This window comes from Lactuca virosa, chromosome 9, assembly GCF_052849685.1.
Source record: "Lactuca virosa cultivar CGN04683 chromosome 9, Lactuca_virosa_CGN04683_v6, whole genome shotgun sequence".
Taxonomy (NCBI): Eukaryota; Viridiplantae; Streptophyta; class Magnoliopsida; order Asterales; family Asteraceae; genus Lactuca; species Lactuca virosa.
The window spans coordinates 33,318,596-33,462,774 of NC_136434.1; the positions used below are offsets into that span (position 1 = coordinate 33,318,596).

Consider the following 144,179-nt stretch of genomic DNA (forward strand, 5'->3'; position numbering starts at 1 on the left):
TTGATAATGGGTCGATCTGGGTTGGGTTCGGGTTCAACCTATTTATTAACTGGGTTGAAGATTTTAACACAACCCAACCTATTTATTTAAATGAGTTGATATTTTCAACCTAATCCAACTTTTTAGATAAATGTGTTGTCATTGGGTTGACCTGCTTATGTAGTTTCTAATCCAACCTATTAAATACATATGTTAAATTTGGGTTAACCAATTTAAAATAAAAAAACTAGATAAATTAACTAAGGATTATACCATTTAAATTAGTTCCAAACATAAATAAAATTTCAAAGTATGACAAAAACACAATCTCAATTCACAAATACAAATAAATTGTTCAAATAACATTAAAAAAATGTTTAATGTCAATGTGATTTTGGAGAGTGACTAATATTGTTGGCACTAAGAAAAAGGATGAGAACTAAAATTGTATTTTTTTTAAAAACATAAATAATAATACAAAATAATAATTTATAAATTAATATTTTGATTAATACATGATAATATTCAAATAATTATAGAATTAAATACATATTAAAGTTAAATTGATTGACGGATTGAAAACAGGTTGATAAATTTTACTCAACCCAACCTATTTAATTAAATGTATTAGGCGGGTTAACACATTTAACTTAAATGAGTTGAAAATCTCAACCCAACCCACTACTTTTGGGTTGAGTTGGCGGGTTTGATCGCTATTTGACAGCTCTAGTCATAGGCATGGCGAGCTAAATGTCACTTCATATCCTCAAGCCTTAAGGTGCATGTTAAAAAATCCCTTAATAATATAATTACATCTTCTATAACTTATTAATTAACAAAATATTCAAATAACTAAATAAATACATGGTGGCATGCCAATGCAACTCAAGTCAGTCCATTCTTGTAGGGATAATGTCACTATAGCACATTGAACTTTTGTGATTTGTCCGACTTGACCAATTATGTTTTTTTTTTTTTTTTTTTTTTTTTTTTTTTTTTTTTTGCGTATTAGGTCATCTAGCTTTTACCGTACATATCAATTAGGTCATTATCGTTAGTTTTTAACCATTCCTCCGTTAACTAGTTTTCTAAATTACACGAATGGCCCATATGGTTTAAATTTCTTTCGTAATTAGTCGTTATCAGCCATGTTTTAAATCATACGAATAAAACTACCACAATTCTGAAACTCTAGGGACCAAAGTGTAACATTGTCATTATGGGAACATATTGCAGATTATTGTTATTTTATGATTATAAAAATGTGAACACCAAACATAAATCATATTGACATTAAGGAAATATCATATAAAAGAATGAAATCTTAAATTCTCTGGGTAGTTGTTGACAGTGGCCTCTGTTTCAATCCACTCATCATGTTCATCATCATCTTGCTACTATCCACGCTCTTCTGTACGGATGGTTTCCTACTCTTCAATGGAGAAACCAATTTACTTGCCAATCGAGATGGTGAAAAAGACCTCCGCAACTTTGCCGCCGTCGACACCTTCTTAGGAGTTGAAATCGACTTCTTCACAGAGGTCGTCCTTGGCGGTGACATCAACTTCTTCTTTTCGGTGACTGTCCTGGGCGGTGAGATTGACTTATTTTTCATGGTAGCCACCCCAGATCTGGTTGGAGATACGCAAATCGGTGGGTTCCTAGGCTTCAACGGCGAAGCCAATCTAGTCGCCAACCTCGACGGCGAAAATGACCTCCGCAGCTTTGCTGACGTGGAGACGTTCTTAGGCGGTGTCATCGCCTTCTTCTTCGCGCTGGCCGTTTTGGGTTTGGTCGGAGATACAGAAAGTGGTGGACTGCGAATCTTTACTTGAAACTTAGCCACAGCGGCAGGAGGCGGCGACGTCTTGATTAGAAACTTGTGAGGGGTGGTCTGACGGGTTCTTGCAATCACCGGCGACCTTGTTCTGCAAAATTTTTGGTTTTGTGAAGTTGTTATTAAATGGAAAAGGGGTACGGGAAGATCACAATTTTTCTACCCAAGGTTTGTTCTTCGGTGACACCCTATTCGCCGGAAACTGACCCTTTTCATTCTCGATTTCTTTTTTGGGTGGTGAACCGGAGACTTTGAAATTAATCTTTGATTTTTTCTCTTTCAAGTAAAGGAGAATGTAGATCTGATCGGATTATCCGTTTCTCTCTCTTTCTCCGTGACCGGAGCTCGGTGGTTTCTGGGGTTAACCTCAAATTTCGTCTGGAATCAGTCACCGAAGTTTTCAGATCGCTGCCGGCCCCGGTGGTAATCTTTTTGGCTTTGGTTTCAACAGTCACGATAATTGACTGACATTTGATTAGGCTTTTAAGTATCAAAAATAACTTAATACCAACAAATTATGAATAACAATGAATTTATCAGATTCAACATATTTGATCGATTTTGAAGGAGCGTCGAGTAAGTTGGGATACGAAAGAATTTAGGGAAGACGATGACAATGTTGCACTTTGGTCCCTAGAGTTTCAGAATTGTGGTAGTTTTAGTTGTGTGATTTAAAACATGGCTGATAACGACCAATTACGAAAGAAATTTAAATCATAGGGGTCATTCGTGTAATTTAGAAAACTAGTTACCGGAGGAATGGTTAAAAACTAACGATAATGACCTAATTGACATGTACAGTAAAAGTTAGATGACCTAATGCGTAAAAACAAAAAAAAAACATAATTGGTCAAGTCGAACAAATCACAAAAATTCATTGTGCTACAGTGACATTATCTCATTCTTGTATGTGCATATAAGTTATCTATTATTCATATTGACTGATGCCTGCTCATCTATCTCGTCCATTTTAACCACATTTATTTAATTATTTTTTATTTTTATTTCTTTTAAAACGGCAAATAATTATATATTTTTCTCCTCTTATTGGGATTGAACCCAAGACCTCCTAATTAGTTGTTAGTTTAAACTTCATGTTAGCCAATTGAGCTAGCTCCAACTTGTTACCGCATTTAATTAGTCATAACTTTTCTTTTTATAAATATAAAAGTTATTACGTTTTCTATTTTTTTGGTTTAAACTTAATTTTCTTATTTATATATTCCGAAAAAAATTTATATTTTTCAAATTTGTTTGGTTTTTAATTGACATTTTCTTTTTTTGAAAAATAAAATCCAATTTCTTTTCATTAAAAAAAGAAAAAAAACTGTATTTGACAAATTTTTTGTATAGTTTGGAAAGAATTGGGCTTGACTCAAACACTTACATATAAAAGTGATGAGTAAATTACACGCATGGTCCCTGTGGTTTGGGTAATTAGCAAGTTTGGTCTTTAACTTATTTTTTTTAACTCGGAAGGTCTCTACTGTTTGTTTTTGTTTCGTGCTTGGTCCCTACTGTTTGTTTTTATTGCACGTTTGGTCCCTATCTTACATAAAAATACTATTATTTAAATAAAGAAAAATGATTGATAGGTAATGTAAGGTGAATGGGGTGAGGTCGATGGTGTGTTTATTTAAATAAATTAAAAAATCAAGGGAAAAATAGTTTTTTTTAGATAAGACAGAGACCAAACGCGTAATAAAAACAAACAGTAGGGACCTTCCGAGTTAAAAATTAAAATAAATTAGGGACCAAAGACGCAAATTACCCTAAACCATATGGACCATTCATGTAATTTACTCAAAAGTGATATAGAAGATCTATGAGTGTTAAGGTGAGTTTAATCTATTATATGTATATATTATATTTTAAAACTTTCTTTGATTTTATTTGATATATGCCTCTATCAGACTATCACTCGGATACTGTATGCTACATATATATGTGTGCATTCACAAAATAATTTTGTAAAGATTTTATAGAAATGAGGACAAACTACTTCGTTTTGAAATGAGATTTTATCATAAAGTTGTGCATCCATTTAGGATATATTAAGACTAGGTGTAACATTCATGGGTACCTAATTTGAAATTTTGAAAGATATTTGTGATGTCATTTTATAATACCCTTACATGCATATGTATACAATATCATAGTTTATATATATATATATATATGTTGGATTAGTGTCTAAGGCTGTAACTATATTTGGTAAGTACTTGACCCGGTTGTGCATGGTCCTTTTGGGTTGCCTTCACCATAGCAACTTGACATGATGATTTGTTAAGAGAGAAGAGATATTATTGTTAATATATTATGAGAATAATATATTAAAGAAATAATAATGTTATTTAATTAATATAAGTCATATATTAATTGAGAATTAATTTGGTGACTTAAAGAGGTTAATTGAATAAATGGGCATAAACTGTCAAATGTGTGATAGTTGTATTTTGGGCTATGTATCCTTATGAATATGAGGGTGGACGAATTTTAGGGTTTGGATACCATAAAATAGTCCAAGCCTATTATCTAGAAGGATCTTGGATTGCTTAGGGCCTAAGTCATTCAATTAGGGTTAAAGGTGAAACCCTAGTAGCTCATAGTATAAAATGGATCCCTTGGGGTGGGGAAATCGGCACTCATGCAAGGCAAGAAACCCTAGGGCCGATGAACTCGGCGAGTTCCACTGTGGACTCGGTGAGTAGCTCCAACTCGGCGAGTCCATAGAGGTACTCGGCGAGTTCGAGCGTCAGAAGGAGGAAGTTTCGGGATTTCTTGCTGTTTTACTTGAGGATACTTGCCTTAACTGTTTTGGGTCATTAAAATCCGATTTTAATCATATATATATATATATATATGAGTATATTCTTGACCAAATAAAAGATAATTGTCAATTAGTTGAATAATAATTTCCTTATATGATTATAATTGATTATTTGAATAGAATTGGTAAATTGTCTTGCAAGTAATTCTAAATAAGATCAAATTGAGATAATCTAATTAGTTGATTTATATTATTTGCTATTTGATCCTTATGTTTTGAAAAGTTCTAAACTTGTCCTCAAGCTTTGAAATTTTATATTTTATGATTAAATGTTTAATTTGGATAATTTAAATTTCAATCCCTAGAATTTTACAAGTTTAAAATTCAACTATATACTATTATATTATTACAAGCTTAATATATATATGTATAATTTAAAATGCTAGTCTTACCGTTAGTAGGCCTCATTCACGAAGCCAGTCTATAAGGTGGGTATAAGGTTGCTGCCTATAAAATGGCGCTTAATGGGTGTACATTCACACCCACCGCTTGCTTGACTGGTGGAGGATCGTTAGCCGAACGGGTAGGATAGGGCAAACCTCCTCTCATTAATAAGTATAATGAATCTATATAAAGTAACTAAACATGTTTTATAAAATTCCCAATCTTAGTTACTTTAGGAAAAGTGAATTGATGCAATCCCATGAAATTACACTTTGTACCCTTGCTAAGACATTAATGGAGCGCGCGTGGTTAACCGGCACATTAATTGGGTTCTAAGCAAAGGTGGCAAAGGGTGACTCATTGTTTGTTATAGTTCAATGGAGCGTGTGTGGTTAACCAGCACATTGAATAGGTAACTGTAACAGTGGGGGCACCTTGTACATTTGCATGGTTATTCACACCCACTTTGTGATCCTCGGCATCCCAGTCACAAACGAGAGGGGCATATCGAGATTTAAACATGTCATTGAAAGGTTCAATGAATCTCAATGAAATCTAGGAATTCTCAATACATTTAAAACTTAAAGCTTATGTTTTTCATGGTGAAGAATTAGTGAATCGTCATTCAATTACCTCCAAATTATTTGCATGTTGGATTACGGCATCCCTTTTCTAATGTGTAAATAATGTTGTTGGGTCCTAGCCCTAATTTTCTTTTTGGGTGTTAATTAGGGGCTTAATTCTAATCAAACTTTGTTCCTTTCTATTTGTAGATGTCTAACGCAAACAACGCTACTGCTAGCTCATTCCCGCTAATGAGCCTTTGTCAAAAAGTGACTTTCGATGGAACGAACTTTAGCGAATGGATAAGATACATTCGCACGATCGCGCGTTACGAGGACAAAGAGTATGTTCTCGATGAGAAGCTCGAGAAGGTCAATCCAGAAACTGCTACTCCTGAATAAATGGCTGTCTTTGAGAACCATGAGCGTGATGCAACGAAGGTCCATTGCATCATGATAGCCACAATGAACTCAGAATTCCAAAAATCCTATGAGGACATGTATCCTTATGAGATGCATCTAGACTTGATGGAGAGATATCACCAAAGCGCGAGGCAAGAACGCTATGAGATCATAACGAATATGATCACTGCTAAAATGGGAAGTGGAGAGTCTCTAACTGTGCACTTGCAAAAGATGCAAAGGTATGTTGATCGTCTTCGCAAGTTGAATGTCAGCTTTGGGGAAGATTTGGCTATCGACATTGTTCTTCACTCCTTGCCCTCATGCTACAACCAATTTAGGATGACCTACCACATGAACAAGGAAGAGGTCACCCTAAGCAAACTCCAAGGGCTCCTGAGGACTGCTGAGAGCAACCTCAAGGACAAGTCTGTTGCACCAACTCCCAATCCACCCGTTGCTCCTGTTTTGGCTATTGGACAGGGAAGGGGCAAGAAGAGGAAGGATTTTTCAAAGAACCACCGCAAAGGAAAGTCACAAGATGGTTCCTCTTCTAGTGGGACCAAGGTTGATCCTGCTAAGCCCAACCCAAACCCAAAGGAGGCAGAGTGCCACCATTGCCACAAAATAGGACATTGGAAGAGAAGCTGCCCGGAATATCTGCAAGCCATCAAGGATGGGAAGATCAAGCCATCTTTCGCAGGTATTTACACAATTAAATCTAATGATTCATCTCATGCTATTTCTTGGGTTCTTGATACAGGGTGTGGTTACCACATTTGTTCTGATTTGCAGGGACTAGGAAGAAATAGGGATGTGGAGCTTGGAAGAATAAATCTAATCATGGGAAACAGAAGAACGTCGCCTGTCACCAAGATTGGAGTGTATTCTTTAGTGCTTAGAAATGGATTAAATTTAGATTTAAATAATTGTTGCTACTCGCCAGATATGGCAAGAAACATCATTTCTTTTCATGGTTTATTTAGCCAAGGATTTAGATATTCGTTTAATAATGAGAATGGTTTGATTTATGCTTATCTAAATGGTGTTTTATATTTTGAAGCAATGCCTTGTAATGGAATTTATGAAACTGTTATGGTTGTAGATAACCTAAGAAATGATGTGTTGTGTATGGATTCTTCCAATAGTATGGTAAAGCATCCTTGTGGCATTGTCGTCTTGGACATGTCAACAAGAAGCGCATAGCCCAACTCCAAAAGGATGGAGTGTTGGAGTCGTTCGACCTTAGGGAAGATGACACGTGCGAATCTTGTTTACTTGGAAAGATGACCAAGTCACCCTTCACTGGCACTTGTGCGAGGGGTGAGGGTTTATTAGATCTCATACATACAGATGTATGTGGACCCTTTAGATCCACCACAAGGGATGCAAATCGCTTCTATGTGACTTTCACAGATGATTATAGCAGATATGGGTATATCTACTTGATCAAGCACAAGTCAGAAACCTTTGAAAAATTCAAAGAGTTTAAACAAGAAGTGGAGAATCAATTGGGCAGGAAAATCAAGATGCTTCGATCTGATCGAGGTGGAGAGTACCTAAGTCTTGAATTCCACGACTACCTCAAGGAATGTGGAATAGTTTCACAATTGACGCCACCTAGGACACCACAATTGAATGGTGTAGCTGAGAGGCGTAATCGAACCTTGCTAGACATGGTTCGTTCCATGATGAGTCGTGCTTCACTACCTATCTCATTTTGGGGGTATGCCTTAGAGACTGCCGCCCATATCCTCAATTTAGTACCTACAAAGAAGGTTGCCAAAACACCTCACGAGATGTGGACAGGGAAAGCTCCCTCGTTGGCACATATCAAGGTTTGGGGCTGTGAAGTTTTCGTAAGACGAGAAACTCACGACAAGCTCGAACCTCGTAGTGAGCGATGTATATTCATCGGCTACCCACACAAATCCTTTGGATATCTCTTCTATAGACCGAGTGACAATGTTGTCTTCGTTGCGAGGAGAGGGGTTTTCCAAGAGCGGGAACTCATAAGCCAAGGAGACAGTGGGAGGCAAGTCGATCTTGAAGAGATTCAAGAGTCGAGCGATGAAGGAACCTCTAACGCTGGCGCTCAACCCGAGGAGGAAACTCCGGTTGAACCAATTGACGAGTCCTTACCTCTTAGACGTTCCGAAAGAGTTAGAGTTCATCCCCAGTTTTATGGTTTTCATATTACTACCGAAGGGGACACGTATATTAGTGATGGTACACTAATAAATCTAGATGAACCTAATAGCTATAAGGAAGCCATGGCAGGCCCAGAGTCTGTAAAATGGAAAGAGGCGATGGACAGCGAGATTCAGTCCATGTATGACAACCAAGTTTGGAATTTGGTTGACAATGTACCAGGTCGTAAGACGGTCGGGTGCAAGTGGATCTTCAAGAAGAAGACCGACGTGGATGGGAACGTGCACACGTATAAGGCGCGATTGGTTGCGAAGGGTTTCACTCAGACTCCTGGAGTTGACTACGACGAAACCTTCTCACCAGTTGCGAAGATAAAGTCTATTAGGGTGATGCTAGCCATTGCTGCATTTCATGACTATGAAATATGGCAAATGGATGTAAAAACCGCTTTCCTTAATGGGAAGTTGGCTGAGGATGTTTACATGGCTCAGCCAGAGGGTTTTGTCGATCCAAAGCATCCCAATAGAGTGTGTAAGCTTGAGAAGTCCGTTTATGGGCTTAAGCAAGCGTCTCGCAGATGGAATCTTTGCTTCGATGAGAAAGTCAAAGAGTTTGGATTTGTACGAAGTGAAGATGAATCATGTGTATATGTCAAGGCCAGTGGGAGTATAGTTAGCTTTCTCGTTTTGTATGTCGATGACATACTGCTCATAGGAAACAACGTCCCGACTCTGCAGGAGGTTAAGTCCTGGCTCGGGAAGTGTTTCGCTATGAAGGACCTCGGAGAGGCTTCCTATATTTTAGGAATAAGGATAGTGAGAGAACGAAGTAATAGACTAATAGGACTTAGTCAGAATACTTACTTGGATAAGGTACTAAAACGTTTTAGTATGGAAAACTCGAAAAAGGGAGAACTACCGATACAGAGTAATGCCAAATTGAGTAAGACTCAAAGCCTGAGTACAGAAGCCGAGATAGCCGAGATGAGCCGAATACCCTATGCTTCCGCAGTTGGCTCTATCATGTACGCTATGACTTGTACTCGCCCTGATGTGGCCTTTGATTTGAGCATGGTCAGTAGATATCAAGGGAACCCGGGCAGAGCTCATTGGATTGCGGTCAAGAATATACTTAAGTACTTTCGGAGGACCAAGGAATGGTTTTTAGTCCTCGGAGGGAGTGATGACTTAAAGGTGCGAGGGTATAGTGATGCCAGTTTTCAGACCGACAGGGACAACTACCGTTCACATTCGGGCTGGGTCTTTACCCTCAATGGAGGAGCAGTGACTTGGAAAAGTTCCAAGCAAGAAACTGTAGCTGATTCAACGTGCGAATCAGAGTACATTGCAGCAAGCGAAGCGTCAAAAGAGGCAATGTGGCTGAAGAACTTCATTGGTGATCTTGGAGTTGTGCCTGCCATAAAGGAGCCTATGGAAATCTTCTGTGATAATGAAGGAGCGGTTGCCTTGACCAAGGAACCAAGGGATCATGGTAGATCTCGGCATATCGACAGAAAATATCACTTTATTAGACATCGAGTAGAAGAAGGACACCTCGTGGTGAAGAGGGTATCGTCAGAGGATAACCCAGCAGATCCGCTTACGAAGGGACTGAGCAGGGTTAAGCATTTGCAGCACGCTAGGAGCATTGGGCTGAAGGACGATATTAGTTTAGATTAGATAGTTTGGAAACATGTAATAGATAAATGTAATTGACATTTGATGATTAAATAAATGAGTATTATTTATAAGTAAAGCTACTGTCTTATGTTAATTGTTTAACTATTGTTTCATTTTGCATGTTTTGACTTCCTGAATAATTAAGTTATTTGATAATAATCGAATTATTCGAATAGTCCACAGTCGTTCATATGTTGGAAGTAGATATGAATGAAGACTGTCATGAATTGGTGTGTAGATTGTCTAAAGTGTATTAGACATAGCAAAGGTTTGCTACAACGTTCATGAGTGCTTATGAACTTGATTTGAGCATTGGAATAAACCCACACTTGTTGGAATCACTTCATGGAATTTATCACGAGTGATCACAAGATGGTAATATCATATGGTCTTAAAACCTAGATATATGGTTTATTGTTTGTTAATTGGTTATGCATTGATAATGCGCAAACGCATCAGTAACTTGATGTTATAAAACGTATTGTTGTGTGTAATTTGATTAGTGGATAGTAAATGCATATAATTCGAAGTTTATCTATTCCTTTTATCCTAAGAGGGTAAAAGCGATATCAGGGCCCCTCGATGATTTGATTTGACTTATGTGTCGGGCCCGGTCAGGACTGAATTGATGTGTTCAATTAAGTTCTAAGTCAAGTAAATCTGAGATCGAGAAACAAATTGCAGGACAATAAGTATGACCATGTTCCATGTAATTGTCCGCACGGTATCCAGAACAGAGGATTATACGATCCCTTATCTGAAGGACAGGATACTGATAAGATCAGAGTTTGACAGCGTCTTTGAGAGCTACGATTGCTAATCGGGTTATATTTGCATATATAGTTACTAGACTTATCCAAGTGGGAGACTGTTGGATTAGTGTCTAAGGCTGTAAGTATATTTGGTAAGTACTTGACCCGGTTGTGCATGGTCCTTTTGGGTTGCCTTCACCATAGCAACTTGACAGGATGATTTGTTAAGAGAGAAGAGATATTATTGTTAATATATTATGAGAATAATATATTAAAGAAATAATAATGTTATTTAATTAATATAAGTCATATATTAATTGAGAATTAATTTGGTGACTTAAAGAGGTTAATTGAACAAATGGGCATAAACTGTCAAATGTGTGATAGTTGTATTTTGGGCTATGTATCCTTATGGATATGAGGGTGGACGAATTTTAGGGTTTGGATACCATAAAATCGTCCAAGCCTATTATCTAGAAGGATCTTGGATTGCTTAGGGCCTAAGTCATTCAATTAGGGTTAAAGGTGAAACCCTAGTAGCTCATAGTATAAAATGGATCCCTTGGGGTGGGGAAATCGGCACTCATGCAAGGCAAGAAACCCTAGGGCCGATTTCTCTCCCTCCTATCTCTCTCAAGATCATCTTCTTGCTATTTGGTGTTTGTAAGCCATTAGAGGAGTGACAATTGTGACTCTAAGCTCCAAGAAGAAGAAGTATCAAGCAAGTAATTCAAGGTATTCTTTTAGATCTGATTTCATATGATTAGATTCAATTGTTTACATTAGATCTAGTATTGTAAGTCTTGGATACAATGCATGTTCAATTAGAGAAACCTAGATCCAAGCATTAGGGTTTGCATGTGCACATAGGAAAGTTCTTATGGCTCAAACCCATCAATATATATATATATATATATATATATATATATCCTCTCTAATAAATGAATGCTTTTTTGTCACTTGTCATAATCTTATTCAAATTGCCAAATGTTATTTTGTGGTTATTTCTCTCCCTAACTGAAACACCCAACTTGCAGTGAAAACCACTCAAACTAGAAACTCTCAAAACTACAGTCACAAACAAATTCAAATAACATACTTCCCGGAACCGGGAACCCATCAGTCTAAACTTTAGAAACCATACCTTAAGTCTGATGATCATCCATTCATCGTACCTACCCCTAGTTCCTTGACTAGGAACACCACCAATCTATGCAGAAAGAATACTCAAGACATCCCAATCGTGAATTTCACCCAACCCCAAATCCAAAAATTATGCCCAAAACCTTAAATACACACTTGACTTCCTGACAAGTGATCACCAACCTGCTGCTCCCACGAGCGTAATGATGGCCAATCCAAGAATCTCACATTGCATCGTGTAACACTCCAAAAATCATAATAAATTTAAAATTTTCAAAATCAACCATTATTCAACATTGTTTACAAAAAGAGTGATTGTTTCAAAAGCATTATTTCAAATCAGAGTTTTCCTAAGACCCATTGATATAAAAAACAGGAAGCTGTGTACGATCACGCTTTTGCCTTCCCACGATCCTCAGAAGTACCTAAAATGATAAACAAAAAACTTTAAGCCAAAGGTTAGTGAGTTCCCCCAAAGTACTAGCACACACACATACATAACAACATATACTGGGTCCACAACTAAAAAGACTAGATTACCCCCTAACCCACAGTATGAGTATGGCATGCCAATCGGGCCCTCATCTCATATCTGGATTGCTCCTGAGTCCACAGTATGAGTCTGGTATGTCAATTGGGCCCTCAAATCATATCTGGATTGCTCCTGGGTTTGTTGGCTACCACATAAAGTAGTACAACCTCAACCCAGCACAATATGTTGACATATGTAACAGATAAACATAAACATAGAACCAGAAACTTCAGATAATCATACAAGTCTACTAATCAGCCACATTCCAGCATAATATCATCCTAACCAGGATAAATATCTAGCGGGCCGACATTGGTACCTTCGACCCATAAATGAAGGTTTTTTTTGCCACTTGTCACACTCTCATTCAATTTGCCAAATGTCATTTTGTGGTTATTTTGATTAATTTTTTTCCACATGTCATTTTATGAGTTTTTCTATTTTATTAAATTCCACATAATATTTTAATGTAATAATTGCAATAAATGTAGTAATAAATGGATATCAATTTCATTAATAAACTTACATTTTAATTTCAAAATTCCCAAAATTAAAGCTCATTAGTTTTTTTGTCTTTATTCAAATTATTTGTTTAAGTTTAAAAGATAAAAAACATTTTCATGATAATAATTCATTATTTTTCTTATTTTCTTATAAATTCAAAGTTCTCAAATATTTTGATATTTATATTTAACTTTTTTTTTAAATTAACCCATGTAATACATGGGTCTTACAACTAGTATATATATATATATATATATATATATATATATATATATATATATATATATATATATTTGTGTGTGTGTGTGTGAAAAGTGAATATACCTAACCTTATATAAGCTTAAGTGCCTAACTCTTAAAACTACGTCGTTTTAATTCAGATTAAAACTTCCACTTTGTTATTTGCAACATGTCTTCCTAATATTTGATTTCCTTATTCATTTCTCATTTATCTAATTTGCAACTTAATACTAAATTGTAATTTTGTAGACTAAAATAAATTGAATTATACAATTCTCCTTTATACATAAGTAGCTTCTTTTCAATGAACCACATTAATCAGAGTCTTCTAACATTCAAATCAATATATTCAGTATTTATTTTAATAAGAATCAATTCACTGAAAATAAAATAATTATGTAAAAAAAAACTTAAAAAGAATCCTAAGATTTATGAACCAAACTTTTATTAAATATTTTTTCTACGCCTTTTCCTAAAGAACTTATTTTTTTAAAATTTTGAATACGAGGGAATCTTAAAGATGGTAACATAAACATATACCTTAAATTACGTAGGAAATCTTGATTTTGGATGGAATATAGCAAAATTAGAGATGAGTAGATACATTTCGAATCAAAACGACGTAGTTTTTGAAGGTTAGGTACGTATGCTTATATAGGCCTGTTAGGTATATTCACTTTTCCATATATATATATATATATATATATATATATATATATATATATATATATATATGTTCAAATGTTTCTAGCAAATATTATATGTCTAAATGCACCAATCAGAATTTAGGAAAAAAGAAATCATTAATTAAATAATAAAGGGTAGCTTAGTCATTTTACCTTTATAAACCAAAAATAAATGTTGTATATATGGAAAATCATTAAATGAATATCACAGATATCCTTTTTAAATCGTTGTTTCATCTCACTAACCCTAATCCCTGCTCTTTTCTTTTTTTGATCGGCAGGCACAGGAGCGACCCAATTTCTTCTTCCTCCCTCTCCACCATTGGCGATTTATGCTTCCTTCATGCCACTGTCAAACGATATTTACTTGTAAGTACAAGGCTTTAATTATCCAAATCAAAGCTTGATCAAAGTAACAACTCAAGTTATGGGCAGAGAGAAAAAATGGTGCTGAAAGTATATGTTAATCGACTTTCCCAGACATCTCGTTCTATTCTCCTCTTCTATAGGTAAATTACATTCTTCATTTACATTGGGTGTTTTCTTTTTCTGTTCCATCCTTTACTTTTTCACATTTGGCAGTTTCGTTGTAGAAATGGCCTGAAAGAAAATTTGATTTCTATGTTGCACGCCAGGTGTTTGTAGAAATGCCTCAAAGAGAATTTGATGTTCAAATTCTTGAAGAACACAAAAATAATTCTAATTTGGTTATTTGTGTTACTTGGTTCTAACATGTGGTATGTTTATTTGTTAATTGCCTGAAAGAGTATTTCTTTAATTTCTTCATTAAACCTTTTGATATGTTTTTTTTTTGTTGTTATTAACTCCTTATTTGTTAATTACCTGAGTAGCATCAATCTTTGCTATTGATATTTGATTTTTTTAATCAATTTAGGGTGAAGATTTGATTAACGGTTTATAAGAGATTTTCACAAATTTGAGACAGTTTAGAACTTAAACATTGTATGAATGAGAAAACTCTTCTCAAAAGCATTTGTAATCACCTGATTAAATAAGCAATATGTGGAAAATATCAAAATCTAACCGTCAAATATTTGAAAAATATTAAACTTAACATGTTCCACTATTCCAACAATTTTATAATCTTGATTTAGTAGCAAATTTTATGTATTTTGTCAGAATGTATTCTATGTATTCTATCATATTCTATGTATTCTTCTAGAATATATAAAGTGCTAGGAATTGCAAGTAACATTCTAGTAATTCTGACAGAATGCATTTATACATTCTATGCTTTAGAATGTTTATATATAGAGAAATACGATTGCAAATGGCAAATCACATGCTTTTAATTCTTTATAGTGGCATGTAAAGTTATAACTAGCATATTTTATTCTATGTATTCTGCGAGATTGTATTCTATGTATTATGCAAGATTGTGTTCTGTATATTCTACCGGAATGTATTATATGTATTCTGCCAGAATGTATAAATTAAAAGGAATTACCAACATGTTTTTAACCATTATTAGTTTTTGTTGCATTTGTGATAGGAATGATCGGAAGAATGACTTGAAGAATGAGCCAAAGATTGATGGCACTCACAGTTTAAGAATGTTCTTATTTTTCAAGAATTACACTTGTATTTATTCATTAACTGTATATTCAAGAATGCTGATTTTTTATGATATTCTTTTAGAATATATATAAATATATTAAAATGTATAAGGCTATTAGTATGTAAGAATATGTATGAATTTGTATTTATGTTCGAATGTATATGAAAATATTAAAATGTTGTTATTCTTCAACTAGGAGTTCAAGAATTCTGTTATTCTTCATTAATATTCTAATAGAATAAAACTCTGAAAGAACATCATTCAAACAAAAATCCATTCTGACGGAATAAAATCGGTTATGTTTACAAATTATGTTTAGAATTAATTTAAAAAATTCATATTTTTAAAATTAGGAGTGTTAATGATCCCTTAAAATCCGAAAATTTCCTTTTTTAAAACAGATTAATTGACCAAAATACCATTTTGCTGAAATTTGTGTGATTATATGGTATATGCTACCCTATTGTAATATCATAGACCATCAGATCATAATCATTGATTCTATTTATCCGGTGGTCCAGATCTGTGCATTCTGGCACACAATAGTTAGTAAAAACAAAATAACTTAAGCCTATATATATATATATATATATATATATATTGTAACATCCCAAAAATACCATGTAAAATTTTCATTTTAAATAGGTCAAACCATTCATACATTCTCCCAAAAGACGATCAGACTAAAAGTATTCTCAAAACATCAAAGTAAAATCATAAACAATCATTGCGAAATAAATCTTCAGGGGATGCATTGCGATCAAGCCGGACTCTTCCTTTTGAAACTGGAAGTACCTAAAAATATTTAAACCACAAAACTGTAAGCACAAAGCTTAGTGAGTTTCCCAAAATACCACATACCATACTAATCAATGGGTCCAACCATGAGGCATGTTTCAACCCAACATACAACCATGGGCCTAGCCGTGGGGTTTATTTCAACCCAAACATATAATAATGGGTCCAACCCTGGGGTTTCTTTCAACCTACTCATAGGCCCAGTCCTGGGGCCTAACCCTGGGGTTTATTTCATCCCAATCACACAAACATGCAAGAGTCACAAATACATCTAGCATCCTACATACACAATCTAATGGGCCGGAATTGGTGCATTCGACCCACAAGTATAGTGAGAAGACTCACCTGAACTACTCAACAGAAGCCAAATAACTACCTCATCATTTAAACAACCAACCCAAACTTCCTAAAACCAAACCGAGACCAATCCTTAGTTAAATGCTCAATTCTACCCAAGTTTTACCATACGTCAATATGGTCAAAAAGTCAACGGTCAAAGTCCACAAGATCAACGGTTAGAATGCAACGACAAAACAATTATAATTTTGGGCACCGTCACATCGTAACACATCCTATGTCACGTCGTGACTTTTGGTCAGAAGGCCAAAATCTTCATTAAATGCTTAATCTCTTTAGACCAAGGCCGATAAGCTCAGATCTAGTTCTTAAATAGTTTCATAATGGATAAAGTTTCCAACTTTATCCATTAGGATGGTCCAAACAATCAAGATCTAGTCTTTAAGTCTCAAAGGAACCAAGAATCCATCTTTCTCAGCCTAAATCCATTTAGTCCAAGTCTCCAACCTTAAGATCTGAATCAACATGATGTTTAAATGGATAAAGTTTCTAACTTTGTCCATAATAATGTCTCAAGCTTTCAAGATCTAACTTTTATACTCTAAAATGACCAAAAGAACTAATATAACTTGCATGGATACAAGGGAAGGCAAATGATCATAACTTTCCTACTCCAAGAGGTCCAATAAAACGTCTAAACTGTAACATCCATAATATTCAAGCCATTTTAAAACTTTTTCAACCATTCAAAATCCAGTAATTATTACAAAGTATTTTCAAAATAGTTTCATGTCAGAGTATCCCAGAAATCAAAATCATAAAATATGAGGAGGTGCACGATCACGCCTTCGCCTTCCCGCGATCATCTGAAGTACCTGAAACAAAATCAACAAATTTAAGCCCGAAGCTTAGTGAGTTCCCCCAAAATACCCGCACAACGAATAACACACATACAATAACAACATACTTTGAGCCCAATCAACCATCGGGTTGGAATGTCAACATATTATGGGTTCACAATCCTGAAATAAGAAACTTCTCGAAACAGGATGTTATATATATATATATATATATATATATATATATATATACACACACACACACACACTCATACACACACACAAACCCTGATCTTCAACCATCATTGTGAAATTTTGACTTTAAAATGGACTTGAGTATTGGGGTAGAAGCATATGCATTGCATTATTGAAGTTGTTGATTTACTCTTGATGATTTTGATGATATTTAGAAATGTCTATTCTTGAACTCCTCGTTTCTGTAACTATTGAAACTTAGTAATCGTTTAAAGTTTTGAAAACCAACTTAGGGGATTAACTTTAGGTTTGGATTGTCGATATTATCAAACCTTTAAGATTTGACCTTGATAATGCTTTCCAACCTTTTTTAGAATAACTTACACATGTATCCATTATTATACTCCTAAATCTATACATTTTGTCCACAAAGTTACTTGAATCATCAACCTTTGGTTGATGGACACCTATCATTCAACTATTGATACTATTTGGCAAAATGTCCTTTGGTACTAGGCTTTTCAAGCCTAACTTACGTATTTTGATGTGTTATTGACTTAGTTGAAGACCACGTTTTTATAATTAACAGTTGGATATGTAGAAGATGTGGTATTATGACTTAAGTTGTATGTAAGATGTTTACTTGTGTTTGTCTCTTGATAATTTGTTATATCGATGTATGCTCAGACACTTTAAACTCCTTCAAATGTTAAGAACTTGACCGTTTATGACCTTTATTCACAAATTATTTTCTTAAGATTATTATTGTTTTTACATATATTTTGGAACTTCAGTTTTAAAAATTATTTTAAATATATAGCTCATATGAGGGGTATCACAAACTTGTCCTGTATTTATGTACTTACCAATTTTATATTGTTTTATTAGAATAAACTGTTACTGTAATAAAAGTTAACATAATAATCATTTAAAAAATTTTAAAACCAAAAAACATGATTCATCTACTAAATTAAACAAGGCTCATTTTTATCTTAACTTTAATTTGAAGTGCTATTATGTTTATTTCATTGCTTCTAAACATTTAAGTAATTAGTCGAATTATTGTTATTATTTTAAATTTTAAATTTAAAAGATGAAATGTAGAAATTAATATGAAAATGGAGGTCCCCGTCTCGTTGGCAGTACCGAACCAACCATAACGTGCGTGATTGAAATTTGAAAGAGAAGTATGCTAAAGATTCTTCCACCAACAAATCTGGGGTGGTACTCTTTCCCTTTCTTAAGGTTTTTCTTGCATATCTTATGTTAATTACAAGGTGTTTTAAATGTATGTATATTAAAAATACTTTTATAATACATTTAAGTTGTTTTACATCCATAAGCAACCGAATGTGAACTTTTAAATGTATGTATATTACAAGGTGTTTTAAATGTATGTATATTACAAGGTGTTTTAAAAGTCTTATAGTAATTATAATAGTCTTGTATTTGTTAAGAGATGTCCGATTCCACAATAGAAGGATAACCGACTTTGTCATTTTGTTGCTTAAGCTAAGTAATTTTTTATTTTCTTATTTTAGTTATAGGCTTAATAATAATAATAATAATAATAATAATAATAATAATAATAATAATAACACAAAGTTACATAAGAATGAGACAATGGTGGAGATAAGATGATAGACAATCCAAAATTTGAGATAGAATTAAATGACCAAAATTGATGGGCTCACATTTCAAGATAACCATATTTTCAAGTATACTCTTTAGATTTTGAAAAATAAACCATATTTTCAAGTATACTCTTTAGATTTTGAAAAATATCTAACTTATTCAAACCAAAAGAATGGTGACAGACTTATAAGTCGAAATTTTTTTAAGAACATATATAATATTAACTTTTTAATATCGCAAAGAAAATTAAACTTTTTCTTACCTTTTATTTTTATTCGTCTTTTTTATTCATATAAACAATGATATGTGAAATCTATTAATTTTCTCTTCTCATATATTTTCTTGATTTTGATATTTGGCTTAATCTAATCAATAAGAAGATTAGTAGAAACAAAAGATAATAAGATACTTGATTTCTACAATTGAGAGGGGGTATAATCACTCAACCACAAACAAATTTAATTCAAGTAAATTGGAGGATTCTAGTTGGACGAAATCTATTTTCCGGGAACCAAGAGTAGAGAAGCAAATGTATGGTCACATAAGATGTGCGTTAGAGAAACTCTAAGAGTGCATGGAGTGGGCAACGGGGAGAGACGTTATGCTTATGTGACATCAAATAACGGCGTTATAACACGAGGAACACCGCCCCCCTCTTATGTTATTTGGTGTTATGTTAAGAGATGTTATCGTGATAACATATTGTAAGGGAAGTCTTTCTTTCCTCTCATTGGTTGCACATATTTATCTCTCTATCTCTCTCCTCTTAACACCATGTTATAACACCGTTCTGACATGGCTGGTGAGGTGGCAACTTTGGGGTGTGATAACATGTTGCCCACACCCACCAGCTTAAAGACCCAACAAAGTATTTACGAGCATGTATGTTTTTGTTATTTTTTTTTATGTTTTTGCTTATTTTTTTATTTATCTTTCGTTTTTTTTTCATCTTCCATATTATATTTTCTTATAATGTGTTAACTTAAAAGCTTAATAACAGAAAATATACTTTAATATCTACATACTTTTTTTTTTTTTTGCTTTTTAACCAACTTAAGATACGACTTCGTTTTTTTTTTTTTGTTTAATTTAAAAATTATAATAATATCTATCTAACAATATAAAGGTGTTCGTCTAAAAAATTGAGAGATGTCCAATTTAAAAATATGTTATAATATCTACAAAAATTTATAAATGATGGTTGTCCATGGACACCATTTGGAATCATATCGGATCGCCCTTATTTATGACCTATGCTAAGCGGTCGCGTTGATCAATCAAATTCACGACAACAAATTTTAAATAGTAATATTCATTCAATAAAAAAATTCATGAATATGACATAAAAAGAAAATAATATATTAAAAATTTGCATTTTCTTGGTAATTGTGTGCACGGTTAGCTTACCAGATCGATACCGACCCGGTCACAACAGGTCGGTTTAAAAACGACAAAAGCGTAACTGTTCAAAATAATCGACCCACAAGACAACACCAATATATGACGAACGAAAGGTTCCCAAAAAGACATATCACAGGAGTTGCACATAGGTACAACATAAGTATAGATCCTAGCAATAATAAAATACCAAACAATACTAATCGTATAACTGTCTTTACCCGGATAATGCAAGCTACCGTGTAGAACCTTGCATCAAGGAATATTGAGATGCCTATAAAAGCCTTCGAAGACGCACTGATAAGGTAACCTTTTTCAAAGAACCTAAACAATTTTTTATCTACAACCCTAATCAACATCTAACTTAGGCATTAGAGAGCAATATCACGGTTCATCCCTCGTATGATTTTCTAACCTAGCTTTTGTCTTCCTTTTGCAGTGTGTCTTCCCGAGTGCTCATTAGAAGAGGTTGTCAACAACTAGCTACCAAGTATCCGGAAGACCACGTAGCAACATTGACGTCATCCGTATCATCAAACTGAGAAATGCATTCACAATTGCAACATGATAAATATCAACAAAATTGTCACTCATTACCTTAAACAAAGACGACAAGTCCCGCCATGCAAGGAAAAAAATGACGCAACAATCTTATACAAAATGTTCACATCACAATGAAGCCAAGGAACTCAAATAAAGGGTGATGAGCCTATTCTAATACACGTTCATATTCACGACATATGATTTCATCGAATATACTGTAACAATGGAAGTTTGTCAAAAATAATGTACGATCACTGTTTCTTTAGATTACCAGAGGCAATGAAAAAGAAACTCAAGCAACCTTATTCACATTTAACATGCTTTGTTGGGCATTCAATATGGTCTTTAGGAATAATATCATTGCCATTAACATTACGAGAACACCACACACAAGCTAAAAATATACATATATTGGATTTTACAATAATACAATCCCCATCGCCCTATAACGTGATTTTTTGGAAGAAGCGCCATGAAAAAATTCGAAGCGATCACATCAACAATACATGGTTTAACTAGATTTCGGATCCCGGTAGGATATGGGATAGTCCAGAGTGAACCATTGGTTATACCGACATCCACGGTTGTAGAACTCGCTACTCGGTACTTGCTTGGCTGACTGCCGAGTAGCGAGTACTCGGGAGTAATCGGTGAGTACTCGGATTCGGTAACTCATGTATATTTTTAGGAAAATTATATATGTCAAAATCATAAGTTAAAATCATAATCTGATTAAAATATATAACAAAATTAGATACATGTGAATACATAAAAACTGAAACACACACAATTGTCTCACTTCGTGAATAAAATTTAAGATATATATATATGTAGTAATAATCACATGTGTATGTTAAATAATAAATCATTAAGTGTATTATACATATTAATCTTAAAATTCTTGATTTTTTTTTTATCTTTTTATGACAATTTTAACCCTTTGACCGAGTTTGGACGAGTTGGCAGAGTTTGACTATGCTCACCGAGTAGGCCCGAGTAATACCGATTAGGCTCGAGTTATAGATGTTGACCGAGTTTTGACTAAGTTTGACTTAATCCTATTTTTTTGCCGAGTTCACATAACTCGCCTCGGTAGAGGGCCGATTCCGAGTACTCAACCGAGTAGGCCGAGTTTTGCAACACTGACGACATCAACATTTATAGTAGAAAAAAAAGGAACTTGATAATGGAAGAGCCAGAAAAAAACTCAAGATGACCAAGAATGGTTATAAAAAACGATACATACCCAAAGCAAGGAATCAAAATCCGAACTACAATGCTAAAGATGCTAAAAGAGAAATTGACAAAACTGTTGAGAGAACACATTGACGTATTGGCTTGGCAACCAATCGACATAGTCAGAGTGCCAAGGCAAGTAATATAACACAAGATAAATGACAAGTCAATAATGAAACTAGTTCAACAAAGAAAGAGAGGTCATTCTAAAGAACAGAATAAAGTAATAAATGACGAAGTAGATAAATCAGTGAGTGCAAGAATAGTACAAGAGTTGTTGTTCCTTCCTCGGTAGCCAATCCTGAAACATCCCAAAAATACAGACCAAAAATTTCTTTTTAAAAACATTTATAAAACCATAAATATCGTAATCATCATATAAAATCATAAACTAAGTATCTCAAAATCTCGTAGTATCTGTCAACATGTCAAGAACTCATAACAAATATCAGAGTAAATCTCCCAGGCTAGAAAACTACGGTGTGTGCCATGCAATCATCCCGAGCCCTTCCCTTTGCTAGCTGAAGTACCTGAAACCAAACTGAAAACTGTAAGCACGAAGCTTAGTGAACTCCCCCAAACTACCACATACCATACACATATAACATGCAACTAAGAGATACGGGCCCCGCCCACACTCATGGAGATACGGGCCCCGCCCACACTCAGCTACTACGAGATACGAGCCCCGCTCACACTCGGATACTGTGAGATACGGGCCCCGCCCACACTCAGATGTTATGAGATACGGGCCCCGCCTACACTCAGCTACTAAACATACATACGAATATCACACAGACAATAAGTATAACTAAATCTATCAATCATGCATGCATTCATAATCAAACTAGGCTATGAGATACGGGCCCCGCCTACACTCGGCTACTATGAGATACGGGCCTCGCCCACACTCAGCTGCTAAAATATCATACTACGGGTCGGCCTTGGTGCCGTAGACCCGCTCCTACTGAAGGAAACTCACATCGCAAGGCTGAACGCTGAAAACTCGAGTGAGAAATCCTTGACTGCTACTCCGACGACTCTCCGGCTATTAATTCCATTATAACACTTAATTAGAATCTGATAATCCACCTTAGGGTAAAATGACCATTTTGCCCCTACTCTAGTTTTGGACCATATCCAAGGCCCAATTCCAACTAATATTTCTAAGTCCGCTAATGGCCCATTAAGGCCCACTAATGCCCCAATTTTCTAAATTGCGCCCAACCTCTTAAATGGGCTTTCCCTAAGCCCAACCATGTCCTTAGTCCAATCATCTGACTTCTGATGGCCCACTAAGGCCCAATAACTGATAAGCCCAAAGGTTAGCCCAATCCGAGGCCTAAAAGGTGAGAAGCCCAATACTGTTGAGTACGCGGGGCGTACTCCCTTGTACGCTAAGAGTACTGGATAAATGACGTGTACGCTGCGCGTACCTGCATGTACGCCCAACGTACTTCCCTGTTAAGTCACTTTTTCCATTAAGCACTTAATACTCAACTCCAGAGGCTATAACTATAGATCCAAGTACTTTTCAACGTCCTAATCCGTAAAGTCAATCATTTGGTGGCTTGCAACCCACCAAATGAGTCCAAACATAAAACAATAGCAACTAACTCCATAGATATAGCTAGATCTCATGCATGGTTCCATAAAGGCCTCAAAGATTGACATTTTACTACTAAAGGAATACTTTTAGCTCTAAGGGTGGCAACCCTAAGCTCAAAAACAAAGTTGCATGATAAAGATCCATCCTTTGGACCTAAAAAGGTCCAAAGCTCCATAATCCTAGATCTAATCTTCTAAGAGGAAAGTTAGGAGCTTTATACCTCCTTTGAGTGCCAAAAGATGAAATAATCCCAGATCTTTGAGCTCAAGATACTCAAGTTCTTCTTCTTCAACTCTTCTTCTCTTCTTCCAAGATTTTCTTCACCAAAAATGAGCTCAAGAGGTTAAACACACACAACAATGGAGTATGAGGCGTATTAGGGTTTTATGAGGATGAGGGGCTGGTAAGGAGGCCATGGGTGGCTATAATGGGGTATTTATATGTCTTAAACCCTAAAAATTAGGGTTTTATACTCATGTACGCTGCGCGTACGTGGGCGCGCCCCCGCATCCAATGCATGCCTCTACGCCCCGCGTACACCAAGACTACGCCCAACGTACGTCTTATGGGCAGCCCAATTCTTTGGCCCATTAGCTTAAGTACAATCCAAAAGTCCTTTTTATCCGAATTTGGCCCAACAATAATTTAAGAAATAATTAATAATTAATACCTCGAAAGACGGTCGTTATAATTCACCCCCACTTGAATTAGACTTCGTCTTCGAAGTCTGCTGCATCCGAAAACAATTCCGGTTAGTGCTCCCTCATCTCCTCCTCGGGCGCCCAGGTCCACTCCGAGCCCTTGCGGTGCTGCCACTGCACCTTCACCAACTCCACTCTCTTCTTCCTTTGCTCTTTCGTCTTCCTGTCGAGGATAGCTACTGGTCTCTCAATATAGTTCAGGCTATCATCCACCTGAATGTCCTCTAAAGGTACAACTGCTGACTCATCCACTAGGCACTTCCGCAGCTGAGAAACGTGGAAATAGTTGTGGATCTGGCTGAGCTCTGCCGGAAGATCCAGTCGATATGCCACCTTGCCCACCCGGGCTATAACCCTGAAAGGACCGATGTACCTGGAGCCCAACTTGCCCCGCTTCCGGAACCGGATGACGCCTTTCCAAGGTGACACCTTCAGGAGGACCATGTCGCCTACCTGAAACTCCAAGTTTGAATGTCGCTTGTCGGCATAGCTCTTCTGTCGACTCTAAGCAGTCTGGAGCCTGCTCCGAACCTCCTGGATCCTCTCTGTAGTCTTGAGTACTACCTCCGTACTCCCCATGACCCTCTGCCGACCTCACCCCAACAGATTGGGGTCCTACACTTCCTCCCTATAGCATCTCGAAGGGAGGCCGATCTATACTGGCGTGGTAACTGTTGTTATACGAAAATTCCGCTAACGGAAGATACGTATCCCAACTGCCACCGAAATCCAAAACGCATGCACGAAGCATGTCCTCGAGAGTCTGGATCGTCCTCTCGCTTTGTCCGTCGGTGTGGGGGTGGAAAGCGGTGCTGAAATGGAGACGAGTACCCATCTCGTCGTGAAACCGCTTCCAAAATCTGGAAGTAAAACGGACATCTCGATCTGACACCACCGAGACTGGCACTCCATGACGTACCACTACCTCTCGCACATTAATCTCGGCCAATTTCTCGGCCGATATGCTCTCCTGGATCGGGATATAGTGAGCGCTCTTGGTCAACCGATCCACGATGACTCATATCGAATCAACCCCACATGCGGTCCTGGGAAGCTTAGTGATAAAATCCATAGTAATATCCTCCCACTTCCACACGGGAATGTCTAACGGTTGCATCTTGCCGTGAGGACTTTAGTGCTCTGCCTTGACCTTCCTGCAGGTCAGGCATCTCTCTACGTACCAAGCTATATCCCGCTTCATGCAGGGCCACCAGTAATCGGGTCAAAGATCTCTGTACATCTTTGTTGCCCCTAGATGGATGGAGAACCTCGACTTATGGGCCTCATCCATCAAAACCTATCGTACTCTGCCCCAGTACGGAACCTAGACCCTCCCGTGCAGGGTCAACAACCCTCGACTGTCATAATCATGAGGCCACCCGTCCCACAATCCTCTCGCACTTCTGACGCTCCTCCTTCAAGCCCTCAACCTGAGCCTCTCTAATCTGCTCCAACAGTGGAGTCATCACCGTCATCCTCAGACAAATGTCTCGGATTGGGGCTGCTACCGCCTTGTGGCTCAGGACGTCGGCCACTACGTTGGCCTTGCCCGGGTGGTAAAAGATCTCACTATCGTAATCCTTAACCATATCTAGCCACTGACGTTGCCTCATGTTCAGATTCGGCTGATCCATGAGGTATCTCAAACTCTTGTGATCCGTGTAAATGGTACAACGGACCCCATAGAGGTAATTCCGCCAAATCTTGAGGGCGAAAACCACAGCTCCCAGCTCTAAATCGTGCTTCGGACAGTTAGCCTCGTGAGGCTTCAGCTGCCTCGACGCATAAGCTATCACGTGACCTCGTTGCATCAAAACCGCACCCATGCCTGTGATTGAAGCGTCACAGTAAACTACAAAATCGTCTACACCCTCCGTCAGGGTGAGGATTGGAGCCTCGCACAACCGTTGCCTGAGCGTCTCAAAGGCTGTCTGCTGCTCAGGTCCCCAATGAAAAACTACCGACTTCTTGGTCAGTCGGGTCAACGGAACTGCAATCTTGGAGAAGTCCTGAATAAATCTTCTCTAATACCATGCCAGACACAGGAAACTCCGAATCTCAGTTGGAACCTTGGAATCTCCCACTGCATCACAGTCTCTATCTTGGCCGGATCGACCAGAATACCCTTCTGGTTGACGAGATGCCCAAGGAACTGCACCTCGCGCAACCAGAACTCACACTTGGAGAACTTCACAAAAAGTCTCTCCCTCCTTAGTGTCTCCAGCACCTCCCTCAGGTGCTCCTCATGATGCTCCTGATTCTTGGAGTAAACTAAGATGCCATCAATGAAAACTATTACAGACCGATCCATCACTGTCACACCCCAAAACCGGAACGTCGTAAACGTTCGGAGGTGGAGGACGTCATGTTTAGTATCACAAGACATGCATCATAGTAATCAAAGTAATAAACAACCATTTCATTAGAAAGAAAGTGTTTACAAAGTATGTGTTCACATAACATAGACTACAAAGTAAATAACAAAACAAGACTTGAAGCTATACTGCTCCATCTTCTGAATTACCAGAGTGCGTACCTGTCTACTGGTCTCCTGAGAATACAAGTTATTTTGAAAGAGTAGATCAGCATTTAAGCTGGTGAGTTCATAAGATTTTAGTGATGTAATGAGTTGTAAGAAAGTTGTAGTAAGTTGTAAGTTCTGTTTAGAAAAGTTCGCCTATTCCTCCAGAAAATCCTATGTTTTCTGCTTTGATGAAAGATAAGTAAAAATGACTCTACAATCCTTTCTATGAGTACTAAATGGATACAAGTTATATAAAACCCAGAGTAAACAAAAAATCGATTGTGTGTATCTGCCCTAAGCCCACAACCAAACAAGGAACAGGAAATGAGGCGGAAGGCACACATCCCATTGTTTGTTAGGTCATTGTTGTATATAACCCTGACGTATTCACTTGGTACTCACAGAGTTAACTGTAATAGTTCCTTTATATTTGATGAAAAGATTCTTTAAGAAAACCCTTATTTCTTATAATAAAAATGGTAACCACAGTGGTTCCTTTTATAATCACTTAGTTTATACTAGGTATATATAATCTAATATCGAACAGATAGTTAATTGTGTGAATCTGCCCTAAGCCCACAACCAAACAATGAACAGGGAATGAGGCGGGAATCACACATCCAACAACCTATCGGATATTAATTATATATAACCTTGATGTATAAACTAAGGTATTATGGAATTAACCACCTAAGTTCCTTTAAGTTACACTGGTTTAATAAAATGGATTAAACCCTTTACTGGGTAAGTTTCTATTTTGTATACCAAATGTTCTATTTGAAAAGTATGATTTGTACTAGAAAACGATGCATTGAATTTGTGTCCTATGACCTGACCCATACATGGTACTCCTTATGATTACTTGGTGTATATGGAATATATATATAGCTAAGATCGAATAGATAGTGGGCTGGGTGAATATGCTCTAAGCCCACAACCAAACAAGGAACATGAAATGAAGCGGAAAGCACACATCCTACTACCTGTCGGATCCGATTAATATATATCCTGATGTACACACTAAGGAATCATAAAGTGAGCATTATAGGCCCCTTTCTACTGAATGTACTAGATTCGACTGTTCTGTTTGTCATTTGTAAAATGTAAGTTTTCCCTAGTTTATAACTATCTTGACTCGAAAATAGTTTGCATTAACTTTCAAGTGGAACTGTCACAAAATGAAAGTAATGGGAAAATTATAAGTACACAGTTGTCTTTTGAATTGACATCCTGACGTAGTGATTACCTTAAAACATGTTTGTTTTATTAAGGTCATAATGTGATGGATAGTACCCATACTATACGCTCTCCCTGCAAGAGATTCTGGGGACCAAACGCGACTTCCGCAAACAAATTGCTAGGCCGTGCAAATTGACATTAAAGTTATATGATCATGTATACCCAATTTTACGATCACCTTTTGTTTAGAACAATGAGTTAGTGAGTCATTGGTATAATTAGATCATGTAGTATTCTTATGCTATAGCATCTTAGTATGTTCGTTCTGTTATAGTATCTTAGTATGTTCTTTCTGTTATCATGTATAGTGTATAGTATGTCTCTCTGTTGTATTGTATCTTCCTCCCTGTTTCTCTTTATAATATGTTCTCTATGTTATTGTGTGTTGTATCTACCTCCCTGATTCTCTTTATAGTATGTTCTAGCATCTAGTATGAACTGAACCTCTAAACTATACCCCTTATAGCTTACTAGTATTTTACTTGAACTGTTATTGAAAAGACTCATTTTACTACTAAGTTATGCTTGTACTTTAAAAACGGAGTTTTGTTAAACTATAAAGTAACATAACCTTAAAAGAGTTTTTGAAATGTTTTGATCACTTATAAAAGACATATGCAATCTTTTGAAAGATGTTTATAACAAACATTTACACAATTATCATTGTGTTCAACTTGTATCCCCCCTTAAAAGCATTTAAAACATTTAAAAGATTCATTATAGGGGTATGAACTCACCTTATGTGGGTGATTCAAACGAATATGCGCGTAAGGATGAGAAGTTTCACGAATGAAGTCCCGAGACATAATGAGTCCTAAATGACATATAATGGCATATATTGGCATAAATATATGGTTTAGAAGCAACCACATGCAAGGAAACACCTTTAGGGACTAGGAAACACTTGGACCAAGTGTTAAAATCACATGTGATTCATCTAAGGGATGCTTAAGGCCACCAATTGGTGTTTACGGCTATGGAGTTTACGGCCGTAAACTCATGGTAAAAGGTGCACAAGAGGGTGTTTGAATGATAGGGAAGCTTGTGGGACTATTGCTCTACAAGAGGATGAGCAAAACTAACCTTTTAGGAGGTGTTGAGGTGTTTACGGCCACACTAAAAGTGTATGGTCGTAAACTCTCCAAATGGTGCCTTTTGGGGTCTTAAAGGAGTGGGGTTTCAAAGGTTCAAGTGTTCTAATGGATAGCAAGCGTCTAGAAGGGTTTAGGGCTCATGACATGACCAAAACAAGGGTTTACTGCCAAGGGAGATTCCATGGCCGTAAACTCTTGATGTTAATGCCTAGATGGTTGTTTCAAGACTATGATCTAGTGTTTAACTTGCCTAACTAGATGATAGATGGAATACTCACTATTTTGAGGGCCTTTGAGGAGTTTTCGGCCACCAAGAACAAGTGTGTGTTTTTGGTGAAAGATGAAGATCTAGTCAAAAGATGATTTCCATGGATGAAATCAAAGGGTGATTCATGAGTAAGAAGGATAACAACAACTAGAGGGAAGAATCACTTACATTTTGGAAGACCGGGAATGAAAATCTCGATGATACTTGAGAGAGAAATCAAGTGTTCTTGAGGTGAAAGTGTAAGAATGAAGGAAAAGTGAAGGGATTGAGACTTAAGAGGGGAGTTTACGGCCAACCTTGAGTTTACGGCCGTAAACTCATGTGTTATGGCCGTGAACTCCTTTTGATGGTGATTAAGGCTTGAATGTTGTACAGTGACTCTAGTAGGTACCTCCTATTAGTCATTCCTTGGATGTAGTAGGCTTAAAACTCATTAGAATGACCCTTAACAAGGCTAGAAGGCAATGAACTTAAGCCTGACTTTTGTTTGATTGCACTGACTTTACAAGGCAAAAAATTTCGGGTTGTCACAATCACCGGTCTGCACACGTGGTTCATGAGGTCCATGAACACGGCTGGAGCATTGGTGAGCCCAAACGACATCACCATAAACTCATAATGACCATAGCGAGTCCTAAAAGCTGTTTTCTGCACATCATCGTCCCTGACTCGCATCTGGTGATACCTTGAACGTAGATCAATCTTGGACAACCAAGATGCCCCCTGAAGCTGATCAAACAAATCATCTATCCTCGAAAGTGGGTAACGGTTCTTCACCATTACCTTGTTCATCTCCCGGTAGTCTATACACATGCGATGTGTCCCGTCCTTCTTCTTCACAAACAGGATCGGGGCTCACCATGGTGAACTGCTCGGCCTGATGAATCCCTTGTCTAGCAACTCTTGCAGCTGTGTAGACAACTCCTACATCTCGGGAGGAGCCAACCGATATGGTGCCTTGGCTATCGGAGCCACACCAGGGACTAGGTCAATCCTAAACTCGACCTGTCTCTCTGGAGGCATCCCAGGTAAATCCTCCGGGAATACGTCCGGGTACTCCCGCACTACTGGTACATCATCAACTGTCGCCTTACCCTTATCCCGGGTACCCATCACATAAGCGACATAACCTTTGCAACCCTATTGAAAGTAACACCTGGCCCTCGCTGCTGAACATATGACTGATCCGCGCTGTGGCCTCTCGCCCTGAATCACTAACCCTCCCCCACTAGGTGTACGAACCCTCACTAGCTGCTGCTCGCAATCGATCACCGCCCCATTGGGGCTCAACCAGTCCATACCAACTATAACCTAATTCCTTCGCAGGGGAATAGGGACCAGATCCACTGAGAACTGCTCATCAAATAACTGTAGTGTACAACCTCGGTGAACCCTCACGACCCTGACGGTCCTGTCATCTGCTATATCTACATCAAGCGGGCAATCTAGCTCCCCCGGAGCTCTACTAAATCGCTCGCTAAGCGCGAGTGACACAAAAGATCGGGTGGCACCCAAATAAAATAGTACCAAAGCTGATATACCGTTCACTAAGAATGATCCTATAACAAAGCATATAACCATAAGTAATAAACAATATCAATAAAGAGATAAGAGAAAGATACTGTGACATCCCCATTTTCTCGGCCAGAAAAGACCGATTTTTGTTTATCCTTTATAAAAATCAGAGTACTTCTTTTGATAAAAATGTTGCGGAATTTGTTCCCAGTAAAACATGATAAATGTGTTATCAAAGCATTTCCGAAGAAAGGTATTTTATTCCTTTTAAAACCTTGGTATGTCATCGTCAATATAGAAACATAAGCATAAACAGAACTTACATTCATTTACACTAGTGATCTACATCTCTTTTAAATCCCTCAGTGTAAAGTAGCTTCATATCGACACCTGTGATACAAATAAGCTTAAGTGGGTCAGGTTGGGAAACCTGGTGAGTACATAGGGTTTTCAACCCATAATAATTTAATTATTATGTTTAAACATCAAACAATCAACCTAATTACCCATCCCCATTATCTTCCTTACTCTTAAGGATCTACCCTAAGAATCATCTATCCTGCATTCGTTTATTTCGAAGCCCATTGCTTCCACGGTTTATATGATAGGCACTAAGTCCATAGCTGCCAATGCTTGTTCGTAAAGCACTAATTCCATAGCTGCTAAAGTTCATTCATCGGGTACTAAATCCATAGCTACCAGTGTTCAGCTAATAGGTACTAAATCCATAGCTACCAACGTTTATTTAACAGGTACTAAGTCCATAGCTACCAACGTTTATCTAACAGGTACTAAGTCCATAGCTACCAATGTTTATTCGATAGGCACTAAGTCCATAGCTGCCGATGTTATTTGTTAGGCACTAAGTCTATAGCTGCCAATGTTCACTCATATCATCTTTCATCTCTCATATACAGTTTAAATTATTTAAAACATGTATAAAATCGTTTATCCAGCATAGATAACAAGTATACAGGTTATATGCACACATAGCACGTAATTTATATAAATACTTCATATCTATGTGCAAGATGAAAGTAACTATGCACTCACTTGATAAGGTGGTGACTCGGTACTCGGACATCGCTTCGTTTACTTTAAAATAATTTCCTTCGACGAAACCTAGTATTATTACCACTAGATTTTAGTCTAATATTTACCGTGACTAATTATTAGTCTTATTATTATTATTATTATTATTATTATTATTATTATATAAGCATTTAAACAATATTTTCCAACCACTATGTACAGACAGGGGCCAGACATAAAACACCGGAGGGCAGGACCATTTTGGCATATAGCACTTCTGAAATCCAACAACCCTATGCGGCCCTTTAAACCAGATTCCCCGTACCACGAGTAGTTAAAAAGATATTATAACGACACTTATATAAGTCATAATAATAGCTCAAATATTTATTATAAGTTCATAATAACAATAATAATTTTAAATATAAGCTATATTAAAATAGGTAAACATAACTTACTTACAAGGGAGTTTTAGCTAGGAGTTGGGCTCTGCAGGGGCAGAACTTCGTCGCTGAATCTTTCTAAGAAAGATTCGTGCAGCGCTTCAACGCTCACCTTACTATACTAAAACTACAGAAAGAGAAGTCAAATCACGAGGGACCGAAATGCTCGGGGGATAAGAAGAGAAAGACTCTTGAATCAAGAGAATGGTGCCAGAAATATGAGAGCCCAAGCCTCTTATTTATAGTAATTGAATTTACAAAAACTACCCTCCATAATGACTTAATGACCTTATAGTTATATAAACGACTAAACACCCCTTCATAATACTTTTTTAAATAGATTTAACGATATTTGTACTAAACTAATGTCGAAAGTACTCAACACTAGTCTTATAATAACCGGATCGTCGATACCTTTCTAATGATATATACATTTGTATATATATATATATATATATATATATATATATATATGTGTGTGTGTGTGTACGTATATATGATTTATACTTTATTTTAATACGTAAATATGCTATTATAATTTGTAACTCGTTCATACGAACTCCATTTTTGACGTTCTTTATATCCACGCGTTGGTATTTACGAGTACTACAACTTTCATTTAGACGTCGTATTCTCATTCTATCTCAGATTTACAAAACTGTATCGAATTTATCGCGCTCGAAGAGTAGGGACTAAGTTTCGTCCATATCTTTAACATACGAGCTCTACTCTCGACATTATTTATATCCACGCGTAGGTAAAAACAAGATCTAAAACTTTCATTTAGACTCCGTCGGCTAATTCTCGATCGATCTTAAATTTAACAGTAGGAGAAGATTATACTGTTAAATGTCCGCATAAAATTCATAAATTCTACATAAGGACTCCGTTTTCGTCTGTCTTTTTACCGTTGAGTTCCTATTAATGAGATCTTCAACTCTCATTTAGGTCGCGTAGGCCAAAAACCGCTCAAACTAAAATTCGAGTTTCGGGCCGTGCACTGCTATGCCAAATCTTAGAAAATTCATAACTTCTTCATACGAAGTCAGATTTGGGCGTTCTTTTTTTGTATGTTCTCGGTTTAACGTATACTACAAATTTTGTTTAGATCACTAAGGCTAAAAAGTCTTCTACCGTAAATTCGCTATTTACGTCTCCCGGTGCCGTGCCGGTTTTGCCGTAAAACTTCGACGGACCATAACTTCTTCGTTATAACTCGGATTTCGCGTTCTTTATATGTACGGAACCCTTGTAACATATACTACAACTTGGTTAAGATTAATCATTCTAAATAATCTTCCATAAAAAACTCATTTTTGATGCTCATCGTCTCTAAATTGACTAGCCCATATCTGCGGGCGTTACAGATACATACCTGTAATGACATCAGGAGCTGCTCGTGCCTCCTATGTTGTCAACTGGAAGACTCTGCTCTTCGCCACTAGCGTCTCTGTCCGGCCCTAACGACCGTCTGTAGTCCTCAATGTAGCAGGGGCGGGTGTCACCACCTTCCATGCTACTGCTAAACTCGGACACTGGGACCTCTTGTGGCCCCTCTGATTGCACTGAAAGCAAATCGTATCAGATAGTGTAGTGGAATAGGTAGAAACAGCAGCACAATCCTTGCTCACATGCCCAGTTCAGCCGCACTTGAAGCAGACCGAACTACCTGCCCTGCACGTCCCCTCCTGCGACCTGCCACACCTGCCGCAGCGGCCTCGGCCCTGCTGGCCCTTCCCTCGGGAATCTGTCTTGGGCTTCTTGCCCGAACCCTCCATGCCAGACACCGACTCTGGCTTCCTCTTCCTCTCCATCTCTATATCAATCTCTCTCTCATGAGCCATCACTATCATATCCTCCAGCGTCCTGCAACTGGAGCGGCTCACAAACTGCCTGATATCGCTCCTCAACATCTCATGATATCGGGCCTTTTTCATCTCCTCGTCTGCCACGTACTGCGGAACGAGAAGGGCCCTCTCCCTGAACTTGGCGGTAATCTCCGCCACTGTCTCAGGCGTCTGCCGTAAATCCTGAAACTCCCTTGCTAGCTGTTGCACCTCTATCACTGGTGCAAACTCGGCTCTGAACCTAGCTCAAAAGTCAGCACAGGTCGTGGTATCAAGAACTGTATCATCGCCGATGGCATGTCCGACCTCCTCCCCCCAGTCTCGTGCCCTGTCCTTCAGAAGACAGGACGCAAGTCGAACCTTGTCCCCCTCGGGACACCTGCTAGTACGGAATGCGTTGGCGACATCCGCCAACCATCTGGTGCTCGTAATCGGGCCCCGAGCCCCATGGTAGTCTGGAGCTCCACAAGCTATGAACTCCAGAAAATTCAATGTGCGCGACCCCATCATGGCCGCTATCTCAGTGCGAAAAGCGCTCAACTTCTCATCCAGAAGCTCTAAAATGCCCTCCTTGATCGATCCAAAAATCACAGGAGTCTGGTCGAGAATGTTGCGTGTGATCTCATATGAGATAAAATCCCTCGTCTGCTCGTCCATCTGCTCGGATTCAGAGCCCGAGCCTGATCCCTCACCTGAAGTGCCAGTCGGCCTAGGGCGTAGAACCACCATACTGAAAATACACCATAACAAACATCAATATACTCATCAAATCTCGAGGGATGTAACATATTGCAAGTTTCCTGGATTCATCTCAGCCCTATTTGATTCGAGTATGGATCCTCTGCTTTCAGTAGTACGGGCCCATACTACCTTCCACATCTATCCGTACTTTCCTCAAGAACTGTCTCGACTCAACCAAGTCCCTTCTATTACCACTGCTAATCTCATGCTAACTTCATCCTAGGCTTGCCCTAGGGTAATCACCGACCCACTCTCCGCTATCAGCTGCATAAGAAGTCCCCGCTACCTCCGAGTAACTAGCTTGTGAATACTATTACATATTACTAAGACTAGATAATTATTCGAATGAGAGATCCTACCCTACAACGGTTGGACTCAAACAACAGCTGCGCAGTAGAGCTAGACCTAACCTTCTGAAATTATTTAATCCTCGCAATATGTAACATAACATATTCACTTACTAGTTAGTAAAAGATAACTAGAACTCCCATAAGCACAAAGAAAGCAGCATTCGAGCATCGAGTAAACATAATCAAGCATATCTCTCTCAGGCTATCCCTGACTAATTTGTACTAGCATGCAGTTCATAAAGCTGAGATACATATAACAGCCACATAAAGCATCCTTCCTAGATCCTTAGTCCTAAACTAGCATGCAATTCTCATAAAGCTGGTACACATATAATAGGCACATAAGGCATCCTTCCTAGATCCTTAGTCCTAATCTAGCATGCAATTCTCATAAAACTGATAATCATAACATAACGATAACTTGTATGGGTAATTTGGGAGTACTTACTTGAGCTCGACTGATTGCATGCACCACACCCTTTTCTATTTTCGAAGTTCTTTTCTTTTTCAAAATTCTATTCTCATTTCAAAATTCTTTTTATAAAAATGATTTTCTTTTGAAAATTTTCATACCAAGTCCTTAGTTTAAGTCCAGATACACCCGAGAGTGTGCCCGAATCCCTCAAACCAAGGCTCTGATACCAACTTGAAACATCCCAAAAATACAGACCAAAAATTTCTTTTTAAAAACATTTATAAAACCATAAATATCGTAATCATCATATAAAATCATAAACTAAGTATCTCAAAATCTCGTAGTATCTGTCAACATGTCAAGAACTCATAAAAAATATCAGAGTAAATCTTCCAGGCTAGAAAACTACGGTGTGTGTCATGCGATCATCCCGAGCCCTTCCATTTGCTAGCTGAAGTACCTGAAGCCAAACTGAAAACTGTAAGCACGAAGCTTAGTGAGCTCCCCCAAACTACCACATACCATACATATATAACATGCAACTAAGAGATGCGGGCCCCGCCCACACTCATGGAAATACGGGCCCCGCCCACACTCCGTTGACTCTAAGATACGGGCCCCGCCCACACTCAACAACTATGAGATACGGGCCCCGCCCACACTCGGCTACTGTGAGATACGGGCCCCGCCCACACTCAACTACTATGAGATACGGGCCCCGCCCACACTCAACAACTAAACATACATACGAGTATCACACAGACAAGTATAACTAAATCTATCAATCATGCATACATTCATAATCAAACTAGGCTATGAGATATGAGCCCCACCCACACTCGGCTACTATGAGATACGAGCCTCGCCCACACTCAGCTGCTAACATATCATACTACGGGTCGGCCTTGGTGCCGTAGACCCGCTCCTACTGAAGGAAACTCACCTCGCAAGGCTGAACGCTGAAAACTCGAGTGAGAAATCCCTGACTGCTGCTCCGGCGACTCTCCGACTATTAATTCCATTATAACACTTAATCAGAATCTGATAATCCACCTTAGGGTAAAATAACCATTTTACCCCTGCTCTAGTTTTGGACCATATACAAGGCCCAATTCCAACTAATATTTCTAAGTCCGCTAATGGCTCATTAAGGCCCACTAATGGCCCACTATGGCCCACTAATGGCCCAATTTTCTAAATTGGGCCCAACCTATTAAATGGGCTTTCCCTAAGCCCAACCATGTCCTTAGTCCAATCATCTGACTTCTGATGGCCCACTAAGGCCCAATAACTTATAAGTCCAAAGGTTAGCCCAATCCGAGGCCCAAAAGGTGAGAAGCCCAATACTGTTGGGTACGCGGGGCGTACTCCCCTGTACGCTAAGCGTACTGGCTAAATGACGCGTACGCTACGCGTACCTGCATGTGCACCCAACGTACTTCCCTGTTAAGTCAGTCTTTCCATTAAGCACTTAATACTCAACTCCAGAGATCCAAGTCCTTTTCAATGTCCTAATCCGTAAAGTCGATCATTTGGTGGCTTGCAACCCACCAAATGAGTCCAAACATAAAACAATAGCAACTAACTCCATAGAAATGGTTAGATCTCATGCATGGTTCCATAAAGGCCTTAAAACTGAAACTTTACTGCTAAAGGAATACTTTGAGCTCTAAGGGTGGCAACCCTAAGCTCAAAAACGAAGTTGCATGATAAAGATCCATCCTTTGGACCTAAAAAGGTCCAAAGCTCCATAATCCTAGATCTAAGCTTCTAAGAGGAAAGTTAGGAGCTTTATACCTCCTTTGAGTGCCAAAAGATGAAATAATCCCAGATCCTTGAGCTCAAGATACTCAAGTTCTTCTTCTTCAACTCCTTTTCTCTTCTTCCAAGCTTTTCTTCACCAAAAATGTCACACCTCCGCCCCGAACGTTTCCGCCGTTTCGGTTTGGGGGTCCGGGCGGAGGACGTCACGTACAGTATCACAACAATTGAATAATAGTAGTCAAAGCATCCACAACCATTGTATTACTTAGTATAATGTCTACATTACATTTGAATTATACATGAATGTCTTCAAAAGTAAATATAAGTAAAGACTCAAAGCTACTATGCTCCGTCTTCTTGAATCCGGGCGTGTACCTGTCTACTAATGTCCTGAGAACACAAGTAGGTTTTGAAAGAGTATCAGCATAAAGCTGGTGAGTTCATAAGCGTTTAGTTTTGGAAAACAGTTCTTTGTTCTTTCGAAAAGTGCGTTATGTTTCTCCAGAAAATCTTATATTTTCTAATGTAATGAAGTAAAAATGATTCTTACAAGTTCTTCCTGCGAGTACTTAGTGTATACCAATCATATACAATCCAGATCGAACAAACAATCGATTGTGTGGTTCTGCCCCACGCCCACAACCAAAAAAGGAATAGGAAGTGAGGCGGAGTCCACACATTCCACTGGTTGTCGGATCCTCATGTACATAATCCTGAAGTATTCACTAGATACTTGCAAAGCTAACTGTATTGTTCCTTTGATATCTGCTGAAAGTGTTCCTCAAGAAAATCCATTATTTTCTTATTGTATGTATGATTAACCAATTCTTTTTATAACTACTTAGCTCATACTAGCTATGTATAAACCAATATCGAACAAACGATTGATTGTGTGGATTTGCCCAAAATCCACAACCAAACAAGGAACAGGAAATGAGGCGGAAACCACACATTCCATGGTTTGTCAGATATTCTTCACACATAGCCTGGATGCATAGACTAAGAAATTACAAAAAATGAGCTCAAGAGGTTAAACACACACAACAATGGAGTATGAGGCGTATTAGGGTTTTCTAAGGATGAGGGGCTGGTAAGGAGGCCAGGGGGTGGCTATAATGGGGTATTTATATGTCTTAAACCCTAAAAATTAGGGTTTTGGCATCTGCTCACGTACGCTGCGCGTACTCCTGGTATGCTGCGCGTACGTGGGCGCACCCCCCGCATCTAATGCATGCCTCTACGCCCCACGTACACTAAGACTACGCCCAGCGTACATCTTATGGGCGGCCCAATTCTTTGGCCCATTAGCTTAAGTCCAATCCAAAAGTCATTTTTATCCGAATTTGGCCCAACAATAATTTAAGAAATAATTAATAATTAATACCTCGAAAGACGGTCGTTACAAATCCGGTATTGGTGAAAAAAAGGTGACGGTGGATAATGTGTGTCAACTTCACTGATTTGAATAAGGCATGCCTAAATGATTGCTACCCACTGCCAGCCATTAATGAGAAGATAAAATCTTTAGATGAATATAAGTGGAAAAGATTTCTCGATGCATATAAAGGATAACATCAAATTTACATGCATAAAGGAGATGAAGAGAAAATATCATTTCACACGGATATAGGAATGCTTTGTTACACTAAATTGTTGTTCGGACTAAATAATGCAGTGGCAACATAACAAATGCTAGTGTCCAAGGTGTTCGAAACGCAGATTGGCAGGTCTATTGAGGTATATGTAGACGACATGGTCATTAAAAGTCGAAATGATGATTCTTTCCTGGAAGACATTAAAGAAACTTTTGAAAATTTGAGAACCGTGAAAATGAAACTAAATCCGAAAAAATTCCTTTTTGGAGCAGAGGAAGACAAGTTTTTGGGTCACATGATCACGAAAGAGGGAATAAAAGCAAATCCAAAGAAAATAAATTCATTACTGCAATTACGGTCATCACAAACCGTAAAAGAGGTTCACGCGTTAAACGAAAAATTAGCAACATTGGAACGATTTTTAGCAAAATCAGTAGAAAAAGACACTTCCATTCTATAAAACATTGAAAAGAGTACTCGACAAAAATGATTTCAAATTGACAGAGAAGGCAGAAACAACAATAAAGAAACTCAAGATAACCTTAGCAAAACTACCAACCTTTAACATCACCAATCCCGGGAGAAGCGCTGAGGATCTACCTATCAACATCAAAACTGGCAACAAGTGCAGTATTGGTAGCTAATAGGGGGAAAAACATGTACCTATATATTTTGTAAGCCGGATATATATGACCTCCCATTTTCAGAAACAAAATTTTCATTTTTAATTAATGTAAAACACCATTCTCATAAAAACCCAAGTTAAGAAAACTCATTTGGTCAAATACAATTAATTGAAAAACAAAATATTATAATATAATCATAGAACTCCCGTGCTGCTGATAAGTGTGTATAGTCACGCCTTCGCCTTCCCATAATCACCAATGGTAGCTAAAAACATTTAATCCAAAACTCTAAGCCAAAGATTAATGGGTTTCTCCAAAATACCACACACCATAATATACATACAATGCATGCACACACATGAGCCTTCAGTTTGAATGGACTGCCTGTCAAGGCCTACAGTACACCTGGTCCACTCTTATTGGCCTCCAGTCCATGAATGGCCTGCCTCCCACATCATACAGCTTTTCTACAGGGATTGGACATTGCATAGGGATCGTTGCAATATTCATGAGTATTTAGGAAATGGGGATTTGAGTTTAGAGATTACTTAATGGATTCAATCACGAGTAATTCTAAGACGATAACATCTTATATTCTTAAAATAGAGATATGTAAGTCATAGTTTACAAATCTGTTGTGCATTGGTTTACTCCAACGCATCCGTAATTGGATGTTATACAATGTAATTCCATGTATGACTAGGTGCGTAAAGTGTATGATTATGTAGTCAAAGTTTATTCGTTCCTTTTTCCTTTTAAGGAAAAGAGATATCTTTGGGCCCCTCGGTGATTTGATGTTGACATTATAGTGTTGGGCCCATCCGAGACTAAATTGATGTATTCAATTAGTAGTCTGATGACATCATCACAAATCGGGAGATCAAGAAACATAATCTTAGACAATGAGATTGATTCTAATCCATGTATCATGTTCATATGATATCTGGAAGAACGCATGGATAACCGATAAATTATCTTAGGTCCAATGTCTAATCAGAGTTTGGCAGTGTCTTTGGAAAACACTCTTTACTGGTTATTCAGATTTATACTTGCAATTATAGTTAGCGACTTATCCAAGTGGGAGACTGTTGAATTAAGGTGTCTAAGGTCCTAACTAAATTGATATAATGTTGAAGAATAAAATTAAAGTTCTTTTGGGGTTGCCCTCATAACCAAGAAATGGCTTGGAATGATTATAAGAGAGATAAATGATTTGCTAATATATTACAATATATGATTAATATGTTAGTTAGAAATAGTAATAATTAATTGAGAATTAATCAAAATTAATTTGGAATTAATTATGGGTTAATTAGAATTAATTAAAGGTACATGGACTGAACTGTAATTGTTTAATAGTTGAACAATAGAGAGGATCTAGAACCTCCATATGAGGGGGGGGGGGTTGGTGCCCTAGATAGGGTTTCTGGAAGCCTCCAAATGATAAAAGGGAACTAGATAATTACTGGATTAAAATATTAATATTTTAAATTCAAATCTAGGGTTTCTGTGATTATTTGGCAGTTATATAAAGGGGCATACCCCTTGGATTTTCGGCACCTACCTACACACATAGAGAAATATGAATTTTTCCCTTTTCCCCTATTTCCTATTCAATCCTAGGGTTTCCTCGAGTTTTGGATGTGACGTATTAGACGGTACCATACTTTTGGAGCTAGGTCTTCCAAGGAGACTTCAAGCATTTGATTACCTTAATTCGAATTAAGCACAAAGGTATGTCATCCTACTCTTGATTTCAATTATCATAGATTTTTTAGCTTTTGTTTCATAAGCATGTTGTTATTAATAATGAAAAGACATAGATCCATTTACGTTGCATGTACCTTTAAGAGTTAAGTGAAATTATGCATGTATAATGTAACTGTAACCTAAAAACCCCAATAAAACAAGGGCACAAATAACAACAAAAGATACACCTTTTAGTCTAGTGTACAGGTCGGAAGCAGTAATACCACTGGAATTAATGGTTCTCACCGAACAAACAACGAACTTAGATCAAAACAACAACGATAATGGATTAAGAACAAATTTAGAGTTATCTAAGGAAAGATGGGAAATAGCATCCATACGGCAAGAGCACTACAAAAAGCAAACTGAAAGCCACGATAACCAACGTGTCCAGGGCAGAACTTCTTAGGTGGGAGAAAAAGTTTTAAGAAACAACAAAGCAAGATGACAAGAACCACATGGGAAGCTAAGAGTAGTGTAGGAAGGGCCATATAAAATATATGAAGCGAATAGGGATGGATCATATATCCTACAAAGAATGGATGGAGAAATGGTGCCTAGGTCATATAATGTGAAAAAAATTAAGAAAGTTCTATGTATGAAAACGAAAAATACCAAAAGGAAAATACTTTTTGGAATTAACGCCTTGTTAACACGCTATAGCGCGTATTAAGCAAATAAATTTATCACTGCTGGTTGCACTAAGAATATAGCACAAGGAAGCAGGGTCGAATCCTCATGGACACAGTCTAATGGTCAATGCCTTTTTGCATCAGGCACATTATAGTCAAGAAAAAAAAGTATAAAAGAGAGGGATTTTGATTAAAACTAAAAACTAGAAATGCAATGATAATAAGTTAAACAAAAATCAATATTAAAAACGGTTTCAGTTCTGCTGCGACTTTCCTAATCATGCAACTAGCCCAAATCTGATTATTTGAGATGCATTCTATCTAAGTTGGTACTAAGAAAAACTAACAAGCTCTAGTATTTTCTCTTTTACCTAAATTAGTTAACCAAAACAAGCTCTTTGAATTAACCCTAACTTTTTACTATTCAATTAAACAACCTCTTAATTAAATCAGAAAAGTTGCATTAAGTTCTTTGTAAAATTCCCAGCAATACCCAATACTTCTCACAAGCTCGGAAGCGTAAAGGTATGATTTTTACAGTTTATACCAGAGTTAAATCCCAAATTGGAACCAATCTGATACTTGTTAATTTTACCAGTTGACAAGAACAATTATGGATTCTATTAACTGATTAACTGGAATGATAAAACCGTAGCTAGGTGATCAAACTAACAAGAATTTAAGACCAAACGTTCATTAAGCTCAAAACTGAAAAATCTAGATAGAAACACAAAACGAAAATCAGATCTGAAAACTAATTACATGAAAAGTACTAGTCTATGCAGAACTGAAAACTAAAGTTTAGCCAGTCATGGACAAAAACGAAATCAAACTAAATAAAAGAAACATTTACTGATCAATCTTCTAAACTAAATGAATGAGATGATTCGCAGTCTTCAGATCTCCAAAACTCGCTGAAAGAATTCGAAAATCGCCTTCAGAAGTGATTTTCTTCGTCTCGAATCATCCAACCCTTACAACTGATTATGAGGGTTGTATTTATACTCAACGTGAAAGCTTCCCGAACAAGAATATGCAAACATGTGATCGCATGTATTGAGGCTGCGATCGCAGGTTTTCAAGAAAACACGTCACGAGCCTTTTTAATGACATAGGGTGCTATTCTAGGATTTTTTTTGGCAAAGTTGCGATCGCATAGAAGGAAGTTGCGATCGCATGTTTTTAGTTTTTTCTCCCAGATGAATTTTTGGCACGAAAAAACCTAGAAGACAAGTTGCGAGCAAACTTGCGATCGCATAAAGGCTCCATGAGATCGCATGGACAAGAGCTGTGATCGTATGTTTTGCCTAAGACGTCCGAAATTTCGTCTACTTTTCAGAACATTTTGAATTATGTCAATCGGAGTTACGGTTCATGAGATATGGTTAAAATACTGACAAGGGGGTCAAAGCTGCCAACAACATCCTTTAACTTCAGATTGTAAAATCTATCTTCGTGTGATCAATTTGATCGAATGTTTCTTGAGAAAACAACTTCCAAACGTTCCTTAGAATCCTTCGTAAGTTCCAAGCTCCATTTTAAGCTCCAAAAGCGCATCCAACTGCTCCCAAAGCACTGCTCCACTCGAACTACCTGAAATTGACATAAAAACATGAGTAGTACGGGAATTCTAACGGAAGACATGAGTTGAACATTATTTAAATAAATGACATGCAAATGTATAAAATATGAGCCGAAATGATAATAAAAACTACCCTATAAGATGCACGAAATGGCATCTAACACGCCTCATTCAACCTACACGGGGAAAACGACAACCCAATAGGTATACAATATGGTATTGATCTATAGCATCCCAAAAATTCAGAGTAAAATTTTCATTTTAAACACTTAAACCATACAATTGAGTTGTCCCAAAACCAATTAAAGTAATTAAATCATTTTATCATCAGAGTAAAAGTCATAAATAGAAAATACGGAAAACATTGGAGGATGTTGTGCAGTCACGCCAGACCCTTTCCCTTACAATCAGAAGTACCTGAAACCATAAACACATAATCTTAAGCACAAAGCTTAATGAGTTCCCCAAAATACCACATACTATACATATCATTGGGTCTAGCCCGCACATTGGACCCAACCCATAATAATGGGCCTAGCCCTTCCTAATCAATAGGCTCAACCCAACATACAAATATGCCTAGACCATCATACAATGGACCTGGCCCACTCATGCAAATGGGCCCAGTCCTAAATGCTTGCCAATGGGCCCAACTCAACATAGAATATGAGAGTCACAAAGACAGCTAGCATCCTACATAACACATTCCAGTGGGCCGACATTGGTGCCTTCGAACCACGAGTATAGTGAGGACACTCACGTCAATATGAAGATAACTGAATCACACACGCATTGCTGCTACAAGGCTCCCCACACTAAACCTACTGAAAATCATTCCTAATCAATAATTCGAGTAATAACCCATAAACAAAGGTCAAAATCCTGATCCCTCTTACTAAGGGTAAAATCCTTTACTTGACCCATCTAACCGTGGCCCAAAACAAAAATGACCCAAGGCCTAAAATTCCCCATATGGCCCTCTGGTGAGTACGTCCAGCGTACTGATTGATCACCGAGAAGAAAATGGGTCGAGACCTGTTACGCACAACGTACCAAAGAGGTACGCCCAATGTACTCCAGCTGAAGCCAAAACAACCTTTTAAGCTTTTAATACCTTCAGATCTAATGCCCAAATCCCAGATCTAAGTCTAAGGGACATCTTAAGTCATAAAGTTCCTGACTTTATGACTTTTCATGGTTTAATGGAGTCCAAACCAAAGCCCTAGATTCATATCTTCACTCAAGGACCACTAACTCATGCATGGAAGAGATATACCCATAGGGATTCGATTTTATGACTTAATAACCTCAAAAAAAATGGCTAGAAATGAGGCTCAAAGGTTCTGGAGTAACTTCTACTCACAAGATCCAAGGCATGGGACCAAAACATGCTCAAAACATAACCCAAAACTAGATCTACACTAAAGATCCATAAAGTTTGAAGCATTATACCTACAGAAGCTTGCAAAGATGATAACAATCATGGATCTCCAAGCTCTAGCCACAACAATCCACAAGGGTGAACTTCTCCTTCTTCCACAAGGCACAAAAAACACTTTAAAGGTCCAAAATCAAGCTCTCAAAGATTAGGTTTTCAAAACTAGGGTTGGGGAGGATGAAGGATGGAAATAAGAAGGGTTTCCAAGGGGTTAAGGCCTTTAAATAAGGTCCAAGACCCAAAAAATAGGGTTTGGGAGTTGCATGAGTACACCCAGCGTACATGCCATGTCCGCCCATCAAGGATGACCACGTCACCTTTAATGATGTACGCTCAACGTACATGCCATGTACGCCCATCGTACACACCAGTTCCATCTCATCTTAACTTCCAACGGTCATAACTTCTTCGCCCCAACTCCATTTTCGATGATCTTTATATGCTCGCAAAGGTATTAAAGAGTCCCACAAAACTATCTCATTACTTTTGAATAAAATCATATGAAACTAAGATTCATAATTCACGCAAGAAGCCTAAACCATCACCTATTCCCATATTACCCCTTTGACTCCAAAACACGAATCGAGGGCTTGGATCACATAACCTATATTACCCACATCCAATTGGTTCTAAACCTTTCCTCCCTCAAAGCCCAAAGCCTTATGATAAACGATCTTCGGATCACAACCCTTAATTAAGAAACGACCCGAAAGAGGGTGTTACATGATCCAAATCACACCATAACATGTTCATAGCAAAATAACCTACACTTGGCAAACAACAACCCGACTGGCATACAACATGGTCTTGATCCAACTCATACCATAAAATGTTCAAAGCAATATAACCTACATGGGGAAAACGACAACTCGCCAGACGTACAACATGGTCTTGATCTAAATCATACCACAGCATGTTCAAAGCAATATAACCTACACAGGGCAAACAAAAACCCGATATGCATACATCATTGTCTTGATCTAAATCATACCAAAGCATGTTAATAGCAATATAACCTACACGTGGCAAACAAAAACCCGACAAACGTACAACATACTCTTGATCCAAGTCATACCATAGCATGTTCAAAGCAATATAACCTAAACGGGAAAACGACAACCCGCCATACATACAACATGGTCTTGATCCAAGTCATACCATAGCATGTTTAAAACTATATAACCTACATGGGGCAAACTACAACCCGACATGCATACGACATGGTCTTGATCCAATTCATACCATAGTATGTCCAAAGCAATATAACTTACACGGGGAAAATAATGACACGGTAGACATATAGCATGGTTCTGATCCAATCACACCAGAACATACACCAAAATAACATGGCTTATAAGAGGTAAACAACATCTTAGTAAAGTACGATCCTAGTATACTTAACAATGAGACCCTCAATAACTGCCTGAATGGATATCAACACCAAGAACAACCAATCATATAAGACAAATAGAGAAAAGACAAGCCACATGAAAAAACATAAATAGGACCGTCATAGTTACCAAGTACACAGAAAATAGTGTGGCAAGAAACAGGAAAAAGGAAAAAAAATGGTTATGCTTGCAAGGAACCATAGTTCAGACTCTTACAATTATACAAAAAGAGGAAACATAACCAATCCAGTTAGAAGAGTTTACAAAGATCCAGTAGCAAGATGAGCTCCAAGAACTTGGTTCTCTTGACGACACGCTTCGTAATCAGCTTCCAAAAGTGACCACTGATTTTCTAATAGAACTATCCTTTCTGAAGCCATACAACATCGGTCGGATAACTCGACATGTTGTTTCCTGACCTTGAATAACACTTCCTCGCCAGCCAGTTTCATACCTTCAATAGCTTGAAATTGACTTCGACAGAAAGATATCGATTGCACAAAATCAACAATCTATCAAACAATTTGGACTTCTTTCTGTTCACAACGGAAAGAATGTCCTCGACACGAGAAATAGAACGACAAGCATCATCTAATGCCTCTTGTAGCATAGAAAAAGAAGAACAAGACCCTATAACACGTAATAGAAATTTAAAAAAAAAGACAGTGGAAGGGAAAGCAAAAAAGTGATAATTTTTTACCTTCAACAACACAGGGAGGCTAAGGATCATGCAAAGAACGAGTCAAAGAAATAGGCGACGTAGTTACCTCACGAAGAAAATTTTCGAATCAGTAAGTGTGACATCCCCATTTTCACGGCCAAAAAAGACCGATTTTGTTTATGCTTTATAAAAATCAGAGTACTTCTTTTAATAAAAATCTTGCGGAATTTGTTCCCAGAAAAACATGATAAATACGTTATCAAAGCATTTCCGAAGAAATGTATTTTTATTTATTTTAAAACATTTGGGATGTCATCGTTAATATAGAAACATAAACATAAACAGAACTTACATTCATTTACACTAGTGATCTACATCTCTTTTAAATCTCTCAGTGTAATGTAACTTCATATCGGCACCTGTGATACAAATAAACTGAGTGGGTCAGGTTGGGAAACCTGGTGAGTACATAGGGTTTTCAACCCACAATAATATAATTATTATGTTTAAACATCAAACAATCAGCCCACAATACCGATCCCCATTATCTTCTTTACTCTTAAGGATCTACCCTAAGAATCAATTATTCCTCGTTCATTCATTCCTAAGGATCATCCTAAGGAATCGGCACGTAGTCCATCGTTGTCAATGACACAGCTGTCAAGCACAGCTGCTAGTTCCATCACTTAGGCGCAGCTGCCAGAATTGTGACATTCTATGTGAGGCGCAGCTGCCAGTATTGTCCTTCGAGCACAGCTGCTAGGGTTATCTCGTTTATTGACAGTATCGTTTTCGAGAGTCCACTCGCAATACATTTCAATGGGTTTTTAGAGTACACCGGTGAACACATCGTTCACAACACCTACAGGTTGCGAGCCTGCCAGTGTTCCACTGGACTGTCTAGAATAGTCCGTGGTTGTCATCCATACTCTGCTAGATGACGGGGCCATCATTTGGGAAAGGCTTCTCACATCGTCCACCTCTCACACTCACCTCGTGGTCTATAACACCTCTCAACTCATATTCCATCTATTACATCTACCCATGTTTTACCCAACATATTCTCGTAGATATATATATATATATATATATATATATATATATATATATATATATATATATATATATACAGTTTAAATCATATAAAACTTGTATAAAATCGTTCATTCAGCATAGATGGCAAGTATACAGATAATATGCACACATATCACGTAGTTTATATAAAATACTTCACATCTATGTGTAAGATGAAAGTAACTATGCACTCACTTGAAAAGGTGTGACTCGGCACTAGAACGGCACTTCGTTATCTCAAAATAATTTTCCCTCGACAAAACCTACTATCAATACCACTAGGGTTTAGTCTAACGTTAACCGCGACTAATTAATAGTCTAGCTATTATTATTATTAACTCATAATAATAGCCCAAATAATTATTTTAAGGACATAATAACATTACTATAATTATTTAAAAGTTATATTAAAAATTGCATAGGCGTAGTTTACTTACAGCGGATTTTAAAGAAAACCGGGCTTTGTTCGGAGCAGCGTTTCCGAACCGAATGACCCTTTTTCTCGGGACTCCGGGAGCCTCGGGGCTTCCTTCGGGTGCTAGGGATTTTTCCTAGGGTTTGGGGGGGGGGGGGGGGGGGTTAAAGGGGTAGTGAGAGAAAGTAGAGAGAGAAAGTTGTGGTGGAAAGTGTGAAAAATCCGAGAGGCTTCGCCTCCCTTTTATAGGCCTCAGCTGCGGAGTACGCTGGGCGTTCCTGCGAGGGTACGCGGGGCGTACCTCGTACGTAGGGCGTTCCGGCCTTACGCTGCGCGTTCGTACAGACATGTGTCCGAATACGGGTGGGGCGACGTGGATCATTCCGAGACCAAGAGAATCCGAACACGGGGCGTTCCCCTCTCGTACACGCTGCGTAGCGAGCCAGCTGTCACCCATCCAAGGAGAGTCCGTGATCAGCAAGTGACGGCCCAGATTGAGCCACGTCATCATTCTCGCATTAGATTTCGCAAATTCACTTTCCGACTTCTAAAAATCATAACTTTTGCATACGAGCTTCGTTTTCGACGTTCTTTATATCCACGCGTAGGCGGGAACGTACTCTACAACTTTCGTTTAGACTCCATCGGCTAATTCTGACTTTATTTTAAATTTTATATTTTTATTAGGCCGGGACAGGATTGGTCCGTTAAAAATCCATAATTTCTTCACCCGACGTCCGTTTTCGTCTGTCTTTTTATCGTTACGCTACTATTAACGAGATCTTCGATTCTCGTTTAGGTTGTGTCGACTAAAAACCACTCGATCTAATATCCGAACTTCGGGCTGTACACCGCTAAGCCGAAACTTCGAAAAATCATAACTTCCTCATACGAAGTCAGATTTGGGCGTTCTTTTTATGGACGCTCTCGGTTTAACGTATTCTACGACTTTTGTTTAGATTTCTAAGGCCAAAACTCGTTCTATCGTGAATTCACTATTTACGCTTCCCGGTATTGTGCCGGTTTTGCCGTAAAACTTCGACGAGTCATAACTTCTTCGTTATAACTCGGATTTCGGCGTTCTTTATATGTACGGAAACCTTGAGACATATTCTACAACTTGGCTAAGATTATTTATTCTAAATAATATTTTGTCGAAAAGTCATTTTCGACCCCTATTATCTCTAAATTGACTAGCCCGGATCTACGGGCGTTACAGTAAGGTACCGAAAAACGTTTGCGCTTACGCGAAGTAGTAGGAACCGATAATGGGATAACATCAAGGTCTGAAGACAAAGGAACAGACAACTCGGTTTCGACCAGGGAAATAAGAGAAGTACCTACAAGTTGTTCAATCAAAAACAAATCCGACCCGAGTCCATCTAACCGCAGAGGTGACCCGGATGAACAAAATTCCAAATCGGACCCTTTTGTCGGAAATCACATTTTCCAACATGATATCCCGAGGAGACATCTCACTGGAGATATAGGAAGACAAATTAAAGGTGAATTTACTCCTGCCTACAACGTTAAATGCAGAAAACAAAAAAAAGCAAACACCATTTATATTTGGAGGAATTCAAAATAAGAAGCGAAGTTACAGTACCAAATCAGGAAACAAAAGGCATTTATTAGTAACTTAGGCGATTAACAGATAAAACTGATACTTGATTTTGAGCTTTCCAAATTGGGGTCATATTACACAAAGAAAGCACTACCTCAGCGAAAAAGGACATCTTTATGCAGTAACGGGAAAACAAAGGAAGATATTTATATAAGTCTACAATCACCGGGACTTCATCATCTGAGTCAGGCAAATGTCCAAGATTATTAGGAAGGCAAATGTTGCCTGAGTCTACCCAGCAAAACATGCTTTACCACCCACCACTGGTACCAGGAAGATCATAAGAAAGAGGGAAAATGACAAATACAGAAAGAAAACCAATCCCCATACTTTTCAAACAATAAAAGTATCGAAATAATAACGCATCCAAGGGAATGCGAGAAGATACATAGAAAGCTTCAAATTCAATGAGCGTCGAAACAACATTACGACAAAGTTGAATCAAATGCATTCCATAAAAGAAATACCTCCAAAAAGAATGAAGTAAGAGGAAGCCTCAACCCATACACAAGATGTCTAAGGTAAAACCCTACCTTACCAGCAAAGGCATCAATAATGCATGAAGATGGAGAAGGAAGTGCAACACCATGCACAAAAGAAAGTTGGTCTAAACATACTGATCTAACATAAATTTGTCGACATGAGAAGTAACAAATGATCGGTCACATGCCATGGAAGAATGCGACACGTAAAAGGATGAAGGGTACAAAAATAGAAGATTATAAAATGGATATTATCCATTATATAAAAGAAGAAAACAGTTAAGCATTAATTAGGAAATCTAATCAAATAAATGACGTGACTAACTGTCAGTGGAAGCATTTAATGAAGCCTGCACTTGGCACACGCGAGATGTTTCGTTTACAAAGAAAGATTTTCAAGTCTGAACGGTAAACAATTTTAGCGTCATTTTCACCATTCGGACCGAGGGGCTTAATGGTGTACCCGAGTCGGCCTACCAAATCGATATCGACCCTATCACAGCAAGTCAATGTATAAGCAAAAAATAACAAATGTTCAAAATAATCGAACCACAAGGCAATACCAATATACGACAAGCAAAAGGTTTCCAAAAAGACATATCCCAAGAGTTGCGTATAAGTACATATCCAAGCAATAATAAGATATAATAAAATACCAAACAGTATGAACCATATACTTGTCTTTACCCGTGTAATGCAAGCTACCGGGTAGAACCTTGCATCAAGGAATATTGAGATTCCTATAAAAGCCTTCGAAGACCCAATAATAAGGTAACCTTTATCCAAGAACCCAATCTATTTTTAACTACAACCCTAATCAACATCTAACTTAGGCATTGGAGAGCAATACCGGCTCCATCCCTCGGTATGATTTTCTAACCTAGCTTTTGTCTTCCTTTTGCAATGTGTCTTCCTGAGTGCTCATTAGAAGAGGTTGTCAACAACTAGCCACCAACTATCCGAAAGACCATGTACCAACACTTGTTTTTTTTCGTTTTCCAGAGTTATTTGCATGTTTGAGACAGCTACTAACGTGGTCAAGTTTTGATTAGACTTGATGGTGAGTCATAAAGGTTATTTTGATAACAATGTTGGAAAGTTGGATATATATATATATATATATATATATATATGCATATAGATATGCATTTTTGTAATATATAAAGTACTTACAACATACATTCAAAGATCTCTCAGGACCAGGATTGAAATAAGTGCATTGTCCAGTTATTGAAGCTTTATTGGAATCATAAATTGGGCTTGATGGAGTAGATGTTCCCGAAGAAGAAGAACGACTAGAAATGGAAATATGAGAAGGTGGGCGTAAGGTAGTATGTTAACTTATTCATTTGTTAGTAGTTATTTTTCATGTTTTGAGCATACATATCATCGTGTCTGATCGAAAAATAATTCACATGCAAGTTTGGTTAATTCATAGTCTCAATTTGATGTTATACATAGAGATATTAGACACCACAAACTCTTAACATATATATATATATATATATATATATATATATATATATATATAAGTTTTCATAAACAACAATATACAATGTGAGTTCTTGCAGAGGAAACAAACACCTTAATAAATTATCCTCACGAAGGAAGTAAATGATGAACGAATTTCATTGAATTTTTCATGAGAATTGTTGTGGCCCTAGATAGCCATCGTGAATAATGTGAAAGATTTGCGTTAACATGCTACCATTTAAATAATCTTGTATGATGTGACTGTTGTGAGGTGGTACCCGCGAGATGCTTGTCATGTAAACCGTTTACTTTATAATCACGGAAGACCAACTTTATATTATGTATTTTACTTTCTTCTTCATTTTAATGGTTTTTTCAACAATTATATAAAGCTATGGATAGAGGATAAGGTCAATAGGAAAGGGTAACTTTACAAAGCTATGAATATTTGCTTATTCACATGCATATTGTGTTGAAAGATCCATAGTTATAAATCAATGAAATGTAGTTGGAGTTGAAGAAGAAGAACATAAACGATAGTTTGAAGTAAGAAAACCAAATATCATAATTGAAGAAAATGCAGCTGAAAATGAAGAAAAAAGAACAAAAACATTTGTTTGTGTATGGAAAAAACACTTGTTTGCTTGCTTAAGAGTGTTTTAGTCATGACAATAATGGTTTTCACATTGTGCATTGTAATATTTTGTTTCGTTTTGTGAAAATGCATGTGATGATTTTGTCATAATTAGATTATTATTGGAGAGTTTATTATATTCATAATATTGACATTGTTAATATCTATAGTAAAAATAAAATATCCAACAAACCTTACAAATAAATAATCAAGAATTCAAAATTCCAAAAAATATGTTAAAAGTTTCAATACACTAGAGAATGAACCATTACATTACAATCCAACAAAACGAGACAATTATAGTATAATTAGATGAATATTCGCATGTTGTACAGAATAAAACTATATAGAAACTATATAGGTACATTTTTTGCATATACGTGTTGAAATAATAAGACCTTAACTATAAAATAATGACTCTTAATAAGTTAATATATAAATTTGTAATTATTTTGAACTGTATTATAAAATATACATCTATCAAAATCATATCATTCAATAACATTTACTCGCGACTTACATTTAATAAAAAAACTAAACATGGTTTTCGATTTAGTATTACAATTTAACGTTATGATTGATTAATTTAAGAATTACTTGTCTATTTACTTATTTTTTTAATTCGATCATGATGGTTAATTGATGTATAAACCATTCTTTTTAAGTTAACGCAATATATTTTTTTGTTAATTAATTAAAAATCACTTCTTTGAAAAAATAAATTATAATAAAAAATAGTTTTTTGATATTTTTTATTTAACTTGTCATCTTGTTCTATGTTTACAATATTTAACCAATTTTAACTAGTTTGAAAAGTAGTATTTGCATATATTTCAAAGTTTATTTTATATTTTGATTTATGTTTTGGATTTAACATACTATTTAAATTAAAATGTAAGTGTATTATAATACTAAGTTTACAAGTCTACAAATAATAAGATGATATTGGTATTTAATAACATATTTTAAATTAATAAACTATTTTTATATTAAGTTGGAAATTGAAAGGTCATTAAGGTTTCAAATGCATGTGATAATAGGGAAAATATCTCATTTATAGTATAACTAGGCGAATCCCCGCGCGTTGCGCGAGAATAGAATTATATAGTTAAAATAATAACTTTTACCAAATTATTATTTAATATTTCTACTTTAAAACAAAATGTTAGTAGGAAAACAAACATATAGTTAACATATTAGTTTTATTAAACATTATAATTTAATTTTTAAGTCATTTTGATATATACAATTATTTGATAATTTTATAAACCGTTTAAAATTGTGTAATTATATATCAAATAAATGATAATATAATGGGTAACAAAACGTATGAACAAAAATACGAACTGCAACTTTTAGTAACATAAAAATAGAAAAACATCTATTATAACATTTGTATTAAAAAAGATATATATACAACGAATAATAAAAAATATGAAAAATAAACACTATAACTTTTAATAACATAAAAACACTAAAACATATATTATAACATTTATATTAACTGTTCATATTTAAATCACAAATCTATTCAAATACATTAATTTTTTTAATGAGCAAAACTTTCCAACCTTATAAAATAAAGAAAAATAAAAAGTTATTAGTGATTACTAATTAATAATCATAAGTTAAAAACTTTTGATTCGTAACTAATAAATATACAAAAATTAGAAAACTCTTGAGTTGTAGTTTGAGTTTCAAATAAATGCGGTACTTGGAAATGTATATTTATTATTATTATTATTATTATTATTATTATTATTATTAGTCTAAATAATTGGTTTTGATGCATCATTTTAATCTCTTCAATTATTAAACATAAATATATTTAATTATAAATTTATAACATACATAGGTGCATATACATGTTAAACAAATCATATATAATATATATATTTTCGTAAATGTCATATGTAATTTTTGTTGTAGTAATATGGATAAATTACTTTCATATGAAGAACATATCATGATAAGTCTATCATAATTACATATCAAATGTTCAAAATTACGTTATCTTTTAAATATTGTCTTTTAAATATGTTGTGTACGATAACCCAACAAAAAAATAATAGAAAATAAACATAATCAAAATAGAAAAACTACAATCAAATAAATAAGAGCATTAGGTGGTTGGATATATAAATAAAGATGTTACATAAACATACATTTAAATCAAAAGAAAAAACTAACATTCATCAACTTTGTTCAAACAAAAAAACATATATCCATTTTATGAATCTTCTTTTTTCATTTAACACCATTCAACCATAGAAACTTGATGACAATTCTTCACTAACCTGCAATCAAAATATTTTTCTTGAAAAAGAAGAATCAGAAAGATATTCCAAGCAAAACATTGATGTTTAGAGAGTTACATTCAAGATTGAGTAATACACACAAATCACATATAAATATTAAATGAGAAACTGAATATAAAGAAAGAATAGAAAAGCTTCATTTGTTTTGGTTGAAAGAAAAAATCATATTACAATTATCATCGATGCGACATAACCCATTTCTTTAAATCATCATATTTGGATCGTGAATGCTTCAACTATATGAAAACTTTTGAATCACAATATCTTCAAATCCTTCTTACATGTAAGATTTTATATAACACAAAAGACACAAAAGATTGACATTTTTATAGTAAACTTTTCACTAAATGCTAATTAAACATAATATAAGTTATAAAACTTTTGAGTGTTAAATCATAATTAAGAAAACTTTTGAGTTCCATTAGTTAAAAAAGGGGGTTTCAAATGAATGTGGTTTGAGTAAGTTAAAAAAGAGGGTTTCAAATGCATGAGATTCAATAAAAAATGCTAGCTTTATAAGTATGTATGATATGAAACACAAATTAACAAGAGGTAGAATCACCTGGAAGAAAGTAAATACACATGCCTCTCCATTATATAGTAAAAAAGAAATAGTTTTTTTTTAACAGTAGCAAGCAAGCAATAACATTAATAAGAAATAACCAAAGCGATGAGTTCAGGCAATTACAAAAACGAGTTCATAACAAGAGGCATACACCAATCAGACCAAATAATTCTGCTACAATTTGATCTACTATTGATCCAGTTAAAAGTGAAGATAGTAGTATCATCAGCCATAAGCATGATTGTTCGCTGCTCGTTCTTAAAAAATAATGGAATTTCCTGCTTTCCAAATGATCCATAAGGTTGTATAGATAAGAGATAACATGAACTTCTTCCTGATAACTCCATCAATACTCGTTCTTAAAAAACGTTATACATATATTTTAATAATTTTAATACACCGATGTACATAATACCTTAAACATCTATACTAATAAATAAAAATCCATTCTGCCACATGTTATTCTCTCATTCAATTGGTCACATATCGTTTTGTCATAATTTTGAAATATTTATTTTCCACATGACATTTACTTCATTTTTCATTTTCCAATATATCATTAATTTAATTTGTAACATCCCGGAATTCAGATATATCTCCTTGATCCTTTTCTTTCCTCAAGTTGTCAAAGTTGGTCCTTGAAAAGAATGTTTGGCCTTTGAGTACGTTGGGCGTAAGGGAGAGTACGCTGCGCGTACTCATGAGCGTATTCTTGACGCGGAGACTACCCAGTACGCTGGGCGTACTAGGCTCAGATTGAAACCCTAATTGTGGGGGTGAGCCCTATATAAGGAACATTATAGCCTCACTTTTAGCCATCATTTCCAGAGAGCGAAACCCTAAGTGTGCCCTAACCCTCGTTCTAGAGCTTGTGTGAGTGTGGTTGAGCTTGAAAGTGTTCTTGTGTGCTTATGAAGAGAAGGAGGTGCCATTGAAGGAGCTAGAGTTGGAGGGCAAGCTTTGGATCTGAACTTCCTGAGGTTGGAGCATCATTTGGAGGTAAAAAGCTTGGAGCTTTCTCAATCTTTTTGCTTTGTGCATTATGGACCATTTCTAGGGTTTTTGTCCCAAAGGTGGAGACTTTATGAGTAAAGAAGCTCCATAGACCTTGATCTGTCCATATTCAATGTATAAGGTGCTATAAATCCATAAAAATCCAATCTTGGACGTTAGGAGTGAGCCATACATGAGATATGAGTTCTTTAGTGAAGGGAGTGGTGTGTTTTGGATGATGATGACCATTACAACCCTGAAAAGGCGTAAAGTCTTCGACTTTATGGATTAGGAGGCTGTAGGGGGTCCAGATCTGTATTTTGAGCCAAGGTCTTAACTGATTAAGATCATAAGTGAGATGATAGTGAAACTGGGACGTACGCTGAGCGTAAACCCCAGTACGCGGGGCGTAGGGTTCAAGCAGCCCGATATTAGCGTAGCGGTCGAGTACGCCCATCATAGGGATCTGGTACGCGCCGCGTACTCCTTAGAGTTGACTTTTGTTGACTTTTAGGGTTTAGTCAACGAATGGACTTTTGGACCATTAGAGGGGTAGAATAGTCTTTTACCCTTCTGAGAGAGCATAGGAAGGGATTAGTCTAGCCCTTGAGAGCCTTTATTGAGTAGAGATATTTTCTGTATGTGATTAGGCTAAGGCTGGATCAGTGTTTCGAGTTCGAGATCATTCGAGTTACCCGAGGTGAGTCTTCTCACTATACTTTATCTAGAGTGGTAATTATGTGTGACCAGAGGGTCTTAGGTGCTTGCCTGAGTTATGCATTTCATGTGTGATATGTGCTGTGTGCTATATTATGTGATATTTAGACCGGACTGGAGGGTCCAACGAACTGTGCTATATTATGACCGGACCGGAGGGTCCAACGATCTACGAGGCCAGAGGGTCCTCAACCAGACCGGACCGGAGGGTCCAACGAGCTAGACCGGACTAGAGGGTCCAACGAGCTACGGGACTGGAGGGTCCCGCTGAGACACATTGACCAGAGGGTCGTACAGAGTATAGCCTCGAGTGGCGAATTGTTGTATGTGGTATTTTGGGGAACTCACTAAGCTTCGTGCTTACCGTGTTATGTGTTATGTGTTTCAGGTTCTTATCAGGATTGCGGGAAGGCGGCGACTCGATTGTACACACAAGAGAAAAGAGTCATGAATGAGGATCCTAGATTTTGATAATTACTTTTGAAAACTATTTTGAAATATGTTATGACATCGACACTTGAGATTTTGAGAATTATTATATGTGATTAGGAGTTTTAAAAATTAAAAATGTTGTTTGAACATTTACGTCATTACAAGTTGGTATCAGAGCCTTGGTTTGAGGGATTCGGATGCACCTTCGGGCAAATCTGGACTCAAACTGAGGATTTGAGAAAAGTTTTCAAAAGGAACGATTTTTCTAAAAATGAGTAAGAGAATTTTAAGAGAAATAGGAAACGAGCAGTGTGTACAATCAACCAACGCCCGAACGGTGATTTCCCAAAATACCCTTACTTATGTGTTATAAGTTGTTATGAGATATGTTATACATGATAGAGAGTAGGCTAGGTATTTCATATTTTAGGACTAGAGTGGCCTGATTTGTGATGCCTTAGCCTAGGAGTTGCTGTTATCTATGATGTGCTTTCGAGTATGTGCTGAGTAAGAGTATCCACCAGGAATCCTTTTTAGGAAAGGATTTTAGTAGAGGAGTAGTCTAGGAGAGATACCTAGATGAGCACTGGTGGAGTCTACTGAGAAGGTAGTCAGATGCTCGCGTGGGGTGAAGTTACTTGAGTTCGGTGATATCCTTCGGGCATGAGGAGAGCAAGTAGGATAATAGCCCAAAGGGGTTTTATGTGCTCGTAGAGATTATTCGATTCCCGAATGCTGCTTGCTTCGTGCTTTGTGGAACTCTCGATGATGGGAGTCAGCTACCAAGTGAATATGACGATATTCAGGGGGTAGATGGCTGGCATCATTAGGAGTTCTTCAGCAGCTGATGGCGGAGAAGTGTGAGGACCTAGGAAGAGCCTAGGGGGTGACTATGGTCAGACGAGCGCGCTGACAGAGTAGAGCATTTCGCTGGGAAGCGAACGCGCGCGACGGGATGGGTGATCGAGGAGGTTGAGCAACTACTTAGGAACTCCGGGATGATCCGTGTAGAAAGTATGGGTAGATGTGGCAGGTAGTATTGGCCCGTACTACTGAAAGCAGAGGACCCATACTCGATGCAGGGAGTAATCCGGAGGATCTAAGCAGCAGATTGAGAGGTGATGTCATGGTTCGAGTACCATGGATCGTGGCAGATTGAGAGGTGATGTCATGGTTCGAGTACCATGGGTCGTGGCAGATTGAGAGGTGATGTCATGGTTCGAGTACCATGGTTCGTGGCAGATTGAGAGGTTATGTCATGGTTCGAGTACCATGGTTCGTAGCGGATTGAGAGGTGATGTCATGGTTCGAGTACCATGACTTGAGGCGGATTGAGAAGAGAGAACATGGTTCGAGGACCATGGTTTGTAGCAGATTAAGGGGAGATAACATGGTTCGAGTATCATGATTCATAGCAGATCGAGAGGTGGTCACATGGTTTGAGTACCAAGACTTGTGATGGTTAGTGCTCCTGGTTTACCAGTTGTTTTGATGTGGTAGGTCAGACCGAGATCATATATGAAAGAGTAAGGGGCCAGAGGGCCATGTTGAATGAGTTTTGATGGAGCATACCTTGAGAGGGAAATTGATTTAGTTTCCGAGGGAATTTTTGGTAAGATGCCCTTTTGGAGTCGCAAGACTCAGTGATGAGTAGAAGATGGTGATCTATGGAGGAGTACGGTCTGAATTGAGCAATCGGCCGATAGAGGAGATGTCACTTTCTGTGACCAGAGGTGTGCCATTCTATATTCTGTGAGAAGCAGAAGAGATCTTGAGACTTTTGATTTTGAGCTTGGGAGTAAGCCCTGTGGGATAGCATTGATGGCAATCTTCCACCAGAGATTTAGGCAGTATGTCTGCCGCGAGGTAATGATATAGCATGAGCAGGTTGTCAGTGGGGACTGAGATGGTCAAGGACCAGGATGCACCCTATTTGAGTATCTTAGGGCATGTGCTAGCTGTAGCGACGGACAGTAAAGAGATATTGGGGTGGTGGCCCTTATTGTCTATGATGAGTATCGAGTGTAGTAATGAGGTCTCCGCTCTTAATACAATCCACGTGATGGAACGTTGGTTGAGGAGTCGAGGATGAGGAGTATGATAATTCATTATTTTAATATTAAGAGTCAGAGTTACTATTGGACAGTTGAGATGTCCTGTAATGGGATGGTATGAGATTCTGTATGATTAGAGGCAATCATGATGAGAAGTTTCTGAGGATTTCATCTGAGATTCGGGGTATTTGGAGTTGCGGGTTCTCTATCGGGGAGACCACCGAGCGTTGCGTAGTACCTTCCAAGAGTAAGTGTGACGTTCCTGGTGGAAACAGTCTGTGGAATAGATTATTGGTGCGCCAATTGGTGATGGTTCGAACCCTGAGTGGGGGAGAACCGGGTATTCTATCGAGAGGATCAGAGATTTGTTCAAGAGCGGTTAGGGAGCTGGATGGAGACATGCACTATGGATTCATGAGACCAGGGTTATTGGTGGTCGAAGTGAGTTGTAGAGGGAGTTAATGCATGTTGTACGTGTTCAAGAAATGATGAGTGTATGCACGACAGGTGGCCGTTGGTCAGAGGCCTTGTGGTGGATAGGAATTTTTTTGAGGTGGTTGGTTCGTAGGGTTACTTCGGTAGTTGGGAAATTTTGGTTCGATGAATGGACTATTCTATGCTCTTTGGAAAAGGGTAAGAGATGACCGGGCACCAAATTTCAGGGTTGGCATGCGTAATCTCGCTTGGGTTTGAGCAATAGAGGAAAGAGTTTCGGAGGGTCATCTTCGTGTTCTGAGTCGTTGGCGATTTCTCCGTGTTTCAACTTGTGAGATGGAGTATTCCGGGGTTACAAGTGGCACGAGAGAAAGATCGGTTGCGAGTTTCCGAGGAAGCAATGCAGTATCTGAGTATGATGCCATGAGTATGAGAATAGTGGTAGAGTCAAAGCACTGCGAGGTGCTGTGATGGTGTACCGGGGTATTCGAGCTTAATGTCCTAAATCTCGGCTTATGTTGAGTTTTGAGTTTGAGATGGCCAGTGGTGTATCAAGTATCTACGGTTCCAGTGGGGGCCGTTCGACTAATTGACATCAAGCGAGATTATTCGAGAATGTGGATTACAGCAGGGAAATGTGTTTTGTTATGGCGGATGTCGTAAGAAATAGCAATTCATAATTTGGGTAAGTGTGTACACCTATCTATGGTTGGTCCTCAGGGCATGAGTTAATGATCGCAGTGTGGCGTCGACCTGAGGATGAGATTGTGAAGAGGTAAGAGCAAGTGCGGTAAGACTGTTGGGAGCTGCAGTCTAAATGAGTTAGTGCAAAAGGTTGTGGTGATGCTACGGGGAGCCGTAGTACTCACTATTCAGAGAGAGGTTGTGGTGATGCTACGGGAGCCTGGTGGTTGGACCAGGGGTGAGGCCGAGGTCTCCATATTTGTCAGGAATCGCTATATTCTGAGTTGAGTCGTGGTTATCGCAACCGAAGGGAGTTGGAGAAGTGGTGTATGCGTGGATTGCGAATCTTGGGTCATGAGTTGAATACCAGATTGGAATTGAGTGGACCCAATTCTGTTGTTGAATCCGACTCTAGAGCTTGATTCTGGATTCGTTCGTGTGTTTAGTAGGCAAGATGAGGTTTCGGATTCGTAGATGGGTTCATTTTGAGTAGTATTGTTCTCCATCAGGTGTATTAAACCAGAGTGAGTTAGCTCGTCGGTATGGGAAGAAACGCGAAACGCATGGAATCGGCGGTTGGTAGACGGCAGAGGTCGAAGGTGAGACGATATCAGATAAATTGTAGTATTCGCTTGGGGTAAAGCGAACTACGTGACTTGTGCGTCATGATGAGCTGAGGTAGCTATTGTGAACAGGAGGGTTGTAAAGTTATCTTTTGGGTGTGCAAGGGGTAGCCGTTGGAGGTTAAACCGTTGGGTCGGGAGCTGACCGGGTACTCAGAGTTGGAAGTGTTTTATCCGAGTCTGTTATTCGATGAACGATTATCAGGGTGATATTCTGCATGGGCGGTCTGACGGGAGACAGACCACTATAGTCTTCCAGTTTTGGAGAGTTAGAGCAGATACCTCCATGGGAAAAGGGGTCCGTCCTTTTTCGGTTTGGGAATTTCTATTTGGATTCGGATGTCTTGGGAGAAGGATCGTTGAATGATAAGAGATTTTCCGGTTGTGCTTCTCGGGTTAGTTGGGCGAAATCTAATTTAAGTGGGGGAGAATTGTAACATCCCGGAATTCAGATATATCTCCTTGATCCTTTTCTTTCCTCAAGTTGTCAAAGTTGGTCCTTGAAAAGAATGTTTGGCCTTTGAGTACGTTGGGCGTAAGGGAGAGTACGTTGCGTGTGCTCATGAGCGTATTCTTGACGCCGAGACTACCCAGTACGTTGGGCGTACCACAGTGTACGCTGGGCGTACTAGGCTCAGATTGAAACCCTAATTGTGGGGGTCAGCCCTACATAAGGAACATTATAGCCTCACTTTTAGCCACCATTTCCAGAGAGCAAAACCCTAAGTGTGCCCTAACCCTCGTTCTAGAGCTTGTGTGAGTGTGGTTGAGCTTGAAAGTGTTCTTGTGTGCTTATGAAGAGAAGGAGGTGCCATTGAAGGAGCTAGAGTTGGAGGGCAAGCTTTGGATCTGAACTTCCTGAGGTTGGAGCATCATTTGGAGGTAAAAAGCTTGGAGCTTTCTCAATCTTTTTGCTTTGTGCATTATGGACCATTTCTAGGGTTTTTGTCCCAAATGTGGAGACTTTATGAGTAAAGAAGCTCCATAGACCTTGATCTGTCCAACTTTATCCATAAGAAGGTTACAAACTTTCAAGATCTAAACTTTATGCACTAAAATGACCAAAAGCTCATAAGATCCAAACTAGCTTAGATCTAACAAATGCATCATCAAAATTCAAACTTTATACCTTTAGAAGAGAGATCAAGGTGAACAAAGTCCAGATCTACAAGCTCCAATGCAAACAACACTTCTCCAATGAGCTCCTTCTCCTCCAAGATGCACCAAGAACACTTCAAATCACTCAAAAACACCTTCTTTTAGCTCACAAGGCTAAAAATAGGGTTAGGGTTTCATGGGAGGGTGTTGGAGAGGTGGAGGCTACGAATGGAAAGGTTTGGGGGAAGTTAAGGAGCTTAAATAGGGCTCAAACCACAAAATAGGGTTTGGGCACTGATCGTGTACGCCCTGCGTACTCTTGGTATGCTCAGTGTACTCAGGATGCCTTAGTACGCTCAACATACTCCCCCCCCCTGTACGCCTAGTGTTCTCAGCATAACCCAAAACCGTCCAAACTTCAAACGGTCATAACTTCTTCGTTTCAACTCCGATTTCGACGATCTTTATATCCACGGAAAGGTATTGAGGAGCTCTGCAACCCTATCTAATTAATTTTGATGTAAAACACATCGAACTTAAATCCATAATTCATAAAAGAAGTTTGAAACACTACTTTCCCATTTACCCCTTTGACTTCAAAGCACAAACCGAACTCTTGGATCACACAATCTACAATACCCACATCCAAATGGGTCTAAACCTTTTGTTACCAAAGCCCGAAGCCTTATGATACTTGATCTTCGGGTCACGGCCCCGAATTGTGAAACGACCCAAAACAGGGTGTTACATACGCACTACGCCTACATTTACATTAATCCTTGCAGTTTGTATGCTTGTATTCGCGCACAACAACACAAAATTATAGAATTATTTACTAAACTGGCCACGAAATGCCAACATGTCAAGGCTTTTAGGTTGTTTGTTTGTCTTCTCTACAACTAAATTAAAACAAACAAAATTATTAGTGATCCATCGAAACGGGAGAAATGTGAAATATATATAAACCCAAAGACAATTTATCAACTTCGATATAATCTATGATATATGTTAGATCACCATCTTCATATGCATTGTCTTCTTCAATAGTCATCGTTTTTGAAAGTTTTAACTATATATGTTGTTATGTAGCGATTTTTCTTCCTTGTCCTCAACGTTATATATATATATATATATATATATATATATATATATATATATATATATATATATATATATATATATATATATATATATATATATATATATATATATATAGACTAAGAGACTATACTCAATGAAAACAAAGACACTCCATCTGCCTGAGAACGTACCAACTTAAAAACCAACACCGAAAAAACAAAACATCGCCATGAAACCACCAACCATTGCTTTTCATAGAAAATATACCAAGAGAAACTCCCCAAATGCATCAAGACTTTCGATATGCAGAAACCAAGCACAGGAGCGCATAACCAAAAGGCAAAGGGCAAATTCGACCAGAAAGAAGTCTTTACCAAAAACCATAAAAATGTATTATATAAAATAGTTTCAGAAAACATAAATTTCACTTGCGATATCATAACGAGCTAAAAGTTGAGAAAAACAATATCTTTAATTCGCAGCGATCAATTAACGGAGTTGATGGTTGTCTTTTAGTAACAGAAATATCACTGATTATTTATTTATTTATTTGTATATATTAGACCTCCACTATTACCCTTTTATAAAAATTAACTTTTTATTTTTCTAAAATATTACAGTTTTGGATTTTTTTATTAGGACATTATTATTTTTTTTATTGAAGTTACCATACATTCATATTTTTTTTCTACTTATCAGTTTCAGATTTAATGATTATCTACTTGACAGATTATAAATTGCTTAGATTACAAAATTAATTAGTTAGGGTTTAGGAATCATTTGCATATTATGTGTGTCAACATTTCAAATGAATATGTCGTTTATTTATGCCACCATCTTTGACATTTTTGGGTAAGTCGTTGTAATTAACCATTTGACCTGCTTATCGAAACTTTCAAATCCTGATTACGTACCAAGTAATCAAGTATTAGTATGAGTATCATTATATCTTTGATAATAATTTTAGATCAAAAAATCAAACTCAAAATCCGTGTTTAAAAGTACAATTCACATGTTCGCAACACACTTTTCGTAATATGATTTTTTTTCTCGAAACCTATTTATTTATAATAAAGATAGTAGTCGAATTAATAATTTTAATAAAACGTTGTAAATTGTGTCGGGTGAACTAAGTATAATGTATTCATCGTTTCACATAAGGAAATAATAAAACTCTATTATAAATAACATTATAAAAAGAACATGTCAAGTGATTTAAAACTGTATGGATGCTTTCTTTGTAACAACTCATTTTAAAACCATTAGAGATGAGACAAAAGACCCATAAGAATTTTGTGGTTAAGCATGCCCGAATGAGATGATGGACGACCTCCTTAGAAAGTTTTTCGTTGGATGATCCAAAGAAAACAATATTGTGATGCGTATCGAAGGGTTGTTACGTATATGAAACAAGATAATAATGAAAATGTTTTACTATTCAGATACATTTTATTATTTTATTAATTTGTTTGATTAAAAAAGGTGGGACATGACTACATGAGCTTGACATATATCAAAATGAAGGAGGCTTTGTCGTTGTCTTAGAAGTTACCGTCTCTTTATTCTCCTTCAAACAATTTAGATAATGAGTCGTGTTGTAAACACCTTTCCTTGACTAATGGGACCTCTCACAACTTTTGATTCATGCATATATGATATATATACACCGATAAACATATATTATTATATTAAAATTATCTTTTAATACTTGAAGATTGTTATTAATGGACAAATGATCTTAAGTTTCAAATTCGGTAATCAACATAATTTTTTTATTTACCTACATTAGAGCATTTCCAATCGAAAGGTTTTTGATTAGCCAAATATTAATAATCTTTAAGTTTCTTGTTTTTTACATATAACCATCTTATTATGTTACGATCGATGGGCTGGGGGAGGCCATGGCCCCTCAGCTTTTTATCCTTCTATATATGATATATATGCAGTAAACACATTCTACGGAGTATTATATAAAATCTTTTTCCATCCATTGTAACCTTCCTCGATGAGAATAATTCATATATGCTTTAAAATATATATTAGAAAACGTATTACTGAACTCATCCTACTCACACGCGGTTGGACCTTGTCATTTTAGATAATAGTTTATCAATTGTAAATGAGGTTTTAGATTACATAAAAAAAAGGTATATAATAATTAATAAATAAATTTAATTACCTGGTTAAAAATTTAACCTACAAATAATATTTATTTATTTTATATTATATAAAATATACGATGTCAAAAATACAAAACCAATATTCATGTACTTATATGTTTTTTTTAAACATGGTTACATAATAAAACAGAAAAAAGTTCCACTTTGAATTGTTAAAGAAGGTTTAATTCAATACAACATTTTATTTGATAAAATTATAAAAAAGTAATATGTAAAAAATACTATTAATCAAATCAATAATAAAAGATGATATTACAAGTAATATCCTTTATATCAATTTCTAAAATTATATTATATATAAACATAATAACGCTACATCCAAGTATTATACTAAGTTTGTGATGGTGATGCATCCCGTCACTAAAACTTTAGGACATGGCATGGGCCCAATAACCGAAAGTGATATGCCGTGGTACTCATCATCGATATCACGACCATTTTTAGCAGATTTTTCTATTGAAGATTGAAAGTGTTTTTATTGATTTAAATTCTTTTGGTCAAACCATTTTGATGGTTCCAGTCTAAAGCCATTAGTGTACCTGCCACGACTCCACAAGTTTTGGCACTACCCAATCAATTTGAAGAAGATCTTGCTTTTTTTTTCTTTTGTCATAATGGAAAATCAGTTATATTTCAATATATATTTTATTAATGGAAAATTTGCATGGTTTATATGGAAGAATCATTTCGCATTACAGGTTGATGGTGTCGCTATATTGGTTTTAAAAATGAAATGCTACCTTTTATTTTCTTGCTTCAATTTAGTAGTTTTTTTTAAGCCTCTAATTTACACATATGTCTAAAATAAGCCTTCTATTTTCAACTAATTTATTGATGGACATCTTTTCAAGTCGAATACCTTTAGATTATACACCTTTTGGTCCATTTTAAGTGCTAGATAAGTATTGTATTCTACCTAAAGTCTATCATTAAGGAGATAGAAAAGCTTATGAGAGGCTTCCTTTGGTGCCGTGGTGAGTTAAAAAGAGGCATAACCAAGGCTTCTTGAAAACTATGTGCTTTCCAAAGACTCAAGGTGGTCTAAGAATAAAGACTATGATCACTTGGAATATTGCTCTTATGGCATCTCACATCTGAAGACTCATTATCAACAACGACTCCCTTTTGGTTAAATGGATCCATGCCTATCGACTTGCGGGTTCGAATTTCTAAGATGCTCCAATTAAAACTGCCATTAGAGCGAGTTGGCATAACATCATTGGTATGTAGGAAAAGATTAGAGACTTCACTGTCTCAGAGTAGTGGTGGAAACACTACCTCTGCGTGGTATGACAATTGAAATCCGGTCGGCCCCCTCTCTCGATTCCTTATCCCACATGCTATTCACCAAACGGGTTTCTCCCTTGATGTTATTGTTAAAGACATTGTCTCTGGAGGTAATTACCCCCCCCCCCCTTTGGTGTGATTCAATTGGTTCTCTTAGCATCTACCCATCGCCCTCTATGACCCACTTCGCCCCAATAAACTCTACTAGCATAACAAAATGGGTCTTCTTATACCTTTCTCTTTTTATGAAGTTTGGCTTAGCTTCCAACCTGATAAACCAGAGGTTGATTGGCACTACCTTGTTTGGTTCTCTCAAAACATCCCCTGTCATGCCTTTCATCTTATGGTGGCCCTAAAAGATTGTCTCAAAACTCATGATAAAATCCATATATGGGAGCCTAACCAAATCTTGGTTTGCAAGTTCTGTCATGTTTGCCCCGAATCTCTCAACCACCAATTCTTTGAGTATCCATACCCATCTCTGATATGGCTTGAGATGATAGCCTTGATAAATCTCAACAATGTTCCCAAAAAGTGGATCGACATCACCACCCTCTTTAAGTAGTCCTCAAAAGGTAAGACCATTTGGTCTATTATTCGTCGTTTAGTTCTTGCAGGCATCGTCTATCATCTTTGGATTGAATAACTAATATGATCTTTAAGAATTAAAGAATACTCCGTGAAACTATGGTCAAGACTATTACTGATGATGTCCATTCGATACTCTTGAGGCTTACCTTCAATCCTTCTCCAAATGTTGCTAAAGCCAAGATCATTTCGAGACTCCATATGCAGAATGAAGATATCGACATTCGGCATCCTTATCTTTCTCTTTGGATTTTTCATTTCTTCTTCCAAGGATTTCTTTGAGGTATCCTTTGCTTAAGAGGTAGTTGATCTCCTTCCTGAGAGTTATGTAATCCTCTGTTATATGACCAAAGTCTTCATGGTATGCACACCATTTGGATTTGTCTTTCCAAGTGGTGGATTTTTCTCCCTTCCTTGGCCATCTTGCTTTGTCGCCAAGATCCTGCATAGCAAATATTATACCTGAAATATCCATAGAAAAGCAATAGTCAGTAATCTTAGGAAATTCTTCTTCCTCTCCTTTATCTTCAAGGGCATTAACCCTATGATGATCAGGTTTGGAATATGGTTTTGACTTGTAGGATCTTTGAGCCGATGATTCGGCCTTCCTATTAGGGTGATCGTATGAGTTTGGTGGGTTGCTCTTTTTTTGGATCTCCTTGTCTTCTTCGAGCCTTATGAATCTTAATGCTCTGCTTCGGACCTCATCCTTTCTCTTGCATGGGGTCATTACAAGGTCTTTGTAGAAAGGAGAGTCTTTTTTAAGCCCATTTTAAAGGCTTCAACTGCATTCGCCATATTAATCTGAGGGATACTTCTAGTATAGGTTGGACCACTCTGGGTGTTTTGGTCAAAAATCAACTAAGTAGAATCTAACCAAATTGTATGAGAGGCTGTGATGTTCGTGGGAAATCAAGTAAGAAATGATAATCAAAGTGACACAAATGAGTTACAAGGAAATCCTTTGATCCTTGATAGGATCTACGGCATAAGACCTTGAGAGATGATAATGATCTCCTGTCTTGATGATTTTATTGATATAAAATGTTGAATACATGGATGAATGTGTAAATGTAAGTACAAGTATCGTGGATGAGCTAATTGTATCCCTATTGTGCTAATTACATGTGTTATTTATAGTCTGATGCTAATAACAAGAAGTTTGATAATTCTAGGATCCTCCAGAATCAACATATAAACATTATTTGACTTGGTATTCTGGGTCTTTTGCCTGGTTGAGATGACTCTCCATTGAGAATGGGTCTTGTGTTGACTCATTCTGTACATGTGAGAAAAATAAAGTGAATATAGTCGTTACAAGTGTTAGAAATATTAATGATATTGGTCAGGATCCTTAGATATGTTTAAGGATCCTAAGGCTTCAGAGGTGTTTGAGGATCCTGAATATGAGTCAAGGATCCTGCCCCTAACACCGGGAACACTCGAGATCATATGCCTTAATTGCTGAAGTTCCTTGGCCATGATCGGGCTCATTCTTGCATCAAGGTCCACAGAGTTAATGATATACCATCAGGTCTGTCTTCGATCTTTCACTCTTGGTCTGTTTCTTCCCAGGATAATAGATTGAACTAAAGAATACAAACAAACCGTAAGCTAGTTGGCTGGGAGGTGATCCCGGACGACGCTCCGATGGTTAAGTTAGCGAAAGGCTATGTTATCGATCGATTACATAACAAATTTAAGAGAGACTTTTGTATACCTACTTTCTTGGCGATTCGGGCTATCTATTTAAAGCGAAACAAGAAGAGGTAGCGAGTTCTTTCCATATCGACCCTGACATGCCATCTTATCGCATTTATGGTATTATGCTCAAAGGTACGACTATTGGTACTGTGTATGCCGTTCCACAGTTGTCATGTGGTTGTGCTAGGATCCACCTGGCCATGCATCCTCATACAGGCTGTATTCTCATGGTTTTGAGGTTCTATTGCTACTATTTCGACGTCACTTTGTGTTGGGTTTTGAGCACTATAACACTCATATGGTGTACATGCAACCCTAAATGCTTTGGATCTATGTTTTCTCTAATTATACATGCATATTTTCAATTTTCCAAAGCATTGTCCTAACTAGCATACATTTGAAAATTTGAATGATACAACCAGTTAGATGACTTACCTCTTAAAAGGACTTGTAGTTCTTAACCTTTGAAAGCTTGAGCACCTCGAGTGTGATGCCTCTATTGGTTCACAAACACCAATATGCAAGAGGAGGCTTGAGAGAATAGGTTACTAGCACAAAATCAACTTCACCCTCTTGGAAAGTAAGTGGCAACCGATTTTGGCTCTAGGAGGGGCTTATTTATAGTGTTGCACATGCTATGGTTACACTTTGTAAACCCTAATGACCCATGACTTTCCACATTCTCATGCTCCATGGATTTAACCTCCATGGACTATCCATGGATTAGTTTAGCCCATCTACATAATCATGGATCATTGGCCCACTCAAAAATCCATCCTATCAAATTGCACCGGTGAAGGCAACCCAAAGAGCACCATGCTACAATCGGTTCAAGTACATCCCAGTTATAGTTATGGGCTTAGACACCAAATCCAACAGTCTCCCACTTGGATAAGTCTAATAACTATAGCTGTCAATGCGACTTCAGGATCCGACTTAACAATCGTAAGCTTTCAAAAGCCGTTGTCGAAGTCTGACCTAGTCAATGACGCGTCCTTCAAATAAGGGATCATATACTCCTCTGTTCTCAAGATATCTATGCGGACAAACACATGGAACATAGTCATACTTATTGTCCTGCAATTTGTTTCCCGATTTCCGATTCGTCTGACATAGAACATAACTGAACACATCAATTTAGTTCTGACCGGGCCCGACACATAGTCAAAACTGAATCGTCGAAGGGCCCAAGATATCACTTTTAATCCTCTTAGAATAAAAGGAACAGATAAACTTCGACATTATATGCTTGTACCAACTACTCATCAAATTATGCACAACGACACGTTTTATAACATCAAGTTGCTGATGCGTTTTCATGCCATCAATGCACAACCAACTCGTAGTCAACAACTCATATATATTGGTTTGAATATTATATGATTTTATCATCTCACAATTACTCGTGATAAATTCCATGAAGTAATTCAGGAGAGCGCGGGTTGAATCCAATACTCAAATCTTATTTCAGGAGCACTCATGAATGGTGTAGAATACTTTTTCTATGTCCAACGCCTTAGACAATCTACAAGCCAACTCATGACAGTCTTATTTCATACTTACTTCCAACGTATGATCGACTGTGGATAGTTTGAATAATCTTGTTATTCGAGAAGTCAAAACATGCAAAGTGAAACACAAGAATAATACTAATCCTATATGGCCCCAAAACTTTTGAGTGTAAATAAAACACCTTTTTTTTAATCACCATATCGATTACACATTATTCATTGTATATTGTTTCGATTTATCAACTAATACTTGAATTAAAACAATAGCCATCCCATGCTCCAAGCATGCACACTATGTTTACCTACGGTCCTTACTTTGTGAAATAGATCAACTGTAAACATTTCCAACGATACTCATCTCACAATTCCAAATCCTTATCGTAAGTGTAAGAATACCAAGTTCTTGCCACTTACTGTAATTTGTTAGATTCTAAACTTATATGCAGTGATCCTTTTGTAATGACTATGTACACAAGTCACAGAGACTTTGTCAATTACAAAACTTTTTATTGGAGATTGTTACAAGACAATTCCATAGATCCGAAGTCTCATATTCAAAGCACATTCCTTTGAACATCCTTCTTGCATAAAAGTTTCTAACTTTCTCATGGATTCTTGATATTCAACTCCCATTATGGAAACATTTCCATATTTGCCATATGACAACTCATTGTTAATAGAATCCTGTCTATTCATAATAATGTCAATATGGTCCATCATTACTATACTTCCAACTATCCATAAGCAACCAATCTTTGGCGAACCTTGGATTGTTCTTAGCAGCTATTTAATAACTTTAGTCATATCCAGTTCTAGTCCTTTTTCCCTATTAATGCACTAGGCAATTGGAAAATTAGAACACATGAATATTATAGCATTTGCAATCGATCCTATACCCAAAGCATATGGAATACGATTCATAATGTCTTACATAAAGACATGATACTTGACCAGTCTTTTGCTATAATATTTCCATATATAGAATTTCTAATGTTGAAACATTTCAACATGGTATTCATATAAATCCTTGACTAAATTTGATTAAAATCTCAATCTAAACTTTTAGAATTGAAATGAAGTATAAGTTTCTCTCCCTTAATTATAGCAAAACAACTTTTCAACCCTGCAACTTTGCGAATTGAAAACTTTGTTTTCTATAATTAACATTGCTAACTTGCAACACTTACCATAATAATTATGCTCCCACTAGCATAACAATTATTTCTTTAATAGCATAACACTTATGCTCCCACTAGCTTTGACATGTACTCAGAAATAGCTGGACTTCTAGAAATCAATACTTGTTGATTTTCTTACCAAAGTTCAGATTTCTGATACAAGATGCTTCGATAAGACTTTATCTAGGCTTCTCAAACTCATACACCCTTCCTTAGATAGCTCATATGTGTGTCTACATAATTCAGAACTTACAACAATAAGTTCCGAATGTTCAAACTATTTGCCATTTCTCACAATTCGAACTATGAAGAGGGATGTCGTAATCATAATCGAATTTGAGAATGAAAATATCACAATTGCTATCTCCTTAAAATCTACTTAGTGAAAGCGTTTCCTCACAATCATTTTCATGAAGCGGAGAGAAACCTTATGACACTTAGATATTTATGGTGTATGTGTTCCTATCCATGTGAATTTTTCAAAACCATAATCACAAGACAAGGTTAGTGACAAATCCAAACTCATATGGACCGAACTTGTTCAATCTTAATTTTTTGCCACCTGGCAGCTTAAGGGCCTACCATTGCTTCCAGGTTGTTATGAAAACAATTGAAAACTCATAGAACTCACATGCATATTCAACTTCAACTGGAATGGCCACAAAAACAAGAACATGTCAACACGATAGGTTACAAACCTCAAGTCGTGTGCTAGTGATTAACAATAGGTTGACTCTTGATTAGTTCTTAAAACTTTTCAAGACCTTTAAGACTCCTACTAACCTCTTGACATATAAGATTCTCTTTGTCAAGAAACATTACTTGACAACAAATATTCAAGAGTTAGTGTGGTTTCTTATCAAGACGAACACTTTTGACAATTGGTCTTAGTTGGTCTTTGTTTTATCCAAAACATCACAACTTACCAATTTCAAATGTACAAGAGTAGAAAACATTTAACTCTACATTTGCTGATATGTCACTCAATATACAATCTTGGAGTATGACTCTAAGATTCGATTTTGGAACGAAGTATGATTTATCTTCTTGATTTAACCATTTCAATAATTCACGATTCCTCTTCTTAGCCATACAAATGCACTAAGACGTCCTTAGAGGATCAAATTTTGATATGGTTTTCATAATCATTAAGATGATCATAAAACACGACACTTAAGTACTCTCCCATCTTTTCAGATTGGAGAAACTTTTATCTTTCTGGCGACTTTGATTCTTCTTATTCGTTCTGCTTTACATTGAGACTTTTTCAATGACTCAGAATTACACTTAATCTTGTAAGTATAACCATATTTACTAAATTTAGTAAACCATAACGAATAGTCATATCGTTCTTTCTGGTGGACCTGACCGGTGCACAACCAAATGTACCCGATTCCCTAGTCCTTCACTTGACTCACATATACATGTGAACAAGGAATTAGTCTTAATTTCCCAAGGACGAAAATTCTCATTCATCATACAAAACAAATTGCATGATTCCAAGTTTCTGTCCAATTGAAACTTGGGTGACGAGAATCTCTCCTTATTTGGTAAATTTAGACACTACCACAAACGAAAGAATCAAATCCATATTGCTAAAAAATACAAACATCAATTTTCAAATATGCCATTGCAAGGAAATATAAATAAGATAAGAAATCAAAATTTTATTTATTTATAAAAGGTGCGGAAAACCTTTCCTTACAATGCAATTACAATATGTTACTACATATTTCTAAGCAATCTATCATAACTCCTAAGCAGCAGCTTAAAAATCTGATCATCGAACCATGCGATTGAAATCCATCTCTTCGCGATCAGACTCAACATGCTTTTTCTTTAAGCTTCCTTTCTTTTCCTCGATCCTACAAAACATCAAAATGTAATCTTATCACATCATGTATTAAGAATCTACAAATAGGAACTTAATAGAGTTAGATAGTGGATTTACCCGAAGTAGAGTCAAACCTTTTTGACTTTACCTTCTCTTAGATCTTTCAGGTATTCAGGGCAGCTTCGCTTCCAATGTCCCTTCAAATGGCAGTAGAAATAAGTGGACTCTTTGGCATTTGCACATGGAACTATCTCAGAGCTGGCTTTTCTCTTATGGTCAAATCTTTTGACCATAGCCAATTCCCTTCCCATAAGAGAATGGATCTTTTCTGGACTATCTATGTCCTTGCCTATGTTCATGGCAGCTTGGGAAGTAGATATTCCAATCAAATTTTCTTGACCATTGCGCCAAATCATTGCTGATTCAGCAGCAATAAGCAAATAGGTAAGATTAATAAGGGTCACGTCGCGGTCTGTCATGTAGTAGTCTTTAACAAACTGACTATACGACTCGGGAAGTGACTGAAGAACCAAGTCAACAGCCAACTTCCTCAGGAAAACGACACCCAACATTCCCATCTTGTCAATGTGTGACTTCATATCCAATACATGTGCACACACAGACCTTCCATCTTGGTGTTTACTAGCCAATATGGCTTGAGTGACCTTGAACTTTTCAAGTCTTCGAACTTGTGGGTCAAGGAGAATAATTGGAGGAGGTGGAGGAAGTAAAGTATGATATTTTGGAATATCATCTTCATGTGGAAAGCTTTTTCCAAAAGATTCGGGAAGACCATAGTTGTCTGAACTAGACATCTACAATGGAGAAATTCAAGTTAGTTGATTTAAGTCCTTAATATAACACCCAAAACGAAACATTAAGGCTAGACCCAACACAATATTCTAAAAGTGCGAAAAGGGATGCAGTAATCCAATTGTAAAATATTTGAAGGTAGGGAAATGACGATTTACCAATTTCCACCAAAAAAAACGAAATAGATTATTAAGTTTTAATTGGATTGAAATTCATTGATCCTTTGAGATTCATTGAACTTTTCAATGGCATGTTTAAATCTCGATTGTGCCCTTCAAGTTTGTGACTGGGATGCCGAGGATCACAAACAAGGTGTGAATAACCATGCAAATTAGCTTGGTACACTCAATGTTACAAATCACCTAATCAATGTGCCGGTTAACCACACACGCTCCATTGATCTATGATTAACATCAAGCTACCCTTTGCCACACATTGTCAGTCCCAGATTAGTGTGCCAGTTAACCACACATACTCCACTAACGACTTAACAAGGTGCAAAGTGTAATTTCATGGATTACCACCATTTCACATTTTCCTAAAGTAACTAAGATTGGGAATTTAATAAAAGTTTAGTTACTTTATATTTATCATTATACTTTTAATGAGGGAGAATTAATGTCCTATCCTACCCGTTCGGCTAATGACCCTCCACCAGTCAAGGAAGTGGTGGGTGAGAGTGGACACCCATTAAACTACCATTTTATAGGCAATAACCTTATACCCCCCTTATAGACCGACTTCATGAATGAGGCCTACTAACGGTAAGACTGACTTGTCTTATACATATATATATATATATATATATATATATATATATATATATATATATATATATATATATAGAGAGAGAGAGAGAGAGAGAGGGGGAGAGATAGGTTCAGGTGTTTAAAGTAAGTATTGTGTTATTGTATGCATAAATGTGGGTCAATCATTTCAAAAACTTAAATAAGGATATATAATCTTACCTATTAATTAATTTTGTTAATTAAATAAAAATTTAATTAATCCCTAAAATATTGGATTGCTTTCCTTTAAATCCCTTGAAAGCGTTATTGCTTCTTTATCACCGATCCATCCCTTCTTTTTCAACCAAACTGATGCCGATGATTAAAGAAGATAAGAGGCTGGAGCTTGCCCGTTTTCCGACCAACACCATCAGCCACCACCGAGCCACCATCGCCACCGAACACCATCAAACACCATCGTTCATCTTCAACAGGTAACATACTCGTGTTTTTTCCCTTTATTTGGGGATCGACGTTTCTCTCTAGCAACAGTCGTTGCCTTTCCGCCAACGCCGCCCCTCCTCTAGAAAATTAGTAAGTTTCTCTGCTCAATCTATGAAATCGATTTTTCTGAAACTGAAGTTGAAATCTGAAATCGATTTTCAATGCTTCGCCACTTTTTCTCAAAGAAAAAAGTGCTTGCCCACCTAGCTTACAATGGAAAGTAGAATTCGCTTTGAATATTCAGTTCTACAAACACCTTTATTTACTTTATTGATGGGGTTCACGTGGGACGCCTTTGCAGGTGGTGTTGATTACAATCTTCTATCACTTTTAAGATTTTCAATTTTGCTCATGGAATTATGATTAACTGGATAGGGATTTGCAATTGGAAACGGACTCACTGAACCTGGAATCCAATTCAAGGCGGATGTTGATTTCGCTTTGGAAAATCAGTTAATTACAAAAAAAATATTACAATGAATTGATTCAAATAGTACCAAAGTGTGAAGAAGCAGCAAACAAATGCGGTAATTTCATTATTTAAGCTTGTTATATTTTCGTTAATGTTGTATATATACTTGAGAGGTGTTCTGGTTTTTTAGGGATAAATGGTAAAGACAATTGCCTTGATGCCCTGAGCATATGTGGGGAAATTCACTCCAAGATTTTGTTTGTTAGCAATATATGTGTAACTAAGCGAATAAATATCCTACAATCATAATTGGAAGTGTAATTCATATGTAATAGAAACAATTGTTGTATAACAGCCTTATGATTTGAGGAAGCAAAAATGTGATGACTTGTCAAAGATAGATGAATTCTTGAACTTGGAATCAGTGAAAAAGGCATTAGGGGTACCAGAGGAAATACACTTTGGGGCGTGTAATGGTGAGGTGTATCGAGCAATGAAGGAAGACATTATGAGAAACCTTGAAGTTGGGATTCCAGTGCTTTTGGAAGATGGTATTCAGATGCTTGTTTATGCTGGGGAATATGATTTTATTTTCAATTGGTTAGGTAAGATACGAAATCCAATTCTGTTGGAATGGAATCACGAATTCCAATTCTGTTGGAATCACAGAAGTTGATGCTTGAAGAACGGACCACAAAATTGAAACGGACCACATTATTCTTTTAAAATGTATTAGTCGTTGTTAGATTTTGATGTTTTCTTTCCCGATTTGAAAGTTTTTTTAGGTTTATTCTTTAACAATAAATGTATTTCTTAGCAATTGTTTCCCGTATTCTATAAGAATTAATGTAATGTTTGTTTTTATTCTTCAATTGATGGTTCAAGAATTTGTTATTCTCCAAGAAGTTTTTAAAGTTATTTTTAAACTGATGATTCAAAACTATTGTTTGTCTTCAAAATATTCATTCATTCAAAACATTTATTTTGTCAGAATAGATAATCTGACATTCTCATAGAATATCATTCTAACAGAATTATCTTAGAATTATAATCTAATTAATTAAAAAAATGAAAATTCAAAATTAAGAAAATCAAATATATCTGAAAATTCAAAACTTTTTATTAATTAAACTTGTGTTTCCTAATTTGTAAATTTTTGGTAAATTAAGGAACTGAATGTTACCTATTTATGCATACAATAACACAATAATCACGTTCTTAATTTACCAAAAATGCTTGACCCACATTTATGCATACAATAACACAATAATTACTTTGAATAGAATAACGTAAGCCTATATATATATATATATATATATATATATATATATATATTATTAAACTTATAATATTATAAAGTATAAGGGTTGAATTTTAACTTTTAAAACTCTAGGGTTTGGAATTAAAGTTTCATTAGTGAGACTTTACAAATTCCAAAACTTGAGGGCAAGTTTCGAAACTTGTCAAAACTCTCCAATTCTATTACTTATGAGTTTAATGTTAGTTTTATGAAAAGACTCTTGACTTTCCATAACTTGAGGACAAGTTATGGAGTTCATTTAAAACCTTTTTTATAAGACTTTTCATGTTCCATAACTTGAAGACAAGTTATGGAACTCATTAAAAAACATTTAGATCAAGTCTAACAAGGAAAATTATCACATAATTTTAATCATGATCTAAACTAACTCATAAGGCAAAACAATTCATATCAAATAAAACAAATAATTAACTTATTATCTTAATATTTGACAATTGTCCTTTCATTTTCCATAACTTATGAGTTTAATGTCATTTTAATGTATGAGACTTTTCATTTTCCATAACTTGAGGAAAAGTTATGGAGGTCATTAAAATTTATTTAGATCAATTTACAACAACTAAAATTATCATATGATTCTAGATTGATCTAGCTAAACTCATAAACAAAATAATATCAAGTCAACAATTTGCAAGCAACTTTTTTTATCACATAAATCAACAATTATCCTAAAACTTTGACAATTATCTTGTGATTGGATGAGAATGATCACCACCATATCAGAAAAAACAGATTTTATGATTCAAAACGGTTTGTGTTAACGATCCTAATCCAATTCTGGCCAAAAACCTCGAATTTCTACAACCAGAGCCTGCAACTCGTCGAGTGCATGAATTGACTCGTCGAGTTGCTCTGTTTCTGAGTGGACTCGGCGAGTCAGCCAGTGGACTCGGCGAGTCCATCAGTCAGATGCAAAAAATTTGATTTTTTCAACTTGGAAAACTAACAAGCATCAAGTATAACAGAAAACAATTCTAGGCTTTGATACCACTGTTGGGTTTTGAGCACTATAACACTCCTATGGTGCACATGCAACCCTAAATGCTTTGGATCTATGTTTTCTCTAATTATACATGCATATTTTCAATTTTCCAAAGCATTGTCCTAAGTAGCATACATTTGAACAATTGAATGATACAACTAGTTAGATGACTTACCTCTTAGAAGGACTTGTAGTTCTTGACCTTTGAAAGCTTGAGCACCTCAAGTGTGATGCCTCTATTGGTTCACAAACACTAATATTCAAGTGGAGGCTTGAGAGAATAGGCTACTAGCACAAAATCAACTTCACCCTCTTGGAAAGTAAGTGGCAACCGATTTTGGATCTAGGAGGGGCTTATTTATAGTGTTGCACATGCTAGGGTTACACTTTCTAAACCCTAATGACCCATGACTTTCCACATTCTCAAGCTCCATGGATTTAACCTCCATGGACTATCCATGGATTAGTTTAGCCCATCTACATAATCATGGATCATTGGCCCACACTACAAGAATCATTGATTTACATAATCAATCCCCATATATTTAATTAGTCTATTTTGACCACAAAATTAATTCCAAATTAATTCTTGATCAATACTAATTAAATAATATGATTTTATATTAACATATTATACTTGTAATATATTAATAAACCATAAATAACCTTATTCTCAAAATCCATCCTATCAAATTGCACTGGTGAAGGCAACCCAAAAAGGACCATGCTACATTCGGGTCAAGTACATCCCAATTATAGTTATGGGCTTAGACACCAAATCCAACACTTTGTACTTGTTCTTTCCTTTCCTTTCGAGTTGTCGTGCCAGTTCGGTATGTAGGTGAGCAACTTCGAGACGTGTGGGGCAGGTAACTTCGAGTGACCTTGCAACATGCTGGTTCGGTATATTTGGGATGGATATAGGTATTTCCAGGATATATAATATTAAGTCCCCCTAGTTTGTATCTCTACGTAATCGGTGGAGTAGGGATGCAAACTTTGGAAGAAATGACATTATAGCCGTTATAATCGGATAGGGGCGAAAAACTCCTGAATTAACTCTGACATGACGTGTTGATGGTTATGCCAGTCCTAATGATGATCCCTATAACCGTCTTTTCAACTGCCTTTTCTTTAATAGGGGTACAGTATCCACCAACCATATTTTCTACCCGTTAATCTTCATACGTTCTAGACTTACTATAAATATTTGGTATTGAATCATCCGTTTCACCACTCACTATTTAAGTTAGAGTCAGTTTCCTTCTTCTGTCGACTTTTTCTCTCATCTCTTTCTTCTTTTCTGAATATGGCAAGCACTGGGATTTCTCACATTAGGACGGTGAAATCCAAGTTGACCGTTCGAACCATGGGTATGCTCGTTCGGAAGTATGATATTGATCCCCAGTTCCATCCTCGTCTGCCGGAGGCCAACGAGGCCATCACTGACGCCCCTGAAGGCTTAGTGGGGGTTTACCTAGTATTCTTCAAATCTGGACTGCGTCTTCCTGCTTTCGATTTTCTAGAAACTGCTTTGGATTATTATGGTCTGCACATTGCCCTAATAACCCCTAACGGCTTTCGCAAGATTCTCTGCTTCACCCTGCTATGTGTCACTCTGGATGTGTCGTCGGCCATCAATCTGTTTGGCCATTTCTATTCCGATGTCTAACGGAGATTAGGTTTCTTTTTCCATTATCCATGGTTTGGTGGATATTTGTGATGGTCTTCCAACCTCCATAAAGTATTGTAAGGAGGAGTTATTTTTTGTTCATGCCTCTGCTTTCTCATGCCCCAAGGCGTACGGTGCTACCGCTGACAGGGTCACCGACCCCATCCCGGAACTATCACCCGACGAGCAATCGATAACGAAGAGGTTATCGGATAATTTTGTCCGATGGGCGAACCCCAACGAGGCGGTGATGTCTATGGCTGGCATGATTCCCCATTAGAACCGTTTGGGTACGTAGCCAGTGGAGATGTTCGAGGGAAAAATATAACCATTCTTGACCGACTTCATCGGAAACAAATTGCAAACTCCACCCTAGTGACGGAGGAGGTGATGGAGCCAGATTCCCCAACTAGGTCAGAGTCTAGCATGGACTCGGCCCTAGATGTTTCTCAATCATAGGGCTCTAGACCTATTCCTCCTAATCTTCGCTCGAAGGGTGTGAAATTGGATTTCGATTTTGGCAAGCCTCCTACAGTGTTTACAAGGGCTAACTCGAAAGGGTTCATCCTAAAGAGGCGCTCTGAGAGTGCTCAAGACGATCAATTCATCAAAATGTCCCCCCCCCCAACGGAAGCATTCTGGTCGTGAATAAAAAAGGGGAAGCCTGAATGATCTATCTGATCCACCCGGCTCCTGATGCTACAAACTCTGAGCATACCTCGGAGGATCCTGTTACTACTGTTTTTCACGAATGTCCAATTGAACCAGGTAGTGAAATGAAGCATGTGGAGGAGGAGGTAGAGGTTTCTCATTCGTCAAACCGGAATCGGAGACCATTGCTGGAGGCCTCTCGGAGAAGATTCCTGAAGATCCCCTTTCGGAGACAGAAAACCCCAACGGTCTGTCTGCTGCGGTTGTGTTCCAACAAAAACTCTTTGGGTCTAGACTTGGTCGTTTCATGGCATCGACCATCGAAACTTCGGTAGTTGTTCTTATTCCCATTTCCTTCGATACCAAGACTGGGAATGAAGAGCCTGTAGGGATTGAATATGTAGATATGGAAGCTAGTATCCCGAACCCTCCTCTTGCGTCAGGCCGTTTGCTTTCCTTTTTTTGTTCTTTAGATCTTTGTTGCAATTCACTTGCTTATTGACTATGCAGCTATTGTTATTACAAGGAAGGAGGCCATAATGTCGACACTGGTTACTCTTGCTGCTTCACTTCCCCGGTTCCAACATCCTTTTTTCGTGACAAGTGTTGCCAATAGCCCTTTTGAAACGTGGGTTGCGTCTGATGAAGAAGCGTTAGATAAGGCTCAATCATGCTTGATGGAAGGAATGCACTTGTTGAATGAAGTGCCCGTACGCACAAAGGCACATTCAGACGAGCTTGCTCAACTTCAAATCGTATTTGATGAAGCCTTGGAAGAGTTGAAGCAACTTCGGATCCTTCACGAGCTAACGAAAAAAGAAGCTAAGGGATTGAGGGAAGAGGTAGTTGGTTTGTCAGAGAGAAACCAAAGTTTAGTGATAGATTTGAGTCAGACCGTTGGTCAGCAGGAGGAGTTGAAAAAGTTGAGTCAAGATTTGCAACTGAAATTAGATGATGCCATGAGCCACCGCGCATCTGCCGTCAAGGAACTCGAGGGTGTTTCTCAGCAGTACCATTCACATAAGTCGCAATATATGGAGAAGGTTTCTCAGTTGGAAATCGCCTGTTCTAACAAGGATGTTTGTATTAAGTTGCTAGAGGAGGACTTAGTCGTGGCGAAACTCATGATGTTGGAGAAGGATGCTCGATTTGCCACTTTGAGTGACCCACAACTTTTGATGGAGCAGAATATAGCAAGTTGCCAGATGGGAGCGGATCAAAAGGCTGAGGAGATGCGATTGGTCATAAAGGAATGTATCGCCATCTTTGTTTGGGCTTTGTTAGATTCAAGCGACTTTGGTGCCATGAATTCCGCCTTACAGACATCCGCTATCCAGCTTGGCCTCCATCAAGCCTGTGTGGACATGAAAGAAAAGTACCCTGGAGAGCTGAAAGGTAAGAATGTCCTGTATTTGTTACAGAACAATTCCATGGAGATGAAGTCTCACATTCAAGGAGCATTCCTTGAACATCCTTCTTGCATTAAAGTTTCTAATCTTACTCACAGATTTTATAACCAACTTCCACTTATGGAAACATTTCCATATTCCCATATGACTATCAATTCTGAACAAGAGTTACCTCTACTCAGAACATGTCTATATGGCCCTTTCATGATTATACGATACTTCCAACTGTCCACAAGCAACCAATCTTTGGTAAACCTCAGATTGTCCTTGATAGTTGTTTAACAACGTTAGTCATATCAAGTTCTGGTCCTATTTCCCTCTTAATGCCCTAGGCATTTGGAAAATCAAAACAGGCGAATGTTACAGCATATGCAATCGATCCTATACCCGAAGTATATGGGATACGACTCATAATGTCTTACATAAAGACATGATACTTGACCAGTCTTTTGCTATAATATTTCCACATATCGAATTTCCTATGTTGAATCATTTCAACATAATATTCATATATGTCTATGACTAAGTTCTATTAAAAAATTTCAATATAAACTTTTAGATTCGAAATTAAGTACAAGTATCCTCTCCCTTAAATCTTACTATAGCGAAACAATTTCCAAACTTTGTAACTTTGCAAATTTGTAACCTTTGTTTCCTATAAATAGCATCACTAACTTGCAACACTCAACATAAAAATCATGCTCCCACTAGCATAATAATTATGTTCTTTCTAGCATAACAATTATGCTCCCACTAACTTTGACACGTACCCAGAAATCAGCTGGACTTCTAGAAATCAATGCCTATTGAGTTCCCTACCAAAGTTCAGATTTCTGATACGTGGTGCTTCGATAAGTCTTTATCTAGACTTCTCAAGCTCATACACCTTTCATTAAATATCTCACGTGTCTGTCTAAACCCTTTCAAAACTGATAGCAATAAGTCCTAAATGTTCAAACTATTTGCCAATTCTCCCAATTCGAACTATGAAGAGGGATTCCGTAATCATACTCTAATTTGAGGATGCAATTATCACAACTGCTAACTAAAATCTACTGGCGAAAGCGTTTCCTCACAATCATTTTCATGAAGTAGAGAGAAACCTCTTTCCACTTATATTTTATGGTGTATGTGTTCCTATCTGTATGAATTTGTCATTTCCAACCACTATCACAAGACAAGGTTCATGACAAATTCAAACTCATATGGACTGAACTTACTTATTCTTAATTTCTTCCCATTTGGCAGCACAAGAGGCCTACCAGTGCTTCCAGGTCATTGAACAGCTCATCCATACAGATCAATGTACTTTCATTAAGTAGGTGCTTTGCCTTATGCAATCAAATGAGAACTCATAGAACTCACACGCGTAGTCAACTTAACTGGAATATGCACATAAACAAGAATATGTAAACACAATAGGTTGTAAACCTCTGGTCGTGTGCTAGTGACAACTAAAAGGTTTATTCTTGATTAGTTCCTGAAACTATTCAAGACCATTAAGACTCTCATTGACCTCTTGACATATAAGATTCTCTGTCAAGGAACATTCCTTGACAAACAAATATTCAAGAGTTAGTGCAAGTTCTTATCAAGAAACACTTCATATAATTGGTCTTAGTTGGTCTCTGTTTTAGTCAAAACATCACAACTATCAATTTCAAATGTGCAAGAGTAAGAAAACTTTTCTACTCCACATTTCATGAGGTGTTATAAACCTACTTAGAAGATGTTACTCAAGGTACAACATGAAGTAACTAGAGTGTAACTCTAATACTCGATTTTGGAACGAAGTATGACTCATCTTCTCGATTTAACCATTTCAACAATTCCTGATTCCTCTTCTCAGTCATGTAAATGCACTAAGGTGTCCTTAGAGGATCAATCGTGACATGGTTCCATAATCATTAGGATGATCATAAAACACGATACTAAAGTACTCTCCTTTCCTTTCAGATTGGAGAAACTTTTATCTTTCTGCCCAATTTGATTCTTCTTATTCGCTTTGCTATACTTTGAAACTTTTCAAGGTATCGAAATTACACTTAATCTTGTAAGTATAACCATATTTATTGAACCAACAATAAATTGTGACGAATAGACTTATCATTCTTTGTGGTGGATTTGACCAGTTGACATCAATGTGTACTAGATCCTTTAGTCCTTCACTTGACTCACATACATATGTGAACAATGAATCAATCCTAATTTCCCAAGGATCAAGATTTTCATACATCACACAATTAGTTGTATGATTCCAAGTTTCTGTCCAATTGAAACTTGGGTGATGAGAATCCTTCCTCACTTGGTAAATTGAGACACTACCACAAACGATATAACTAAGAACAAAATCCATTTTTCAACATTGCTAATAATATATATAAACACCAATTTTCACAAATGCTATTGCAAGGAAACATAAAATAAGAAAATCAAACAAAAATATTTATTTATAAAATGCGGAAAACTTGTCCTTACAATGCAAATTCATATGAAAACTATGTTCCTAAATATTTCCAAGAAATCTATCATAACTCCTAAGCAGCAGCTTCAAGAATCTGATCATCGAACCATGCGATCGAAATCCATCTCTTCACGATCAGACTCAGCTTACTCTTCTTCTAAACTTCCTTCTTTCTTTTAGATTCTGCAAAACATCAAAATGCAACTTTACATCATGTAATAAGAATCTATAAATAGGAACTTAATAGAGTTAAATAGTGGATGTACCTGAAGTAGAGTCATACAATTTGACTTTACCATCTCTTAGATCTCTCAGGTAGTCAGGGCAGCTTCGCTTCCAATGTCCCTTCAAATGGCAGTAGAAACATATGGCTTCTTTTGCATCGGCGCATGAAACTATCTCACAATTGGCCTTTCTCTTATGATCAAACTTTTTGACCTTGGCCAATCTCTCTCTTAGGAGAAGAGATCATTTCTGGACTATCATTGTCATCGCTTACGCCCATGGAAATTTGGGAGGTAGATCTTCCAATCAATTTTGCTTTACCAGTGCGCCAAATCATTGTTGATTCAGCAGCAATTAGCAAATATGTCAGATTAATAAGGGTCACGTCATGGTCTGTCATATAGTAGTCCTTCACGAACTGACTATACGACTCAGGAAGTGATTGAAGAACTAAGTCAACAGCCAACTTCATTGGGAAAACGACACCCAACATTCCCAGTCTGTCAATGTGCAACTTCATCTTCAGAACGTGTGCACACAGGACTTCCATCTCGATGCTTACATGCCAATAGGGCTTGAGTGACCTTGAACTTTTCAAGTCGAACAAAACGTGGGTCAGGGAGAATCACTGGAGGAGGTGGAGGAAGAGAAGTATGATTTCCAGTTCCACCAACGCACGAAGAAGGTAACGACCTTTCACCTTGATCGACACGTGGAAGATCATCTTCATATGGAAAGCCTTTTCCAAAAGGATAAGGAAGACCATAGTTGTCAGAAGTAGACATCTACAAGGGAGAAAATTCAAGTTAGTTGATTTAATCCATAATATAACACCCAAGTGAAATATTAAGGCTAGGAACCAACACAATAATTTACAATTCAGAAGAGTGTTGTCGTAATCCAATTCCAAATTATTTGAAGGTAGGTAAATGACAATTTACCAATTCCACCACGAAAACAAAATTTTAACGAATTAGGTTTTAGATGAAATTCCTAGATCTTTTGAGATTCATTGAACTTTTCAATGGCATGTATAATCTCGATTATGCCCTTCAAGTTTGTGACTGGGATACCGAGGATCACAAACAAGGTGTGAATAACCATGCAAATTAGCTTGGCACTCTCGATGTCATTTATCACCTAATCAATGTGTCGGTTAGCCACACACGCTCCATCGATCTATGATAATTTACGAGCTACCCATTGCCATCCTTCATTAGTCCACATTAGTGTGCCGACTAACCACACACGCTCCACTAACTGGCCAATAAGGTGCAATGCATAATTTCATGGATTAGCATCAAATTCACATTTTCCTAAAGTAACTAAGATTTGGGAATTTATAAAAGCATTTAGTTACTTGGTATTTTCATTATACTTTTAATGAGATTTAATGTCCTATCAAACCCATTCGGCTAACGACCCTCCACTAGTCCAGGGTGCGGGGGGTAAGAGTGGATACCCAATGACGGTCATTTTACAGACCGCTTCCTTAAACACCCCTAATAGACTAGCTTCGTGAATGAGGCCTACTAACGGTAAGACTGAATTTTCTCTTATACATATAATATATTAGACTCTTAATTTTATATAATATAGGGGTGTATATTAAACTTTTAAAATACTAAGTGGTTTAATCCTTTAATAAATTAGACTTTTAATTTAATTAAATTTAAACCATGTTATGGATTTATTAATTCTCTATTTTAATTAACCAATTAATTAATTTAATAAAATCCATGAGGGTGTAATTTCAAACAATTTAAACTACTAGGGTTTAACCATTAAATTTCCAAAAATTAAAAGTTTTAATTTCAAATTCAAACTATAAAACCAAAAGGGTGTAATTTGAAACTTTTCAAAATCTAGGTTAAATCTTTTGTAACACCGTAATTTTTCAAACAAAATTTTCATTTTAAAATCGCATACTTTTCGTAACATATTGTATAGAAATCTCGTTTATTCAAATTACAAAACACAACTCCATTAATAAGCGAGGATCCTCAAAACGTGACTCTTTCTCTGGTGTGTACAATCAAGTCGGTGCCTTCCCGCGATCCTCTGAGGTACGTGAAACACATAACACATAACACGGTAAGCACGAAGCTTAGTGAGTTCCCCAAAATACCACATATAACACATATTAGCCACTCGAGGCTATAACTCTGTGGACCCTCTGGTCCTAACTCTGTGGACCCTCTGGTCCTAACTCTGTGAACCTTCCGGTTCTAACTTTGTAAACTCTGGAACATACACAGCATAAATCACGTAGAAATAATGCAGTGCATCACAATCACATAAATAGCATACAAGATACTCTGTCATATAACTCTAACTACCACTCTAGGTAAAGTATAGTGAGAAGACTCACCTGACCAGCAGCAAGTAAAGACCCCGCTCCCGGATCTCGAACTAGCCTCCACCTAACACAAGGGATGAATATCTCTAAGTGATACTCTAATCACAACTCTAATGACCGAAGGCTATTCTTCCTCTCTTTGACTCTTTGAAGTGGATAAAAGACCATTTTACCCCTCCATGGTCTCTACTACTTATGTTGATCAAAGCCCCAAAGTCAACAGAAGTCAAGCTCGAGTCAACAGTCCATGTTTGACCCAACTCGCCGAGTGAACCCTTGCGACTCATCGACTCGGCAAGTTCATTCAGACCAAATGTTCATTCAGACGATTTAAGGCAGATCCATCACCCCAAACACTAGATCTACCATCCTGAGGGTCGATTGTCACGTAAAGCTGCAAGCTTTACGTTTAAACATGGCATATAAAGCTCATAATGCCAATATAACTCTAACAAGGATGATTAACCACAATAACTCTTCTATGGTTAACTAAAGCTATAATCTTTAGACTCTCTGGACCTCACAAGGTCCAGATCTGAAGTCTAGGCCTCATGAGAGACCTTATGCATACAAAGTCCCAACAATGGTGGAAGAAACCCTAATCTTCCATATCTACAAGATCTAAGCAAAATAACAAGAAAGGTGCAAGCTTTTACCTCTTACTCAAGCCCTTACACGAAGTTACACCAGATCCACTGATTCTCTAGCTCCCTTGATGGGTGATCTCCTCTTCTCCTCAAGAGATGCACTAGTTTACTCCAAGTTTTAGCTTCTAAGACTCTCATGGCTCTCCATACACGATAATGTCCCTGGAAATCCGGATGTTACAATTCTCCCCCACTTGAATTAGATTTCGCCCTCGAAATCGCTCCTCCACAACATATAGATCTAATCAAATAACCAAACAGCACCATCTAAAGGTCTCATACCACACAACTATCTTCCCTTCTGGACACCTGAATCCAAACAGGAACTCCTCCCTGGAAAAGGACAGACCCATCTGCCAATATACTACCCCTTCTGACTCTTAAGAATCTGGAACTCTAGTAGCCTGACACACAGCCAGACCGCCATCTCCAGATGTCACCATGTTATTCGCTCCTCTGACTCTCTAGTGGGGACCGATAAAACAAGTCCATGCCCAAAACTGGCTACCGATCACTCGTCCCAGTCATGATAAACAATCTCGGTCATAAACCAAGGAATGGAAGGATCACATCACACCAGAGACTCATCCACTGAACTGCAATCAAACCCCATCTCCCTTCTCCAAATCCCTTTCAACACTGAGCACCAGGTCAACTCCCGACCTAGCAGTTGAACCTCCAAAGGTTACCCATTGCGTGTACCAACACGCCTCACTGACTTCCTTATCAATGCAACTACCTCGGCTCTGTGTGACACACGAGTCACGAAGTTCGCTTCACTTCAAGCGAGTACGGAACTCGACTCGCTCTCGACCTCTGCCGTCTACTACTCATTAGTTCCATGTGTTTCGCGGTTTTCTCATACCAACGAATTGACCCACTCCGGTCTAAGACACCAGATGGAACAATACCCCCTTCCAAATGAAGTGCATCTCTGAATCTGGAATCTCATTCCGTCTACTCAATACACCACTAGAATCGAACTCAACTCAAGAGTCTGATTCGGCGCAGAATTGGAACCACTCGTCCCCACGAACCACTCAACTCATGACTCATGACCCGCAACTCATGCGTTCCTCACTTATCCACTTCCCTTTGGTTGCGACAACCATTACTCAATTTCAGAATATAACGATTCCCGACAAATATGGAGACCCCAGTCTCGCCCCTGGTTCGACCACCAGGCTCCCACAAAATCAAATATTAGGGCTACCCAAGCCCAAAACTCTTCTGCGCCACGCTCTGATCAGAGAGCACTTCGTCACAACATTCTCTTGCTGACTAGCGAGTACCACGGCTCCCCTCCGTATCATAACGACCTCTCACTGAACAGTGAGTACTACGGCTTCCCCCAGCATCACCACAACCCCTCACTGAATAGTAAGTACTACGGCTCCCCGTAGCATCACCACAACCTCTCACTGAATAGTGAGTACTACGGCTCCCCGTAGCATCACCGCAACCTCTCACTGAATAGTGAGTACTACGGCCCCCCGTAGTATCACAACACCCTCTCGCTGACTGGCAATTATTATGGCTTCCCGCAGTATCACCGCACTCTCTCGCACTAACTCATGGATGCTACAGCTCTCTGTAGTCTTACCGTGCTTTCTCTTACCACTCCATGATCTCATCCTCAAGTCGACGCCATCCTGCGTTCACTCACTCATGCTCCGCGGCTGAGCGTAGATAGGTACACACACCCATCCCGGCTATGCATCACTACTTCGTGTTGGATTAATGTCTAAGTCCATAACTATATTTGGTATGTACTTGACCCGACCCGGCATGGTCCATTTGGGTTGCACTTCACCGGCACAATTTATATGGATAGTCTTTTGAGAATAGTATATTTATGATTTATATTAATATATTATAAGTTCTAATATATTAATATGGAATTATATTATTTAATTAGTATTGATCAAGAATTAATTAAGTGATCAAAAAGAACTAATTAAATATGGACTCTTATATATATGGAATGGGCCAAGTTCATTTAGGTTGGGCTAAGCTTTCATGGATGGTCCATGGAGCTTTTAACCCATGGATCCTATGTAAATGAAAGGTCATGGGTATTAGGGTTTACATGGATGTAACCCTAATCCTCCATAATATATAAGGGGGTCCTTGGCTCACAAAATTGGCACAAGTGTGTGAAAATAAGAGTGGGCCGATTTTAGTGTGCATACATATTCTCTCAAGTTCTTCCAAGGTGTTTTGGTGATTTGTGATTCCATTTGAGGCTTCCACACTATTGGGGCTAAGCTCTTAAAGCTTGAAGACATCAAGCTACATCAAAAGGTATGTCATCTAACTAGAACTTTGTAGTATAGGTGCTTCATAATATGCTAGTTAGGATGAAACCTTGGAATAGTTAATATTTGCATGTATAATAGAGAAAACATAGATCCAAGGTTTATAGGGTTGCATGTACACCATAGGAGTGTTAGAATGCTCAAAACCCAACAGTGGTATCAGAGCCGTGGGTTGTTTTCTGTTATATTGATGCAAATGTTTTATTTTCAAAGTTGAAAAAAAAAGGAAAAAAAAACATGACGTTTGTCAAATTTTAAGATAATTACTTGTTTTTGTGAAAAACTAATTATTTGTAAAATTTGAATCATTTGCTATATGAGTTGAATTAGGTCAAATTTATTAAAAGATAAAATGATATGATTATTTTATTAGTTTTAAAAGTTTGATCTAAAGAGTTTTTTGAAACCTCCATAAGTTATGGATATGAAAAGGTTTTTAAAAAAAATTGATTCAAAGTTTTTTATGGAGTTACAAAACTTGGTCTTAATGTTTTAAACAATTCCATAACTTGTTCTTAAGTTATGGAACATGAAAAGTTTCATCATAAAACAAGTATTTAACTCCATAAGTTATGGAATCCAAAAGTTTTCAAGAGTTACAAAACTTGCCCTCAAGTTTTGGAATTTGGAAAAAGTCTTTTTATGATAAAAAAAAAGAATTGAATTCTAAAACTCTTGGGTTCATAACATAAACAATTAATTAAATGGTTTTAATTTTGAATTTAATAATTGGAATTATGATGTTTTTATTGAATAATTCAATTAACTCTTATGCACTTTATTAATAGATAATTAAAGTGTTTAATTAAAAGAGAATTAATAATTCCATAATGACATGGTTTAAATTTAATTAAATTAAGAGTATAGTTTAATTAATAGATTAAACCACCAAGTATTTTAAATGTCTAAAATACACCCTTATACTATAATAATATTAAAAGTTTAATATATTATATGTATAAGAGCAAGTCGTCTTACCATTAGTAGGCCTCATTCATGAAGCCGGTCTATAAGGGGGGTATAAGGTTACTGCCTATAAAATGACAGTTTAATGGGTGTCCACTCTCACCCACCGCTTCCTTGACTGGTGGAGGGTCGTTAGCCGAACAGGTAGGACAAGGACTATAATTCTCCCTTCATTAAAAGTATTAATGATAAATACTAAGTAACTAAACTTTTTATAAATTCCCAATCTTAGTTACTTAGGAAAATGTGAATAAGGTGCTAATCCATGAAATTACACTTTGCATTTTGTTTAAGCTGTTAGTGGAGCGTGTGTGGTTAACCGGCACACTAACCTGGACTTAACAAGGTAGGCAAAGGGTAACTTAATGTTTATCATAGTATCGTTGGAGCATGTGTGGTTAACCGGCACATCGATTGAGGGGTAAATATTAAGGGTACCAAGTATATTTGCATGGTTACTTCACACCTTGTTTTGTGATCCTCGGCATCCCAGTCACAAAAACCTGAAGGGCACACTCGAGATTGAAACATGCCATTGAAAAGTTCAATGAATCTCAAAAGAATCTAGGAGTTTCAAAACCAATTAAAACCTAATAATACATTTCATTTATCTTGGTGGAAATTGGTTCATTCACCTACCTTCAAATATTTTATAGCTTGGATTACGGCATCCCTCTTCCAAGTTATAAAATAGTATGTTGGGTCCTAGCCTTAATATATCATATTGGGTGTTATATTAAGGACTTAAATCAACTTTACGTGAATTTCTCCCATTGTTGATGTCTGGTTTAGACAACAATGATCTTCCCAAACCAAGCTTTCCTAATGAATATGACTTCCCGAGTTTGGCTCATGGAAGTCATACTTCTCTTCCTCCGCCTCCTCCAATTATTCTCCCTAACCCACATGTTCAAGGTCACTCAAGCCCTAATGGCAAACAAGGTCTATGTGTGATCACATCTTAGAGATGAAGTCACATATTGACAAGCGGGAGAGTTGGGTGTCAAAGTCTTGAGAAAGTTGGATGTTCGATCACTTTCTAAGTCACATAGTGAGTTCCTTTGGGACTACTATGAAACAGACTATGACATGAACCTTAATGATCATATCTATTTGCTTGGTGTTGCTGAATCAGCATTGATTTGGAACGATAGTAAAGCAAATTTGATTAGAAGATCAACTTCCCAAAAACTTTATAGACAGTGACAATGGTGGCACTGGAAATCCAGAAAAAGCATTCTCTTCCCAATGGAAAGGGAATGGCCATAGTCAACCCGGTTGACCAAATGGTAAAGAGAAAGGCTAAGTCTGAGATAGTCCCATTACCAAAGGGTCCATATGTTTATTTTGCCAAAGAAAGGGGCGTTGATTGCAAAGCTGCCAAATTTACCTAAGGATGTTAAAGTCAATAAGTTTGACTCTACATCAGGTAGAGCCCATTATCTAACTCTGTTAAGTTCTATTCTGAGATCCTCATTACATGATGTGACTGGGTCACATGTTGATGTTTTAAGAATCAAAGAATAGAGAGAAATCTTAAAGGAAGTATATGCTGATTCTGATCGCGAAGGTGGATTTCGATCGCATCAGAATTTTTAGCAGTTGCTTAAGAAGTTATGATATATTGCTAAGGAATAGATAACAACAATTTTCCATGTGGATTGTAAGGATAAGTTTTTCCGCAAAGTTTTAAAATAAAAGAAAATTGTTTAATTTTATTTATTTGAAGTATCCTTACAATGGCATTTGTGGAAAATTGTTGCTTATATGATTCCACTGACAGCAATATTGGAAAATGGATTTGATTCTTTCATTTGTGGTAGTGTCTAAATTTACCAAATCAGGAAAGTTCCTCATCGACCAAGTTTTAATTGGACCAAAACTTGGAATCATGCAAGTTGAATAGTATGATGAATGAGAACTTTCAAGCATTGGAAAATCAAGACTAATTACTTGTTCACATGGATGTGTGAGTCAAGTGAAGGACTAAAGGGATCGAGTACACATTCTTGTGCACTGGTCATGTCCACCACAAAGCTCGTTAAGACTATTTGATTTACTAAATTTTAGTAAATATGGTTATACTTACAAGTTTAAGTATAATTCTGAAACATTGGAAAAGTCTCAATGTATGGCAGAACGAATGGGAAGAATCAAATTAGGCAGAAAGATAAAAGTTTCTCAAATCTGAAAAGATGGGAGAGTACTTTAGTATCATGTTTGTGATCATCTTAATGATTTAGAAATCATATCACAATTAGTCCTCTAAAGGTCATCTTAGTGCATTCTTATGACTAAGAAGAGGAGTCATGAATTGTTGAAATGGTTAGATCAGGAAGATGAGTCATACTTCGTTCCAAAACAATTCTTAGAGTCATACTCGAAGATTGTAACTTGAGTGACATATCTTAAAGAAAGGTTTAAAACACTTGTCAAATGTAAGAGTAAAAGTGTCCTACTCTTGTACATTTGAAATTGGTAAGTTGTGATGTTTTGGATAAAACAAAGACCAACTAAGGCCAATTGTGTGAAGTGTTTCTCTTGATAAAGAATCCGCACTATCTCTTGAATATTTGGCAAGATAGTCTTATATGTCAAGAGGACAGTGGGAGTCTTAAAGATCCTAAAAAGAATTTCAAGAACTAATCAAGAATAAAACCTGAGGTTCTTCACTAGCACACGACTTGAGGTTTATAACCTATCATGTTGACAGATTCTGTGCCCATTCCAGTTAAAGTTGGCTTTGCATAGGAGTTCTAAAAGTTCTCAATTGGTTGCATAACAACTTGGAATCAATGGCAGGCCCTGTACTGCCAGGTGGCAAGAAGTTAAGATTGCATAAGTTCAGTCCATATGAGTTTGGATTTGTCATTATCCTTGTCTTGTGACTATGGTTTTGACGATTCACATGGATAAGAACACATACACCATAAAATCTAAGGGTCATAAGGTTTATCTTCGATTCATGAAAATGATGGTGAGGAAACACTTCCACCAAGTAGATTTGAAGCAGATGGCAAAAGGTCTAAACAATTGAGACTATGATTACGACATCCCTTTTCATAGTTCTGAAATTGTTTAGACACACATGCATGCTATCTAAGGAAAGGTGTATGATTTTGATAAAGTTTTATCAAAGCATCTCGTATCAGAAATCTGAACTTTGGTAAGAAAGTCAATAAAGTATTGATTTCTAGAAGTCCAGCTGATTTCTGAGTACATGTGAAAGCTAGTGGGAGCATAAGTGTTATGCTAATAATCATCATGTTAGTGGGAGCATGATAATTATTGTTAGTGTTGCAAGTTAGCAATGTTAATTATAGAAAACAAAAGTTTCAATTCGTGAGGCTGTAGGGATTGAAAAAGTTGTTTTGCTATAATTAAGGGAGAGGATATACTTCATTTCAGTTCTAAAGGCTTAGATTGAGACCTTAATCATCTTTAGTCAAGAATATATATATGAATTTCATGTTGGATTGGTTCAACTTAAGGAAATTCTATATATTGCGTTCTCAAAATTCGATTATGATTACGGCATCCCTCTTCATAGTCAAATTTTTGAAAACATGGCAAATAAAAATATTGTAGCAAAAGACTGGTCTAGAATCATGTCTTTATGTGAGACATCATGAATCGTGTACCATTTGCTTTGGGTACAGGATCGATTGCATGTGCTATAATATTTGTCAAATGCCCAGAGGCATTAAGAAGGGAAAAGGTCTAGAATTGGATATGACTAAAATGATTAAGCAATTGTCGAGGACAATCTGAGGTTTACCAAAGATTGGTTGCTCAGGGACAGTTGGAAGTATAGTGCTAATTTTGGAAGGACCATATTGACATATTCTGAAAAGAGGCATCTCTTATTCAGAAGTGATAGTCAAAATGAGAATATGGAGTTGTCTCCATAGGTGGAAGTTATCTGTGTAAGATTAGAAAACTTAATGCAAGAAGCATGTCCAAAGCAATGTACTTTGAATATGAGACTTAGTTTCCATGGAGTTGATCTCCATTGGAATACCTTATAATGACTGTTGACAAGTCTTTGTGACTTTGTACATATTCATTATAGGAGGGTCAGTGCATATAAGTTTAAAATCTAAACAGATTTCGATAAATGATAGGAATTTGAAATTCTCACATTTTTCGATAAGGATTTGGGAGTGTGAAATTAGAATCATTGAAATTATGCTCAATTGGTTTATTTCACAAAGTAAGGATCATAGACAAACATAGAGTGCATACTTGGTGTATGGCAAAGCTGTTGTTTAAGAAAAACATAGTGTACATGCTTGGAGCATGGGACAACTAGTGTTTTTAATTCAAGTATAAAGTTGATAAAACCGAAACAATGAATAATGAGTAATCAGTATGGTGATAAATAAAAGTGTTTATTTATATTCATAGGGTTTGATACCATATTTGATTCATTTATTCTTGTGTTTCACTTTGCATGTTTTGACTTCCAGAATAACTAAGTCGCTCTTCCTGAATGATTAAGTTATTCAAACCATCCACAGTCGGTCATATGTTGGAAGTAGATATGAATCAAGACTGTCATGGGTTGGTTTGTAGAGGTCCAAGTTGGTGGACAAAGTGGTGCTACAACACTCATGAGTGCTCATAAGTTCTGAGTATTGGATTCAACCCGCGCTCATTTGAATCACTTCATGGATTTTATCACGAGTGATCATGAGACGATAATATCTTATATTCTTCAAACCTAGAGATATGAGTTGTTACTATGAGTTGGTTATACATTGATTGCACAAAAACGCATTTGGTAACTCGATGTTATAAAACGTGCCTTTGTGTAAGATTCAACAAGTAGTAGAACAAGCCATATGAGTCGAAGTTTATCCATTCCTTTTACATTCGGGATAAAAGCGATATCTGTGGGCCCCTCGATGATTTAGTAATGACACATGTGAGTGCTTGGCCAAGCCAGGACTGATTTGATTTGTTCAATCAGTCAGTCATCATAAATCGAAAATCTGGAAACAACAAATGGACAGAGAGAATGATTATAATCCATGTCTCAGTCCATATGATATCTAGAATGGAGGAATATATGATCCCTTATCTAATGGACAAGTCATTGACAAGGTCAGAGTTCGACAGCGGCTTTAAGAGCTACGATTGCCAGTTAGGTTTTGAAGTCATACTCAATAATAGTTTTAGACTTATCCAAGTGGGAGACTGTTGGATTAATGTCTAAGTCCATAACTATATTTGGTATGTACTTGACCCGACCCGGCATGGTCCATTTGGGTTGCACTTCACCGACACAATTTATATGGATAGTCTTTTGAGAATAGTATATTTATGATTTATATTAATATATTATAAGTTCTAATATATTAATATGGAATCATATTATTTAATTAGTATTGATCAAGACTTAATTTAGAATTAATTAAGTGATCAAAAAGAACTAATTAAATATGGACTCTTATATATGTGGAATGGGCCAAGTTCATTTAGGTTGGGCTAAGCTTTCATGGATGGTCCATGGAACTTTTAACCCATGGATCCTATGTAAATGAAAGGTCATGGGTATTAGGGTTTACATGGATGTAACCCTAAGCCTCCATAATATATAAAGGGGTCCTTGGCTCACAAAATTGGCACAAGTGTGTGAAAATAAGAGTGGGCCGATTTTAGTGTGCATACATATTCTCTCAAGTTCTTCCAAGGTGTTTTGGTGATTTGTGATTCCATTTGAGGCTTCCACACTATTGGGGCTAAGCTCTTAAAGCTTGAAGACATCAAGCTACATCAAAAGGTATGTCATCTAACTAGAACTTTGTAGTATAGGTGCTTCATAATATGCTAGTTAGGATGAAACCTTGGAATAGTTAATATTTGCATGTATAATAGAGAAAACATAGATCCAAGGTTTATAGGGTTGCATGTACACCATAGGAGTGTTAGAATGCTCAAAACCCAACACTTCAGACGACCACCGCCGTGACAAAACTTCTTTTTCTCGCTGCCATTCACATTCTCAGATAATCCAGTTTGGTGACAATTAGCTGAAGGGCCCCCACCGGAACCATAGACACTTATACACCACTCGACATCTCATAACTCAAGTCTTGAAATAATCCGAAACTTATAACATTAAACTCGGATACCTCGGAATACTCCATCTCCCAAACTGAAACACGGAGAAATCGCCAACGGCTCAGAACACGAAAATGACCCTCCGAAACTCTTTCCTCTATTGCTCAAAACCAAGCGAGATTACGCATGCCGTCCCGAAAATTGGCTGCCTGATCATCTCTTACCCTTTCCAAAGAGCATAGAATTGTCCATTCATCGAACCAAAATCTCCCAACTACCGAAGTATCCCTATGAACCAACCACCTCGAAAAATTCTTATCTGCCACAAGGCCTCTGACCAACGGCCACCTGCCGTGCAGACACTCATCCTTTCTTGAACGCGGACAACATGCATTAACTCCCTCTGCAACTCATCTCGATCCGATAACCCTGGTCTCGGGAATCCGCACCGTATGTCTCTATATCCAGTTCTCTAACCACTCTTGAACAAACCTCTGATCTCCTCAAAAAGTACCCGGTTCTCCCCCACTCAGGGTTCGAACCATCACTAATTGGTTCACCAACAATCTATCCCGCAGACTGTTTTTACCAGTAACATCGCACCTACTCTTGGAAGGTGATACGCTATGCTCGATGATCTCCCCGATGGAGATCAAACAACTCCAAATACCCCGAATCTCAGATGGAATCCTCAGAAGCTTCTCATCATTACTGTCTCTAGTCATTCAGAATCTCGCACCATCCCACTACCGGACATCTCAACTGTCCAGTAGTAACCCTGACTCTCTGTCTGAAAATAATGAACTAACATACTCCTTATCCTCGACTCCTCAACTGACGTCCCATCACGTGAGTTATCATAAGAGCAGAGACCTCATTTCCATACTCGATACCCATCATAGACACTAAGAGCCATTGCTCCGATATACTTCTCTTGACCGTTCGTTGCTGCATCTAACACATGCCCTACTATGCTCAAATAGGGTGTATCCTGGTCCTTAACCATCTCAGTCCCCGCTGACGACCTGCTCGTGCTCTAACATTACCTCTCGGCAGACATACTGCCCAAATACTCTAATGGAAGGTCTCCATCAATGCTAACCCGCAGGGTTCTACCCCCAAGCTCAGAAGCCGAATTCTGAACACCTCTTATATTTCCCACAGGAAACGGAAATAATACCATCCATGTCACAGAAGGTGACATCTCCACTATCGGCTGGTTTCTCAACTCATGCTGCAATCCTCCATAACTGCCATCTCTACTCATCCTTGAGCCTTCATCTGCCATCTTACCAAAAATCCCTCGGAGCTAACTCGATTTCCCTCTCAAGGGATGCTCCACTAAAACTCGTTCATCATGGCCCTCTGGCCCCATACTCTTTCACATCTGATCTCAGTCTAACCAATTTCAACGGAATAACTGGTAGAACCAGTAACACTAAACGCCACGGGTCATGGTACTCGAACCATGTGGCCACCTCTCGATCTGCTATGAATCATGGTACCCGAACCATGCTATCTCTTCTCAATCCGCTACGAGTCATGGTACTCGACCCATGACATCACCTCTCGATCTGCTACAAATCATGGTACTCAAACCATGAAATCACCTCTCGATCTGCTACAAATCATGGTACTCGAACCATGAAATCACCTCTCGATCTGCTACAAATCATGGTACCCGAACCATGAAATCACCTCTCGATCTGCTACAAATCCTGGTACTCGAACCATGAAATCACCTCTCGATCTGCTACTTAAAACCTCCGGAATGTTCCCTGTATCGAGTATGGGTCCTCTGCTTTCAGTAGTACGGGCCCATACTACCTGCCACATCTACCCATACTTTCCACACGGACCATCCCCGAGTTCCTAAGTAGTTGCTCGACCTTCTCAATCACCAACCTCGTCATGCGTGTTCGCTCCTCTTGTGAAATATCCAACTCTATCAGCGTACTCATCTGACTAGGGTCACCCTTTCCTAGGCTCTTCCTAGGTTCTCACACTTCTCCGCCATCAGCTGCTGAAGAACTCCTTATGATGCCAGCCATCTACCTCCTGAATATCGTCATATTCACTTAGTAGATGACTCTCATCATCAAGAGTTCCACAAAGCACGAAGCAAGCAGCATTCGGGCATCAAATAATCTCTACCAACATGTAAAACCACTCTAGGTTATTACCCACTTGCTCTCCTCATACTCAAAGGACACCACCGAACTCAAGCAACTTTACCCCACGCGGGCGTCTGACTACTCTCTCAGTAGACTCCTCAAATGCTCATCTAGGTATCTCTCCTAGATTACTCCTCTACTCAAATCCCTCTCTAGAGGATTCCTGTTGGATACTCTTACTCAACACATGCTCGAAAGCACATCACAGATAACAATAACTCCTAGGCTAAGGCATCACAAATCAGGCCACTCTAGTCCTAACATATGAAATACCTAGCCTATATCTAGCATGCATAATATCTCATAGCATATCTCATAAATATCTCATAATACAAACGTAAGGGTATTTTGGGAAATCACCGTTCGGGCTCTGGCTGATTGTACACACTGCTCCAACTCGTATTCTTTTAGAAACTCTTGCTCGTTTTAGAAAAATCATTTCCTTGAAATTTTTTCTCAAATCCTCAGTTTGAGTCCAGATCTACCCGAAGGTGCATCCGAATCCCTCAAACCAAGGCTCTGATACCAACTTGTAACACCGTAATTTTTCAAACAAAATTTTCATTTTAAAATCGCATACTTTTCGTAACATATTGTATAGAAATCTCGTTTATTCAAATTACAAAACACAACTCCATTAATAAGCGAGGATCCTCAAAACGTGACTCTTTCTCTGGTGTGTACAATCAAGCCGGTGCCTTCCCGCGATCCTCTGAGGTACCTGAAACACATAACACATAACACGGTAAGCACGAAGCTTAGAGAGTTCCCCAAAATACCACATATAACACATATTAGCCACTCGAGGCTATAACTCTGTGGACCCTCTGGTCCTAACTCTGTGGACCCTCTGGTCCTAACTCTGTGGACCCTCTGGTCCTAACTCTGTGGACCTTTCGGTTCTAACTCTGTAAACTCTGGAACATACACAACATAAATCACGTAGAAATAATGCAGTGCATCACAGTCACATAAATAGCATACAAGATACTCTGTCATATAACTCTAATTACCACTCTAGGTAAAGTATAGTGTGACATCCCCTAATTTCTCGGCCAGAAAAGACCTATTTCGTTTATGCTTTTTAAAATAAAAATCAGAGTAATCCTTTTAAAAAGGGTGTTGCGGAATTTGCTCCCATAAAAACATGATAATTATATTATCAAATCATTTCCGAATAAATGTATTTTATTCACTTAAACCATTAGGATGTCATCGTCAATACAGAAACATAAGCATAAACAGAACTTACACTCACTTACACTAGTGATCTACATCTCTTTTAATCTCTCAGTGTAAAGTAACTTCGTATCGATACATGTGATACAAACAAACTGAGTGGGTCAGGCTTGGGAGCCTGGTGAGCATATAGGGTTTTCAACCCACAATAAATAATTTATTATGCTTAAACATCAAACAATCAACCTAATTACCCAATCCCCATTATCTTATTTATTTCTTAAGGATTTACCCTAAGAATCAAATCTCACTCATTCCTAAGGATTCATCCTAAGGAATAAGCACGAAGTCCATCGCTGCCCAAGGTTTATACTACAAGCACTAACAAACGTCGATCAAGAATCGACTATCCTTCATCCAATCATTCCTCAGGATTGACCTAAGGAATTTATCCAAAGTCCATTGCTACCAAGGTTCATACAACAGGCACTACGTCACATAGTCGCCAGGGTTTATACAATAGGCACTACGTCTCATAGTCGCCAAGGTTTATACAATAGGCACTACGTCTCATAGTCGCCAAGGTTTATACAATAGGCACTACGTCTCATAGTCGCCATGGTTTATCTAATAGGCACTACGTCTCATAGTCGCCAGGGTTTATCTAATAGGCACGAAGTCACATCGTCGCCAGGGTTTATCTAATAGGCACGAAGTCACATCGTCGCCAGGGTTTATCTAATAGGCACGAAGTCACATCGTCGCCAAAGTTTATACAACAGACACTAAGTCCATAGCTGCCAACATACTAAATCCGTAGCTACCAATGTACATCTATACTGTACTAAATTCATAGCTACCAACGTACATCTATACTGTACTTTTATCCATCCTACTTTATCTACCCATGTTTTACCCAACATATTTAAAGATAAAATATTTATACATTTTAAATCATTTTAAACATGTATAAAACATTCATTCAACATCCATCTCAAATAAACAAACAACATATATACACATAGCACGTATTTTATATAAAATACTTCATATCTATGTGTAAGATGAAAGTGACTACACACTCACCTGATTTAATGAAAATCGGGCAGCAATTCGTTTCCTAAAACGATCGTTTCTAATAAAACCGGGAGTTTTATTGAGAAACCGGGCTCTGCGAAAGGTCGGGCTTCAAAACCGAAAAGATAAATTTTTCGGGCTTCTCGGGAATCTCGGGGCGTGTTTCGGGCTTTGGAATAAGTACCGAGGCTTCGGGGGATGTCGGGATAGTAAAAATATGGAAAAAGGGGTCAAAAATGGCAAAATCCCATTTTTACCCGGGAGGGTTCGCAAGGCTCCTATTTATAGGAGTGAGATCCGAAGGTCGGCCGAGAAGAGGTGAGTCAGCGAGGCAGGTGGCAGCTTCGCAGGTGGGACACGCGTCGGATGCAGGCGTCTTACGAGCCGTCTTAGACGTCGTCTAGGACGCCAGGCACATCGCATGCGCAGTGGACCTCGCTTCGGACCAATCAGAGGAGGACACGGGTGCCACACGTCGGATCTGCGAAAATGTCCGGTATTATCCACAAAATCTCGGATTTTGTGCCAAAAACTTCCGAAAATCATAACGTTCGCATACGAGCTCCGTTTTTGACGTTCTTTATATGCACGCGTAGATAAAATTACGCTCTACAACTTTCATTTAGACTTCGTCGGCTAATTTTTACTTTAATTTTTATATTATTATTTTTAACAGACCGGGACAGGAAATCCGTTAAAAATTCATAACTTCTTCATCTGACGTCCGTTTTCGTCAGACTTTTTACCGTTGTGCTACAAATGACGAGACCTTCGATTCTCGTTTAGGTCGTGTCGGCTAAAAATCACTCGATCTAAAATTCGAGTTTTTAGCTGTCTACTGCTAAACTGAAACTTCGAAAAATCATAACTTCCTCATACGAAGTCAGATTTGGGCGTTCTTTTTATCGAACTTCTCGATTTAACGAATACTACGAGTTTCGTTTAGATCACTAAGGCTAAAAAGTAGTTTATCAAAAACTCACTTTTTACGACATTCGGCACCGTGCCGGTTTGTCGCGAAACTTTGACAGGTCATAACTTCTTCGTTATAACTCGAATTTCGGCATTCTTTATATATCCAGAAACCTTGAGACATATACTTCAACTTGGTTAAGATTAATCCTTATAAATAATCTTCCATAAAAAAGTCGTTTTTGATGCTTATCGTCTCTAAATTGACTAGCCCGGATCTACGGGCGTTACATATAATGAGAAGACTCACCTGACCAGCAGCAAGTGAAGACCCCGCTCCCGGATCTCGAACTAGCCTCCACCTAACACAAGGGATGAATATCTCTAAGTGATACTCTAATCACAACTCCAATGATCGAAGTCTATTCTTCCTCTCTGTAACTCTTTGAAGTGGATAAAAGACCATTTTACCCCTCCATGGTCTCTACTACTTATGTTGATCAAAGCCCCAAAGTCAACAGAAGTCAAGCTCGAGTCAACACTCCATGTTTGACCCGACTCGCCGAGAGAACCCTTGCGACTCGTCGAGTCCACTTACTTTCCTCAGAAATCTCGTGACAGTCCAGCTCAGCTCGTCGAGTTGACCCCCAACTCGTCGAGCTATCGCCTGATTCGGTTCCTCGGGACAAACCCTAAGCAACTCGTCGAGTCGGCTCATCGACTCGGCAAGTTCATTCAGACCAAATGTTCATTCAGACGATTTAAGGCAGATCCATCACCCCAAACACTAGATCTACCATCCTGAGGGTCGATTGTCACGTAAAGCTGCAAGCTTTACGTTTAAACATGGCATATAAAGCTCATAATGCCAATATAACTCTAACAAGGATGATTAACCACAATAACTCTTCTATGGTTAACTAAAGCTATAATCTTTGGACTCTCTGGACCTCACAAGGTCCAGATCTGAAGTCTAGGCCTCATGAGATACCTTATGCATACAAAGTCCCAACAATGGTGGAAGAAACCCTAATCTTCCATATCTACAAGATCTAAGCAAAATAACAAGAAAGGTGCAAGCTTTTACCTCTTACTCAAGCCCTTGCACGAAGTTACACCAGATCCACTGATTCTCTAGCTCCCTTGATGGGTGATCTCCTCTTCTCCTCAAGAGATGCACTAGTTTACTCCAAGTTTTAGCTTCTAAGACTCTCATGGCTCTCCATACACGATAATGTCCCTGGAAATCCGGATGTTACATCTTTGAATCAAAATAATATTATATTATCCAAAGTTAACCAAATCCTTTAATTTTGATAAGGGTATGATGATACCAATCAGAAAAATCGATTTTAGGCATTAAAAACGAATTATGGTAATAATCCAAATCAAAATCAAATCTGAAAATCGAAATTTTAGGCATCTGACGAGTCAACTCGTCGAGTTAGGCAAGGAAATCGTCGAGTCCACCCAACTCGTCGAGTTCAACATTGAACTCGTCGAGTTCAGCAGTCAGACAGCCAAAAGATCGATTTCTTATTCATTTGGACAGTTCACTCTTGCACCAGTTTAATAGAAAAACATCATAGGCTCTGATACGACTAATGGGTTTTGAACATATCTACATTCCTATGTGATCATGCAACCCTAATTTCTTTGGATCTAAGTTTTTCTCTATTGAACATACACATATGAACACCAAAGCAATAACCCTAGATCTAGTATATACAATTTCAAAATTCACACATATATATATATATATATATATATATATATATATATATATATATATATATTAGGGTTAGAAGATTACCTCACTTGTTATATTGTAATAACAAGAATAATCCTTGCTTGATCTTGACTTCTGAAAGACTAGTGCCCCAAGTGTTGCACCTCTAATGGAGTCACAAACACTCAATGCAAAGGATGAGTAGGAGAGATGAGGAAATCGGATAGGGTTCTCTTAGAATGCTTGCATATGCCGAAAATACCATAGTGGAGGGTTCCTTATATAGTTGTGGGCTGCTAGGGTTTCTGGAGGAAACCCTAATTCCTGCTTAAGGCTTAAGCAGCCCATGGACTCCCTCTTTAGAGCCCTTGGACGAAGTCTTATGGCCTTACCCATAAGTTTCGTCCACTCCACTCTATGGAGTCCATCAGCCCAGTTTTGCAACTATCAATGATTTACAAAACAACCCCTCCATTATTAATCAGTTCCTTTAATCCCAAAATTAAACTAGATTAATTTCTGATTAATTACCAATTAATAATATGATTTCCAAATAATATAGTAATCTTATAATATATTAATAAAATCATTCTGAGTACCAATTTATTAATCTTATAATAAATCCTACTCTATCTCTCCACTAGTCATCATGTCAAGTTGCATGAGTGAAGGCAACCCAAAAGGACCATGCTACATATTAAATCAAGTACATGCCAATTATAGTTATGAGCTTAGACACCTAATCCAACACCCATACGGGCTGGTGAGAACAATGCCTGCTTCTGAGTCGTCTTTGCTTGATGCCCCATCAGTGTATAACACCCACGTTTCTTTGGTTGCTTGGGTCGGTGCTTTTGGAAGTTCGTCAACATCTTTAGGAGTAGTTATCATTGATGACAACGGGTTGTCTGGCATTTTTGCCAAAAAATCAACTAGAGCTTGCCCTTTTTATCCTGAATCGAGGTTTATATGTGATGTCATGTTCCCCTAGTTCTATCGCCCACTTCGTCATTCTTCCTGAATGTTCTGTTTGTAGTAGAATTTGCTTCATTGGTTGGTCAGTTAACACTTTGATGGGATGTGCCTAGAAGTATCTACGTAATCACCTAGCTGCGTATACCAAGGATAAGACCAACTTTTCTACTTAGTGTAATTTCGTTCCGCCCCTTGCAATACTCTACTAATGAAGTATACTGGTACTTGCTTCGTTCCTTTTTTTGCGACCAACGTTGCACTGATCGCCTCATGACTTGCTGATAGGTACACCGTTAACACTTCCTCCTTTAAGGGGCTTGCCAGGGTCTGCAGTTGTTTGAGGTATTGCTTCAATTTCTGTAGTGCTTCTTCCGCCCTATCCGACCATAGTATATCATTCCTCCCTGTGAATGTTTTCAGTGTTTGGAAGAAAGGTATCGTTTGGTCTGCTGACTTAGCTGGGAATCGCCCCAATGCCGCCAACTTACCACTAAGACTCTGTACCTCCTTCACTGTTCGTGGTGTTGTCGTTTTCAAAAAACTTTCAACCTTTTCAAGGCTCACGTCTATCCCTGTTTCTGTCACAATATTGGCCAAGAACATCCCTCTCTGCACCCCAAAAATGCATTTCTTTGGATTGAGCTTCATGTTGGTTTGTCATATCCTCTTGAGAGTCTCTTCCACATCAGCCAGGAAATCATCATCGCCCTTACTCTTGATTACCATAACATCTACATATACCTCAATGTTTCTTCCCACTTGTTTCGCGAATACTTTGTCTACCAACCTCTGGTAAGTCGCCCCTGCATTCCGCAATCCGAAAGGCATCTTTGTGTAGAAAAAAGTCCCTTTCTCAGTATGAAAAGTTGTTTTGTCTTCATCATCGTTCCATCCGCTTTTTTTACTAGCACCGGATTGACAATCCATGTTGGGAATTGCATGGCTCTCATGACTCCGGCTCTTACTAAATCTTCGACTTCCTTGTTGACGATTTTGTTTCTTTCTTTAGCCATGATACACTTCTTTTGCTTTACTGGTACGCACGAGGAATCGATATTCAAGTGATGCTTTATTATTAACCTTGGGATACCTGTCATATCTTCGGGTGTCCATGCGAACGTATCTTGGTATTTTCTCAGTATCGTCATCAATCCCTCTCGCAACACTCTAGGGAGCTTGACCCTTATTTTAATTGTCTGATCCTTGTGGTTTTTATTAACAACTACTTCCTCAGTATCTACTGAAGAAATTCCTTCTTCTTTCATGGGCTCAGCTTGCTCTGGTTGTACAGCATGGCTACGCTCAGGAGGTCCTGGGGTGGTGTTTTGAATTATCACCACCCCTTCTTCTGTAGGAAATTTGAGTAAACCATGCACTGTGGACGAGACGACTTGCAACTTCCACAAGCCAGTTCTTCCCAAAAGTATGTTATAGGGAGAGGGTGCTTGTATCACTTTAAATTCCGTTAATATGGTTTTTCGAATGTTACCTCGATAGTCCTCCAATGTAAAGGGCAGCAAGATCTTCCCTCTTGGCCATACGGACTGGCCTGCGTATCCTACAACTGCAGCCGTGGCAGGCTTGAGGTATCTTTGGATGTCCGGGGGAAGTCCTTTCAACCAATGTTCATACATTACATTGACAACACTTCCGTTATCCACGTAAACTCTTCTAATCAACTTTCTTCCTATCGCCGCTTTTATTATCAGAGGCTCCGTCCCTTTATGATCAAAAGGTATTAGATCATGAAGATTGAACTCAATGCTAGTTACTTTCCACTTCCATGTTAACTTGTCGCCAAAATCTTCTTCACCTTGCACCATGGCAATTTCAGCGTCATACTTTGGTGTATCGTCTCTCTTCGTCGTTCGTTCGTCGACTCTTAACGACCGCTTTTTCTCTTTTTCTATTTTTAAACTTTCACAATCCACTGTCGCATGACCCAACTTTTTGTGAAAGTCACAGTATTTGTTCGGGTCTCGAGGGTATTTTCTGTTTTTATCTATGTTGTACATGTTCGGGCTTCGTGGAGTATAAGCTTCATAAGCTTCCTATCGATATGGCTAGTAGCGTCCATTTCGCCTTCCCCTCTTGCTTTGGTGTGGCCTTTTACTGTAGTTGTAGCAGGGCAGTCCCTTGGGTTGAGACGGGTATGTTTTAATTCGTTCTTCCTTTTTCCCTCTTCCCGCCATGGTCTTTCCTTCCATCCTTGCCTTTTCAGTGCTTTTATGAAAGCCTCAGGAACCGTTAACTTTTCGTATCATTTCTTCTGCATTAACCTATTCTCGCCCTACCAGCTTTCGAAATATCCCCGCTTCTAGGAGCCCGTAAGTGAACGCCGCTATGATCATAGGGTCATCCCTGGTTGGCATCTTTCTACTGATCTGATTAAACCTCTTAAAGTATGCTTTATTCGATTCTCCTTCACGCTGTCGACATGCGAATATCATGTGCGCTTGTTGCTGGAACCTTGGTTGTTGTATGAAACTGTTACAGAATTTTTGACATAGCTCTTCGAAGCTCCCTATACTTCGAGGTGGTAAGCTAGCAAGACAATATCGAGCAGATCCATCTAAGGTTCCCACGAAGTACAGACTCCATAATTTTGGATCCATTGGTATCATATTTATCGCCCACTGGAAATTGGATACATGATCATCTGGATCTCTGGTGCCATCGTAAGGTGTCACCCTTGTTCCTTTCAACCCTTTGGGGATAGGCGTTTCGTTAATGTCCTTTCAACCCATAGTAGCAACCTATGGGGTTGCTTCTGGGCCTTCTAGGTTTTGCATTCTCGCAACGAGACTCGCTCCAACTGCTGGTGTGCTTGCGTCGGCTGTTTCTTGCGGAGTCCCACGGATGGCGCCACTTGATGTACCATCAGGCCTGTCTTCCATCTTTCACTCTTGGGATGGTTCTTCCCAGGATAATAGATTGACCTGAAGAATACAAACAAACCGTAAGCCAGTCGGCCGGGAGGTCATCCCGGACGACGCTCTGACGGTTAAGTTAGCGAAAGGCTATGTTATCGATCGATTACACAAGAGAGTTAAAAGAGACTTTTGTGCACCTACTTTCTTGTCGATTCGGGCTATCTATTTATAGCGAAACAAGAAGAGGTAGCGAGTTCTTCCCATATTGACCCTGACATGCCATCTTATCGCATTTATGGCATTATGCTCGAAGGTACGACTATCGGTACTATGTATGCCGTTACACAACTGTCATGTGGTTGTGCCAGGATCCACCTAGACACGCATCCTCGTACAGGTTGTATTATCATGGTTTCGAGGTAGTATTGCTACTGTTTCGACGTCACTTTGTACTTTCTCGTCGTTCTTTCCTTTCCTTTCGAGTTGTCGTGCAAGTTCGGTATGTAGGTGAGCAACTTCGAGATGTGTGGGGCAGGTAACTTCGAGCGACCTTGCAACATGTTGGTTCGGTATATTTGGGAAGGAAATAGGTATTTCCGGGCTATATCCTATTAGTTAGTATTAAAAGTATTATTATTCACGAAGTTACCAGAATCCTTGATATTGGGAGTGATGAAGGTTTCGTCGGGATCCTGGATCAAACGGGCTCGCTCGTTTGGAGTTGCACCCCAAGTAGGAACAGGTGTGGGTGTTGAGGATCCTGTCTTCCGGCTGTTTCCTGGGGATCCTGTATCTTCAAAGTTCAGGATCTTGGGTTGCAAGATCGAAGGTGTTGCTTCTTGGGGTTTATGTATCTCCGTCCTCATTCTCTCTATTTCCTTTAACTCCGTCCTGTTGTCCTCCTGTTGCTGAGTAACTTTTCGTTCTAGTCTCTTCATCATAGCAAAGAGCTTGTTGTTGGAAATCACTACAGGAGGATCCTAAAATCCTTGGGTAGCAACCGGAGAAACATTTTTCTTTGGTGCCTCCGAAGTCTTCATAGGAGCTCCGCTTGGAGGTGGTGGGAGGTTTTTAGAGAAAATTAGAGGAATAGAGGAAGAGGATAAGGTTAATTGGGTAGACATGATTCTTGAACGATTGTGAACACCATGATCCGACGGTGGGCACCAAATTCTTTTGGTCAAAAATTGATCAAATAATATTCAACCAAATTGTATGAAATGTTGTGGTATTTGAGGTAATGAAAGTATCGAGTATTGATCAAAGTGAGACAAGTGAGTTACAAGGAAAGCACTTGATCCTTTTTAGGATCTCCGACATAAAACCTTGAGAGGTGATAATGATCATCTGCCTTGTTGTTTTTATTGATTTCAATGAGAAGTTACAGAAATGATGAAGATAATATGAGTACAAATGTAGTAATAGAGCTAATCGTGTCTATAGTGTGTATTACAGGTGTATTTATAGTCTAGACAAAATAACTATAAGTCCGATATTTTCGGGATCCTCTTGAGCATATGCACGTTGTTTGACTTGATATTATCGGGTCTTAAGCCTGGTTGAAACGATTCTTTGTTGAGAATAAGTCTCATATTGACTATTTCTACACATCTGAGAAAAAGAAATAGAAATATGACCGTTAAGAGTCTTAGGAAATAAAAATAACAATGGTCGGGATCCTGAGAAAGGTTCGGGATCCTAAAGATCTTGAAGATCTAAAATTTTGAATAAGGTTGATGATCTTGGCCTTAACAATAAGTAAGTTTACATTATTAGTATTTCTTCTTATATAGTAGATATCAAATACAATGACAATGATATAGATTTTAAATTTGTACTCTTTTACTCATATGAACAATTTTTCAGTTTTCACCGAAAAGACTAGAAGGTTGGAGTTGACACACAAAAAAAAAAAAAAAAAAAAAAAAAAAAAAAAAAAAAAAAAACTTTCATGAGACAAGGACTTCGATGTTCAAGAACAATCTCTATCTTGGTTTATTCCAACAATTTATGTTTTTTTGAATAATCTAATAAATTTGCTTCTTTTTGAAGGACTTTCTCCTCTTTAAGATTATAAGGTTACATTTTTTCAGCAATTTTCAGCTTCCTTCCTTCTTTTTTTCATGGGGCAAACTATCTATTAATTTAAATAAATAAAAAAATAAAATTAAAAAAAAAACTAATAAGTTTTTTTCTAATTATTTCAGAATTTGTTGCCACACTAGACCCATGTTAGAAATACACCTCCATTCTAATTTGTAAGTGTAAAATAAGGAACTTAGCATAACAATACTTAGATAAACTTAACTTAATGAAAAAAATATTATTAGCTGAATGAGTAGTCACAAACTCATCCCCTAAACTTGTCATTCATCTATCCATATGAAATAATGGGGAAAAAACTTATCAAATAGACACAAATTATCATCGAATTTGGATGATTCATTATCTTGCATATATAAATGAGATATCTATGATATTGTATGTCTTGTTTTATTTTTCTTAAGGATATCAATTAAGTAACTTTTCCAGTTATTGTATAAATTACATATTATGATAATTTAAATTTAAATGTGTGGCATTATATTTATATGTACAAAGAAAAGAAGTCATAAAAACTGAAAATATATTACTTTTATGTTGAACATACAAAAAGTGGTTAATATCATGCCATATCCATCGCTTAACTATTTTATTAGTTAATTAATAGTGATACGTAATCTTGCCGTTGATCTCGTGCTTCACGAGAAAAAAGTTTTTCCTTTTTTTTCATTTAAAAACATGTAATATTAATTGTTTAAAAAATCACAATGCCTATCCCTTAGAAAATACTGTTTTACAAATTAGTTATGTTATACATGTTATCACTATAAAAAAAATAAAAAAATAAAATAAATAAAGAAAAGAAGGGAGTCATGGACTCATGGTACTAAGCTTTTATGCCTTCATCTTATTATTTATTGCTTAACAAGTAACAACGATACGTACTCTAGCAGTTTGGAGCTTCCACCTATTTTAGTTAGGATGAAGGTAGGGGGTTCGATTATTGTCACCTCCATTTCTTTAACGATTTCTTTCTATTTATCATTGCTTTTAACTGGGTGCTACTGTTTCATTGGAGGTCATAATTTTTGCAATACCCAAACTCTTTATGGGCTAGAGTGGTGTCGATATTGCATGGTTCTGCTATAGGAATGCTGGTGGTTCTAATCAGATTGATGGTTTGAGTCAATGACCGAACATGACTAGATGTTTAGCCCAACTGAAAGACAAAGGTGTTAATCTTGAAGGTTATTGTATTAAATAGGTGGGTAATGGGCTTTGTATTTGATTCTGGCTTGACTCTTGGACTGGTATGGGTCCTTTAAAGGATCAATTTCCTCGAATTTTTGTGTTTGATCCTTTCCCAGTAGCGTTGACTGTTGATCGGAATCCTTCGGAGAAGTTATTGGATGTGTTTGGTATATTGCCTAGAGTGGGAGTTCCAAACTCCCAATGGATCATATTTTGCTCCGTGATTCATAATTATGTGTTTTCGGAGGTGCAGGGCCGATTTGTGTGGGATTTAGATGTGCATGGCGTTTTCTCGGTGTCTTCTACTAGGATGCTTCTTGATTCTTTCTTTTTGGGTGGTTCTAGTATTTCCACTAGATGGAATACTCTTATTCCCATAAAGTTTAAGGTTATGATTTAGAGAATTGAGAGGGACATAACTCCTACCTGTTTAAACCTAAGGGATAAAGGAATTAATCTAGAATCTTTGTTGTGTCATATTTGTTCTCAGGTAGGTGAATCCACAAAGAACATTTTTGCCTCTTGTAGCCTGTTGGAGTAAGATTGCTATATGGTGGAATGTGAATATCCATCCTGATCAATAAGAACCTGAAATTTAGAGAGATTTGACTTTTAGTCAAATATTGACCAAAAGGGCAAAATGGTCATTAATGAGAATTTAGTAAGTTTATGAAGTTGTGACTTCATGAAAATGACCAAGATAAGTTTAAGTCACTTAGATGAGATCAGATAAGTGAGTTGAAGAGAAGAAATGCATAAGAAGATGCATTTTGGCCAAAAGGGTAAAATGGGAAATGTTATGCTTTTTGGGCCAAGTTTGCGACTTAACAGATTAAGACTCGTATTAAGTCAGTAAGAAATGACTTAACGGAGTTATAGAGTATATGCCCACCTTTATGTGAATATAAAGATCATAGAAAAATGGATTAGAAACGAAGAAGTTATGCGTATTAGAAGTTAGACGAAAAGTTGTCCCCAAAGCTAGAATGGAATCAACAATGTAGTTTGTTAATGGCTATTGAGTTTTTATTCAAAAATACTCTAACTAAGTGACAAATTCGATGTAATTAGAAACGGAAGCAATTTTATATTTGAATAAACTAAAACCATTTTACCCACCAATGATCATTTTGCAAGGCTTAGAAAGATTAAATAACCATAGGAAATGGAAAGATTTTTTTAGCAATTAGAAAGTTGATGAAGATGGCATGAGATACCAAAGTAGAAGCTCTCTAGAGATATCCACCGAAGCAAAGATAAACCACCAAATATGCTAGTCTTCATTTTTGTGTGTGTGTGTATATATATATATATATATATATATATATATATATATATATATATATATATATATATATATGGTCCGGTTCCTGTGAGGACTCATTTTAAAGTGAGGACTCGTGAGGACACCTTAAAAAAAATTTTAAAAAATCTAAAAAAAATACAAATCATAAAATCGAGCATAGATCTATGTCCGGGAGAAAAAAAAATTGGAAATTTATTTTTGTATTATTAAAATTGATCCATGATTCAGTTTTAATTTTTATTTTGCATCATTATGATCTATGATTCAATTTAATGATCCAATTTTTTTTCTCCTGGACATAGATCTATATTCGATTTTATGATTTGTTTTTTTTAGATTTTTTTAAGGTGTCATCACTTTAAAATGAATCCTCACCCGATCTATATATATATATATATATATATATATATATATATATATATATATATATATATATATATATATATATTTACTATCTTATAAAAGAAATCTCACTATTTCTATAAATAGATTGAATATAATAATATTATTTTTTTAATACGTCCAAACCATTAAGCTAATAGTACAAGTAACTACCAATAAAATAATATTATATTTAAAATAGTCCAAATTTTATAACTGAATGTACACATATTTGATGCATACAACAATTGATCCGTCCCCTCCTTTATCGAGTCACATTATGTGGGATACTGAGATTTCGGCAAATATCTCTGGATTATGGATGCTTCCGCTGGAATCCTTCTTCTAACTTCTTCATCGTCTCTCTCTCTCTCTCTCTCCTCTCTCTCTCATAGAAACCCTAAATGCGACCATCTACCTCCATTTACCATTATCATAGGAATTTCACCACCACCATCAAACGTAGTCACCACCACGTCTTTATCTCTACGAACCCTACAAACAGCCACTATCATCCATGACCCTCACCGCCAGTCGCCACCATACACGACCACCACCTCCACCTCCACCATCTTCGTTATAGGCATGTAATTAATGTTTTGTGTAAATATGATGTTTATTCGGTGCCGACGTTTTCCCCTTACCATGACCGTTGATTTTAAGGCTTATTTGAAAAAGGTAATGATTTTAGGGCTTATAATCAGACCCACCTTCATATGTTCCACCTTCTTCTCCCCAGATCGTTTGTTCACCACCGTCTCCCTTATACTCACCACCTTTCATGTCTCTCCCCAAAGAAAATCCCTAAAATCATCGTTTCCACCTCCATGGGCCAACACAAACAACAAAAAAAACCATGAACACCACCACTCATTGCCACAGGTAAACCCTAAGTCGAGCATATAAGATTTATGATGTTTTTTAAGCTTTTTTTCAAACAGGTCAGGTCAATTGATGGAAAAGAAATATTTATTCGAATCGATTTAACATGATTAGTTTAGTTATTTAAATCACTTTAATGCTTTTATATACATGTTTCAGGAATCATTCTACTAAAAAACTCTTTATGGATGGATGCCCTCCAAGTAAGCTTTTACATAACCTTTTGATCAGTTCCTCTTTCTTTCTTTCATCTTTTTCGAAAAATTACGTAGGATCTTGGATTTGTATGATTTGTGGTTCAGTTGTACCATTGCCTTACGACTTTGATAACTTGAGTTCCTTTTAGTTGGATATTTTTTTTCAAAAATCAACCTCTGGATAGCCAATGACATGAATGCTTTTGTTTTTCTCTTTGCATCTTGACAGATTTTATGTCCTGGTGTTTGCAGGAACATGAGCATATCTTAGGTTGTTTTTGTAGATCGAGTTGTATGTTTTTGTTGACTCACACTGAAAGGAGAATCAATAGTAAATACCCCATGAATGGTTTAAAGTTGAGCTGTACGTTTTTGTTGATTCAAGCTTTCACAATCCTTTCTTACTTAGGATTAAACATTAGGTTAGTTCTTTCAACTCTCACAATATATTGAAACTTTTATTAATTTTGTGATCTATTCTTGTATTTAAGTTACTGCATATGTTATGGAAGAATCCAAATCTTGTGTTATTTGTGGGAGGCAATAGAGTTGGAAAGTCAACTAATATTGCCAAGGTAAAAAGATTAGAAACATGAATCTTGCCATAAAAAACTAAAATAATGTTGAATGCTGATGTGTAGGTGGCTTACTGGCTTTCAACAACTTGATATTCAATGTGATGATGGTTGCATGTGACACTTTCCAGAAATTAACCCTTTTGTCCTCTAATGTTCTTAATGGTGACATGTTAATGGTGCATATATTTTGTTTTCATATCCCTATATTTTGTTTTCATACGACGATTTTTATTCCATTTTCCTTTAACTGTGTCCATGTGTGTATCAGAAAGAAATGGTCGGATTAATGTCCCTTCGATGCATCGTTGTGGGTTTTACGTTAGAGAGAAGATGTATTCAATCGGTATATTATTATTCGTGGCAGTGCCTTGTTTTATTCTAAAAAAAGAAATGTCTGCATCTAAAGTTTATTTTAAATGTTTGCATCTGAGTTTTCATTCATTTAGATGGAATGCCTGAAGTGGTGGCTGATTCATAAGTTGGTTAAGATAGCTCACACAAAATATTTGGTGAGTTTTTAATTTAGTTTTTATGTTTTGTGGTTTAAAGTCTTTTTAAAAAAGATAAAACGAGTAATGACATTTTTTTGTTAATGTGTTGCATGCTACCATCAGAAGCATAAGATTCGGGATCCATATGGTGCCAAACAAGTTGAATTGTATCTATTTCAATAAATATAAGTATGTTATTTTTGTTGGGTGCATATTTCCACTCATGTTTCTTAATTACTTGGATTGTATGTTTTTTTTGTGGGTTATTGGTGGAGATTCTGTTTTTTGAAGAATAATGTAATTTTTAGATATTATTGTCAATCATGGCTTTGTTAAAACACATTTATGTAATTATTCTACTGTCATTTAGTTTTGAGTTTAGGACTCAAACCCACGGATAGTCATATTTAGATGTTTATACAAGATCTTCATGGTTGCAGGAAGGAACCTTGAATCCATTTTTTTTATAGATTTTATCTTTATTATTCCATATAGATTTTGTCACAAAACCTTTTGTTCCATATCTTTTTTCTTTCAGTTTATTAAAAATTTAATGTCCATAAGTGATTTCTGTTTTTTATTATGAGATTTCATGTGTTCAGTTCTAAATCCAGAGGAAATGATTGTTGGAGTGACAAAGTGAGAAGATTCTATCACATAATGAAAAGTAGGATTCTATTTACAGTACATAATTGAAAGTACATTGTTTTTTGAAACAATATATATCTAATAGACTTTCATTGATTTGTTTATTTCAAATGTTTGTACCTTAATTCATTTTTCATTAATTTAACCATCACACTTTGGTAAACAATTAACCATCATTTTGAATGTAAAAATCAAAAAATATTTTTTGTCATCATTTGCTAATAACATATTACTGAACAATTTTAGCTTAAAATAAACTAAATAGATGGTGATGTCATTATTAAATTTAGCAACCATCATTATTCATATTGTAAGAGAGATAATGTTTTGTCCAATTGTTGCTTGGTACTTCGTTTTTAGATTAGTTTACAATAAAATTTATCATAACGTGCATAAAACCCAAGTTGAACAAAAGTCGTTCCATTATCAAAAGAAATTATTTGTTTTTCTTAACCTATGGTTAGCCTAAAACTATGTCATCCGTTAAAAAGAAACTAATATCCCAAACGAAATTCTTTGCACAAATGAAACAATTCTTCTAATATAAACTATCCATTAAAAAAACCGTTCACCATTTGCAAAAAACTACTTAACAACCCCTCTCATTGCCTGGAATTTGCTGTCTGTTATAACTTTTATTGATAATTGTTTTGATGTAATATTAAAATAAGAGAATTTGCTGTCTGTTATAACTTTTATTGATAATTGTTTTGATGTAATATTAAAATAAGAAGATAATAAAATTTTAAATTACTTAAATATAAACAATTCAATATAAATAACCATATAACTAAGCATAGCGTGTGCACACTAAAAGTTTAATTCCCTATATAATGCGATGGTTATGACTATTCGTCGATGCAAAATCGCCGATAACAATATGTATCTACCTTGTGTTCTTTGAAATATAACATATTTCCGAATGAAACAAATTAACGAAAGAGTGGCTAAATAAACCAACAAAATTACATGTCAATAAAGTTCAATATGTGGCATCATCACACCTTGATGTTTCATTCTTTTAGATACTTTATTAACATTTCATTAGATTTTTTATAATATATACGAACGGAGCTTATTGACCAACTCATTTCATTCCAACCGCTTTTGCAAAATCATCATAAAGCATATTAAATTTCCATAAAATCAAAACCATAAAACATCAAACTTATTTTAAACAATCCAAAGAAAGACAAAACCATAAAAATTTCATCCTAATAAAACACTTCTACTAAAAAAAACTTAGGAGTTAACAACTGCATCGTCATCACCCTGAGATGGCTGGTTTTCAGTTGCAATAATATGCAAATCATACCGAAAAATAAATTTGAAGGCATTAATAAGTTTAAAACAAACAATTAACTAACTACATATATAGTGATAAAAGGAATAAAAAACAATGTTTGGTGTTCCAAACCCAGTATTCTTGCATGGACAACTTTGTGTAGCATTGTCCAGAGGTGTTTCACGTTGCAATACAAAAATATTAGTGAAACCTAACGAAAATTTAAAAGGTGATCGAGTTCATACAACAAATGTGGTGTATAAAGAAATGTTGTACGTTTAATAATGTATAATCAGTCATGTGTTATTACACATTTTCATATTTTGTGTATTCTTATATAATTCTATTATTTTTGTTTGAATGACTTAAAACATTTCATATTTTGTGTCATTTTGACCGATTTCTTTTTATCGGTTATTTGATGTATCATGTAACAAATAACACCATAGTTTGATTATATTGTCTTCAACATTTCTTTCTTTTGGAAGATAACATTTTTGTAAAGGAAACATATCACCGAAAGAACTTATACGCCTCACCGCTTTGCGCGGGTAGACTGCTAGTATATATATATATATATATATATATATATATATATATATATATATATGTTGTTCTTAAGTGTAACGTCCGCGAATTTGGGCTAGACGTTTTAAGGATTATGGATTATAAATATTTGTTTTATCGAATAAATAAACCATCGAATAGGATAAACGTAAATAAATAAGAATCTCTAATACGCGATACAAGTTATATAAATGATATTTATATATTACGCACATGTTTTAGGAACAAATGTTATGGGGTTATAATATTTGAATAAAACATTATTATAAATTTAACGCATTACGTTAAATAAATGCTTAAAATAAAAGATTATTTAGGATAAATATTCTTTAAAATTTTTTGGAGTAGTCACGATGATGATTCCTTGGGTATAAAGAATGCTTAAATCTAAATTCGTATGAAGAAGTTTTAACTCTTCGAAGTTTTGCGTTCATCCATATACAAAGTGTTTCGTAAAATAAAAATTGAAGATAGGTTGCTTATTAGCCTAAGTAATCTAAATGAAAATCGTAATGATCAAAATTACAAAAGTGTGCATATAAAGAATGTCTAAATCTGACTTCGTATGAGGAAGTTATGTTTTTTCGAAGTTTCAGTGCGACACAACACAACGGTATGTGACACAAAAATCAAAAATTAAAATTAAAATCGATTGATTGTAAATACGAATCCGTCAGTATGGAGACAATTGAGAACGGAGTTCGTATAAATGAGTTATGATTTTCGTATGGATTTTAACAGTGTAATCTCTATAAAAATATGAATGTAAGAACTAGCTATTGAGATATGAAGGAAAATTGTAGTACTAAAAAATACTATGTGTGGATATAAACAACGTCGAAAATGGAGCTCGTATGCTAAATTTATGATTTTTCGAAAACCGTGAAAAAAAAAATACTTGTTGAAGGTGATGTGGCGGCATCGGAGTGCGCCACGTGGCGAAGCGAAGGCCGGATTCTTCCACTGACATGATGGCGTGTCAACAACGTTAACCAATAGCAGCGTGACACGTGACACCTCAAAAGGACGGAGACATCGTCAAAAACGCGACACACTCTTATCATTAGGTGTGGCGCGCCCCCTATAACCTACTATAAATATAAGTAAAAAATGGGTCATTTCTCACACCTTTCCCCATCATTCTCTTTGGAGAATTTTCTGATCCAAAGCTCTGATATTTCTAAGTTTGTGAGTATTTTAGTGAGGCTCCGCTGCAATAGAAAGCCCGATATAAAGAAGTGTTAGGTATCGAAGTTCTGCCTGCGAACTTTCCGACTTTTCGCTAGAAACTTTGTAAGTTAAGCTACACTTGCTATGCTTTAAGTGTAATTTATATTTATATTCAGAGTCATTATTATGATTTATAAATAAGATTTATCAGTGATTCCAAGTCAAAATATTGATTGATCTACTTACGGGAGTGATGTCTAGGCAAGATCAAGTGAAGTCTTTATAGTGGATTTTTCAAATAGTATATTATATATATATATATATATATATATATATATATATATATATATATATATATTATATATATATATATATATATATATATATATATATATATATCAAATGAATCCTACATCCAATACGAACTTATTTGTTCCTTTTTGATAGAGCTTGAAGTATTTCTTGGGATTATTGAAGAATCCAGACATAATTTATAAGCTTATAAATATGAACGAATATTGAAGCATAGTAATATTCATATTTAGGATGTTTAAAAGAGATAACCTGAAGTGTAATGCGAGAAGCTGACCTTACTGTGGATCTTCCACCTCAATCAGGTGAGTGGATAGTTACTTTCATTAACATTATTTTAATACAAGTATTTATTAAAAGTATTAAATATCTGTTGAAAGTTTATATGTGAATTATGTGTTTAATGTCTGGAATATGTGTTAAATGTATATTTGATGACATACTTTGTGAGAACCAGATATGGTTTTATATGTGTTAAGATCTATATATGATATTATTACATGATAATAATAATAGAAGTATATTAATGAGAAGATAAACCTAATACTCTATATTAAATATATACACTAAATTAGGATAGTATTGCCTAAAGAGAGTTGGTATTGAAGTAGATTACATATATTGTAGTCTATTTTAGTTTCTAAACTAAGATGTAAAAAGAATGTTTGGATCTAATTAAGTTGGATAATAGTATAGTCATATTCAATATCATGATAGTATCGTGAAGACTATATTTACGATGAATATTGGATTGGTCTTGTTACAAACTAAGGTTTGTCAAGGATATTTAGTTTGATTTAAGTTGAAAAAGTGTTACTTATACCCTATATTGTAAAGATATTACATAGACAGGAAAATTTGTATTGGAGGTTGATTACGAATATTGTAATCTTGTCTAGTTATAGACTAAGATCCAAAAGAGATGCTTAGTTTAATCAAGTTTGGATATTGGGTAACATCATATTAAGGGTGTATGTGAGATGGGAACAGAGAGTATAACTTTTTTCAATGATACCGGTGTTTGGTAGGGTACGAGAGAATAGATCAGTACTATATTAGTATTCCCCATCCTTTTATTTTAGACTGTCGGAAAGGGTGAGTCTATATTCAACCATCAACAGTAAGTCATCAAGACAGCTGGAAAGGGTAAGTCTGTATCAGACCATCAACAGGTATGTCTGGTTCATCTGTCGGAGTAAGATGACGACCACTTGCTATTTTATATAGTCTTGTCGAATATTAGCGGGTAATCATTTCTGTAGATGTTAATGAACTGTGTGTTCATAGTTTGTACTCCATCTTTTCATCGTTGCCTCTATTGAGCTCATCTGCTGCCAGCGAATTCCCAAAACAGTATAGTCCACTCGTTGCTTAAGGTGATCTATCATGATATATCTCATAAGATCATTGTATTAGGATTAGTATGTGAGGATCGACGGGATGAGTAACTCAGCTAAAAATATCTTATAAGATATTTATGATGTGATGTTGGATAACAGATGATTTTGTAGGTTATTGATTATGGTTTATTATCATAATAACAATGTGAGATTGAAAACCGTATGTATCTCACCATGTTTCCCAACCCGACCCACTCAATTTATATGCATCACAGGTAGCAGGTGTTAAGACTACTGAAGATTTGAATATGATGTTGAGTGATTGAAGAGAATACATGGAATAGTATTCAGGACCGTTAGATCTTTATGCTGTAATTTATGTATTGCATTGATTATGACATCCTTAGTTTGAGACAATCATTTGTACTAAAAATGTTTTAATATACTGAGATTTTCTACAAACCAAGATATAATTATTTTTAAAGTATAAAGAATTTTTTTTCGGTTCTAGAAAATAAGGGATGTCACATTGAGCTTTAAGATTTATACCAAATAAACCTTAAATAGAAGCAACATATACGACCTTAATTCAAGCACCAAAATTGCAAAAATAATAAGAGGTAGAAAGGATCATAATTACGAAAATATGGCAGCCCCATATGGATAGAATATCATCAAAAAGAACCAACCTTTCAAGCTAGTTATTCCTTCCTTTATACATTCAAGCATGTACCCAAGTCAAGGAAAGTCAGTGGAACTATGGTACTCTTTTATGACAAGTATGGGAGATAAATGGAAGACTATAAGCAAGTCCAAAATGTGTCCCTTACTCTACCTCCAACTAGCTATGTTATATATATATATATATATATATATATATATATATATATATATATATATATAGAGGTTAGGATCAAATGTGAATCATAAGTATTGTGTGAACGTGTGACCAAATTCTGGTCATTAGATTAAAAAGAATGAATGAATGTGATCTTAAGGTACATGTTATTAATACGGACTACCACATACCATATAATTTCTATTATTAAATAAATAAGGTAACTAAAGAGAGAGAATTGAAAATTATCTATATTTTAGGCAATTAATTAAAATGAGTTAGTAAAAATCAAATCTCACATTTTATTCAATATATTTAAATTAAAACATATTTTTTGAGAATACGTATGCATTCAACACGTATGAACACGTATTTTGATTCCTTTATTCTTAAAGAATGTGAGTTCATTCAATAAATTACGTATTTTGATTCCTTTATTCTTAAAGAATGTGAGTTCATTCAATAGATTTTTATTGTTGCATTCTTTAAGAATACAATTTTTTGAGATTCAATAGTTTTTTTTATTGTTTCATTCTATAAGAATACAATTTTTTGAAAAGTAACATTCTTAAAAAATACACATCATATATTAGACAATAACATATCATTCTTTAAGATAATAGAGAATACGTACCTTACAAAAAGAACAATTTTTATAACATAAACTACCATTTTTATAGCATAAAACGAGAATATATACAACGTTTTGAAGAATATAGAAAACCTTCTACACTAAATTCTTTAAGAATTTTTCATTATTCTTGTAGAATATACAAAAAATTATAATATATACTATATATTTTTTTGTCAAAAGGTTAAAGTAAAAAAAACAAAAACTCTACATTCTTCTGCTATGTTCATCATTTTTATCATTAGTGTTCATCTTCGACGAGCTAACACTATCTGCAACATTCTTGAACCACCGGTCCTCTTCTTTTAGCCTTTCACTGTTTATGAATAGACCCTTTTTAGAATTCCATTCTTAAAGAATACTCTACATTACAACCAACATCTCTCTTTTCCTGTTTTTATCATGTACAGAAGTAAAAAAAAAAAAAAAAAGGACATAAATATCTAAAAATACAGTTGCATGGTACTTAAATGTGAATGAAAACGAAGCTCAAATAACATAATAAAGCAAAATAATTAGTATATTTAGTTTAGAAACAATGCCTCTAATTATGAAAAAGCTATTAGGAGAAAAAATAACAAAGCAAAATGCAAGGTAAAACCATGAATAGATAAAAATGAAAAAGCATCAGATGAACTTGTAAAAATGATTAAGAAACACCAGGGGGAAATGTCAACATAAGTTCCTCCCTTGAAATAGCGTGAGATATAAAACTACATAAAATAGAGTGTAAAGAGGGCATCAACAAGTAAACAGAAAAAGAGTAAGGGAGCTGCACTAAGAAACGAAGATTTGAAGCTACATGAGCAGTTAAAATAACCTGCAACATTGATATGATTTATCAACACTTCTACCCTATATTTACCACCAGTTTCCTTCAGACTGAATTAGTGGCAACAACAAAACTGTTAAATTAGTTCAATGAGCAGCATCACCGCACCAATAGGGAAAAAATAGATGATGGGATTATAGCTTTAACTCAATTCAACTTGAAGACCTGCACAAAACATCAAAACCCAAGACCCATAGAATAAATAAAACACGCATCTTTACAAAGAAACCCAATAAAGAAAGATACAGGCTATCACAGAACCCATTAATAGATCACATAAGTCTAGTCAATTGATTAACCCACACAAAACACTCACATATACATCCCATTCCATGATATCTACAAACACCAAACACACACCCAATCAAACACACACAATTCATGATTTTGTGAACTAAAAGTGTGTAAAAAGAAACCTAAGCTAAATTCAACATCTAGCCATTAGATTAAAGCCAAACTACACCCTTAACACATATAAAATATTCCATTGAGAAGATTGGAATGTAAACAAAATTATTTATTATTCTAGTGGTGATGGATTAATCAAAAAGGCGAAATAGAAGATGACAAAAAGATGTGATAAAATAAATAATAAAAAAATGAATTTGATTGATTAAATGGAATGAAATAGAAAATGATAATCAAAAATGTGAAATCGAAGATGACAAACCGGAAGCTTACGGTACCACCAGCAACTGTGATGGGGATGTTAGCAGGCAACGTTGACGACAACGATCTGACAACGGATACAGATTCCGATAGAGTTGCCGAATGTGATGGTTCGACGGCTTAAGGTTCCGTCAGCGACTTAGAGTTTCGTCGTTGGTGATGAACCCGGTGATTAGGAATGGCAACAGGGCGGGTTCGGGGCGGGTCTTGATTTCCCAAACCCGAACCCGATTTCTAAATGTGTCCCTGACCCCGACCCGATACCCGACGGGTTTCTTATCGGGGCGCCCCGTCGGGGTTGAAACTTTCCCCAAACCCGACCCTAAACCCGAAATACGATAACACCCGAAAACCCGAAATGTAGCAGGAAAAAAAAATGGAAAAACAACAATTACAGAATGAGAAATTAAGAACTTAAGACGTTGCATAGGCTTAAAATACCAAATAAGTTCTTAAATCATTTAACCAAATAGAAATTACTAATAGTCTAATATTGTAACAACAACCAACCAACCAACCAAAACACCAAAGTACAAAAATATGAAAAACTAATTCATCACAATAATACATTAGCACTTAACATTAAAACAAACTTAAAATCAAACAAAATCATCCAAACTTGTTGTCCCGATTTCTTTAGTGTTTTCCTACAAAATATTAAACAAACTCAAAATCAAACCAAATCATTGAAACTATATAAAATTAATATTCATAGAAGTGTCGTTTTTACCTCTTCCACATCATAATCAAATTCAACAAAACGACAATATGCCTTGGTCTCTTCGGAACAATGCAAAAGACTTGAATGAAAGGGTTATGAGTGTCTCCAAATATTGTAAACTTTGATCATATACATAAGATTAAGCAATTTTTTATCTGGGTAAACTTTACTTTTACAATTTTCCCACAAAACATTTGAAAAGAAAAAAAAAATTATAGTTATAAAACAATTCAGAGAGATTAAAGATATAATCTTTAACTGGTTCCTTCATAAAGAGTGCAATTTAAGATCATATATTGAAGATCACAAGAATTTTCTGATCTGGGTAATCTTCGTTTATCAATTTTATCATAACTTTATAAGAAAATATCAATATTTTCTCTAGAAAGATTAAAATTTACCTCAAAATTTGTTTGTGTAACATATTAGGCTTTGGTTAATCAGCAATCAACTTAGCAGCAAGCACTTCTACTACAAAAATATTAATTAACACACCTAAAATGAATAAAAATTAGACATCCAAACATCTCTTGTCAGATAATGCTGAAAGCTGATTTTGACTGTTTGAATTCATATTTCCTGAAAAATAACAACCAGTGTCATATCAGACTCAACAAATCTGTCTAAACAGATTAACAGATCAGGTAAACCTATATGTTCATTTGAAAAGAAATCAACTAATATATGCATTTGAATATAAGAAATCAGATTCATCAGTACAAATAAGTTCAAATCAGATTCGAAAAACTTAGATTCAGCATAATCAAAATTCAATTCATAAATCAGATTCGAAATCAACATATAAACAGAATCAAAACAGGTGTGTCGAACAGGTATGCTTTGGCATTATATCTTACAGAAACTAATCTAAAAACTTCGACATAATTAATCATAATTTTAGTCTAAAAACTAATCTAAAAACTTAGAAAGAACTTGAACAAATCAGAATCAACATTAAATCTTACATGGATTAGGATTTAGGAACTTATTCTTACCTGGATTTAGATTGTGTCGAACATATGTGATTCGAGCCTTCCACTTTGATTCTGCGAACTGCGATTGCCGATTCTCCAAACGGTGGTGAGGAAAAATAATGAGGCAACGATCGACTAGAGAGGTTGCGACTTACGAGGGGTGATAGACGAGTGAAACGAGGCAACTAGAATACTGAATTCGAGTCTTCTTTGATGAAACGAAACGAGCTTCAGGAATAGGCCTTCGATTCTTGTGATGTCGGCCGGAAGAGATTGACGATAGTGGTAAGTGGTAACATGATTTTCGGGTTAGAGTATCTGAGGGGCTTAAATGTAATTATATATATATATATATATATATATATATATATATATTCGGGGCGAGTCGGGTTGGGGAACACATAACCCACTCCCTGCCCCGAAACCCAAAAAAAATACCCGATAACAACCCGATACCCGACCCGTAACCCGATAAGCTCGACCCGATCCGCCCCGAAATCTTCGGGAATCGGGTTTTCCCGTCGGGTTCGGGTTTTTTTGCCATCTCTACCGGTGATGGGTCCGGTGGTTTTGTTCTTTGGGATGAAGACGACGGTTGTATAATTAGGTTGAAACTGATATGCCAATTTTAAAGATAATAAATTGATTTACCATAATTAATTATAGTTAAAATTAATATTATATCCCTGTCAAATGATTGGCTTAGAATTAGCCATACATTCACAAATTAATTAAGCTTTTGCATATGAACCTAACTTTTATATATATATATATATATATATATATATATATATATATAAGCTTATCTTTTATATAAATGAACTCTAAGATATACATAACTTATAATTATATATATATATATATATATATATATATATATATATATATATATATATATATAATACTATCTTTTGTATATAAATAAACACTAACAAGTTTAATGAGATATATAAACTACCTTTTACCATACTATCATTGTATTATGTCTATAAATAATAGATTTTGTATAATGAAAATATGATCAAGGTTTGTACATTAACTTGGTATTAGGGAATATATCCTAATATGAAAACCCTAAATCTTGTGTCGATAGTGTCGTCACAATCCCAACCCACACAACCATTCTTTCGCTTGTATCGTTAGTGTCATCACAATCCCTACCCACACCACCATTCTTTCTCTTATGTTGATAACGTCGTTACAATCCCCTACCCTAAATCTTAGTCGATAGCTTTGTAATAACCTACTTTTCCATTTCTATGACTCCATGCTCAAGCACCAAACTTTTTTTTTCACAATTTTACTTCTAATATGTATTAAAACATCTCTAAAAAAACTTCTACCGTAATATAAAAACATAGGGCATGTTTAGTACCATTTTTTAATATTTTGTCTCACTTTGCCTTGTTTTTCAATATCATTTCATATAACAAATTTAGTTCATTATTTTGGGACTTCGACCTTCTATTGTACTTGATATACTGGTATGTAGGTGACATAATTATCATATATATATATATATATATATATATATATATATATATATATATAAAAGAGGTTGCATATTTGTAAAATTGTTTATAAATAGTTTAAGGTATAAGGATTTCTCACTTTGTATATAAAATTGTTTAAGGAAGAAGGATTACTTTCCAAATCCAACGAATCCACTACAAACATCTACATAGGTAGCCTATATCAAAATTCAAACGTATTAATTACAATATCTTGTTTAATAAAAAGTAATATCTTTTGAATAATTAATGTCCTATTACTTTTTATTAAACAAGATATTGTAATTAATATGGGCTACCTATGTAGATGTTTGTAGTGGATCTGTTGGATTTGGAAAATAATCATTTTACCTAAAACAATTTTATATACAAAGTGAGAAATTCTTCTACCTTAAACTATTTATAAACAATTTTACAAATATGCAACTTCTTTTAAATTGTTAAGTATTAATATTCTGAATTGAAAACAATAATAACAAATGTGAAATGATCATATACAAATTAAAAATATACAAGCAGACATTCATGATTTCAATGCTAAAAGCATACCATTTCCTCACCTCCACCCTTAAACAATGTCATTAATATTATTTTTTTCATTTAAATGCATTTATATGTATTATTAACAATATTAATAATAATAAGTTAAAAAAATAGTATTCTTATTTATAATAATAATAATAATAATAATAATAATAATAATAACTAGAAAAGATTCTTGTGCGCTGCAATGGGTCGGATATTTTTTGAAAGCAAGTTTCCTACAATTTACAGCATAATTGTCAATGTGTGGAATAAAATTGGAAGGTATAGATTGTCCTATTATCATGTTCTCAAACTAAAATTTCATTTCTGATCCAAGTGGCGTGTGAGTTGTTCCATTCGGTTGTTTGTCTTTATCAGTCCTTGTCTATTGATGTTTGTTTCACCTTCAAACAAATAAAACACCTGAAACATGATGAAATACCAATTTTAAAACGGTCACATTATAAAACAACTATAAGCATAAAAAATAACCAAATGGAAGGAAACAAATTGGGAAAAAAAAAGGTAATACCAAGAAATTGAGCAAATGTTATTATTGATACATTGTTGTAATAGGAGGAAATGAAACAAAAAAGAACAAATGTGTGAAAGTAGGTTGCTATTTGTTGAAGTGAAATATGAGAAGCTAACCTGCATCTATACGGGGAACAAAAATAAGGAGGTACATATGACCTCCTAAATCCTCTGTAGTCCTTGTAAGCATTGAAACATCTCCCACAAAACTGCTTCATTCCACGGACATTTTTCTTTTTAGCCATCACCTGTGTACAAAGTTTCACAAAGCCATGTCACAAAATAGTATCCTACCAAAGTGTCAGTGTTTTTAACAAAATGGTACTTACCTAACAAAGTTTATATATACAGTCAGACGACCATTAATCCATACATAATTTCTCCATTCTAACCTGCCTAAAACATAGTTTATATATACAGTCAGACGACCATTAATCCATACATAATGCTTTGTAGGTGTTAGTTAACACCCTTAATAATAGTGTTGTGTGCCAAATAATAAATAGGAAAAGAACAATTGCCAATTAGTTAGAGCATAAAGGTAAGTTACAGAAAAATTGTAAACAAATTAAGGCCAGTTTTATAAAATTATCAGCTGAGTAAATCTACAGAAGAGCAAAAGAAAACAACTTACTTCATTTCATGGAGAAATCATGACCATGTAACCAACCAGCAACATACACAATTACTGCAGTCATAATCAATGCAAATGTGAAGTGCCATAATTAGAAACATTGCTCCAAATAGCCCTTTCATTCTTCTATTAATTTCGTTATTCCAACAAATCTCATAAAAAGAAATGCAAAACTGATAAGGGCTTAACAAATGTTTATGCAACAAATGACTGAAAAGCCCTTCTAATCGTCTATAATTTTCCAGAAAAGATTGAAATACATGTCAAACTTCAAACAATTTAACCTCCCTTTGATTGTAGTACTCCATTGACACCAAAATAAGATGAAATTTCCCTGGAGCAAACAATATTACCCTCAACCTAATAAATGGGAAAACAGTAAAGGTAACTTTTTTTTTTCTGTTGGTAATACATATCATCTTGATTTGCCTCCTGCCATCGTTTGATCCCTAAAAATAAACCCATAAGAAAGATATTAGGCAAAAGATCAACCCAAAAATGAATTAAAATGCATCTGAACTTCAACAACTAATTCCATGTATGCTTTGCTGCTACAAACTTTTACTCTTTTCATTCCAATATGAATAATGCATATATCAACAATCACAAATTAAAAATGGAAATGCATTAATTAACATAATAAAGTTTTTGAAATTAGGAAATGAGTGATGTTTTAATTAGTTGAGATCATGAAACTTCATAGCAGAGAAGAATCAATTTTTTTTCGATAAAATTGAACTGACTAACCTTTTTGACGTTGTAGAGATGCCCACCAAAACATGATTCACCTGGTGAAAATGAAACCAAACGTTTGTGAAATTAAGAAAGGAAAGTGAAACAACAGACCAAGATACTAAAATTTCAGCAAAACACCTTCATGTATTGTCACTTAGACTTCTTTTTCAACACCACCGTTTCAAGTTTGTTTGCAGTTCACACTTCGTCCATCTAAAACTCAAAAAAAAACTTCAAACCAAAAGCTTTTCAATCGATTTTTGCATATCGATTACATTTCGGGTGAAGTCAACATGGAAATTGATTTCAGAATGAGAACCGGTGTAGAAAAGAAATGGGAAATATAGATAAAACGAAGTAAGACCTACCTTGGTCCCAGGGTAGCGAACGGAAGGATCACGTGGGAAGTGCAGGTCGCTGATGATCGCTATCAATCCCATGGTGGGGGCGTATGTTTGAGCGTAAACAGAGACAATGGTCACGATTGACGATTTTAGAGAGAAGGTAATCAGAACAGTGGTGGAGAGATGCATCTTTTGTAAGCATCTGATTCATAAAACGGTGGGTCAATCCCATGGTGGGGGCGTATGTTTGAACTTCTAGGGTTTAAATCCGGAAAGAAGTAGAGTTGAAGGGTGATGCGGTGACCCTTAAATCGACATCACCTTCAAATCGGCTGGTATTGCAGGAATTAGAGAGAGGATCGACACAACCGATGACTGAGCGGAGGTACTCTGTAGCCGACCACGCCGTCGACAAATTTTTTGAGTAGCGGTGCGTGTTGGAGGAAGTCGTCGACGGTGGAGAAGGCGGCTATCACAACCGCCGACCAACGGAGGCAGGCAGAAGTTGCATATCGGAGAGAGAGTGAGAGGGAGGATGGGCGTCCGATGAAGATCGACATGATAATGAAGAAATTGAATATCAATGAAAGTGTGAATAGAATCAGCGATATTTGTCTGGGACGACAGACACCAACAAAAAAAAATAAAACAAAAGAAAAGGAATTACCTGGAAGAAGAAGAAAATGAGACGAAAGGGAAGCTGAGAGAGAAGGGTGAGGAAGATCGAGAGTGAGAGACAACAGAAGAGAAGACGATCCTATAAGCAACACGTCGACATTAGTAGAGCGGAGGCAAGCACGTGTACAACATAAACAGTGGAACCAATAAGGGTTTAACACTTTAACAGATGAGAATTAAAGAAAGAAGCGACGGCCGACAGACCTTTTCAAAAAACTAATAAAAAAAATCCACCAATGACAGAAAAGTATTGTTCCTAAGGGAACATACTTTTTATCTTCTTATATAATAATAATAATAATAATAATAAGGGTTTTGTTTGCAAAAAATAGTCCTAATATTTTTGTTTACAAAAAAGTCCCAATATTTTGGGTTAGTTTACGAAATAGTCCCAAATTAATTTGGTATCGATTCCAACCGGTCAAAATACAAATTTTTGTTGGTTTTTAGGACTATTTTGTTCAAAAAAAATCTTGAGACTAAAGTGTAATTTTTCCGAAAATAATGAGACTTTTCTGACAATTTCCCTTTTTAAATTAATAAAAACAGTATCCCAAAACATCATCACAAATCCTCAGCGGAACAAATGTATCAATACATCATAAAATATCAAAGTTATCATGAAAATGAGGAACATTATTGTGTGTGCACTGCAATCACCCCAAGCTCTTCCCCTTTGCACCAGAAGTACCTGAAACATAACCTAAAAACCGTAAGCACGAAGCTTAGTGACTTTCCCCCAAATACCACATACCACACATATCAAAAATATAATGGACCCCGCCCGATGAGTGTAACGGGCCCCACCCACTGAGTATAACGGGCCTCACCCTAACTCTCACAACGGGCCCCACCCAACATACAAACATACAAGTATAAGTAGTAATAGCATACAGAATACGTATTCCCCCCCCCCAACTAAGCATACAAACACATACCCATGCAAGAGTCACGCAGACATCCAGCACCCTAACATAATAAACCATGAGTCGGCTTTGGTGCCTTCGACCTGCTAAACACGGTGAGGAAGACTCGCCTCAAGCTGCTGAATCACTAGAATAAATCTCTAGCTGTTGGTCCGATAAATTCACGTGTTATCAATATCAAAAATATCCAATTTATTAACTGGATCTCAACCCATAATCATAAGTCTAATCTATTGACCCATACCAAGGCCCAATCCATTTACTAAGAGAGTCCAAACTCTAATTGACAATCCAAGGCCCAATTATGGCCCAATCTTCCAAATTAGGCCCAAGACCCACAAAGGGCCTAAAATCCAATGAAGCCCAACAAGCTAGTCCAAGTCCAATCATAGAAGTATGGTGGCCCAACAAAGCCCAAGCAATGGAAGCCCAAACAATGGCCCAATTTCGAGAACATCCAATCCAAGCCCATCTGCTGAGTACGCGAGGCGTACTCAGCTCGTACACTAAGCGTACTCTTCCTGGGGCTAGTACGCCCAACGTACTCCCCAGTGTGCCACCCCCACTCCATTAAGCACTTAAACGGTTTAGCTCCTACTCCATACTCCCATACCTTGTCTCAAAAGATGACTTATCACGTAAAGTCGACAACTTTACGTGCATGCATGGCTTAATGGGGGCTCTAGAGCTCAAAAGAGCTTAACAAATGGTCTTAACACATGTCCAAGAGGTGGGTTTAACAAACTTAAATAGGGAACAAACCCTAAAAATTAGGGTCTGTCCCAAGCCATCGTACGCCCAGCGTAACCCCACTTACGCCCAACGTACGTAGGCGATACCCGCGATCATGGTCTAGCTAGTACGCTACGAGTACGCCCCGTGTACTAGCTAGAGGACCAATAATGCAAATATTTTGTTTAGAAAGGGTTAAAAGGAAACTTACAAGGTCAGAATCTTACAATTCCCCCCCCCCCCCCCGCATGAATCAAAATTCATCTTCGAAGTCCGCTGCTCCAAATAACTCCGGATAGTGCTCCTTCATCTCATCTTCCAGCTCCCACGTCCATTCAGAATCCTTGTGATGTTGCCATTGAACTTTCACCAACTCAACAACCTTGTTCCTCAAGGTTTTCGTCTTCTGGTCAAGAATCGTCACCGGTCTCTCAATATAGTTTAGGCGGTCATCCACATGAATATCCTCCAATGGAACCACTGCGAAATCATCTACTAAGCACTTCCGCATGTGAGATGTCACACCCCCAAACCAAGGATGGCGGAAACGTCCGGGGGTGGAGGACTTCATGTATAGTATCACAACAACAAGTATAATAGTGCTCAAAGTAAATACAACCAATCATAAATATAATTGAAAAAGTTACACCAAGGCATATGTTTACATGATTCAAATCAATTACATTAGGATGACAAAATGAACTGTTTGATGATTTATCGTCCCATCCTCAAAACGCTGTTGATTTCCTGTTTCACTGAATTCCTGAGAATACAAGTAGTTTTGAAAAAGTGTCAACAATTAAGTTGGTGAGTTCATAAGCTTTTGATAGTAAGAGTTTGAAAACCGATCTTTGTAATGAGTTGTATGTTACCAAGAAAAATCCAATATTTTCCTTATAAAAGTCATGTGGTCCTAAATATCAGGACCGATAATGAACAAGTATTTGTCATACTTAAAGATATAAAAGTGGTTTTAAATCGGCATAAAACCCTTTTTAAGTTGAGAAAAATCCCGTAATGGATGATGTGTAGTCTTAAATACCAAGGCTGAAAGTGTATAGTAATATCCGTACTTATTGATAATAAAAGTGATTTTAAATCGACATAAAACCCCTTTTGATTTATAATAATTCCCGTAAACTTTATGTGTTGTTAACTCCCTATGTGAGTCGCTATAACCATACTGTGACTGAATGAACCTGCCACGGCGTTTCTCAGGCGCCGAAAACTGTTATGACATTTGTCACTCGTAGACCTGCAGGTCCCACTGTAGCTAGCAGCAAGGTGTGGGTGTCAAACCCAATATAGATCTATACACAACTATCACGTTCTCCCTACAAGAGACTCTGGTTATAACTACCAGGAATTTTAACCCGTACTCTAGGAGTACTGAGAAGAATGTCTCACAATTTAAGTTAACAAGTTTACGTGTGGTGTGCGTGAGCGTAAAACCTTTTTCTGTGGGAATAAAACCTTCCAAAATGTGTTTGTTGTGTTGATGGAAACATAAACCATACCTATTATAGTTTATCAAAACAAGTATAGTAGTAGTAATGTATGTAAACTATACTTAACATAGTTTATCCAAATGTTTGTATGTAATGGATGTACTTTGATTATAATAATTTGTTATTTCTATGCTTTATCTAGCAAAATCCATTTGTTAACTGTTGTATGTCCTTATACTAAGACAAAATGTCATATAATGCAATAACATATAATCACATAAAGATATACACCTCGCTCAACATGTTACAAGGTGTAATGAAATTGATAGCATTTTTCTGTTGTTAACAATTTCTATTACTGTTCTTAGAAAATTTGTAGAAAAATCATCAAAGGTCCAAATCAGAATCCGTAAATTCTGAGAGTTTGGGAAATGAGTCTAGTTTGTTCATAAATTTTATTATGATTTTTAATGACCTCCAACTTGTGTGAAAAAGTCCATAATCACAGACTGGTCCGGATTGATGTTTGAAATGATAGGCAGTTTTGTAAAAATCACCATAAATTGTAGAAAAATCTTATGGAGATGTGCAAGTAGCCATTTTAAAGCTAAGAACTTGAACTACTTGCAACTTGTACAGTTGTGAAAACAAAAATGTTTAAGTTGACCAAAACAGTCCGTGAATGGAGTCCAACTTTTCTGATGAAAGCTGTTAGAAGAATTTAGTTGTGTTCTTGGTGTTTTAACTTGTATTACCCCCTTAAAACATAAGAAAACGTGAAAATATAGGGGTATGAACTCACCTTGAGTGATTTCAGTAGATGGATGATGAAGAAAAGAAGTGCTCAACTCAAGAACACTTGGGAGGTGTTTGAAGATTCGAAGATCTAACACAAATATTACGATATTTATGTAAGCAATCTATGATTGGAGTAGAAGGAAGTGTAATAATCATAAGGATGATGAAGATACTTACCAAAAGTAGAAGAAAAGCCTTGGAAAATGCCTTGGAAATCTCGAAATTGAGAGAGAAGAATTGAGAGAAAAGTGTTTGATCTTTTGGTGGAAATGAGAGAAAATGAGTGAAGTGAAGAGAGAGGGTGGATGTTCCAGCTCTAAGAACGTGGGAAATGGCTGAAAATGATTATAAAGTACATTGACATGACCTAGGTATGGTGGAATGAGTGTGGCTGGTCATGGAGTGGGTGTGGGTGGTTGCTTGTGTCATAAACTAAAGAAAAGTCAACACTCCACCTCTTGTACTTCACCCACTAAATCTTGGATAAGATTTATCCCCAAAAACGTGATTAATTAATAAATATGGGGCCTTATATGTTAAAATAAATTTTTGGGTGAAAACACCGCGTTAAAACGATGAAAAACGAAGCTAAAATGAAGTCGTAGTCGAAAACCGGAAAGAAATGGGCTTCCAGCGAGACCTCTCGGTCCTGGGCCGGAGGTTCGGTCCTCCTGATGCTGGGTCCGAAGGGAAGTGGAGCGAAAGGTACCAGAAGCGAAAGCGAACTTCGGTTTCGGTCCTTGCGAGGTTCGGTCCGAGAGGACCTTCGGGTTCGGTCCTTGCGAGGTTCGGTCCAAGAGGCAGGTTCGGTTCTCAGCAGGCTTCGGTCCGAGAAGGTTCAGTTCCAAGAGGTTTCGGGTCCTAAGAGGAGTTTCGGTTCCTAAGAGGAGTTTCGGCTCCTTAAGTCCGTTTTTCGCGTAGACTTCCGTTTTTGGGCTGTTTTTGCCAATTTCGAGGGTCGGGATGCCCCCGAGTGATTATAAAAAGTTGAGAGAGATTTTGAGAGAGATTTCACATTCTTGGAGAGATTTGGGAGAGATTTGACATTCTTGGAGAGATTTCTCATACAGAGAGAGATTTGGGAGAGATTTCTTTTGTTACCTTTTTGAGTGTTTGGCTTCGCAACGCAAGGTTCTTACACTATGTTAAGCCTTGTTCTAGTGTCGTACACACTCCCGATGAGTGTGCAATGGTGTGTTATCGTTTTGGTTCAATGTTTAGCATTATTAAGGCTACGAAAATTTGAACACACGAATTTTCCAAATGATGTTTTCTCATTGAAATAGTGCATTGAATAGTAATTACCTAACGTGAACCCCAATATACAAGGGTTAATTTAGTTGATCGGTTTGACTTGTTGACTTTGACTTGACCAGAATTTGACGGTTGTCACATCATCCCCCCGTTAGGAGGAAATTTCGTCCCGAAATTAGCTTTTTGAATGGGACTTCAAGAATTTGGGAAGAGATGTGGATATTTTTGTTTCATCTGATCCTCGCGTTCCCAGGTGAATTCGGGTCCTCGTTTAGCGTTCCAGCGGACCTTCACAATGGGAATACGACTTTGCTTTGATCTTTTTATCTCTCGATCCATGATTTCTACCGGTTCTTCCACGAGGTGGAGACTCTCGTTGATTTCAATATCGTCGAGTGGTATCACGAGGGTCTCGTCGGATAGGCATTTCTTTAAGTTTGATACGCGGAAGGTAGGATGCACGTGATTTAGTTCTTGTGGTAATCGGAGTTTGTATGCCACTGGGCCAATCCTAGCAAGGATTTCGAATGGTCCGATGTACCTTGGGTTTAGTTTCCCACGTTTACCGAAACGTATCATTCCTTTCCAAGGGGAAACTTTCAGTAGCACTCGATCACCGACCTGGAATTCCAAGGGTTTGGGTCGCTTATCCGCGTAACTCTTTTGTCGATCTCGGGATGCTTTCAGTCTTTCCCGAATTTGAACGATCTTTTCTGTGGTTTCTCTTATTATCTCCGGGCCAGTGGGGGTGCTATTAGGGACTTGTCCCTTAGCTAGTTGCGTGTCACCCACTTCAGCCCAGCACAGAGGTGACCTGCACTTACGGCCATAGAGGGCTTCAAATGGTGCAACCTTGATGCTAGTGTGATAACTGGTATTATAGGAGAATTCGACAAGTGGTAAATGGGTATCCCATGATTTACCAAAGTCTATCACACAGTCTCTCAACATGTCTTCCAATGTCTGGATGGTTCTCTCGCTTTGCCCGTTGGTTTGCGGATGGTAGGCCGTACTCATGTCAAGCCTAGTTCCCAGAGATTTCTGTAAGGACTGCCAGAACCGCGAGGTGAATCTACTATCTCGGTCAGAGATAATGGATATTGGTACACCATGCAGTTGCACAATCTCTTTGATGTACGTCCCGGTTAACTTCTCCATCTTGTCTGTTTCCTTTGGTAGAAGGTGCTCGGATTTGGTCAATCTATCAACCTCGGAGCGCTGCAATAGGGCCTGCTGTAGTGTTTCTCGTTTGATTAGATCGGTAGGGAGCATACGGGTTTGGTTTATACGACTAGACTTATTCGGATGATAGGGCGTTCACTTGCACTCCTGGGTAACCTTGTCCCGAAGTTGGCGGTAGGACTCGTACCTGGTCCATCTATCATTAACTTGCGCATATAGGTCGTATGTATTTAAGGTTGGCAAGGCAGTTGGATGGGTGACTCTGCCCCAAGTCCACAACTAGGAAAGGAACATGAAATAGGGTGGAATCACACATCCACTGTCCGTAGAATCTTAGTTATACATTATCCTCTCCGATACATGTAGTAGTGGTAGACTAACTGTATTCGTCCCAAGCTTTTGTGCTTGAACTTTATTTGCTGCTTGAAGGGTCTCCTGGAAATACTTGCGGTAAGGTTTCGAAAGGTATGATACTCCTCTGGTGAGTGTTTTGGGGTTTTCACAGCGAGAGATGACCTGGAGGTCCGCGCTGGATGTGTTTATGGGAGACGAAGGTTTCGATGTTCAGTGGGTTGGGTGAAGGGTCCTTTCGTAGCCGTTAAATCGGGAAGATGAGGGCTACACCAATCGAAATTGAATGGTGACAACAACATCTTTTTAGGTAAAACATGTGTTAAGTTGTATTTGTAAGAAACGCTGATTAGGGTGATAGAGTATCTCGTGTTTCCTTTCGGTGTGCTCCGTTTTGTTCGATGTTATTTTTACTGCAGATGATTCGTACTAAAGCAACTAGCACTGGTAGTGAGTGGGTTCTGATAGCTGGTAATGATACTTTATATCATGATTTCTGACAGGTCACTCTATTATCGAGCGGTATATGCACGTCGTATGAAATTTGATATTGGTGAAATTGTCGAGTGGGTGGCTCCACCCTAATCCCACTACTAGACATGGAACAGGAGTCAGGATGGAATTATTGGTTTCAAGTCTTTAGTATTTTGATTATAATTAACCCCGATGTATGTACAATGTCATCACAGCTTACAGGTAATGATCCTAAGGTCATATATGAGTGTCTTTGGTTTGATTTGAATGAGAGAGTATTTTAACTACTTTTAGAATGACAATGATTTTAGCAATCATACCAAATTCATTACAAACATATGCTACTTAAACGTTTTGTCGTTGGGAACATTACAAAAGTCCTAGTAAGATTCTTTGTTACCCTTGCTGGTTCGTCTGTCACACTCCTCCGGCTCCCCCGTCATTCCTCTCAGTTGGACAATCTCTCTTGAAGTGTCCCGTTTCGCCACATAGGAAGCACACTGGACTTACCTTGGTATTGGTGGTTGAAGTGATGTGCTGAGTCGGGGCCTTGCAGAAACGTACGGTATGTCCTTTCCTGTTGCAGTTGTTACAGTGTAAAATCCGGCAAGCTCCTGTGTGATGGTAGCCACACTGGTTACACCTTGGAAGTGATCCCTCATATGGTCTGGCCGGTGTTTGGGTGACAGACCTTGTGGCTAGTGTCGAGGCGTGTGTCGCGACTGCTGTTGTAATTGTAGGGGTGGCCATGGGTTGTTGTCTTTTATCGAGTCTTTGGGATTGGTTGCGCTCCTTTTTGTTCCAAAACTTTCGCTTCTTGTTCGTAAGTTTGTGGCCTGAGGCATATTCGTTAGTAGACGCCCGCTGGTGTTCTTGATTGTTAATGCAGTTAGTATTTCTGACACCATCTTCGTGCCTGCTGGCGTGGTTAGCATTGAGCTGCGCCATGACGGCTGCCACGGCTGCCGTGACTGCAGCTTGAAAAGTAGCAGAGTCTATCTGCAGGGTTGGCGTCTTGCTAGTTGGTTGGTTGCCTCTTGGTGCAGACATAGCTCTGTTTCACGATGAAAAATGACTTCGTAAGTGGGGATAATTATCTCAAGTGCATTCTTACGATTTATATTCACATATATAAATTTTTGCACATTGTTGTACTTTTCTTAGTGTTTCTGCTAACGTTCCTGAGATGGGGTTATGGTAGTGGGTAAAAGTAGGTTTCATTCTGGCGTTAAGCTTTACTCATCTAGGGATCATGTTTGTCCAAACACACTTAGCTGAGGAGTTTTGATGGGATCCGGTGCATTAGTGCTGGTATGATCGCACCCTATAGGTCTACGAAGAAAGCACCTTTCCACAAAAAATGTTTAAAGGTGAGACGATAATGAGTTTTTAGAATGGCTAAGTTTATCTTAGTTCATTTTGTAACGTATTTCGGTTGTTTTATGATGTTCTGAAAACATTTCATAACGAGAACCTATTTATGATAAACTCATGTATTTTAGTAGTTCTGTATCCAAGTGAAACCTTGAAATTTGATCCAACCTTTGAAAGAGAATTGGGAACCCGGAGCTAAATTACCCTAGTCCAACAACTTGACTAGAGTGGGTTTCAGATAGTCTCCTATGATAGTATGATGGAAGTATTTGAACAAAGAGTGACACAGAATTTAGCCGACTGACAATGTCATTGATGTTTAAGATGTAACAAGCTTGGGAAAATTGACCTTGTAGATGGTCTTACATCACATCCGGAGTAGGAAAGTTTTGGCCGCCTAAGGGCCTAACTAAAAGTACCTACAGTACAAGATAGTTTCATAGAGAATGCTACATAGGACGTAGATAGGAAAAACGATTCCTTTTTAACAGGGAAAGAAAGTAAGGCATCTACTAATGGCGGCGGTCATCCCTCTGGTGAACCTTCAGTTCAGCCAGTTGCCGCTCCATATCAAGCATGTGCCTTTCGTACACCCTCTGGCATACTCGGAGTTCTATGAATTCGGCTCGTGTTTCAGCCAGTGCTTGCAGCAGGGTTTCATGGTCTCTCTCAGATTTTTCACGAGTGTGCTCAAGGCGATTGGTGCGGATTGTATGCATTCTTGCATTTGCATCAACCTCTGCGGTACGATGGAGAGCTGTTCTGTCCTGAATCTCGTTTCGGGCAACTCTACGGACCAGAATTGGAAGAATTATGTCTGCTGAGCTTCCTTCGCTTATGTTGTAGAAGCTTCGGTCTCCATTAAACGGCATAGGTTGGTCTTGCTCTTCGCTCCAGGTTTCCAAGCTCTCTACCCAAGGAGGCGTCGGGCCTTGAAAAGCCGGACGAGGGTTAGGATTCGGAACAAGATCCATCGGGGGCAGGTTCTCCACTTCAGGTTCGGAGTCAGAATCATCAGCAAAGCCTTCAGCTTGGTGACCATCCACAGGGATTGGGTGATCATTCTCTGGCTCCTCTCCGAGCCATCCAGCATTGCCATGGTTAGGGTAGTACGGGTCGTCGTGGGGATGGAATCCAGCCATGATATCTTCGCGAGAGAAGGGAATATAAGAAATAACTAAGTAGACGTACTAATTAGATAATTATAAGATGATCTTTATCAGATACTTCAATACTTGTTTAGTGCATACTAGTTATATGTAGTCGGGACAGGATAGACCTTCGAATAAGCGACCCTAACTCTAAGTCCACAACCCAACGAGGAACAGGAAGTAAAGCAAAGATCCACAGATTCTAAGTCTATGACGTCCTCGATACATATAATTTTAATGTATCCACTAAGCAATTATTGACCTATTGATAAAAATCTATTTAGTTCTCAGATAAGTAATTATAGTAACACCAAATACCCCTATGGTATTTCATTGTGGTAGTGTTGGTAAGTTTTTTGACTTGTTGCCACATCACAACCATTCTTGGGCATATGCTAATCACTCCTCGGACCAGCATAGTTGATCAGGCTATGCCATTCCCAGGACTGACCATACATCCCCAAGCTTATTTGTGATATTCAACAATCGTAATACTTTTGTTCTTGTCATTGTGACACTGATTTTAGTATGAATGCAGGCACGTATACTTTATATAAGAAACTTTTTATTTCTAAAAGCATAGTTATTTGAAAATGTTAAATCAGAGACCTTAGTCCCAATGCATTTATAGTTTGTATATCTTATGTGGTTCGATATACTTAGTTCAATATAAACAATACTCTGATACCAATCTGTCACACCCCCAAACCAAGGATGGCGGAAACGTCCGGGGGTGGAGGACTTCATGTATAGTATCACAACAACGAGTATAATAGTGCTCAAAGTAAATACAACCAATCATAAATATAATTGAAAAAGTTACACCAAGGCATATGTTTACATGATTCAAATCAATTACATTAGGATGACAAAATGAACTGTTTGACGATTTATCGTCCCATCCTCAAAACGCTGTTGATTTCCTGTTTCACTGAATTCCTGAGAATACAAGTAGTTTTGAAAAAGTGTCAACAATTAAGTTGGTGAGTTCATAAGCTTTTGATAGTAAGAGTTTGAAAACCGATCTTTGTAATGAGTTGTATGTTACCAAGAAAAATCCAATATTTTCCTTATAAAAGTTATGTGGTCCTAAATACCAGGACCGAGAATGAACAAGTATTTGTCATACTTAAAGATATAAAAGTGGTTTTAAATCGGCATAAAACCCTTTTTAAGTTGAGAAAAATCCCGTAATGGATGATGTGTAGTCTTAAATACCAAGGCTGAAAGTGTACAGTAATATCCGTACTTATTGATAATAAAAGTGATTTTAAATCGACATAAAACCCCTTTTGATTTATAATAATTCCCATAAACTTTATGTGTTGTTAACTCCATATGTGAGTCGCTATAACCATACTGTGACTGAATGAACCTGCCACGGCGTTTCTCAGGCGCCGAAAACTGTTATGACATTTGTCACCCGTAGACCTGCAGGTCCCACTGTAGCTAGCAGCAAGGTGTGGGGTGTCAAACCCAATATAGATCTATACACAACTATCACGTTCTCCCTACAAGAGACTCTGGTTATAACTACCAGGAATTTTAACCCGTACTCTAGGAGTACTGACAAGAATGTCTCACAATTTAAGTTAACAAGTTTACGTGTGGCGTGCGTGACCGTAAAACCTTTTACTGTGGGAATAAAACCTTCCAAAATGTGTTTGTTGTGTTGATGGAAACATAAACCATACCTATTATAGTTTATCAAAACAAGTGTAGTAGTAGTAATGTATGTAAACTATACTTAACATAGTTTATCCAAATGTTTGTATGTAATGGATGTACTTTGATTATAATAATTTGTTATTTCTATGCTTTATCTAGAAAAATCCATTTGTTAACTATTGTATGTCCTTATACTAAGACAAAATGTCATATAATGCAATAACATATAATCACATAAAGATATACACCTCGCTCAACATGTTACAAGGTGTAATGAAATTGATAGCATTTTTCTGTTGTTAACAATTTCTATTACTGTTCTTAGAAAATTTGTAGAAAAATCATCAAAGGTCCAAATCAGAATCCGTAAATTCTGAGAGTTTGGGAAATGAGTCTAGTTTGTTCATAAATTTTATTATGATTTTTAATGACCTCCAACTTGTGTGAAAAAGTCCATAATCACAGACTGGTCCGGATTGATGTTTGAAATGATAGGCAGTTTTGTAAAAATCGCCATAAATTGTAGAAAAATATTATGGAGATGTGCAAGTAGCCATTTTAAAGCTAAGAACTTGAACTACTTGCAACTTGTACAGTTTTGAAAACAAAAATGTTTAAGTTGACCAAAACAGTCCGTGAATGGAGTCCAACTTTTCTGATGAAAGCTGTTAGAAGAATTTAGTTGTGTTCTTGGTGTTTTAACTTGTATTCCCCCCTTAAAACATAAGAAAACATGAAAATATAGGGGTATGAACTCACCTTGAGTGATTTCAGTAGATGGATGATGAAGAAAAGAAGTGCTCAACTCAAGAACACTTGGGAGGTGCTTGAAGATTCGAAGATCTAACACAAATATGACGATATTTGTGTAAGCAATCTATGATTGGAGTAGAAGGAAGTGTAATAATCATAAGGATGATGAAGATACTTACCAAAAGTAGAAGAAAAGCCTTGGAAAATGCCTTGGAAATCTCGAAATTGAGAGAGAAGAATTGAGAGAAAAGTGTTTGATCTTTTGGTGGAAATGAGAGAAAATGAGTGAAGTGAAGAGAGAGGGTGGATGTTCCAGCTCTAAGAACGTGGGAAATGGCTGAAAATGATGATAAAGTACATTGACATGACCTAGGTATGGTGGAATGAGTGTGGCTGGTCATGGAGTGGGTGTGGGTGGTTGCTTGTGTCATAAACTAAAGAAAAATCAACACTCCACCTCTTGTACTTCACCCACTAAATCTTGGATAAGATTTATCCCCAAAAACGTGATTAATTAATAAATATGGGGTCTTATATGTTAAAATAAAGTTTTGGGTGAAAACCCCGCGTTAAAACGATGAAAAACGAAGCTAAAATGAAGTCGTAGTCGAAAACCGGAAAGAAATGGGCTTCCAGCGAGACCTCTCGGTCCTGGGCCGGAGGTTCGATCCTCCTGATGCTGGGTCCGAAGGGAAGTGGAGCGAAAGGTACCAGAAGCGAAAGCGAACTTCGGTTTCGGTCCTTGCGAGGTTCGGTCCGAGAGGACCTTCGGGTTCGGTCCTTGCGAGGTTCGGTCCGAGAGGCAGGTTCGGTTCTCAGCAGGCTTCGGTCCGAGAAGGTTCCGTTCCAAGAGGTTTCGGGTCCTAAGAGGAGTTTCGGTTCCTAAGAGGAGTTTCGGCTCCTTAAGTCTGTTTTTCGCGTAGACTTCCGTTTTTGGGTTGTTTTTGCCAATTTCGAGGGTCGGGATGCCCCCGAGTGATTATAAAAATTTGAGAGAGATTTTGAGAGAGATTTCACATTCTTGGAGAGATTTGGGAGAGATTTGACATTCTTGGAGAGATTTCTCATACAGAGAGAGATTTGGGAGATATTTCTTTTGTGACCTTTTTGAGTGTTTGGCTTCCCAACGCAAGG

The 144,179-nt window shown here is 37.0% G+C and overlaps 1 protein-coding gene, 2 long non-coding RNA genes and 1 pseudogene across 5 annotated transcripts; 1 reads left to right on the top strand and 3 right to left on the bottom strand.

The window, feature by feature from the left end:
• Nucleotides 1–1,303: 1,303 nt before the first annotated feature.
• On the bottom strand, nucleotides 1,304–68,362 carry LOC145139112 (microtubule-binding protein TANGLED-like; annotated as a pseudogene).
• Nucleotides 68,363–106,149: 37,787 nt separating this feature from the next.
• Nucleotides 106,150–106,632, bottom strand: LOC145139114 (uncharacterized). The gene has a single exon (XM_079073050.1). The coding sequence runs from the start codon at nucleotides 106,630–106,632 to the stop codon at nucleotides 106,150–106,152; it is 483 nt and encodes a 160-aa protein (XP_078929176.1).
• Nucleotides 106,633–114,004: 7,372 nt separating this feature from the next.
• On the top strand, nucleotides 114,005–116,255 carry LOC145141072 (uncharacterized). Its single transcript, XR_013722429.1, has 7 exons — nucleotides 114,005–114,720; nucleotides 114,880–114,923; nucleotides 115,170–115,339; nucleotides 115,559–115,671; nucleotides 115,764–115,838; nucleotides 115,942–116,004; nucleotides 116,110–116,255. It is a non-coding gene; the product is annotated as an uncharacterized LOC145141072 (long non-coding RNA).
• Nucleotides 116,256–128,241: 11,986 nt separating this feature from the next.
• Nucleotides 128,242–130,966, bottom strand: LOC145138826 (uncharacterized). 3 transcript variants are annotated; one of them, XR_013721741.1, is made up of 7 exons: nucleotides 130,281–130,966; nucleotides 130,051–130,125; nucleotides 129,925–129,965; nucleotides 129,178–129,626; nucleotides 128,873–128,939; nucleotides 128,661–128,791; nucleotides 128,242–128,432 (listed from the first exon to the last, which is right to left on the bottom strand). It is a non-coding gene; the product is annotated as an uncharacterized LOC145138826 (long non-coding RNA). The 3 variants fall into 3 exon arrangements; XR_013721742.1 differs by having other exon boundaries at nucleotides 130,051–130,143; XR_013721740.1 differs by having other exon boundaries at nucleotides 130,051–130,157.
• Nucleotides 130,967–144,179: the final 13,213 nt, after the last annotated feature.

Excerpts from the sequence above, each read along its gene's own strand:
- LOC145139114 (XM_079073050.1), bottom strand. The coding sequence starts at position 106,632 with ATGAAGCTCAATCCAAAGAAATGCATTTTTGGGGTGCAGAGAGGGATG.